Source organism: Phocoena sinus, chromosome 11, assembly GCF_008692025.1.
Source record: "Phocoena sinus isolate mPhoSin1 chromosome 11, mPhoSin1.pri, whole genome shotgun sequence".
In the NCBI taxonomy this organism is placed as follows: domain Eukaryota; kingdom Metazoa; phylum Chordata; class Mammalia; order Artiodactyla; family Phocoenidae; genus Phocoena; species Phocoena sinus.
The window spans coordinates 51,935,271-52,079,449 of NC_045773.1; the positions used below are offsets into that span (position 1 = coordinate 51,935,271).

Genomic DNA, 144,179 nt, shown 5'->3' on the forward strand with positions numbered 1-144,179 from the left:
GAGAACTACCATCCACAACATTACAGCTGGGAATTTTTCTCCAAAATGTCATGGTCAAGTAACACAATGGAACCATTAAATCTTACACATGCACCAAAGAACTAGCATGTTTGACATACAGAGCAAAAAATGGGACCTCATGGATTAGTTTCATGTGTTCATCACATACATTAAGACACAGCTTATTTTATTTATTTATTTTTTAAAAAATAAATTTATTTATTTATTTATTTTTGGCTGTGTTGCGTCTTTGTTGCTGTGCACGGGCTTTCTTTTAGTTGCGGCGTGTGGGGGCTACTCTTCGTTGTGGTGCGCGAGCTTCTCATTGTCATGGCTTCTCTTGTTGCGGAGCATGGGCTCTAGGTGCGCAGGCTTCAGTAGCTGTGGCTTGTGGGTTCAGTAGTTGTGGCTCACGGGCTCTAGAGCTCAGGCTCAGTAGTTGTGGCGCACGGGCTTAGTTGCTCCACAGCATGTGAGATCTTCCCGGACCAGGGCTTGAACCCATGTCCCCTGCACTGGCAGGCGGATTCTATTTTTTTTTTGTGCTACGTGGGCCTCTTACTGTTGTGGCCTCTCCTGTTGTGGAGCACAGGCTCCGGACACGCAGGACCAGTGGCCATGGCTCACGGGCCCAGCCGCTCTGCGGCATGTGGGATCTTCCCAAACCAGGGCACGAACCCGTGTCCCCTGCATCGGCAGGCGGACTCTCAACCACTGCGCCACCAGGGAAGCCTGAAAATTCCCTTTAGATGTAAGCTATCAAATATTAAAGTGGAAGAAGTATCTGTTTTGTAAACCACAGATAGTTCTGCAGAAAACAAAAGTTTTAAAGAATAAAGCCCTCTAGCAGACAAGTCTTAACATTAAAGATGCAAAGGGTTTGGGCTTCCCTGGTGGCGCAGTGGTTGAGAGTCCGCCTGCCGATGCAGGGGACGCGGGTTCGTGCCCCGGTCTGGGAGGATCCCGCGTGCCGCGGAGCGGCTGGGCCCGTGAGCCATGGCCGCTGAGCCTGCGCGTCCGGAGCCTGTGCTCCGCAACGGGAGAGGCCACAGCGGTGAGAGGCCCGCGTACCGCAAAAAAAAAAAAAAAACAAAAAAACAAAACAAAACAAAACAAAAAAAAAGATGCAAAGGGTTAAAACACTGGAATTAGAACACATCAGAAGAAACTTGCCACTGAGGAGTTCAAGACTACAAAATATGCTGACAAAACTGTCTGCGATATGTAGACTAAGACTTTTGCTAATTTTTTGACATTTACATATTCATGTTACAGCATCAACTTTGGCAGAATCACTACTAATAAACTCAGAGCATTCCTGGCCCAATGGTTGCATCACAGTGGCCAGTGCACAGAATTCTCTAAAGACACTGTGTAAACTAGAACGTCGAGGTCAGACACCCAAGGACCAGTGCTTGAATTTAGTAGTAGAATGCTGAAGAAGCTATAGCCATGTCAGTTTATTCTTCTAGGGATTGTGCTTTTGTTATTGTATCTAAAAAGTCTTTCTCTAGGCCTTGTTTTCCTTTTCTATAAAATTGGGATAAAAATAGATGCTAGTAAATTTATATTCAATATCTTGTAATAACCTATAATGGAAATGAATCTGAAAAAGAATATATAAAAAGAATATGTATGTATATATATATATATATATATATATATATATATATGACTGAATTACTTTGCTGTACACCTGAAACTAACACAATATTGTGACAAGACCTTGCTCAGTGGGACACTCACCCCGGAAACCCTGAGCTGCTGTAATAGAGGGGCCATGTGGAGAGGTCCTGAACATTTATAATGATGGATGGAGAGACAGACAGATAGGTAGACAGATGGTAGACGATAGATAGATGGATGGATAGATAGACAGACAGATAGATGGTAGATGATGAATGATAGATAGCTGGATGGATGGATAGATAGATAGAAATCCAGAGAGCTCCAACTATTCATATCATCCCAGCCAAGGAACCAGACACGTGTGTGAAGTCATCTCTAGATGATTCTACCCTCAAACCCTTGGAGTCACCCCAGTCATTCAGGTCTTCCCAGCTGAGATTTCAGACATCGTGAAGCTGACACAAACAACCTCTGCTGTACCTTGTCTGAATTCCAGACCTATGTAATCTGTGAGCATAGTAAAATGGTCGTTGTTTACATAACGACATTTTGGAATAATTTGTAAAGGAGCAGTGGATAACTGGAGCATATACCATTATTACCATATGAAAAAATGTGCCTATTCAAATTAATGAAATACACTGTATTTTGAAAGTAGAGCCAGTAAGATGTGCTGATGGCTTGGATGAGAGAATGATAAAAATCAAGAGGTTGGATTGGGGATGATTCCAAAATTTTTGGCCTGGGCAGTTGGATACATGGTGAAACCATTTCTTGAGCTACAGAATGCTGGGGGATTGAATGAGTTTAAGCTGATCATGGCACTAAAAATGTGCAACTTACGTGTAGGACAGAAAACAATTCCTGGAGAAGTCCTGACCGGGCTGCTTTGGGACCTGTGTGCCCTCAGATCTGTTCCCTGCCCTTCCCAGCTCCGTTCTGAGTCTCAGAGGGCCTGATCCTTGCAGCCCTACTCCCCAGGTTCCTGAGTCAGCTGGCTTCTGGCTGGGTTTGGCCAATAGGAGGCTGGCAGCTGATTAGAGAACTGGAAGAAGGGAAAGGCCAGGGGTTTCTCCCCATCACGCTCTCTGCCTTGGGTGGCAACTCCAGTCTCCAGCCATGATTGCATCTCTTCCTCGCTCCATCTCCAGGCCTGATGTGATTTCAGCTTCCAGCAGGGGACTCCTGGGTTCTGATAACTCCATCCCCTCCTTTGATCCTCCACCCAGCCGAGGTGTGGTAGCAGCTTCCTGCTCTAGCTGACCTCTGGGTTCTATCACCTGTCCAATCAAAACTCTCCATTCAATTCCCTCTGTTATAAATATGTAAAGTCATTTCTGTTTTGCTGGGTTGCCCCTGACCGTGGCACTCTAGGCTGAGGACCCAAGTGCAAGTGTGCAGGCTCCAGTGAGCGGCAAACACCTTGCCCAGCCCCACCTGGGGCAGACTCCCAGGCTCCAAGGTGTTTACCAGACCTTCACCTTGGGATTTGCTCATTCCTGACCTCTGCACTTTTGTACCAGACATTCCCTCCATCTGTGTGCAAAATGCGGTTTCTGCATATCCGAGGCAATCCCTGCTCCAACCCCAGCTCAGAACCCGTGGCCTCCTCTAAGCCTGTCACCAATGACTCACCTGTTCAGCCTCCAGCCTGTGGCCTTGGCTCAATAAAAAATCACTTGCTGACAAATTGCTCAGTATTGCATCCTGTCTCCCACCTCTGTGCTCAGCAGAATGGCCCCTCTACCATTGCTCACAATTTCCCTTTACTGAAAAATTCTTACTCAGTCTTCAAAACCTACTTCAAGTGTCCCACCTGGGGAGTAAGTAATTTCTGGCTGGTTTCCTCCCCAGACCGAGAAGAGAAGCAAACTCCCACATTCCTGCTGCTGTCCCGGTTCCTGGCAAACCACACTGCAGTCATTTTACATGTCTGTCTCCCATATACAACTGCTAGCTCCTTGGAGGCGAGGCTAAGTCATCAGCTCTGGTCTGGGCACCGGTGGCCCTCAGGGACTCTTGGGTAAATGCTGGCTCTGGACGCATGGATGACCATGGATTTTCAGTGATTGTAGACAAATGCCTTCAGTCTTCCCAGTCTAGTTACAAGCCTCTCTTAGGAGGTTCCTATTTCTTGTGCAGTCTGTTGGTACCCATTTTAGGGCTTTTTTCAGGCAGGAGGAAACCAATAAATGTTGCCATTAGACATGAACATTTAGTCTACTTCCTTTAGTACCACACCTTTTCTTCCTTCCTTCCTTCTTTTCCTCTCTCCCTTCCTTTTTCCTTCCTTCCTTTCTTTCTTAGCTTTTTTTTTTTTTTTTTTTTTTTTGCGGTACACGGGCCTCTCACTACTGTGGCCTCTCCCGCTGTGGGGCACAGGCTCCGGACGCGCAGGCTCAGCGGCCATGGCTCACAGGCCCAGCCGCTCTGCGGCATGTGGGAATCTTCCCAGACCGGAGCATGAACCCGTGTACCCTGCATCGGCAGGCGGACTCTCAACCACTGCGCCACCAGGGAAGCCCCAGATATCTATTAAATAAAATACGTATATAGATTAAAAATTGTTTTTCTGAACCATTTGGGAGGGGGTACAATGCCCTTCTCTATTCCTAATCACTTCCTGTGCCTTTCCTAAGAATACAAACATTATCTTATGTAACCAAAGTACAGTATCTAAATCAGGAAGTTTAGCATTGCTACAAGACTACTATCTAATCCACAGACTGTATTCACATTTCACCAGTTGTCTCAATTATGTCCTTTGCAGGCACATTTGTTTTTCCCTTCCCAGGACCCAGTCTGGGATCACAGGCCGCCGTCCATGGTCCTGTCTCTCCAATCCTCTTTAATCAGGGCAGACCCCTAGCTCTCCTTTGTTTTTTGGGACCTGACTTTTTTCTTTTTCTTTTTTTTGGCCACGCCGTGCAGCATGGGGGATCTTAGTTCCCAGACCAGGGATCGAACCCATACCCCCTGCAATGGAAACCTGGAGTCCTAACCAATGGACTGCCAGGTATTCGTAGGACCTGACATTTTTGAAGCATTCAGGCCAGTTGTTTGGTTTCCTCACAGGTTTCAAAATGCCCCCTAAGATTTCACCTCTCACCACATTGTTACCAAACCCTCTTCTTGTCCAGACTCAGGGGAGGACTCTTTGCAGGGCCTTGTAAAACCTTAAATAAACGACACGAACAAATTCCACTTTGACCGCTATCTTGTTAAAATTCCTCAAAAAAGTTAACTCATTGGCCCCAAAGTATCTTAACAAAAGCCAGGCTGCACTTGTATTCCCCCTTCCTCAAAGGGTTTTATGTGCTGTTTAATGATTTTTCACAAATCGTCCTTCTTGCCCTTAAAGTTGGATTAATTGAATTTTAATTCAGTAGAATCACCCTCTAAAAAGGGCGACACAGGCTCTGCAGGTCAAGTTAGGGCCGCTCAACCTAATTAAGACCTTTCTTGAGCAGAGTGGGATTCTGAAGGTTAGAAAGTCCAGCCATGCAGCTCCCTAAATTCGTCTCTATTTTGGATCATAATGAAGAAATCCCTTTAGAATTCCCGGGCGGTCCAGTGGTTAGGACTCCGTGCTTCCACAGCTGGGGGGGGCATGGATTGGATCCCTGGTTGGGGAAACAAGATCCTTTATGCTGTGCAGTGCGGCCAAGAAAAAAAAAAAGGAAAGACAAAGAAAATGAAATTCCCTTTTCCTTCTCAGCTAAGGAAAACCTGGATGGCCTACGAAGGGAAGCCAACCACCAGGGCTTTCTGGGCTCTATCTGGTTGCCTCTCATATTTAAGGCTCCCGCCTTCAATGGGCGGGCGGGGGGGGGGGGCTCCTCTTTTTTTTTTTTTTTTTTGGAGCACAGGCTCAGCGGCCATGGCTCACGGGTCCAGCCGCTCCACGGTATGTGGGATCCTCCCAGACCAGGGCACGAACCCGTGTCCCCGGCATCAGCAGGCAGACTCCCAACCACTGCACCACCAGGGAAGCCCCGGGGCTCCTCTTATTAGTCCCCTTGTTTCCTTTAAAAAATTTTTTTAAACAACTAAACATAGTTGAAATTCCCAAAATACAAAAGACCATAACAAGAGAAGTCTAGACTTTCTCTCCCGAATTCTGGCCTCAACCCCAACCGTCCATAGTTGTTTCTGGCTTAAGCCAGTTTCCAGAGGACTTGAACCCGTTTGCTGTATGAATTTTACTGCATGAATCCATGGATGAGGGACCAAAGCTTGTTATTTCCTCCCAGAAGAATCCTGCCTATTATTTTCCTCATCAGCCTGGTCTGGACTTGAGTTAAAGATAGATACATACATACATAGATGAATAGACAGAGAGACAGATGGGTAAGGCAACCCATATTCAGAGTTCTATAAAACATTGTGACATCAAGTGGAGAGGACAATTATCACAGAAGTACCAGGCTAGCCAACAGCCACTCTGCTTCTATGGACTCTGAGGGGCTGACTGAGGCCAAATGAGGGGCTGCTAGTGACCTCAGATTCCTGATCCACAAAGCCACTCTATTCTTTTTGTATTTGTTTTATTTTTTTATTTTATTTTTTGGTATGCGGGCCTCTCACTGTTGTGGCTTCTCCCGTTGCAGAGCACAGGCTCTGGACACACAGGCTCAGCTGCCATGGCTCACGGGCCCAGTCGCTCCGCGGCATGTGGGATCTTCTCGCATCGGGGCACAAACCCATGTCCCCTGCATCGGCAGGCGGACTCTCAACCACTGCGCCACCAGGGAAGCCCTGTTTTTTGCCATGCCATGCAGCTTGTGGGATTTTAGGTCCCTGACCAGGGATCCAACCCGGGAAACAGCAGTGAAAGCACTGAGTCCTAACCACTGGACCACCAGGGAATTCCTAGCCACTGTTGGGTTTTTCAGGGGTTTTCACACTGTTCTTGGGAAAGGCCAGAAAGGAAGAAAACACCTATTTCCTTCTCTGAGAGAGAAGGCCTGGAAAAGTCAGAGGCTCCAAGCAAGGGGCAGCCAGGTGAGGTCCTTTCCCTGAAAGCACGTTCCTAAACCAGAGTAGGACCCTATGATCCTTGCCCCCCATGGCCTCAGGCTGCCTTTTTTTTTTTTTTTGGCTGCACTGCACAGCGTGTGGGATCTTAGTTCCCCGACCAGTGACTGAAACTGCGCCCCCTGCATTGGAAGCATGGAGTCCTAACCACTGGACTGCCAGGGAATTCCCCAGCCTGCCTTTTGTCTATGGAAAAACTTTAGCCAAAGAATAAGTTTAATCTGAGAAGTGAGAAAATGCAGAAACAAAGGAAAACAGTCCAGCAAGTCTAAATAATAAGATTAATCATTAAGCAGAGTCAAGGACCTTTAGTTCCTTCTCAAGGGGCTATAGATAATATTCTGAGCCGTTATCTATAAGATACGGCTCAGAATATTATCTATAGCTGCCTTATAGATACTGAAACCCCCACCAGGTGGAAGAAGCTAACTACATGATGACCAGACTGTAGCCATGACATAAGCTGCCACAATTCCAAGAATTGGCCTCAAGGAAATGGCAACAAACAGACCCTGGAGCTGAAAATTAACTGTACTTAAAACAATCAAGATGATGGTGGTCAACGCACCTATGGTCAACTAATCTATGACAAAGGAGGCAAGGATATACAATGGAGAAAAGACAGTCTCTTTAATAAGTGGTGCTGGGAGAACTGGACAGCTACATGTAAAAGCATGAAATTAGAACACTCCCTAACACCATACACAAAAATAAACTCAAAATGGATTAACGACCTAAATATAAGACCAGATACTGTAAAACTCTTAGAGGAAAACATAGTCAGAACACTCTTTGACATAAATCACAGCAAGATCTTTTTTGACCCACCTCCTAGAATAATGAAAATAAAAACAAAAATAAACAAATGGGACCTAATTAAACTTAAAAGCTTCTGCACAGCAAAGGAAACCATAAACAAGATGAAAAGACAACCCTCAGAATGGGAGAAAATATTTGCAAATGAATCAACAGACAAAGGATTAATCTCCAAAATATGTAAACAGCTCATGCAGCTCAATATTAAAAAAACAAACAACCCAATCCAAAAATGGGCAGAAGACTTAAATAGACATTTCTCCAAAGAAGACATACAGATTGTCAAGAAGCACATGAAAAGCTGCTCAACCACTAATTATTAGAGAAATGCAAATCAAAACTGCAATGAGGTATCACCTCACACCCATCAGAGTGGCCATCATCAGAAAATCTACAAACAATAAATGCTGGAGAGGGTGTGGAGAAAAGGGAACCCTCTTGCACTGTTGGTGGGAATGTATATTGATACAGCCACTATGGAGAACAGTATGGAGGTTCCTTAAAAAACTAAAAATAGAATTACCATGTGACCCAGCAATCCCACTACTGGGCATATACCCTGAGAAAACCATAACTCAAAAAGACACACGCACCCCAATGTTCACTGCAGCACTATTTACAATAGCCAGGTCGTGGAAGCAACCTAAATGCCCATCAACAGGTGAATGGATAAAGAAGATGTGGTACATATATACAATGGAGTATTACTCAGGCATAAAAAGGAATGAAACTGGGTCATTTGTAGAGACATGGATGGATCTAGAGACTGTCATACAGAGTGAAGTAAGTCAGAAAGAGAAAAACAAATATCGTATATTAACGCATATATGTGGAACCTAGAAAAATGGTACAGATGAACCGGTTTGCAGGGCAGAAATAGAGACACAGGTGTAGAGAACAAATGTATGGATACCAAGGGGGGAGAGTGGTGGTGGTGGGGTGGTGGTGGTTGTGGTGGGATGAATTGGGAGATTGGGATTGACATATATACACTAATATATATAAAACAGATAACTAATAAGAACCTGCTGTATTAAAAATAAATAAAATTAAAAAAAAAAAAGATGATGGTGTTCAGACCACCGATGACCAATTTCAAGATGATGGTCAGAGCTGACTGTGCTGTTTCTGCATGTAGCCCCCTCCCTCACTCTATAAAAGCTCTTGCCCACTGATTGTCAGTGTGGGGGAGTGGCCTTTGGACAGGAGTTCGCCTATCCCCCTAGGTTTCCGGCCTCCAAAATAAAGCAAGCTTTCCTTTCCACCAGCTTTGTCTATTTGCTTTTGAGCAGCGGGCAGCTGGACCTACTTTTGCTAACAGATTTTGGTTCCCAGCGTGAGGCTGGGCTCTCGCGATATCTGGCTCCCGCGTTTTCCTGAGCGGGGCAGCCGCCATGAAGACGTGTTGGGATGGCTGCGAGGATCCTCCTGGTCGTGGCTCCCTGGCCCTGCCCTGAAAGGGTTTTGGCGGGGACATCCCTAGCGGCTGCCCAAACCATTTGTTTCGGGGCTCCTCCCTGTTTCTCCCCTGCTTGGCACTGGCTGCCAATGTACGCTTTTCCTTGGTGAAACGGAAAGATGCCTCCGAACGAGCTGACGAGCTCCAAGACCAAGTAAGTCCAGTGGTGCGCACCCGGCAAACTTCTCTTTTGAGCACGAAGTGCTGTTTGGGCATTTTGCCAGTTGGTTCTGATGTGTGTCAGACGTTGAGGACCGTTTGTGTTGGGAAGTACACTTAGAGAAAGCCAGTTTGATAAAATACTGTTTTCAGAATTCTGACCCTGAGAGAACAAAAATATGCCTAGAAAAAAGCTTGAAGTTAACTCTCATCATGTCCTTAAAATATAAACAAAGCCCACTTTGACTGATACTTCAGCCTTGGGTTAATTAGTAGAATTTCAAAAGATGTTTGGGTTTATTAAATATGTATCTTGTACCACATTAAAGAGAAATTATGATACGAGAAAAATGTGAGTTTTTAGAGGTTATAGAATATATTCATAAGTTTGCCAGTCAGTAAATGCTGGTATAATAGTTCAATTACTTGTTTCTTGGTTTTGTTAAGGCTTTTAAGGGTTAAAAATTGTAATATGTAATTAAAGCTACTAAAAATGATAAGGGAAGCATTTCAGTGTGTAAAGCAAGTAGGATATATGTCGTCGGCAAGGGAAGGTATAAAGAATGGAGATATTTTTGTTGAGGAAAAATGATGATAATAATTTTGTCCTAGAGCTGTTTGTTTCTGGATGGGGGAAAAATAAGGGATAAATCATACGGATACAAAAAGTGATAAAACGTTTGTGAAAAAAGGGAACTTTGAGAAAAGAATTTTGTAAGTTGTCAGGAGCGATTAAGATTAGATTGGATTTAATTAGGTAAATAAACTTTGTTACTAATAGTAAGCTGGTACAAGACTGGAATTTGTGTTTGTTTGTTTGTTTTTTCTTGTCCACGAAGGCCCCTTGGCCCTACTATTGACTGTGGCAACGGGAGCCACGAGGTCCAAGGGCTGAAAGGAGGCGTCTTTCTTTCTGCCCCTCCCACCCATGCCAGTTCTAAAAGCCTTATGTGAGTGGAGGTCCCCAAAGACCTGTTCCCACCTGCAGATGGATTAACCCCCAACTCAGGACTGCTGTCCACCCTGTGTTTCTCCATATGCGGGTCAGGCATGAATAGCCATGGCCAACCCCTTTGTTTTTTTTCCTCTTTTCAACTTATTTATTTGTTTATTTATTATTTTTGGCCGCATTGGGTCTTTGTTGCTGCATGTGGGCTTTCTCTAGTTGCGGTGAGCAGGGGCTACCCTTCGTCGTGGTGTGCAGGCTTCTCATTGCAGTGGCTTCTTGTTGCAGAGCACGGGCTCTAGAGTACAGGCTCAGTAGTTGTGGGTCACGGGCTTAGTTGCTCCGTGGCATGTGGGATCTTCCCGGACCAGGGCTCGAACCTGTGTCCCTTGCACTGGCAGGTGGATTCTTAGCCATTGTGGGAAGCCGGGCCAACCCCTTCTTACCACTGTGGTACTTCTTCTGATTCTAGTAGGTTTCCTCCAACCAGCGTCTTGGCCACGGCTCTGGGTCTGCAACCACTTACCATACCTCCCAGATCCTTCCCTTTCCAGGGCTCAGTGCTAATGAAAGCCACAATCATTAAACAGCAATACAAAGTTGAGTTTCTCAATCCAGGAAGAGTGCCATTTTTAGAAAGGGAAACTTGGATGACTTGGTGCTTTCCTTTTTGGGTTGTTTTGGGCGTGGTGTAAGAATAGGGGTATTGGAATCTCAACAGACAGGGTAGCAAGAGCAGAACATTAAGAAACCAGGGTCTAGGCTTTTGAGGAGACGTCCTTCAGCTGGGGGGAGGAGGTGTCAGGAACGGAAGCAATGGGCCCCCTCCTCATAAAGATGCATGTAGTCATCAACAAATAATCAGATAAATCCAGATGGAGGAATCTTCTCCAAGACCATGCATGGCCTGGAACCCTCAAAGCCATCAGTGTCATGAGTGACCATAAAGGTTGGGGGAATGCTCTGAATTAAAGAGGACTTAGGACAAACAAATGAAATGCAGGATCCTGACGTGGAAAAACAGCAACAAAGGGCGTTTTGAGGACAACTGAGAAAATTGAAATATCTACTGTGTCTTATTAAAGACAATTATTATAATAAAATTATTATGGTTTTGCAGAGAATGGCCCTCTTCTTAGAGATACAGGCTTAAGTATTCAGTGGTGAAGTATCATCATGTCTGCAGTTTACTCTCAAAAGTTCATTTGAAAAATAGAGAGAAAGGGAGACAGAGAGAGAGAGAGGGGAGAGGTGTATGTGTGTGTAGTGTGTGTAGGGGAGAGAGAGTAAGAGAGGAAGAAAGGTAAAGCAAATGTTAGCAAAGTGCTAACTGGTGGATCTAGGGTATAAAGGTGTTCACAGAACCACTTTATCTTTTCCATAAATTTAATCTTTTTCAGAATAAAAGGTTGAGGGATGATAAGGTGAAAATTCAGAAATGCAATTCGTAGTGCTTTCCAGACAATAGCAAATAAATAGTGACTCATTCTCCCCTTCTCTGAAATTACATACACCATATGCACAGGGTCTTTGAGGGTGGGTGGGTCACAAGCGCTATGGCCTCCATGGAACCCAAAGAACCATAGCGTCTGAGAGCTGAGACTTCCCTGACAAATGACTCCTTGCCTACCTCAAATTACAGACCACTCTTCCTCTAGCAGCTGAGACCCACCGCAGTGTGACAGGGAAAAAAAAACAAACAAAAACACCACAGGAACTTCTTTCCTAGTTTTATCTGTAACATGCCCCCTATGGTCCAGTCACCTGTAGTTGTCTCCTGCCCCCTCTACCTGCCCACCTGAAGTGACACTTCCTCCATGAAGTTTTTTCGAATTCTTGGGTCCTTGTCTCCCATCCTCATGTTGGCTTGGAGCTCTAGAGGCAGCTATCCAGAGAAGGTACCTTGATGGAGTTTAAATATCTGATTGACTGGACATGCAACGAGCGTTTCACATTGTGTCAACTGGAGAAATATTTATTAATGGCTTTTGGTGAACACATTTCCCTGGTCCAATTATGACATCAAACCTTGTCCCTGACTTTCAGGTGCTTCCAGTTCAGTTGTGGAGATTAGGCAAACACCCTGAATAATTAGCTGAGATTGTATTCATTTTCACTATTTCTCAAAACTCAGAGGCAGGAAAATACATAAACCTTAGAATAGGATGAAAAAGATATCTTTTCCCTTCAACCACAAATAAAGTAAAATAAGAGAAAATAAAAACAAATGAAATGAATCAATGAGATAAAATGAATAAAATAAAATAATAGAGAATATAAAAACAAAGCAAAATAAATGAAATTAAGTAATGAAATAAAAGTAGTAAAACAAAATGAATATGAAATAAGTAAAATAATGAAGTGGAATAAGCGAAATAAAAACGAAATAAAAGGAAATAACTAAAATAAAAATAAATAAAGCTAATACAATAAGAAAATTAGTAAAATGAAAAGGAATGTAATTAAAGAAACACCGTAGCGATCGGAGGAAACAGTATGTTGAGCCAGATCTCGTTTTTCTGCCTGCATCTCTAGGGCCCTGGGTGTCGGCCAGAGCTAACGCGCGGCGCCCTCGGGTGGGGTGGCTTTACGAGGTGGTAAACGTGTTGTCTCGCCGGGGACGAGGGGTCCCCCGGGTCGGCACTGTCTCAGCTCCTCGGGGGCTGGTTCACTGCGCCGACACTGCTACCGGCAGGTGGCGCTCTGGGCCCCGAGGCGTGCCCGCGGGACCACCGGCCCTGCTTAACCCTTTGGACTCTTCCCTCCCCCAGCCACCTGAGGGCTCTCGGCTGCTCCCTCGGAGGATGAGCCGCACAGTGGTTACTTTGGAGCCCATGCAGTGTCACATCAAACGCAGGGTTCTTGCCACAAGCACATTAGTGTGAAACGGGACTGCAGGATGGTTCAATGCAACCCCTTGATCTTCCTCGATGGAATAAATTGTGTCATATAACTTAAAGTGTAAAATAACATCTTGAAATTGGAGTAAAAAAATTCACCTGCCTGGTGCCTCAGGGGAAAGGATATTCATTCAGAGAATTCCAGAATAGCTACCTGTGGCTTTAGCGGGGACTCAAGTGATGGCAGAGGACATTTACAGGCGGCCTTCCCAAACGCTCAGTCTCAGAAGCCCCCAGGAAAGCCGTGCTGGGGGAAGGGGAGGGGAGCGTTGGGGGTGGGGACAGGACCGGGGCGCCCACATGCAAATGCAGCAGTGACAATCCGGTCGGGCGCCTCCGTACCTCCGGGAGGCCGAGGCTGGAACAAAGCGTTAGCATTTTCTACATGTGAAAAGCCCGCATTCCTGGGCGGGGAGGCCGCGAGGGCGCTGCCCCCCTCTCCCCATTCACCCTCCGGACCACACAGAGCGGCTCTCGCGCCAATTGCTCGAAGGTTCGCTCCAGCTTTTCTTTTGACTAGGGCGATGCATACGAAATGTAGGTATTTCCCTAAACGCTGGCTTTGACATTTAATGCGATCCTAAGTAGCCAGAAATGTGGACGGGATTAGGACGAGGCTTGGGGCCCACAGGGACACTTGGCCAAATCCGCCTAAATCCTCCAGGACGATTGTTTGTCACCACACGGATCCCCTTTGCCCCAAATTAGGGGACTAATGAACTTCGCTGCCTCCCCCACCCCGGGCACTCCCACTCCCACCCCAGGGCCTGCATTTCGGCCCGGTTCTTCCCAGGAAGGAAGGGAAGCCAAGTGTGTAAACTGCTTGCTGTGTGTAGGTATAGGTTTGGTTACTTTAGGCTGGGCCAGCTGAGTTTCACCAGTAAACCCACCCATCCTGGGTCAGTATTTAACTCACTTGATGAGGCTCAGAGGGTCAAGGATGCTGAGGCCCCGTGAACCCTGGGATTATGTCAATAAGCCATCCCACCTTGAAAGTAGTAGTTCCTGTGACACTGCCAGACCTAGAAAGCAAGCACCCAAAGTTCTGTTCTGCAGACTTTACTGTTTATCTAGAACAATCCACACACTGTATAATGCACAGCCCTGTCTTCAAAGTACTCACAATCCAGGAAGGGGAAGGAAACAGATGACAAAGAACAGAACATAGACTGAGCCTGAAGATCTGCCAGGTTACCACAGGGCTCTGTGAAAAGCTCACCAACCCGGAACACGCCTCTAGTAAGCATATGTGGAATGAATGAAGACTTGGTTTGTAACAGGTATCTCCTTGGGAGTTAGTGTGAGACAGCCAGGATGTGTACACACTGAAACTGGAACAAAGTTCTAGGGAGTGGAGGAGACTGAAGCAAACTCCTAGGGATGGGAAATGGTGACCACTTTTGGGAGACAGCAGATTCCAGTTTGGATAACACATGGGGTGTAAGGGAGGGATCAACAGAAGCTCAGTAGGAAAAGGGGAGCAGTTACCATGAAGAGGCCCCCAGCGGGAGTCAGGGCTGTGCTGCAGGCAGTCACAGGCCACAGGCCGAGGTGAGGAGGAAAGGGTGGGGAAGAGACCTCTTGTCATCCAAGGATGAGGGCCTGGGTGAGGCAGGTAAGAATGGGATGAGAACACAGGATGCCAGTATCTACTGAACAACAACTACAGCCCAGACACTGGATGTATCCAGAGTGAAGGAGACAGCCATTTACCTGGAGGAGTCCCCCTGCTCTCTACCACCCAACTCCACAGTGTCAGTGGCTCAGAAAACAGTTTCTGCTTTGGTTATCCCTTATATTAAACAGTAAAAAATTATAGAGTTCCCCTTTGTACATTTGGAGTTCATATTCAGCAACAACAATGTCCAGGACCTTAAACCTCACTCCAAGCCTGTGAGGTAGGTACTGTCAGTGTCCTCCTTTTACAGATGAAGAAACTGAGGCACAAAGAAGCAAAATAACTTGTTCCAGATCAAGCTTGTCCCAGTGAGAGAGCTGAGATTTGAAGCCAGTCCAAGAACCTGGCTCCAGGGTCCACAATGTCGTCGATCACCTTTCTCCAGGTGGCTTCCAAGTAGGGGGCTGGATGGGAGCCTGAGAGAGGCAAGGCTGAAAGGAAGGCAGTGTCGAGGGTGACTGGGCTGAGCAGGTCCTCTGGGCAACAGGAGGGTAAGTGAACTCACCTGTAGTGAATGCCCACCCAGTGCCCTTAGCATTCATCATCTCATCTTAATCTTCACACGAGGCCCTGAGGAAAGTTAGCCTCGTTGTGCAAACCCATCAAAAGCCTCGAGAGTGATCAAGTCATTTGGGTTGGGTGAGGGGCAGAGCTCCCAGCTTTAGTCGATAAGGGGTTCTGCGTGGTGAGAACAGCAGTTGTGTTGTTCTGAGAGTGGGGTTGGGGTGCAGGCGGGGCAGGAGAGGCCCCTGAAGGCGCTGGCTCCGCAGGGGTGTCGTCTTGTGGAGTAAGGGCCTGGGCAAAATGAAAGACTACTCCAGCTCTTCTGAGAGTTTATGCCTTGCAGTTCTGGGGACACTCACAATCACGTTCTCTCTGGGTCTGTGAAGGGACCCATGCAGTGAATTTTGCCCCATTTTGCTGGTGATCAAGCCTGAACAGAAGCTAACGAGGCTTGTCTCAGAATTCACAACCCCATCAGATATGACACCACCCTTTGAGCACCTGCACCTGTTAAACTACAGAATACCCTATACCATAGAAGAAAAGGTACGATCAAGGGACACAAAGGCAGGGGAGAAACTGGGACAGCTAGGAAAAACTTCAGGGTCGTGGAACCTAAACCTCAGCACAGTTAGGATTATCTCTGTTAGCAGACGTGGTGCTAAAGGATTGGGGCAGGAAAAACAGGTGAGAGAAGCCATCTGGCTGATGGACTCCATATGACAAGTCACAGAGGTGAAGAGCTTACATGTACTGTGTTCAGATCTGTCAAGGGCCACCGTGGAAGGCAAAGCTGGGCTGCTGGGATCATAATTTGACAACACATCATATATAGAGTTCTCCAGTTGGGAAAACACTTCACTGGCTTCCCCATAAGATGTGCAGGGCTGTCCCAGCACCGGCAGCTAAGGATAGCTACATGACTTGCCCTACAAAGGAGAGGGAAGCCGAGGTCTGCTGGGGGTTTCTGAGAAAACTTTGTTCCTGATGGTCTCCTGTCACGATAGGCTGCCTTTGCCCTCTTCTTCTTGCCTTCAGTGCGATGTAATGCTGGAACATCCTGTGACCACGGGGACAAAAGCCCAAATGCTAAAGACAGTGGTGTGAGAAAAACAGGGCTGAGTCCCTGATGGCATCACTAAGCACTAGAGCAAAGGCCACCAGCTGCCTACGTACCACCTTCTCAAGTGAGAGAAAAACTACCTTTGTTTAAATCATGGATCCATTTTGTGCTACTTGCAGCCAAGAGTATTATTTAACACAGCAACGTGGGGCCTAATCTGCCTCATAGCTATTACTGCTTTCCCCCCAAAACCAACCTGCAAGCAGGGAAAGTTCTAATTTTTTTGAGATTTCTCCAAAGATGTACTGCCCTCAAGTACAATTACAGGCCTTCTACCACCATATACTGCCCAAGACCCTGTGGGTTCCCAGCAGTTTATGAAGCATGTGGACTCTGTCCAGGAAATGCCCTGGCTAAGCAACGCTACCACCCTGCAGCACACAAGGGGGTCCCACGGTGCTGCTGCTTGTCCGGGGCTTGGGAAAGCAGCACCTGCAGACTTGGACCAGCACCAGTGCAGCTTATGGGTCCTACTCCCATCCCATTTGGAAAAGCCTTTGAGAGGCCCAAGGGAGCTAGGCCACCTCTGTTTCCTGTATCCTCCTGGAAAGAATCTGCTCTGTATATAAACAACTGCAACGTGGCAAAAGAGCAGTCGAGCCCTTGTGCACATCCATCCCGTGTTCAAGTGAAAGAAGAATTGCTCCCTTTCTCTGAGTCATCTGTGGGCAATGTCTGGTCACATCACAAATACTCTGTTCTTGTGTAGATCCCTAACTAAACTGATATCAGCAACAGAATAATTCAGATAAAGTTTCAGATAAATTCATGTGCTTATCCAAACACTCCCCTCTCCAGTTGTGAAACCGAGTAACCATGTAGATTCAGCTAGTGTGTTTCCCTATCTGAACTTGTTCTCCAAAGTTGGGAACTGAAGAGATGTTGACAGCAAGGGATGATCCTAAACGGCAAGCTCTGATGAATCTACCAAATGTGCTCTTGACTAGGGGTCACCCAGTTTTTCTAAAGCAAGCCTGTATGTAGTGTGTTTTGTTTTTCCTAATTACAGTTAGTGTATCGACCCTATGGACAAATTTTGGCCATGTCAATCCTGCAACACATACCTGTCTTGGAAAGAAGCTTTTAAGTTCCTGTTTGCATTTCCAAAGGGGTTAGCAATGAACCTTGAACTCCCTGCTAACAGGGTCCAGAACCGGTGCTTCTGCCTATGGGTACAGGAGGGTGAACAAGACCAGTGCCCTCAACTCTGTTTGTCTTCATCTGTAGTTTTTAAGCAAATGATTGATTCCTATCAGATCAGTCATCTCTTCTTAACCCAATTTGACTAGCCCTATGGGTTTTATTATGCATTTTCTGGCCCTTTTAGTCCTAACTAGGTGTACAACACACCAACCTCCCCTCTCCTCCCCTCTGATCGGCTTCTGGACTGGCTACTTATATGCTCATACTGTTCTCTCCATTTTAAAAACTTTAACACTAAATCTCAGATGCCAAAATACTCTAACCGTTGCAAGAAAGACAAAATGTATTATACGAGACTGTTCTGGTAAGACTGTGTTTTAATTGCCTATGACACATATATATATCACATAATGGCTCAAAAATAGTAGTCTAGCAAAGATTAAAGGAAAACCGATGAAAATGAGCTGTGAATCCTTAATTTGATGTAAGCTTCCGGCAAAAAAAATCAGGGATTAGAATCATTTCAAAATTGTGTCTTCAAAACTAGTATCCTTTACCATCTGTCTTTTATTCATTTTGCTGTGATACAACTAAAAAGGCCTGCAAATACTCCCCTGGGTCTCAGGTGACAGTTTTCCAAGAGCAAAATATCACTTTCTCTGTACAGTGAACGCCGGCATTTGGATGGGCTGGATCGGGTGGACAGGCTGGAACACTGGCTTCTTTCTCATTTCAGAGAGTGTTTTCACTGTAGGGAGCAGCTGATTCCTTTTGATGATCTGTAAGGCCAGCTGGGTATTACCTATAAAAACACTTCCCATCACAAAAAAAGCATATAACAATACCACCACATACAAAGCAAGCCGTCAGAATCCCGCAAGGGGGTAAAAGGTGATGGAGAAGAGCAGTGGTCTGCAACCTTTGCTGTACACTGGAATCATGTAATGCCCGCTGTACCATCCCCAGAAATTCTGATTTAAGAAATTTCGTGTGTGACCTGGGTGATGGGATTTTTTAAAAGCTTTGCACTGATTCTAAGGTGGAGCCCAGTTTGAGAACTTGTCTACAGGTGGACTGCGCAAAAGAAGGGCTCTAAGACCATGCACTAACCCTACTACAGCTTTTAGGAGGACAAGGCCTGCTGGGTGCCAGGCACTTAATGCTCCTTCTTCAGCTATAAAAAGAGGGGAGCCTTGGAAGGATTTCAGCAAGGGGATATGACTAAGAACTCTTAAAACTTCGGTCCCCTCTCATTTCCCCCATTCAGCTCTCCTTTTCTACTTCACGCCTTCTCTTATGTAGGGCCCACAGCCTTTCTTCCAGTAAGCTACATCCTGGAGGTTGTATATGCCCCAGAGGCATGACCTGGATTTAGGTCTGAATAAAAAATTCTCAGCAGGAACTGGCTTACTGTAAAACTCATTAACGACACCTATGTTTAAAACACTAAGGTATACAACTCAAACCCACTGCATTCTGACTCAGGTTCTCAATTAGAGTCATTTGGATGCCTAAGAGAAAGGTTAATTAGTAGAGATTAATTATAATTGTCAGAAGTTATGCTATTCTCCATTTTCACAGATAAAAGGAAATATGCTTAACCTGCAAGAAGTAGGAATTTGCAAGATACCAAAAACTCCCTCGCTACATTTTTGTCTAGAAGAACTTGATGGGTAATACCTCTTAAATTTCAAAGAGAAAAAGCAGACACCAAAAATCTCGGGCTCTTTGCAGGGCTCCAGTCCTAACTCAAGAGAAGAATCACTCACCATTCTGCAGCTCAAGGTAGACAGCCAGCAGGATGGCTTCAGGGGGCACCTCTTTAGGATGGATCATTGAGGCCGCCTTTGCTCAAAACAAAAAAGAGACCCATGAAAAACAGCTTAAGATACAAACTCCAAGTAATGTCAAAAAAAAAAAAAAAAGGAATGTCAACCTACCAATGACAAATTAGCAAACTTACTCAACCTCACTGGGACACTACAGTTCTGCTTGGATGGTCCTCAGCTGTCTTTGTCTTTTTTTTTTTAAAGCTACTTCATTATAACTCTAATTTTTTATGTAATCTAATTTAAATATTTATGTTTTCGGCTGCGCTGGGTCTTCATTGCTGCAAGCGGTCTTTCTCTGGTTGTGGCGAGTGGGGGCTACTCTTCGTTGCAGTGCATAGGCTTCTTATTGCAGTGGCTTCTCTTGTGGCAGAGCATGGGCTGTAGGCACACGGGCTTCAGTAGTTGCGGAACGCGGGCCTTAGAGCGCAGGCTCAGTAGTTGTGGCGCAGGCTCAGTAGTTGCCCTGCGGCATGTGGGATCTTCCCAGACCAGGGATCGAACCCGTATCCCCTGCACTGGCAGGTGGATTCTTAACCACTAGACCACCAGGGAAGTCCAGCTGTCTTTGTCTTGATCCCTCCCCATTAAACTAGACATGTTATTTTTAGTTAAATATTTATCTTCCCTTGCCTAATCCATAATGAGTTCTTAATAGGAGAAAGCTTTCCTTCCCTCTTGGTTTTCTTCTATCTCTTGGCTGTATTTGGTTTTGAGATGGGTGATCAGACACTCCTGACTCTACACTCCAGTCACCCATCCAGGCCTGCTGGTAGTTCTTCACCAGACACACACAGTTGCACCTCTATCCAAATCTGTACGTCTGTTTTTTTCCCTAAGTAACAGCTTAGTATTGTAAGCTGCAAACTCCCAATGTCAGGAATAAGAATTCAAACTTAAAAAGCTGGAAATAGACAAAAAATATACCACTAAGCATGTTCAGGACATCCCTGGTGGCGCAGTGGTTAAGAATCCGCCTGCCAATGCAGGGCATGCGGGTTCGATCCCTGGTCCAGAAAGATCCCACATGCCGCAGAGCAGCCCGCACACCACAACGAAGAACAGCCCCCGCTCTCCACAACTAGAGAAAGCCCGCGTGCAGCAACAAAGACCCATCGCAGCCAAAAAAAAAAACAAAAAACAAAAAACAAAAAGCATGTTCGATGTCTCCATTCTTAAGGACTGAAATAGTACAATTTAGTCAAATAAAATTATTTGTTTAGGCAACATGCTGTCCTTTCCTAGATCTGAGAGCCATAACAGCAGCCTGCAGTTTTCTGATTTAGTCCTGTTCTGGTTGAAGGTGCTGAGATTGTAGGTTTATTCCCTCATTCTGGGCCCCTCTGGGCCACAGCCTCTTCCTCGTCTTACCATCAACTGGTATTCCCTCATCCAGGTTCAGGTGCTCATGCTTCCAGACTGCTTTGCGTCTTCCCTTAATCTAATCAGAAAGTGTCCTTTACAAATATTTATTGACCAGAGGTGGGTGTAAGACAGGGACTTACCCTGATAATAAACAGCATGCAAATAACAGTAATCCAAACAAATTTACTGTTAGGGAGAGGAAAGTGAACGTAGTATGAATACAACGAGAGAAGAGTTTCTTCGAGTGCAGAGCTTTTGGGCAAGGGAAGCCTGTCTCTGTCCTCCAAGGGTGGATACCTGAGAGGCAGAAAGCGGGGAGGCACGGCAGTGCAGGCCATGGGGTGAGTGTGGGAGACATCTGGGGGACCAGAAACGGGCACAAGGTCGGGTCCGGGCAGCATCAGAAGAAATCTCAGACTAGTGGGCGTTCTCGTCCAGAGCACATGCTCCCAGGTTCCTCGTGAATGAAGCAAGGAGGCTTTTCATTCCTCCTACCACATCACTGATGTACCACAGCTCAGTTCAGAAAATGAGATTTTATACTTCTGGCCTAGCTTCAAATAGGCAAGACCACCTTTACATTATTTTGTGGATATTAAAATCTCCATTTTCCTTCCAACTGGCTAGTTAACACAGGTCATCTATTGTCCTTTGCACTGACTGCAGCCTTTTCTAAAATACAAGAACTCATGGCAACAACTTTATGAGAGAATGGTATTTTGCTTACTGGCTGTTCATAATGGTTAGTGGTGGGCAGGCAACCTCAGAAACCTCTACTTGAGCCCTTTCCAACTCTTCACACATCATTGTTCTCCCTCCCAGGCATGGTGGGCCTCCCCATTAACAAGGTCCAGCCACTGGATTAACCTAAAAACCAAGGGACCAAAACAAAACCCCCTTCAGACCCCAAACCAGGCCTGACCCCATCTGTCTCTCCCGGCGTGGCTGCCGCCATGGCCACCTGCTGCACAAGAACCTGAGCTAGAGTGTACACACTGCAACTTCACATCCAAAGCCTGTGTGCTGCAGGCCTTGAGGTCCACGGGCACTTTCCAAAGGGCTGTTCAATAGCCCAGCCTTGCCACGGAGAATAGCGCAACATTTTAACTCTTCCCATTTAACTCCTGCACTCAACTCCTAGATAAGATCAAACGTGTTCCCTGGACAGTCCATCACTTCACTTTGCTGATTTTGGATCAGAAATGCTGACCAGATGCCACTAAGTCGACTAAATATCACTCATGGTTATTTTCCACATGGTAAATCTTCACTTCTAGACACAACAAGGTCACCTTCATAGGAAGCCACCTTACCTTCTGAGAATAGGTTTAATTTCAGTTTCAGTTACTCTGGCAAACATACGGGGATGTGGGTTCTCTTATGTGCTGCTGGTGAATACACCATCTGGCACAAACTTTCTTTTTTTTCCCTTCATTTTTAATAAATTTATTTATATATTTATTTATGGCTGCGTTGGGTCTTCATTGCTGCATGCAGGCTTTCTCTAGTTATGGCGAGTGGGGGCTACTCTTCATTGCGGTGCGCAGGCTTCTCACTGCCGTGGCTTCTCTTGTGGCAGAGCACAGGCTCTGGGCACACAGGCTTCAGTAGTTGTGGCTCATGGGCTCTAGAGCGCAGGCTCAGCAGTTGTGGCACATGAACTTAGTTGCTCCGCAGCATGTGCGATCTTCCCAGACCAGGGCTCGAACCTGTGTCCCCTGCATTGGCAGGTGGATTCTTAACCACTGTGCCACCAGAGAAGTCCCTGGCACAAACTTTCTATATTAGAAGTCTGAAAATTCTACATAACCCCTGATCTTGCAATTCCCTTTTTAGGAAGACATCTCCTAACTGTAAGGTCCATGGGGGCAAGGTTGTATCATGTCCACTTATTTACTACTGTCTTATTCCCTTGGCTTAGCCCAGAAGCACATGCGCTGAATTAATACCCTTTTCTTCCCCCTAATTTTTTCTTTTTTTTTTTTTTTTTTAACTCTTTTGGCTGTGCTGCACGGCATGTGGGATCTTAGTTCCCCTACCAGGGATCGAGCCCACGCCCCTTGCACTGGAAGCATGGAGTCTTAACCACTGGACTGCCAGGGAGGTCCTGAATTAATATCCTTCTGAGGAATTACCCCTTTCCAATTCTGGGAAACTCCTCTGGGGCTGCCAATGGCAGTACCTGTTCTCCTACTACAGGTATGGGTCCCTGCCCATGATCAGTCCAGGGATGGGCACCTGCTGCACAAGAACCTGAGCTAGAGTGTACACACTGCAACTTCAGTTGAGGCTCAATCAGAACCTTCCTTGAGACCTGCTGATGAGGCCCCTCTCAGTGGTAGAAGTCAGAGGTCTGTTTTAGTTACACATTGCCAGGAGCTTTCTTTATTGTATATAGAGTTTCTTTGGTACTGACTTTGTGAACCCTTCTTCTTAAAAGACGTTATTTGTCATTTAACTTTTTGAGTGGACAGAGATTTATACAATTCAAAGCTAAAAAGCATATGAGTATCCAGTGAAAAGTCTCCCAGTTCAGTGCTCCATCCACACAGTACTTATCTTGCCAGCCCTGCAGCCAATGTTAACAGTTTGTGGTGTGTTCATTTGGAGATCTTTTCTGCATATACAGGATTATATAAGAACTGTTTTGCATCTTGTTCTTTTCACTTAATATGTCTTGGATATGTTACCATTTTAGTATATAGGGTTTACAGCTGCATTGTGTTCAACTATATGGACACACCATTATTGATTTTTGTGAGCCCTTATTTAGATGGTTTCCAATCTTTTGAAATTTCAATGATTAAAATCTTCAGGAAAACTCTCCATTAGGTGCCTAGGTTCATTTGCAACAACAATCAGTTGTGTACCTTCCAAGAATATGTCTGGAGGAGTAATATTCCAATGTTTAACAAACTGATCAGAAGCCTCAAACAAAATAAAAGAGCCTAGAAACTCCAAACCCTCTGCTGGCTGCCTCACAAGATGGTCTGGCACTGGCCCAGCCTCACCTGGTGGAGACACTTCCGTGCTTTGTCATACTCGCTCCTCAGGCAGTAGGCGCTGCCCAGGTTGAACAGCATCACAGTCCGGGCTGAGTTGACGGAACTGGGGTAGCATTGAGGTGCCCGCTTCCCAGCTGGGGAGAAGACCAGACACATGTGAAGAGGCCAGGCCAAGGGCCAGGGAGCAACCCCCTCTACTGCCTGAAGAGCTGCTCAGAATAAAGCCTAGCTCTACTCCTCAGGCGGACAAAGGAAGGACACAGAGGCTCGAGGGTGAGTCTTTGGGAAGCAGGCCAGGCTACTTAAGTCTTTACAAAACGTCTTACTTACAGGATTCCATTGCTTCATTTTCACCTTTGTCTGATCCTACAAAGACATGAAAATAAATCTGAGGGGGTCGGACAACAGAGTATATTTTCTAAAAACCTAATTTTCTTTATGAAATGGAAATCTAATATTAAAGCAATCTACCACAGTATTTCCTTTTCATGTAGTAGAGGTTCTAATAAAAGATATTAGAATGCTACCTACCACCACCACCACGGCCTGAGAAATAACCCTGAATAAAGTGAAAACTAGTCTCACTCCCTCAAAAACTTAGCCATGATTTAAAACTGACTTTTGAATGCGATACTTTTACTCTCCCCTGGATTGTGGAATCCCTCTGAAGAGAAAAATATAAGAATCAAAACAAACTGTTCTAACACTATCAGCCTTTCAAAAGTTAGAATTTAGACCATGTGATAATCAACTCCTAGGTCTCCTCAGCAAACAATTAGTATAAAGTAAGTACAGCCAAAACCGTATAGTGCCGACCTAAAACTCCCTTCCCTTTACAACCGTGCCGTTAAATTTCCACACATCCTGAGTTACAACGGAAAGGCAGTGGAAATGGTGAAGAGTTCTGATCAAATGTGTCCTCATTAACCTTGGTCCTGCTCATTTGAAGAGATCCCTAAGGAAACATCAGTGACATTCTCCGGGTTCAAATGAGTAATAGCATCAGAGATTCTGTCCAGAGAGATGAGGGCTTCTGCAGCATATAAATGGCCCAGAAACCTAAAATGAAAAAAAAAAACCAACCAGATTCCAAACTGAAAAGTAGGTCATCACAAAAATACCCAAGTATAATAGAATTTGGTGTATGTGTGTTTCACATATTTCAAGTCTTTGAATTGAAATCTAAGTTTATAAATGGATTAAGAGTCATTTAAATTTTATCTCTTTAAAAATATCTTAAATATATAATAATTTTTATGTTCGCTAAGTAGGAACAAATGACACATCAACTAAGAGAGCAGTTTAGGGGCTTCCCTAGTGGCACAGCAGTTAAGAATCTGCCTGCCAATGCAAGGGACACAGGTTCGAGCCCTGGCCTGGGAAGATCCCACATGCTGTGAAGCAACTAAGCCTGTGCGCCACAACTACTGAGCCTGAGCTCTAGAGCCCACAAGCCACAACTACTGAGTCCACGTGCCACAACTACTGAAGCCTGTGTGCCTAGAGCCTGTGCTCCGCAACAAGAGAAGCCACGACAATAAGAAGCCCGTGCACCGCAACGAAGAGTAGCCCCCGCTCACCGCAACTAGAGAAAGCCCGCACACAGCAACAAAGACCCAACACGGCCAAAATAAATTAATTAAAAAAAAAGAGAGCAGTTTAAAGTTGGCAGTAAATCAACTATATTTCAATAAAAATTTAATAGAAAATAAAGTTGGCAAATTTACACTGTTCTGTTTATACAGAAAATAACATAAGAAGGTAATGAAGTTCTAAAATAAGAGGCAGATCCGAGGATGGATTCCCCGGGAGCGGAGGATCAGAATTAGGGTCCTCCAGGGAGTTCCCTGGTGGCCTAGTGGTTAGGATTCTGGGCTTTCACTGCTATACCAGGGTTCAATCCCTGGTCGGCGAACTGAGTTCCTGAAAGCTGTGCAGCACAGCAAAAGAAAAGAAAGAGGGAAAGAAAAAAAAAAAGAATTAGGGTCCTCCAGCCTCTGCTGCTGGAACAGTCAAAAGGCACCAGGACGCCAGACCAGATCTGGGTTGGATCAGCTTTACTTCTATTCCAAAGGTGTCCTCCTTTTCACATCATCTATTTTATGTCCACTGATGTTGGGCAGATGTGCTTTCCCCAGGTTTACAACAGCCTGCTTCTTCCAGTCTTACTTTGAGCCATTTTCCCCATGATCATCTGATTGATTTTTCAAAATTAAAACAGCCTCAGCCATATTACACCTTGCTCAAAATCTTAATGACTTTTTCTACTTGAGAACAAAATAAGACAAACAAAGCTAAACTTATAGATTTAAAGCTCTCCACAATTTGGTCCCACTTTCCTGTATTCAGTCAACATTCTCACTCCCCCAAAGATTCTTCTGTTCCCACCAGACACAGTGTCCTGGGCGGGACACCCCACTGTGCTCCCTGTGGCCTTGCCTCCTGGGGTGCAAAGCCAGGCCAAAATCCAACTCCTTTTAAAGGCCAGCTCAGTTCTCACTTCCTTTAGTTGGCCTGTCCCAACTGAATCTGTCCACATGGATCTTGGGTCCTCAAATCTTAGGCTCTTTTCAGTTTGACCATTTTCTGGGACTTATGCACATTAATCACTCAAGAGCTATTTCTTTATTAAGCAATTTCTTTCTTCTAACTAGCAGGAGCTGTAATGCCCTTCTATTTTGCTTCCCTACCAAATACCCTAAAAGAAATGACAGCTTTTAAAAAAATCAGTAACCTCAAATGTATTTTGAAATAAGATATTTTTAAAAACTTCATTAAAGCAGTATCTATAAGCCAATAATCATTATGAAACACAAACACACAAATTCAAAGAACGACTTCAAATTGTTTTCTGTGAATTTACTTAAAAATTTTAAAAAATCAAATTAAATGCCTTCATGACACTCAGAGCCCAGAACTCCAGATGAGGTGTACGGAAGGCAACAAGCAGCTGGGTAAAGCTGCTGTGGTATCTGGGCTGCCATGGGCAGAAAATGCTCATCCTCACTGGAAAGATAGTGGTCTGGCCAGTAATTAGAAACCAATGCTTAGGATAGAATAGTTAAGAGAATTAAAGATGAAGTTATCAGACATGGCTTGGCCAACCCCTCAGGGTTGGCTAAGAAATGATAAAATCTAAGAATTTTATTGTTTTGACATTCAGAGGGAAGAAGTTGATAAATGAGGTTAAAAACCCTCCAGTAAATGCCAAGTAAAGAATCTAATTGGGATTGTTTTAGAATAGTGATCACAATGTCAGCCAGAGGATTAAAAAAAGCAGAGAGGATTCGTGTTTCATTTTTGTTAAAAAGAAAAAAAACACACACAACTCTGCTCTACTGACGGCCACACACACCACATCTGAGCAGCGCATGTCCAGTGGGGCGGCGCAGGCCGATGTTCCTGACTGGTATTTCACGGGGCTGGGCCACGGGGAGGAGAGAAGATGCCTTAGAGGTAACGCGACCGCCCTGACCTCGAGCTCAGGACCCTCCAGGCCTGGATATTAGACAAGGTTTTCTCACAGGCAAGCAGGAGCGCTCACACTTGAATTGTGACAAATTCTCCTATGTTCCTGGATGCTCTTTTAATTTTGTTTTTTTTTTTTAACACAAAACATGAAAAAAAACAAAAAATAATAAAACACAAGGCATGTTTGGGGAACACTGACCTGAAACAACCTTAATCAATGTTAATTTTAGATGATTATATAAAGTAATACTTTTTTAAAAGACAAAAATAATTAAACATTTATAGAATTGTTCCTCAGAGTACGATCTCACAGTTCTAAATGTTGCATGTTACAAACAAAGGGTGCTAAAAGGCAAAAGAACATATTTTGGAAATTATAACTATATACCCACAGGATGAATGAAAAAACAACTGTCCTAATGCTATGCAGAGTACTTGTGGTCTTGGGTAAAATTTCTAGCATCAGCATCACACAAAGATTCAAAGAATGCTGCATCTTCCTCAATTTCCATAAAAGAAAAGATGATGTGCTTTAGAAAAAGTTTAGCATGACAATGACACTAATATTGAAGAGGCATCTGAAGAGTTTAAATAAAACTCATGTACTCAGGAAATGGTACAGTAGTCTGGAAAAATATTTTAAAATTCTTATTTGTCTACTTTAATTTAATTCTTCAAAGCAGATTTATCCTTTTGACCAAACTCCTTTTTGTGTGGGTCTTCTCCCTGAGGACTAAGCTTGTTTGGGAGCTAATATATGATAACATGCTCCAGTCAGACCCAGCAGTGGACACTACAGAGCCCAAAGATTCTGCTTCCTAATGCTCAGAACGGCAAATGTCATTTCCAATAACCCTTGAGGTGCAACAAGTGAAAAAAATTTCACTACCAAACACACAATTACCAAATTAAGAAAGAAACTTTTTGCTTTCCCTAAGATAATTTTCCACTGGGGGAGTAAAAGAAGCAATATGCACCACAAACTAACGGAAACCCTCCAAAGAAAACAAACCAGGGACACACAGGGCAAGTCACACTTACTTCAGGGATCCTGACAGCTTGGGCTGCTGAAGAAGTTTATCTGCATGATTCAAAGCCATAAGGTTATCACCCAAAGCCAGAGCCACGTAAGCACTACAGGCGAGTATGGAGCACCTGGAACACAAAAGGCAAGGGCTGAAGACCTGAGTTACAAAGTGACGATGATATTTGTTAAACAGGAAAGAGCTCCCTAATTATAGCTGTGGCAATCTGGACACCAGGAAAGGAGAGAGGAAGCCACGGTACTAATGGTAAGAATTAGAATGATGTGTAAACTACCGTCTGAGGTTCAGTTTAGCTATTTACCTAAATCATCTTTAGCTTCCATCCCATCTCCAACAAAATAACCAAATGGAGTTACAATATATATTTAGCCTGTAAAAAAATAATATAGTTAATGGCCTAGTGAGAACTTGCTTCCATAGAACATTTCTTTTAATATCCTGGAAACGCTATGGAAGCACATTTGCGACTCTGCTAAGAAACACAATTAACTTACTAAAAAATCCATTTAGCTCAGCTTACTGTAAAGTGTTCTTCTCTGAAACTATTAAGAAGTCTATAGGTCTTGCTAAGCAACAGTATCAAGAGTAACTAAAAGAATTTCATTCACATAGGTACTATTATCCTAAATGAATATTCAAGAAAAAAAACAGGCTGAATAAATACATGTGAAGGTAAAAAATTTAAGTTACACCGATTTTGCTAGGTTGGGTTGGAAACCTAAATTTCTGTTTTGTTTTCTACTTAAGGGGCAGCTCATTTAAAACAAGTCTAGCCAAAGACTTGACACTAATAGATCATTTGAATGTTAAACAACCGCTCCACAAAGCAATCTTAAAATAAACCCTTGTCAAATAGAAATGAGGTCTGAATGGCCGACCACAAATGACCTGACTTAGATACAGGGTTTTGAGTTATGTTTACAAATTACAATACATATGTATATCATGAAATGCACTTGGGTTGTAATTTTAGTCTAAGGAAGAATGTAACCATCCTGGCAACACAGAGTTTTCTAACACTCTGAAATCCTCTGACCAGAAACGCCCCTCTGGTAAAAGCACAGCCAGGCAAATTCAGAAGCAGCCTGCCGTTTCCTCCTTACTGGCTCACTCCTGGTTGCTGGAACCTTATAAAATTATCTACTAAACGAAAAGCAGCCCCTCAACTCCTAACAACACAGAAAAGTAGACTGGCACGAGGAAATTGTATTTATGGCCTTAGGTTATGATGATAAGGGCTAGAAGATTGCCCACTGTGGGTCCTTGTTTTATATCAGTGTAGAAACTGAGATCCAAAGTGATTAAATATATTCACTAGCTTAGAGTATGTGATTAAAGTCTGGACTAACTAACGGGCAACACTGTGGACTCTCAATTCACAGTTCTTCCCATCCTATCACACTGCTTCTCTGTCAATTCATAAGATTGCCCTAAAAATAAAGCAGAAAGAAAAGATTACATTATGATTTTCCTAATGCATACATAACTATGGACGCATATGTAATCTGTCTTTTTAAAAAGGAAGAAAACAGAATTTAATTGAAACATTACAAGTTTAAATTTTGTTACTGAGCACCTAATGTAAAATCTGAACCCTGTTCATAGAAGAGAGTAATTTAACAGCAGGCAAGTAGTGTTATTTCCAAAGGGATTTTCCTAACAAGCCGACTGTCATCCTTGTGTCTCCAAGAGCTGTCTTCACTTAGCAAGGCTACCCTGTAGCCACGGCCCCTGGGGGAAGTCCTCTCCCTGATGGAAGACTCCAGGGCCCACAGGATGGAGGCACTGGCTAATTATCTCCCATTTTCAGGAGCACTTCAGTGGTTAAGCTCTGTGTGGTAAGATTAGGTGACTTAATTTCCTCTTTTGGTTTATTTGTAGTTTTATTTTTAAATGGCAATAAACATTCATTCATCAGCCAGATATGCATTATGAAGACAAAGAATGACGTTTAAAGGCCTAAGTCTCCAGAGGCCCAAGACCACCATCAGCTCATGGCAGTCATACAATTTGATATCCGTTTTCATCTGTGACTTTGCCAAAGGCCAGGGTAAAACACAGTTCCTTAAAAGCAGAAGCCTGCATCTTTTGTTTCCTACACAAAGATGAGAGCAATTTCTCACCATCTGCAGTAGGTGTTTAATAGGTAATCACTGAAGACCACAGCTTTCAACATTTTAGATTTTCTTCTCCAGGCACCCAGACCCCCACCTGTCCTGCTGGCAGGCCACCTTGCTGACCAGGCCAGCTCCTTCCCGGCTCCCAAACACAGGGGAGTCACCCTGCACGCTCTAGGTCCTAGAGTCTAGGACAGGCCTCACCTCAGGCAGGCTTGCTGGAAAAAGCCTGCCCTGGCCTCTCGTGACAGTAGGGGGGCTATTACTGCTCCAGCCCACTGTCAAGCCCACTTTGGGTCCAGAAATCAGTCATGTAAGATTTGCAGCAGGATTCTGTTTCCCAAACTATAATTATGTATAAGGTAAAGATCTTGTTTTCCTTAGCTTTTACCTCTTTCCCCATAAGATAGCATATCAAATTAGAACAGGGTGAAAGATTTATACTAATAATACAAGCCTCCTATTAAAAAATATTTGAATATGTGAATGCAAAACTTTGGGGCATTTATGCTCCTCTTCTCAGAGTGCCTTCCAACCCACCCTAACTCATCTCTCACCACCCTCTCACTCATCCTCCTTTTCCTCTTAGAAAACAACACTCCACTCTACATAATTCCTGCAGACGAGTCACACTAGAAACACGCACGGCTCTCTCTACTGAGCCTCTGGAGAAATCACTTTACTTCTGATAGCTGCTACTTAAAATATTGACCCCCACCCACCAGCCTGCCCCACTACTTTCTTACTTCCTTGAGTCACTGTCCAATCTGCTTTACCAGCCACTCAGTGGATCTGACAGTTCATTAGACTGGAAGAACTATACCTCAAGGGAAAGGACACGCTAGCCTCTCCCCCCCACTGTGGTGGATCTGACACAGCCCCACCCTCTCCTCCACATGCTGGAGGAGCTGGCTTTAGGTCCACAGAATGCCAACCCTTGGAAAAGAAAGGAACAAAAAGATGAAGAAGAAGAAAGAGAAATGGGGAAATAATTTTCCTTAAAGGACCAAACTACAGCAACAAGCTATGTTAAGACTGGGCATTAAAATTTGTCAAGCCATTTATTCTGTGAGTAAAATGAACCAAGTGTCTGAAATAGCTCAACCCATATCAAAAGAGGCTAAAATGGGGGTAAATCCAGTCAGTCACCATCGGTCAAAGGAAAATAAATTCACAAAGTAACTTCATGGCAAATGTTATTTGAAAAACTGGCTTAAAAAATCCTATAAAGAATTTCTTCCAATAAACTGAACATGGTACTGGATTTTAAAATTTAAAAAAATATACAAGCTGTTCCCATTTAGCTACAAAAATCTACAAAATGTTAAAGCTGTCAACTTCCCATTCAAGAAAATTAAAAAGTTAAATTAGATAAGTTTTTCACTTCATGTCTTCTGTAAACACTTTGCTTTTTTTTTTTTTTTAACATTTTGCTTTCTAATAACAGTTCTGTGCAAAAAGAATCTTACTGACAAACACACCCCAAATCCAACACTAATATAAGCCCAGCTCAAAGAAGCTGAAGAAGTTTTCCTCCTCAACCAAATCTAGCATCTCAAGGAACCCAGTCTTACCCCTGGTGGCAAATAAAATGCAACAGTCACAGACATTGCATTTTATACATGGACAGGACCTTAAGACAATGCAATCCAATTTGACAGAAGAGGAGTGAAAGGCCCAAAGGGGTTAAATGATTTGTTCAATGTCAGCAGGAGCCCTGTGGGGTTTATCCAGAGTGGGAGACCACTGAAGAATTATTCTAACCCCCACTTGAAGAATTATTCTAACCCCCGCTTGTGATCAATGTGATCATCAGTTCAGCTGAATGGGCTCCTGGGACTCAGGTGTGAATCATGCCGATGTGAACACAAACTGCTGATAAGGTGAAGGATGTGTCACACAGGCAGGTTCCCGCTTTGGCAGAGTTTATTAGATAAAAAAGTTTCAGTAGGACCAGACCCAGCTGTAAGACTGAAATGGGGTCAAGTCTCTAGCAAGAGCAATATGAGATTCAAAAGATTATTAGCTATAAACCTGTTTTAGGAATGTCTCATGAGCTATAACAGAACCACTTGTGTAGGACCAAAAGAAATATGATTCCTTAAGTACACTAAAACTGCCTGTAATATTAATGTTATCAACCATTTGTTTGACTCATCTTCTTTTATAAACACTGGCCCAAGGGAGGTCCCTTTTAACTGAATGGGAAATAATTCACTGAGTGTCACATCAGAGTCTAAAAGAACTAATTAAGGTTCCATAATTTATACCTGTGGAATAACTGGGCCTAATTAAATTTGGTCTGAACATTCCCTTTTATCCATTTTGAGCCTCTTATTAAAAAAAAAGACAAATTGAAATTTCATTTTTATCTTGTATGCTTTAAGTCTGGCCTCAGTGTTATTTCCTACCCTTTTCTAGTTGTTATACTCTTTTCCAGGTTCTAGAGAAGCCTCCAATTTAGTTTTAGAAACTAAAAGTTCGCTAATATCATAATCTCAGAATGAATAACAAAGATGTCCTATATTATGCAACATATAAGACTTCGTACATATCCATGACAGTTATTAAAACACTATGCGACAACGAAATTTTTTTTTTGGTTGCACCACTTGGCTTGCAGGGTCATAGTTCCCCACCTGCGGATTGAACCCGGGCCACGCATTGAAAGCACCGAGTCCTAAGCACTGGACCACCGGGGAATTCCCTAAAATGTTAATATGTGACTAATCCTATGAACTTATTTCTTTATCATAAGATACCACTAGTATGCAAAAGAATTAATAAGTTGAACTCTTACCTCATACTGTATACAAAAATTAACTCAAAATGAATCAAAGACCTCAACTTAAGTGCTAAAAGTATAAATTAGATGAAAATATAGGGGTAAACCTCATGACCTTGAATTTGGCAGAGGATTCTCAGATATGACACGAAAAGCACGATCAATAAAAGAATAAAACATAAATTGAACTTCATCAAAATGAAAAATATTTGCGATTCAAGGACACCTCCAAAAAAGTGAAAAGACAACCGACAGAATGGGAGAAAATATTTGCAAGTCATATATCTGATAAGGGTCTTGGATCTCAATACACATTTCTCTAAAGAAGAGATACAAATGTCCAATAAGCATAGGAAAAGATGCTTGACATCATTAGTCTTCAGGGAAATGCAAATCAAAGCCACAGTGAGATACCACTTCATATCCACTACAATGTATATTCAAAGTGAGGTGAGTGTTGGTGAGGATGTGAAGAAACTGCAACCCTCCTACACTGCTGGTGGGATTGTAAAATGGTGCAGCCACTTTACAAAACAGCCTGGTAATTCCTCAAATGATTAAACAGTTACCATAGGACCCAGCAATTCTACTTCTAGGTATACACCCAAGAAAAAGAAAAACATATGTCTATACAAAAACTTGTACATGAATGTTTATAGCAGCATTATTCTTAATAGCCTAAGGATGGAAACAATCCAGATGCCTATCAATGAATGGATAGACAAAATGTAGTATATACATACAATGGAATATTATTCAGCAATAAAAAGGAATGAAGTACTGATACAGACTACAACTTGGATAAATCTTGAAAACACTATCCTAAGTGGAAGAGGTCAGTCATAAAAGCCCATGTATTATATGATCCCATTCATAGGAAAGTCCCAAACAGTGAAATCTATAGAGAAAGAAAGTAGATTAAGGCTGGGGAGTAGATTGGGGATAAAGGGGTCACAGCTAAAGGGTGCAGGGTTTCATTTTGAGGTGATGAAAATGTTCTAAAATGGACTGTGCTGATGACTGCACAATGCTGTGAATATACTAAAAAACACCGGATGGTACACTTTAAATGGGTGAATTGTATGGTATGTGTGAATTATATCTCAATAAAGCTGTTTTAAAAATATAAGATATGAGTGACACAGTCAATAAATGTTTGACTTAAAAAAATATTAAAAGTACATCCTTGGGACTTCCCTGGTGGCACAGTGGTTAAGAATCTACCTGCCAATGCAGGAGACATGGGTTTGATCCCTGGTCCGGGAAGATCCCACATGCCGTGGAGCAACTAAAGCCCGTGTGCTATAACTACTGAGCCTGCGCTCTAGAGCCCATGAGCCACAACTACTGAGCCTGCGTGCCACAACTACTGAAGCTTACATGCCTAGAGCCCGTGCTCCACAACAAGAGAAGCCACTGCAATGAGAAGCCTGCGCACCGCAACGAAGAGTAGCCCCTGCTTGCCGCAACTAGAGAAAGCCCGGGCGCAGCAACGAAGACCCAATGCAGCCAAAAATAAATAAAGTTATTTAAAAAAAAAAGTACATCCTTATAACCAATCACTATGTGACAATCATTATCTCCCAAATGCATGTGGCAACATTAATATTTAAATCAAAGTAAATGGCCAACATATCAATCCCACACATGCTTCTACATTCTAAGATTCATTTGGACCTTAGGCCTTTTAAAGACAAATTTTTCAGAAGAGATATTCAGCTAAATTTTGTGGCATGTGAGAAAACTGGCATAGGAACAATATTATACATTTGTAGAAACCATGTATCAACAAATACAAACACTTCAAACAGTTCTAAAACCTTAGAGGCAGCATTGTCCAACAGAAATATAATTGGGGCCACGAGTGTAATTTTATATTTTCTAGTAGACACATTAAAAAAAGCAGAAACAGGTGAAATTAATTTTAATAGATTTAAATTAATCCAATATATCATTTCAACACAGTCAATATAAAAAATTACTGACATATATTACATTTTTTAAAGTTCTGAAATCCAGTGTGTGTCCTACATCTGACCTTTCACCAGCCACATCTCATGTGCTCAGGGGCCACATGTGATGAGTGGTTCTGGTACCGGACACTGCAGTCTTAGGGTCTAAGGAATACACGTAAAATACAAAGAAAGGGTTTTTTTGCTGTTGTCAAGAAACCAAGTTTTCAAAAAAAAAAAAAAAAAAAAAAAAAAAAGAAACCAAGTTTTCCATGTCATATCACCCCATAAGTGATATATATGTAAGAGAAACTGACCATTTATCAATCATTAGTGGTTAAATTATATTTCCCCAAATAATATATTTAAAATTATATTAACTTTGAAATATTTCAAAATACCTTGAAAATTTTAAGTTAGGTATAATTTTTATACCTTAAAATACATCATTTTAACTGCACAGTTTGAATATATACAAGTAGCCACCAGCCCAATTAAGATACAGAATATTTTTCACCCAAGAAAGATTCCTTCCAGTCAGTTCCCCAACCACTGTTCTGATTTCTATGAACATAAGTTAGTTTTGTATAGTTTTGCCTGTCGTATAAATAGCATAAATAAAATCATACAGCATGTACTTTATATTGAGTAAAAGAAGAAACACAAAATGTTTCGAGTTTCATATCATGTTGACTTGTGCATCAGCAGCTTGTTCCTATTTACAGCTGAGTAGCATTCCAATACACAGAGTTGCCTGCAATATATTTTTTATTTTTTTTAACTCTTTTTTTAAAAAGTTTGGTTGCACTGCGGGGCATGCGGGATTTAGTTCCCTGACCAGGGATTGAACTCGTGCCTCCTGCAGTGGAAGCGTGAAGTCCTGACCACTGGACTGCCAGGGAATTCCTGGCCTGTAATTTACTTATCCATTCTCCCACTGATGCATGACTGGGCTATTTCTACTTTTTGTCTGTCACAAGTAAAGCTGCTATGGAATTTTTGCATGGACAAGTTCTCATTTCTCTTAGACAGAACCTAGAAATAGAATCTTCTATTTTAAAAATTTAAAGTCATCGCATTTATTTAACTCAAGGCTACAGAGTGTGTGTGTGTTTTCTTTTTTTTTAAAAATTAATTTAAATTTTTGGCTGTGTTGGGTCTTCGTTGCTGTGCACAGCCTTTAGTTATGTTGCGCGGGGGCTACTCTTCATTGTAGTGCATGGGCTTCTCATTGCAGTGGCTTCTCTTGTTGCAGAGCACAGGCTCTAGGCACGTGGGCTCCCGTAGTTGTGGCACACAAGCTCAGTAGTTGTGGCACACGGGCTTAGCTGCTCCATGGCATGTGGGATCTTCCTGGACCAGGGCTCAAACCCGTGTCCCCTGCATTGGCAGGCGGATTCTTAACCACTGCGCCACCACGCAAGTCCCTGTGTGTGTTTTCTTAATTGAATGAAACCAATGGCTTTGCAGAGCTTTAGGTGGTTAAGGAACTGAAGCAATATTCTCACAGTGTCATTATATATATGCTTTTCTTCATCCATTATATTGGTATCTCTAAGTTCATCTGAGCCTCACAATTAAACTATTTAGTTGATTTCTGAGACATTTTCCTGTTTGGAGGACAAATTTCTGTTTTAATTGTGAGAATATTTTTCTGAAAGCTACCTTGATTTTATTTTTTATTATTTTTTATTTTTTTGCGGTACACGGGCCTCTCACCGCCACGGCCTCTCCCCTTGCAGAGCACAGGCTCCGGACACGCAGGCCCAGTGGCCATGGCTCACGGGCCCAGCCACTCCACGGCACGCGGGATCCTCCTGGACCGGGGCACGAACCCAAGCCCCCTGCATCAGCAGGCGGACTCCCAACCACTGCGCCACCAGGGAAGCCCTGAAAGCTGCCTTGATTTTAATATGGAATCTCACAATTGCTTCAGGTGTCCTATGCCTTCTGAAAACATGTAACTCGGTTAGAATAAATTTTTTTGGCCCCATCTTCTTTTACATACAAATGAAAAAAAAAAGAAAATAGTCAAGAAGCTCTGAACCATATGCTAAGAAGTGGCCATTAGAACAGTCCTGATAATTTACAGCATATTAGTTATGCTGGAAATAGGAAATGAGGTTTTGCACTAGTGTCTTGGGTATTGTAGAACAGAGGGGTCAAATATAATAGTCCATAAAAACTAAACTATACACTAGTCACACACATTTCCAATCACATAAAAGAATTCAGGTCAGAAATGGATGAAATCTCTAAGAATTCCAGGATCTCAACGGAGAACCACTGGGCTCAGACCCCTTTCTGTAGAAGACAGCTGGCTCCTGCCACGGAACTGCCCTTTAACACACCCAACTGCGCTGGGAGCTTTTATAGCTTTGAAAATTACCACACAAATCTTTTACGACTCCTTCCCCCACACCATTTGTCTCCACATTACCATTACTACTGTCCTGTGGAGCGGTTCTTTTTATAAATCTACCCCAAGGCTCCTTCTGTCTTGTTCCATTTCCCTTCTCCCATCTGCTCCATAAGAAGAAAAGGTTAATATATATCAGCAAACCCATCTTTACCTCACTTTATGATGAGGGAATTCCCTATGGAGACCCTTTGCCCCTTTCCACAAAAATAGGGAAGTAGTTTTATTTTCTCTGAAAACCACCAATCCTCCTACTAGGGTGTGTGGAAAGAAAACAGTTGTGAAAGGCACAAAACTCTTTGAGAGGAGGTATGCCACTCTGCACATACCCTTCTCTTTAATGCCACTTACAGAAGGTAAAGTTAAATTACACAACTCTGCAGCTGTTCAACCAGTGTGGAATCATAAACTTCTTAAATTGCATATGCATACATAAAGCAACCCTAAGATTAGTATTCATTCAAATATATTTGTAAAAATTAAGTTAAACTTAAATATCGTTTCAAATACCTTCATCATTAAGGATTCCCCTTAAAAACTGTGCACAATGATATTCACTGCAGCATTATTTGTAATAGCAGAGACTGAAAACATTATAAATAGCTAAATATAAATCAGTGTTAAATAAACTGTCATATCCATATAATGTAATTCTATGCACCCATTAGAAAGAATGAAACAGAGCTCTGTACTGATATAGAACAATCTCTAAAGACATATTGTCAAATGCAAAAAGTAAGGTATAGAGCAGTGTGGAACTCTGCAGCTGTAGTGTAAAATTCCCATATATACATATACTGGGATGATAATGAGAAATCTCACTGGAAGGACACATAGGAAACTGGTCAGCAGTTGCCCCTCAAGGGAGAGGAAGCAGAGTACTGGGATTGGCCAATATTCACTTTACACTGCAGAACCTTTTGTCTTACTTGTATTTTTACCATATAAAATAACCTATTAAAGATAGATGAACCTTGAGATAGCTATAAAATGCAGGTGGCTCCATAAACAGAGAAATGTATAGAAAATATTAGGCATATTAGGGAAGAAATGGTACATTTTTTGGGGCAAATTAAAGCATTTTCCCAAATATGGTCCTGGCTGAAATTTACAATCCACCCCTTCTCATCAGCTCACTATACCAAACCCAGTTTAGCTTTACTTAATTTGCTCTGTTTTTACACATTTCCACTCGGATGAAAATCTAGCATAGTGAGTTTATTTTAGTTATATGGTTGGAATTTGATTTTTTTTTTTTTTTTTTGGCTGCGCCATGTGGGATGTTAGTCCCCTGACCAGGGATCGAACCTGTGCCCCCTGCAGTGGAAGGGCAGATACCTAATCACTGGACAGCCAGGGAATCCCCAAATTTGACTGTTTTTTCTTTTTTTTTTAATTCCATTTTAGGGACTTCCCCTGTGGTGCAGTGGTTTAGAATCCTCCTGCCAATGCAGGGGACACGGGTTCAAGCTATGGTCCGGGAAGATCCCACATGCCGCAGAGCAACTAAGCTCGTGCACCACAACTACTGAGCTTGTGCTCTAGAGTCCGCGAGCCACAACTACTGAGCTCACGTGCCACAACTACTGAAGCCTGCGCACCCTAGAGCCCTCATGCCGCAACTACTGAAGCCTGCACGCCTAAAGCCCGTGCTCTGCAACAAGAGAAGCTACCACGAGAAGCCTGTGCACTGCAACGAAGAGTAGCCCCCGCTCGCCACAACTAGAGAAAGCCTGTGGGCAGCAATGAAGACCCAATGCAGCCAAAAGAAAAAAAAAAAAGAAAAAAAAATATTGCTGTGGAGTGAAATAAAATGGAATTTTAAAAAACTTTTTAAATTTATTTTTGGCTGCATTGGGTCTTCGTTGCTGTATGCGGGCTTTCTCTAGTTGTGGCGAGTGGGGGTTACTCTTTGTTGCCGTGCGCAAGCGTCTCATTGTGGTGGCTTCTCTTGTTGCAGAGCACCAGCTCTAGGCACCCAGGCTTCAGTAGTTGCAGCATGTGGGCTCAGAAGTTGCGGTGCGCAGGCTCTAGGGCGTATGGGCTTCAGTAGTTGTGGCTCGCGGGCTCTAGAACACAGGCTCAGTAGTTGTGGTGCATGGGCTTAGTTGCTCTGTGGCATGTGGGATCTTTCTGGACCAGGGATTGAACCTGCGTCCCCTGCATTGGCAGGCGGATTCATAACCACTGTGTCATCAGGGAAGTCCCACAATATTCTTTTGTATGTTTTGTTTTTGCCATTGTTTCACCAGTAATTTGTCATAGTATTTTTTTATTTTCTTGCTATCTTATGACTCATACAAGAAATAAGAATTCAAGAAATTTTAATATAACTGAAGATTACTGAAAAAAACAATTACCATTGTCAAGTTTTAAAAAATCAAAACACTGCTTTCAAAACCTTATATTACCAACTCCTCATTTCTAACTAAATTTGAGATCTTAGATTTCCCTCCATATAATCAGAAGATTAATGCTTTCCTCCTGACAATAGGATACAGGGGGAATATACACATACATAAAACCCAGGAAAGAAAGGTTATTACTGCAAAGTAGGAATCTGACAGAATAAAATAAAGAGATTAAAAAGCTGCTGTTTTGTTGAACAGGGTGCCTGAAGCCCTGAGCTCGTTGACAGTAATGCAGTGCCATGAACACACTGACCTGACAATACATGACCAGAAAAGGGCACATCTGCTGCAGTCTTTCCTCCAAAGGGATTCACTAAGATTAATGAAGTAACTTCATTTTTTAAAAGTTGGAAGAAACAGATATCCAGTAAGAAGATAAAAATCATCAGTTATCCCATTACTAGGAAGGTTCTGACATAGATCCCTCCAGACTTTTTTTATGCAAACAGACGTTAAAAAAATATATGTACATTATTTTATAAAAATGTAATTTAAAACTGTTTAGACACAAATCTTAGCATTTTATAGCTGTTCCAAGATTTATTTGGAAAGTTAAATGACGTTAATCAAATGTACTATTATGAAAAATTACACAATTATGGATAGAGCCATACCTTATTTGTTTATATAAAATAAATTCTAGATGAAACAAAAATTTAGATTGGTGGTTGTGACAGTGTATCAGTATAAGTGCTAGAAAACATGGCTAAATTATTTTTTAAATCTTGGAGGCCAGAAGGCCTTTCCAAACATTGCACAAAATAGAAAAAAAAAGTAAAGAAGATTGATAAATATGATAATAAATGAAACTCTGCTTTACAAAATACCGGAGGGACTTCCCTGGTGGTTGAGTGGTTAAGACTCTGTGCTCCCAATGCGGGGGGCCCAGATTCAATCCCTGGTCAGGGAACTAAGATCCTATATACTGCAACTAAGCCTGTGCACCGCAACTACTGAGCCCGTGTGCCGCAATGAAGATCCAGTGCAGCCAAAACAAAACAAAACTAAATACCAGAAACAATATTACAAGACAAATGATAAAGGCCAATTTCTTTAATATAGAAAAACTCTTATAAAAACAAAAAGGATAAAAAACCCAATACGAAAATGGTAAATCCTACAAACAGAACGTTCATAGAAAAAGTAATATAGGTGATCAATAAACCTTGGCATCAGACTAAGCACCTTGAATGGACTGAAAGAAATGCAAAATTTTAAAGTGAGGTTGTTTTCCACTTCTCAGGGTGATCAGATTATCATAAGAAGAAAAGATGCCCCGAATCTCACCACCTAGTAGCTAATCTACTAAGTAATATAATTTTCTCCTAAGTGTTTGCCATCTGCTTTTGAGGGCAGTGCTTTTTCTTTTACCTCTGAATCCTCTGCAACTAGCACAAGAATGTTTGTTGGAAAAAACGTGAATGAACTACCTGCAATGCTACCTGCAATATATAAATGTCTTAACTATACTCTTCTCACTTTTTGCAACTTAATAGGTGAAAAAATAAGCAATGATGGTTTTCTTTCCATTTTAATTTGCAGTCCTATTATTGAAATCATCCTTAAAAGTAATGCTGAACCATCAATCAATCCTACTTCCAATATATGAAAAAATCATGGTCAAAATACCCCAAATTTGTTGAAAGATAAATTTATAGACTTAAGAAAGTCAGATAACCCCAAGGAAGATTAAGAACAAAGAAAATCACGCTTAGACTCATCATAGTCTAACTGCTGAAAAACAAAGACAATCTATGTTGACAGAAAAATGGCACCTACAATACAATGGCTGTGATCAGACAGTGGAGGCCAGAAGATAATGCAGTGACATCCTGAAAGAGCTGACTGAAAAGTAAACAAAAACAAAACCTAAAATACTGTATTCAGTGAAAACATCCTGCAAGAATGAAGATGAAATAAAGACAATTCTAGATTTAAAAAAGAAAAAACAAACAAACAAAAAAAACACAAAACCTTAGAAAAACAAAGACCTGTACTATTAGAAATGCAGAAGGGAGATCTTCAGACTGAAGGGAAATGCTTGCTACCTTATATAAAAACTAGAATCATCAGGAAATGGTACTCATGTGGCTAAACATAAAAGACTACTCTGTTCCTTTTAACATATATATGACTGTTCAAAGCAAAAATAATGGGGCTTATAATCTACACAGACAAAAATATAACTTAACCAAACTGACACAGATGAAATAGAAAATCTGAAGAGCACTCATCGATTGAAGAACTTGAATTCATTATCGAAACTTTCCCGCAAAGAAAACCTATGCCAGATGGTTTCACTGATGAATTCTATCAAACGTTTGAGGAAGGAGCAATACCTATCTTATATAAACTCTTTCAAAAAACAGAGGAAGCAATTCCCAGCTCACTCATATGTTCAGCATAACTCTGAAATTAAAACCTAACCAAGACACCTTAAGAAAGAAAAGCATGGACCACCCTTCCTTGTGAACATGAAAGCAAATATTCCTCACAAAATAGTAACAGATCCAATCTAACAATTTATAAAAAAGGTAATAAATCCTGACTAGTATGGTTTAGTCACAAGATTGAAAGGTTGGTTTAATATTTGACATTTAATCAGCATAATTCATAACATTAACAAAATAAAGGAGATAAACAATGTGCTTACTTAACAGATACAATGCTAATTTTGTTTAGATACTCACTTTAAGTTTTCTAATTCCTGTTTTCTCAATGGGGAAGAAGGTGGAGCTGGAATGCATTTATCTCCATCGTGGCTTTTACTGCTAAAATAAAGACAGACTGCTAATTATGAAGCGCACGAATAAACAATTAAATGTAAAATTTTGTTTCCCTATACCCACTCCCATGCAACTTTTTATGAAAAAAGTGTAAAAGAACCAAAACATTGAAAAATGCGTAGTAACTCTGTATCACTAACATGTTAAAGCTACACTGCATATGAGTTTCTTTTTCCCAGTACATGATACCGCTTTAAAAAGTCTCTAACAGGGCTTCCCTGGTGGCGCAGTGGTTGAGAGTCCACCTGCCGATCCAGGGTACATGGGTTCGTGCCCCGGTCCAGGAAGATCCCACATGCCGCGGAGCGGCTAGGCCCGTGAGCCATGGCCGCTGAGCCTGTGCGTCCAGAGCCTGTGCTCCGCAACAGGAAAGGCCACGACAGTGAGAGGCCCGTGTACCACAAAAAAAAAAAAAAAAAAGTCTCTTAACAGAAAAAATATCTCTACTATACAAAGGAAACCACTCCAGTATTTTCACACATTTCTCATTCTTCTGTCTTTTACTTAGTAAAGCATAACCCCTTGATGGAGGAAAAACCATTCCACAATTTTGTTTCAAATTTTCTATAATAAACATGTTTTTCTACTATAATCAAGAAAAAATGCTGATGGAAGACTTGAGTTTAAAGGTGCCATGTGAAAAAAGAACTCTCTACATATAATGGTGTTTATTACTAGATAAACTCTCCCTATTTCTATAGACTGGCATAATATTTAATTGATAGTAGGAAACCAGAAATGTATAGAAATGTTCTGGAGGTCAGTGGTTTACAGTATGTTAAGAGAAAAGGCAGAAGATAGTAAGAAAAGTTTTAGGGACTTAAGTATTTATTTTAATAAAAGTTAAAAAAAAAAAAAAGCCATTTCTGACAGCAACCAGATTTCTTGCAGTGATTCCTCCTGGCAGTGAAAAGCTGTGACTTTCAACTTGTCTCGTTTAAGGTTCTTTCCTCACTTAGGCTTCACCTTATTTCTCTCTTCCAGAAATACTTAAACATTCATACTTTCCTTTCTTATTACTCAAAACAGAGAACTTTGGAAATTCAGGCTGCAGATTTCAGGAATTCAACTACAAGACAGAGGCTGACTAATGAAGTCCTAAAGATTTCACCAAGGGAGGTCAAAGGGGTCAGAATACCTGCAAGTGTCACTGCTTTCGCTGCTCTCTGTGTTGCCACCTAATTGATTACTATTTTTAGACCCATTTTCCTGCTTTGGATCTTGCTGTTCTTCAGGTAACAGCAACAAGGCATTTCTGAGACAAATGGCTGCAAACTCCATACTGGCTACAGGAATGGCTGAAGACTGTCCATCACTAAAAGAACAAAACCAAGTTAGCTAAGAAAACAAAAACAATAAATAAAACTTTTCTATTATCAGGAATAAAACCAATATAACTGTAAATAAAAACTTTGCCATCTAAGAGGTAGAGATTTTAATATAAGCAGTTATAAGAGAATGCTAAAGAACCCAAATCCTACATATTATACGGGCATACCTTGGAGATATCACAGGTTTGGTTCCAGACCACCACAATAAAGCAAAGATTGCAATAAAACAATAAAGCAAAGATTGCAATAAAACACAACCCTGTGGTCTATTAAGTCTGCGATAGCATTATGTCTAAAAAAACAATGTACATACCTTAAAAAATACTTGTTAAAAAAAATGCTAACCATCATGAGCCTTCAGCGAGTCATAATCTTTTTGCAATAGTACCATTGATGACCACTGATCACAGATTACCATAACAAATAATTACGAAAATGTTTGAAATATTCCAAGAATTACCAGAATGTGACACAGAGACACAAAGTGAGCAGTTGTTGTTGGAAAAATGGCACCAACAGACTTGCTCTATGCAGGGTTGCCACAAACCTTCAGTTTGTAAAAAACAAAAAAAGCAGCATCTGCAAAGCTCAATACAGCAAAGTGCAGTAAAAGGAGGTATGTCTGTGTATAAGATATAAAAAGTATAAATAATAGATTGCAAGTATATACATTAGACACCACATTGTGTCTATAGGAATGGGACTGAAGCTAGGAGACAACCTGAAGGATATCTGCAACGTCAACGTTAAACTAACAAAGGAGTTATAGACAAGGAAAATTGTAGTGAAGGCCAGGACAGGTACAGCTGATCAGAACTGGAAAGAAGGGAAGAAAGTAGATTTTTCACATCTGAGCCTTGTTTTGGTTGATGTTTGCTTTTGGAAATACCTTATTTACACATTTTGAAAAAGCAGTGTTATTTGTCTTATAACTTTGTTGAGATTTTATATAACTTCCTATTGGTTTTATATATCAAACTAAGTCAGCTTTATTAGGGGGAAAAAAGTGAAAGTAGTAACAATTTTGAAACTGTAGGAAAGTGATGCTTTAACTTGTCGTTTGAACGAAATCTGCATTATTGTTGAAATAAATTAAGAGCAAAATATTGTGTGCCAGATACTTTTTTAAAACTTTGGGAAAACTTTTAAATGGTAGTGAACAATTTTATTTTTGGGAAAAGAAAAAAAGGAGCAAGTTTCTTACAAAGCCTACTCCTTTAGAAATAAGAGCAACTCCAAATTGGAATCTTTGTAAAAGATAAAGATGTTCATATTTAAAAGTTGTTCAATTGAAAAGTAGTTCTACAAGTGACAGCTTTATAATACTTTTGTTTATATATGTGTTAGTAATTTTTTCTTCTGATACTAAGAATTAGCTTTAGGGACTATGAGAAAATAAAAATAACTAAATGAAAAGTATCAATGATAACCGATATAAAAAGGAAACATCAAGATGCCCTCTTCTGGACATTCTGAATAATGGCACTGAATAGACCAGCGTTTCTTAGGGCATCAACAATTTCAGCACCCATGGATGTAATAAACCAAAATCGTATGTCAAATAACATTCACCACATACCTACGTATAGGAGTCTATTTCTTGAAGTAGCAATAAAATCTAATTACAAAGTGGCTCCTCCTATGAAGTAATTCCTAAGCATATTTTTTATACATAACATTACTATGAAATATTATTATACACTTTCTCTTAGCAAAATACTTACTTATATACAGTATTTTGTATGGACTGTGATGCCAGAACTATTTTACGATGATAGCCTTGACCAACAATAGACTGTACAATTCCTTTTTTACTTGGAAGACCTTTAGTTTCTTGTTCAGAAGTCTACAAAATACAAATAATTTCCAATTAATTTAATGGAATTGTAAGATGGGGTATGAAAAATAATCCAGTACCTTTTACAATTACTCTAATAAAATTCTTAAGATCCTTAAGATTCTTAAGATCAATGTGGAGTTTTGGGTGATACAGGAAATGTCTGGTAGTGAAGAGAAGAGTACATGAGTCTGAAAATCTGCAATATACACTACACTTTATTAGTATAAGGTCTGAGGTAATTCTGAGGAAAAAAAGCAATTCAAGAATGACTCAAGGGCTTCCCTGGTGGCACAGTGGTTGGGAGTCCGCCTGTCGATGCAGGGGACGCGGGTTCGTGCCCCGGTCCGGGAGGATCCCGCATGCCGCGGAGCGGCTGGGCCCGTGAGCCATGGCTGCTGGGCCTGCCCGTCCGGAGCCTGTGCTCCACGACGGGAGAGGCCACAGCAGTGAGGGGCCCGCATACAGCAAAAAAAAAAAAAAAGAATGACTCAAGTGGGACTCTGTGCTTACACTGCAGGGGGTGCGGGTTCGATCCCTTGTCAGGGAACTAAGATCCCACATGCCACAAGGTGCGTCCAAAAAAAAAAAGAATGACTCAACTAACAAGGTCCTACTATATAGCACAGCACAGAGAACTACATTCAGTATCCTATGATAAACCATAATGGAAAAGAATATATATAAAAAAAGAATGTATTAAAGAAAAAAAAGAATGACTCAAGCATTTATTTAGAATCATTTATTTGGACCATTCTGTGCCCCAGGCTGCATGTGATGGGCACGTCGATGTCAGAGTAAGGAAAATAAAAGCCACAAAAACACAGTGAACAAGAGAAGGGAAGCAGCTACACTTCCTAAAACACAGATCTTTTCCTTCTTAATTGAAAGTATTAATTATAAGTGTCAACAACATATACACACTAACAAGTTATATATGTCAAAATTTACGTGGGCAAAATTCTTACCTTCTAGAAAATTAAAATTCTAAAGCCCTGTAAACATTAAACTGAAAATAGTAAAAGCTACTTATACATATAGTTTTTTTGTTTTTTGTTTTTCACTACAGTACATCATCTCACTACAGGAGCCTGGTGATGCCAATTTCCTTTATCTTCCCCCTTCACTCTAAGTCTCTGATTTACCTGCATTTTGTAAAGTCCTGCAGATTCTCATACACAGGAACAAAATGGAGCCAATTCATAGGAACTTGCAGAGATAAACTCTGCCCTGCAAAAAGTCCATCTCTAAACACAAATGTTTCTGTACTACTTATTACTTCTTGCTCCGTAACCGAACTTTCTTATAGTTGTACTTCCATATATGTATGACTTTAAGCAAAACAAGGATTCATTTGTAGATTCATTTTAGAAAGAAAGTATTACATAACACAAAAAATACAATAAAACTGACTGGAACTATTTTGTCTTGAGGAGGTGGCTAAGGAACATTGGTGAAAAATAAGAAAGAGTGGATATTCTGAACCATGATTGGAAGGCCTTCTCTTCTGACCTTTTTTCCTGGTGGGGTGATAAATTTGTGATGGTTTGTCCATACTCTCTTCCCTGATCCTTAAGGCTGTAGAAGCTGATCAGATGGCTAGATCTGGATGGAACTAAAATTCCACAATAATATACCATAGCTTCAATAATAGATCAGTAGCCAAAAAAGTGTGCCAGAACAGTCTTTATTTATCTATTTATTTATTTATTTATTGCTGCATTGGGTCTTCGTTGAGGTGCGTGGGCTTCTCATTGTTGTGGCTTCTTGTTGCAGAGCACGGACTCTAGGCACGCAGGCTTCAGTAGTTGTGGCTCGTGGGCTCTAGAGCTCAGGCTCAGCAGTTGTGGCACATAGGCTTAGTTGCTCCGTGGCATGTGGGATCTTCCAGAGCCAGGGCTCGAACCCGTGTCCCTTGTATTGGCAGGCAGATTCTTAACCACTGTACCACCAGGGAAGCCCCCAGAACAGTCTTAATGTAAAATAATGATATGTAATTAAAGTATTTGCAATTTTATAGTGTCTTGGCAGTAGGAACTGCACTCAAGAAATACGAGTTTCAGAACTCAGAAAAATAAACGGCACAGTTTCAGAACAGTAAATGGTTCATGGTGATTTTTTAAGTAGCCTTCTCTCTTTTTTTTAGAAAGAAGGAAATTCTACCATTTTAAATGAATGAATGAATTTGGCTGCATCGGGTCTTAGCTGTGGCACGTGGGATTTCTGCTGCGGTGTAGTTGCGGCACGTGGGCTTAGTTGCCCTGCATGTGAGATCTTAGTTCCCTGACCAGGAACTGAACTGAAGGTGGATTCTTAACCACTGGACCACCAGGGAAGTCCTAAGTAGCCTTGCGTTGGGTCTTTGTTGCTGCGTGTAGGCTTTCTCTAGTTGTGGGGAGCAGGGGTTACTCTTCATTGCAGTATGCGAGCTTCTCATTGTGGTGGCTTCTCTTGTTGTGGAGCATGGGCCCTAGGCATGTGGGCTTCAGTAGCTGTGGTGTGTGGGCTCAGTAGCTGTGGCTTGTGGGCTCGAGAGCACAGGCTCAGTAGTTGTGGCACACGGGCTTAAATGCTCTGCGGCACGTGGGATCTTCCCGGACCAGGGATTGAACCCGTGGTCCCCTGCATCGGTAGATGGATTCTTCACCACTGCGCCACCAGGGAAGTCCCTGAGTCTATGTTTTTTATCTAGCAAATCTTTTCTTATATATCATACACTGCCCAGGTAAACATAAACTCTGCATCTGCCAGAAGAGGTCTGAAACAACATGCATCAGATAATGAGGACAAAATGACCTCTTTGGCATCACCAATTTAATAATTAAATTGGTTCTGTTTATTAAAAAATGAATTTATTTTGGAAGGTACAAAGTGCTCTGTTCAGCATCCCTTTTGTCCTGAGTAAATAAATGTTACGAAATTTTATTTGGAGTTCATAATTTCTCCTGTTGGGATTTTCCTCAAGTGTATTTTGGGGTTGTTTTTACTGTCTTTTCGGTCACCTCAAGTTTTATTTTACTTTATTTTTCTGTCCTTTTTTTGTTTTTGGCCGTGCTATGCGCAGCTTGCAGGATCTTAGTTTCCCAACCAGGGACTGAAAGTGGGCCCTTGGTAGTGAAAGCACTGGACAGCCAGGGAGTTCCCCACCTCAGGTTTTAGAAAGAGGAGAAGCACAAAGATAAACATAATTATTTATAGCGAATTTCCTATTAGTAGCACAGACTGTGAGTGTTCTGGTATCCACCAAGCTATGGCAACCAAGTCATCTTTACCATCGTTTAAAAGTTACAAATTTAGGGCTTCCCTGGTGGCGCAGTGGTTGAGAGTCTGCCTGCCGATGCAGGGGACACGGGTTCGTGCCCCGGTCCGGGAAGATCCCACATGCGGCAGAGTGGCTGGGCCCGTAAGCCATGGCTGCTGAGCCTGCGTGTCCGGAGCCTGTGCTCCACAATGGGAGAAGCCACAACAGTGAGAGGCCCGCGCGCCGCAAAAAATAAAATAAAATAAAAAGTTACAAATTTAGAACTTTCCAGAAAAAATGGGAGGAAAAACCATCAGAATGAAATCCATAGAAGAAAGACAATCCTAAAAGTACTATTTCTAAAAATAAGTAATTTTAAAAGAAAGTGTTAAACCTTACTAAGGCCTCCAACACTGATTAAATTCATCACATTAAAGAGAATAAGCAATTTCTACAGATTCTTTTGTTTTAAAAAAGTGTAAATTCTGCCTTGAGTTTTTTATCAGCTAATTTAAGAATTATCTAATAAGAACGTTGTCCCTTAAAAGGGACAATGAAATAAACCATTAAAGCCTCAAAGACAACATTCATCTCTTCCCCCAGTGGCATACTCAAATCATAAGCTACTTTAAGTATCAAGTGTGAAAACTGCCAGGCAAACACACCTCTTTAATCCCTTTAGTTCCTGTAGTTGCTTTTCAGGAAGTGTTATCACCTATGGCAAGCATGCCAAGCAAAACCTCAGACTGCCATACCCCCCACCTCCACAGACCTGATGAGCCTGAGCCCGGCAACGGCGGGGGGTAGGGGGTGGCTAGGAAATGGGGTGTCTGGTGATTCTGATACAACCTCTCTTTCCCCTACCTCCCATTGACCCCTCCCCACTTGAGATTCAAAAGGCTTTCACCAACTGCCGTTTGGAGATAATCTAGGCATGGACACTAGTGTAAACTGGCCTATTTCTCACGGCCACCGTGGATGAACACGTGTCAGAGAGAAACAGCCTGGTAATCCACTAACTCGACAACATTTACTGAATCAAAAGTAAACCCTGCAGGCACTGGAGGAAGCACAGCATAATGCAGTTCTTTCCACACTCACTGTGTTATCAGCAGCCCTCCTTTAATCACTGGGCGCACACACCACTCTCACGCCAGCTGATGGCGTGGCCCCTGCCCCAGCAGCTCGCAGACCACTATTTCAACAGATATGACCTTCTTAATGGCTTCAACTTTTCAACGTGACTGCTGACACATGTTGCCGTGCTCGCCAAGAGTCAGAAAGTGAACACATGACTTCATGAAACTAAATTTTGTCCAACTGATAAAGAACAGAAGACTATCTTTACAATTCCCTAAGAGTTAAAAAGGGGAGGAGGTCTTTATGTTACCAAGTATTTATTGCTCTCTATGGAACAAGTGGGGGTGGGGTGGGGGTTCAAAAAGACAGAGACTCACCCCCTTATTGGCAGCAATGCAGCACTCAGCCAGCCTCAGCCAGAGGCGGGGGTTTGCATGGTAAACCTGAACAGCTTCAATCAGACACTCAAATGCAGCAAGAGGCCTTCCAATGTGAAGCAGCTGAATCCCACAGTTATACAGCAACTCATACCTCTTGTTGGTTAGTAATGTACACATGGGTCTTCCTGAAAATTTTTTGCCTGATGATAAAAAGCAGATGAGAATCATCAGATTTAAAATAACAGCTCCACTGAAAACATTTATTCCACCAAGTACTCAACTACTGCCTTTTTGACACCAATGACCCCAATCCCCAATCTGAAGTTGTAAACAGCTCTCACCACAGTGATGATCTCCATCCCCAACCCCACAAATATCCTCCAGAGGCATCTCAGTTGTCTGTGTTTGTGGGGCCAGAGATGTGTCTTCTCATTACCAGCTCCTCAGGCAACAATGTTCCAGGAAGGCAAAGACCCACTCTAACTCCACTGAACCTTACACTACCTTTCCACACTTTTAGAGCCTGCAAGAAGATTCCACTCTTTTTCACTTTCAGTTCAGTTAGCCATGTTATCATTATGTGTTTTCTTAACCAGAAGCATTCAGTTAATCTTAGGGTGTTAGGGAACTTTACCACGGAAATAAAAAATTAATGTACTATATACCTACAGTGACTATTGTTCACTCACTTATTCTTTTTTTTTTTAATTAATTATTTATTTTTGGCTGCGTTGGGTCTTGGGTTGCTGCACACGGGCTTTCCCTAGTTGCGGCGAGCAGGGGCTACTCCTCGTTGCGGCGCGCGGGCTTCTCACTGCGGTGGCTTCTCTTGTTGAGGAGCACAGGCTCTAGGTGCACGGACTCAGTTGTTGTGGCTCGTAGGCTCAGTAGTTGTAGCTCGCAGGCTCTAGAGTGCAGGCTCAGTAGTTGCGGTGCACGGGCTTAGTAGATCTGCCGCATGTGGGATCTTCCCAGACCAGGGATTGAATCCGTGTCCCCTGCATTGGCAGGCAGATTCTTAACCACTGTACCACCAGGGAAGTCCCACTCACTTATTCTAACATTTGCAGGCCATAATAAAATGAGACTAGGGAATTCCCTGGCAGTCCAGTGGTTAGGACCTGGCACTTTCACTGTCAGGGCCCAGGTTTGATCCCTGGTTGGGGAACTAAGATCCCACAAGCCGAGTGGCGTGGCCACAGAAAAAAAAAAAAAAAAAAAAAAGAAAAAAAGAGACTGTGATTTTTGGGATACATTTTCCATCAATTAAATAGTCTTTAAAATATTTTAAAAAGCGGGACTTCCCTGGTGGTCCAGTGGTTAAGACTCCACGCTCCCAATGCAGGGGGCCTGGGTTCGATCCCTGGGCAGGGAACTAGGTCCTGCATGCTGCAACTGAGAGCCCACACGAGGCAGCAAAGATCCCGTGTGCTGCAACTAAGACCAGGTGCAGCCAAATAAATAAATACATAAATATTTTTAAAAATAATAATTTTTTAAAAATTAAAAAAATTTTAAATATTTTAAAAAGCTAAATAATTGCCTGATTTTAAGCATTTCAGATCAAGGATCCACATCCTATGAATATTAAAGGAATAAACTCCAGGAATTTGCTTAAAGATTGTCAGGTGCTGTCAACAGTATCACATTTGAAACTCTGAAAGGAAGCTAGAATAAAACTAGTTTGGCACAGTCAAGAAATCTTAGCAAAATATTTTGCTTTATAGCATTACCATATGGGATTACTGACTTTCAAATCCATGAAAAAATGAATGTAGCTTAAACTTCTTTAATTATTACTCAAAGGAGCAACATCTACTAAAAATCCCAAGTCAAATTTTTGGGCAGGATCAGTGTTAAGTGGTAAGAACACATGACATGCATTTTATAACCAGATACTTGCTCTTTAAAATCATATTTTCCTCAAGTAGTAAAATATAAACTGTCCCCCTTTAATGGGCTTACCTGGATCAGTGCTACCTGCACTGAGCTGTGCACAGACGTTGTCGTTCTCCTGCAGAGCCTTTTTAAAGTAGAAAATTCCCAAATTGTGCTTGCTCATGGCAAAATGGATACAACCAAGATTATTCCAGAACATGCACCTCAAGCATTCACCTGAGAAAAACATACATAAGTTTATCCACAAATTTTACTGCTGCTACATATCATACAAGAATCAGGCTTAGCAAGCAAGAGTTAATTATATATGCACTTCTACTCCTTACAGAACAGTTTACAAGGCATTTGAAATTTAGGAAACATGAAAATTTTGTAAATTCCTTTTCTCTTAAAATCTCTTATTAAAGGTGATAAATCAATCCTGCATATTGATTTTGTTAGCCTGTTTAGATTTTTCTTCTGATTTAACTTTTAATAATCATAGGCAAATAATACAAAAATGCAAAGGACAAGAAGTATTTATTAGTAACATAATATGTATGCACTGCATCCACACAACAAAATATTATGTACAAACTGGAAGGAATGCAGCAAGCTACAGAAACAGTCAAAATATATTAAATGAAGAATAGCAAGTGTATATAAACAGAACATGTAGAATCCTGCTTTGCTTTGTTCAACTCTTAAGTTTCCACTCTTCTTTCCATTCACACTCCTTTAAATATGACTATGGCTGAGCATCTATCTTCCCATGTGTGTTGGGCATTTGTATTTCTTATCCTGTACACTTGGCTCTTCCTGCTCGTTACCCATTTAAAAAATTTGGTTACAGATGTTTTTCCTATTGATTACCTGCTAGTGTGTATGTTACAGAAACCTTCTGTCACATCTGTTTCAATTATTTCCCTCCACTGCCAGTTTGTCATCTGTCTTGTGACTTGGTTCCGAGTGTGTGTGTATGCTTATGTTTTCAATCATAAAAAGTTTTACATTTTTATGTGGTCAAATTTGGTAATCTTTTCTAAACTGTATGGTTCTTAGATTTTGGATAATGTTTAATCGAGGCTTCCCCACCACAAAAACAAAATATTCATCCAAGTTTTCTTTTGCTGTTTTTATGATTTTATTTTTACATTATAATCCTGCATCTTTCTAGATTTTATTTTGGTGTAATGAAAGCAATCCAGGTTTTTCTAAATTTTTTTTTTTTTTTTGGTATGCGGGCCTCTCACTGTTGTGGAGCACAGGCTCCAGACACACAGGCTCAACGGCCATGGCTCACGGGCCCAGCCGCTCTGCAGCATGTGGGATCTTCCCGTACTGGGGCACGAACCCGTGTCCCCTGCATCGGCAGGCGGACTCTCAACCACTGCGCCACCAGGGAAGCCCTCTAAACTGTTTTTTTCTAAATGGTTTCCCCAAAATTCCAAAACAATTTACTGACAGTCTGTCTTTTTCCTCAATGATATAAAACACCGAACTAGATTGATAAAATTAATAATCAGAAGATTCATTCAATGCTAAAAATTAAAGGTTGGCCTCTGATATGTTTTAAAATTAAACAATGAGAATATTTAAGAAAGAAAAAAAAACTAGGCGGAGGAAAAAAGAGTAAGAAATACATTAATATGTTTTAAAGGAGGTTGCTTCTCCGAGTGGCATTATGAACAATTTAGGTGAAATTCTATTCCCAAATCTTCTCTAATAAGCCTATTTTATCAGCAGCAAACACTGGATTTTATGTGTGGGAAGCAAATTAAAGATTTTAAAATTAATACTATGAAAAATATCAATACATTAAAGTATATAACTATATATAAAATCTATCCTATTAGATTATCATAATTGTTGACTAGTCGACTACATGTCCTGCTCCATTTTAAAGACTGACAATATCTGAAATTCTGAAATCTGTGTCAAGACAATTCTAAGTAAAATTTCTGCAATGTATATTACCTTTTTAGTCTGAGAGACCGTTCCAGTTTGGGTGTTAGAGGGTCTCTGAGGAGAAACTATGACAATAAAAACATGAAAAATAAAAATTTAACAGAATCAGAAATGGGTACTCAGAACAAATGGGGTACCCAAGAGAATTATAATGGAAAAAACTGACTTTCTCCATCCTCTGACTCCACTGAACTGCAGGGGTGAATGCGGGAAGGTTTGAGTATGTTTGCATGTGTGTTCTGTGCATTGGTCTGAATAGAATCTCAAACGAAACAAACACTATATTCATCCTTTGCATTCTGAACTTGGTACAAAATATTTTCAATAGTTTAACCTTGGGGACTTCCCTGGTGGTCCAGTGGTTAAAGACTTCGCCTTCTAATGCAGGGGGTGTGGGTTCGATCCCTGGTTGGGGAGCTAAGATCCCACATGCCTCGTGGCCAAAAACCAAAACATAAAACAGAAGCAATACTGTAGCAAATTCAATAGAGACTTTAATTAGATTTCTTTTTTTAAAAAAATATATTTATTTTTGTTTTTAAAAAATTTTTATTTTATTTATTTATTTTTGGCTGTGTTGGGTCTTTGTTGCTGTGTGTGGGCTTTCTCTAGTTGCGGCAAGCGAGGGTTACTCTTCATTGTGGTGCGCGGGCTTCTCATTGTAGTGGCTTCTCTTGTTGCAGAGCACAGGCTCTAGGGCACGCGGGACTTAAGTAGTTGTGGCACGCGGGCTCTAGAGCGCAGGCTCAATATTTGTGGCACATGGGCTTAGCTGCCCTGCGGCATGTGGGATCTTCCCAGACTAGGGCTTGAACCCGTGTCCCCTGAATTGGCAGGCAGATTCCTAAGCACTGTGCTACCAGGGAAGTCCCAACAGAGATTTTTTAAATATGCCCCATTAAAAAAAAAAATCTTAAAAAAAAATAGTTTAACCTCATTTCTTGAATAAACTGATTTTCCTTCTTCCCCATAAAAGAGCAATGATATGAACTTAAATGACAGCTACAAATTCTACCTTTCATTTTAGTATCATATTATTCACTGCTTTTATGGGAGAGAAGGGAAAAGTAAAAACATTATGATCGCATTTCCTTAAAAGGACTCATTTCACAAAGCAAAAGACCAAGGACCTTATGCCCTGGACAGAATTTCTAAGCTGGTATTAAAACCAAAATGATAGAAAGAGCATATGAAGTGAAAGACAAGTAAAATAAGAAGGGAGGTTTCTTTTAAAATGGAAATGAGTAATAAAATACCAGGAATTTTCTGAAGCAGCAATAATAAAACATTTTCATTTAAAAAATTAGCAAAAATCACTCTGAACAGCAGTCTAGGGAAAAAAACCAAGAAACAAGGCATAAGAGTCAGGAAGAAAATACCAAAACTTCACAATTTTCTTTTACCTGTTTTCATGAATCCTGGATGCTCAGCAATGTTTGAACTATTCAACAGCTTCACAGCTTTTCGATAATTGCCTCTTAAGTACTCGAAATTGCTTTTAAGAAACAGGGAGGGTGCAGACTGTAAAGAAAACATAAGTTTCTTACAGTTTGTACTCAGATGTCTAATGTGAGATCATAATCAGACTGTTGCACTGGCATGTGGTCAAGGGCATACATGAGTCACTTAAGCCACGGTCACAAAAACTATGGTCTCTGAGCTTTCCATCGCTCTCACAATCTAAAACAATGAAACCTGGCAGAGAGCACTTTACAAACTGAATTATTAAAGGTCTACCTAAAAAAATACATATAACATATATGAGTAAGAATACAGTCTGCAAAATATCCACTGACTGTCTTCATCTATTACACTATTAATTGAAAGCCAGTGTAACAGGAGAAACTAAGTCCTTCATTTTAATGGTTATTACAGAGACTGGTGATCTCCCTTATTTTTTAGGATATAAATACACCTCCATTAGAACCCAAAGAAGTACAAATAATCAAATGCTTTTCCAAGTGGGGGAAAAAAGTGTCATTTTATGAATGGAAAAATTCCCTAACAGAATTCCTTATTTTCAAGGGCTAATCTTGCTGTTACAAAAATCACGCTTTAGATCACAGACCACTTTTTGCTTCTCCTAAAACTTCCTCCTGAAGTTTTCCCTGATTTGGGTATGACTAACAATTATTTATTTTCCTGTTTGTCTCTCCCCTCTGATGATGGTATGCTTTAAGGAAGGGAATCATGTCTTTTCTCCCAAAAAAGGTTTGATAACGGCTGGCTGGCTACTTATACTTAAGCCTTTCCCTCTTAGCCTCAAGTCTACCCTTCAGGTCTAGGCTACGACTGTTCTCAAAAATCACCTGAGTAAAACTGACCCAGTGGCCAATCTAGATCCTGCCTGAGATTTCTAGGTCAATTTTCCTGAACTATTCCTTCTATAAACCGTATCTCTTTATGATTTCACACTTTTAATTAACAGTTTTCCTAAACTTTCCCTCTACTGTCTTTAAAAAAATTACTTATTAGTGGAGGGATGGGGTGGAGGGAAATGAAGGAGTAATTATAACTCAAGTACTCTGGCACTAATCAAACTGAAGGTATTGTCAAGCCAAAGATCATCTGGAAGGGGCAGGTTTGGGCTACAACCAAACTGTTTATCTTTTTTTTTTTTTTTTCAAACTGTTTATCTTTAATAAATGTTTTGAGTATAATCTAAAAAATCCTAAAGTGTCTAATAACAGTAAATGTTTAAGTGAATTGTGATAAACCACTCAAAGAATTCTGGACAGCTATTCAAAATGGTGGTTTTGAAGGCTATATACCAAAGGGAAATGCTTGTTATAATTTTAAGTGAGAAAAGTATGATGTTAAATTATAGACACAGTATGATCACTACTTCACAACTCAGTATAAAGGGTTACAGCTGGCAGTATATATACACTATAATAGACTGTGATAAATTATTTAAAACTGATAATACCTATTGTCCAAATAAGAAAATTTACGACATAAAAGCTGCTAATTGAAAAGAAAAAGAGAAAACTCAAGAAGAAACTTACATTCCCAGCTGTGTTCATGACAGACTTGATTTCCCTTTTGCATGCCTTCAGGGACTTCATTTGGATATACGCTCTTACTTTATACTGTCAAAGGAAAAACACTAGTATGTAGGAACTGTAGTGGATTTACAGATGCTGAAGCAATTTTACTTTCTAGTTAAGAAAATTAAGCCCAATCTGTTCACAACAGTTATACCAGTTACTTGCAAAAGCGAGTTTAAAATTATCTTAAATAATCTATTTTTATTGTACTCTTGGAATATACTTTTAAAAACTAAAACATGGCAGGATGCAATTTATAACTAAGTTCCAAGCAAAAATCCGATTAATTCTTAACTGCATATGGCTAACTAACAATGAATTTTAAAATTCTACAAACTGATTTTTATCATCCAAAACATTCCCAGGCCATTTCTCTCAATTTTCTACAGAGAAGTAAAAGAAATAACATTGCATTATCATCTTGAGCAAAATATATTTAGAAGGATAAATGTGCTTCTAAACTGTAATACTTCAAAGCCAAATAAACATACATGCCTTGAATTATTTACTGCTCTCAATGATCTATCCCATTCTTCATCATTCATAACTACTAGTAAATACATGTCACATATAACTTCTCTTAAAATTTATGCTACCTGATGTATCTTTGACTTCGCAGCTTCTATTAGAGCTCCACTTTCAGCTTTATGATTAGACCCATCTTTGTTGCTGTTATTACCAGTCTGTAGGGTGGTGAAACAAAGTTAACCAAAATTAAATATTTTTGATCATAACTGAAATCACTGATTTCCAAGTGAGCTAATCTGAATCACCTAGAGAACATTTTCAAAATTCTCAATCCCAGGTCCCAGAGATTCAGGTTTAATTGTTTGGAGTGGGTCACAGGTGTAGAAAATAAACTTATGGTTACCAAGCAGGGAACGGGGGGGTGGGATGAACTGGGAGACTGGGATTGACATATATACACCACTATATGTAAAATAGATAACTTATAAGAACCTACTGTTTAGTACAGGGAACGCTACTCAATGCTCTGTGGTGACCTAAATGGGAAGGAAATCTAAAAAAGAGTGGATATATGTACACGTATAACTGATTCACTTTACGGTACAGCAGAAACTAACACAACACTGTAAAGCAACTATACTCCAATAAAAATTAAAAAACAAAAATAGTTTGGAGTGGATGACAAGAAACTCTACTTATACGAAGCTCATAGTTTAGTATAGTGATGGGCTAGGTTTAAAAAGCCTGGATAGGGCTTCCCTGGTGGCGAAGTGGTTGAGAGTCCGCTTGCCGATGCAGGGGACACAGGTTTGATCCCTGGTCTGGGAAGATCCCACATGCGGTGGAGCAACTAAGCCTGTGTGCCACAACTGCTGAGCCTGTGCTCTAGAGCCTGTGTACCACAACTACTGAAGCCCACATGCTCTACAGTCCGTGCTCCGCAACGAGAGAAGCCAGCTCAGTGAGAAGGCCAAGCACTGCAACGAAGACCCAATGCAGCCAAAAATAAATAAATAAATAAATTTACTAAAAAGAAAAAAAAAAAGCCTGGATATTACTTGGTCAGAACTCAGATTGTCTTTCTGCAACCCACAATAGATCATGTCATTCCCTCTTTAAAAACATTCTCTGGGGACTTCCCTGCTGGTCCAGTGGCTAAGACTCCACGCTCCCAATGCAGGGTGCCTGGGTTCGATCCCTGGTCAGGGAACTAGATCCCACATGCTACAACTAGGAATTCGCACGCAGCAATGAAGATAATGTGGGCTGCAACTAAGACCCGGTGCAGCCAAATAAGTAAATAAATTAAAAAACAAAACAAAACAAAACAAAACTTTCTCTGGTATCAACACTGCCAACAACATCATACCCTAAATACCTAGCAAAGTATTCAAAGTCCTTCACGATCTGACCCATATTTGAGATGCCAACCCTCACCCCAATGATCTCCATCACATCCCTCAGGTACTCCCCAGGTCAGATGACCAGAAATCCTCCCACACACCACTCTCACTCCTTCTGTACTCTCTACTCTGCCAGGATGGTCATCCTGCTCCATCTTTCCTCTTCTGACTTGTTGAACTGTTACATCTTTCAAGGCTCAAATCAAACATCCAAACTGCTCTGAAACGTTCCCTAACCTCCTTGCTCCTTGTCATGAACAGATTTTGCTCCATCTTTCTCTTCCCACAGACGTGAGTTCCTTGAAAAGCAACAACTGCAGTGTTTTCATTTTTGTCACCTTAGTACCACCTCATAGAGCACACAGCATCTGCTGAAATGAGTTATATTTCATCAACTATTACAAGTACTGAATATAAAAACAAAATATTTTACTACACGACAGTGTTTGGGAATAATGCTAAGATTATTTAACTGAACTCTCAGATATACACGCCTGTAAAAAGTAACGCTAAATGTTTATTTTTAAACCTCAAGAACTTATACAGGCAGAAAGAAATGTATTGATAATCTGTTTTCTACAAACACTCCTTTTTCAACAAAGAAGCAGGAAGAGGAAGAAAGAAGGATCATCCCTTGGCAGCCAGAAGCACAAGCAAAATGAAAAACACAAGAACGAAGATGTGTTCTTAATTTACACCAAGTGTCTCCAGAATGTGGTGAAGCTTAATTGTCATAAGTATGTCCTCTTTTTGAAGAACTTTAATGATGAAATTTTCCCAGATAATGGAATTTTGTGGTCTTCATTCTAATCTTCATTCTGTAAAACTAATATCTCACACATGAAAAGATGTGAACATATATCCTTGGTCATTAGGGAAATCAAAACTATTATGAGGTACTACTTCATACCCATTAGGATGGTTACAATTTTTAAAAGACGGGTAAGGGCTAGTGAGAATGTGGAGAAACTGGAACCCTCAAAAGTTGCTGGTAGGAATATAAAATAGTGCAGCTACTTTGGAAAACAGTCTGGTAGTTCCTCCGAAAGTTAAACATAGAGTTACCAAATGATCCAGCAATTCCACTCTTAAATACACACCCAAGAGAACTGAAAACATGCCCCCACAAAAATTTGTACATCAGTGTTCATAGAAGCATTATTTATAACAGCCAAAAGAGGAAAACAACCCAATGTTCATCAGCTGATGAATGGATTAAAAAATGTGGCATAAAAAAAAAAATGTGGCATATCTACATAACGGAATATTATTTGGCCATAAAAAGGAATGAAATAACATGAAAAAGGAATGCTACAGGCTACACCTGGTAAACTGAAAATAATATACCAGAGGCCAATCATAAAAGGTCACATAGTGTATGACTGCATTTATATGAAACGTCCACAAGAGGCAAATCCACAGAGATAGAAAAGTAAACTAGTGGTGACCAGAGGCTGAGGGAAGGAGGGAAAGGGAATCACTGCTAACAGGTACAGGGTTTCTTTCCGGAGTGATGAAATTATGTAGTGGTAATGGTTGCACAATTCCGTGAGTATACTAAAAACCACTGAATGGTACACTTTAAAATGATAAATTTTGTGTATGTAAATTATATTTTAATAAAGCTGTTAAAATAATATTTAATAACCATAAATATTAATCATACTTTACATTTTAGTCTGATCACCTCAGAACACTCACCTCATTCTTTCCATTTTTGTTATTGTTGCCCTGTGAAATCATTTTTTCTAGAACAGCAAGAAGATGTAAAGCTTTCTCAGCTTGGTAGGTTAATATATACAGGTCTACGAGCAAAAAACACACTGCTTGGGCAAATTTTTCTTCTGGGGGGAAAAAACATGAAAAGAAAAGTCACAATCCAAAGTGAAGCAAGTATCTCAGACCATTCCCCACAGAAAAAGCTCTAAAAGCAAAGCCTGAGTCTTGACTTAAAGGAATGTTTATTACCTAGAGCTGTGGATGGAAGCCACAGTGTCATTCTATTAGGCATCTCAAGGCCTCTCATATCAGGGATTCTACTGTCTGAAATTCCTTTGGCAAAATATCTACCAAATACCAGCACATGAAATGAGGAGTATTACTTTAGGTGGAAGGAAACCCTAGTTCCAGTGCCTGCTTGGCTACTTAATAGATGTGCAGCCTCTGCACATCACTGAACTACTTAGACCTCAGCTGGCTGACCTGTAAAATGGGGAGAATACTTCACATGCCTGAAGGCAGGTGGTGGACCAGGCGATCCCGAGGTTCCTTCTAACTCTAAAAAGGTCTATGACTCTAGGAAAAAGACTTCCTTTCTAGGCACAGAGATGGGGAAAAGAAACAGGGTGATTACAGACACAAAAGAAACAAGGTGTGGACTGGAGTATACCAGAAAATTGAAACAGCCAAGAGGAAAATATAAAGACAAGAACTTCAAAGGAAGAAGAGCCCAGCGAAGAGAGGAGGGTTAAGCTGGTATATGACATAACACTATTTTCCTTTCCTTTCAAAAGAGAAGATAAATGGAAAGCGTCTAAAAGAAGACTGCTATAATCAAGAAATGAACATTTCAAAAGCCCTTAAGAGCCTCCTAACAAGTCTTTCTGATTCCATTCTTGCTCTTACACAGCAGCCAGAGTAGAATCCATTTAGAACTAAAGTCAGTGCAGTTGACGTGCAAAGGTCACATATCTCCAAGGGCTGCCCACCACACCTGAAAAAGAGTGAGTCCTTCCCTAGGCTAAAATGCTAACCCTGTGCTCCCACCTCGCTCCAGTCACCACGGCGCTCCTGCTGCTTCTCTCACTTGCCAGGACCATGCTCACCGCAGGGCCTCTGCACACACTATTACCTCTGGCTGTGATGCTTTCCCCCAGCTGCATGGCTCACCTCTTCTCTTCATTCAAGCGTCTCTCAAATACTGTCTTATCCCAGGCCTTCCTCAATTATCTTATCTAAAAATAACATCCCCAGTCAATCCTCTTACCCAATTTTAGCCTTTCTTTGCAGCATTTAACTACCTCGCCAGATGTATTTATCGTATTGCCTCTCTCTGCCATTAGAACATAAGCTTAATGAGGGTAAAGACTTTCTCTCTTTCATTCACTGTATTATCTTTAGACCCTAGAATAGTGTCTGCTCCATAGGGTATGCTCAATAATTTATGTTGTATGAAGAGCCAAGTAATAAAGTTAAAAAAAAAAAAAAGTTTTCAAAGAAGGAGGAAAAGTGGATCTAAAAACTGACTAGTTGGTTGCTATATTCTGCTCAGCCATAGTAAAGATGAACATCATTTCATTAACTGTTCTGGAAATTCTAAAAACCAGCTTTCTAGCAAAAGCACATCTGTGCCATCCTAGAAGTATAACTGATTTCCAGCTTTACAGGGGAAAGGAACTGGTCCCTAGCACACAATCCTTCACCACTGATGTCTCCTGCCTAGTCTGTCAACCACTGCATCTTCAGGGCTGGGGGGCAGAAGAGCACCCGGAAAAGGCCTCCCTGGAGCCACAGTGAGAGCTCTCCAGCCAGCCGTCAGCACAAGGGACCCTGGAACCTTCCCAAAGTACCAGAGCAAGTACAGACCACCACCCGTCCTGTGGTGACCATAACAGCAATAAGGGGTTTATAAATCAGGAGTTTGCCCCAGTGTTTTGAATTTAAAAGAAAGGAGCCATGGAGAAAAAGACAATTGAAATCTGATTGCTTGCAGGCTGGAAACTAACAGCCCCCTCAAACATTTCCTGGGTCCAGCTTTGCTGCTTTATTTGCTCCCTCTTCTTTCTTTGCCCTTACTTGTCTTACTACTCTCACTTGAGGCTAGTAATTGTAAGCTAGTTAACAAAAAAGCTAATTGTGTTCTATACTATCTACTCTATGATTACCCACAGAAATTTCAATTAGGCAATATACAAAATAAAATACTACATTGTCCCCTAACATTCCAAAACACTCCTTCCTTAATATACTACTTAAGAAAGAAAGGATCAGGTACACTGAGGTGGTGTTTAAACATCAAACAAAAAAAAATCAGTAAATCTTTTCAATTAGAAATAGCATTTCTAACAGTTATCAAAAACTGGGGTGGGGGTAACTGGGATATTAAAGGAAAACCTGGATTCATCTAAAAGTGATATAATTTTTATTTTTTCTTACCATTAAGAAAACTCGACACAGCTTTTTTTCTTTCTTTAAACACTCTTATGTAATTCTGATTCAGGTTATTATCTAGATGAAAGAATCAGAGACCTTCACAGGTATGAGAAGATAGGCAAATTTATGATTTGACAGATAACATACCAAAAGGTTCTATGAACTGATAAAGTTTTTCACCAATGGATATGGCTTCTGTATACTGCCGGAGATGATACAGGATGACTGCTTGATTGTAATACAACATACTGTTTTCAACATCATCTAATCCATCCATTTCTTCAACAGCCGAGTGCACCTATTAAACAATCAACAGGGATTATGTTCTAACAGTACTAAAGAGCAAAAGTGAAAGACTCTAAATGAATAAACAGGAACACAGGCCAACATTTCTTACTCTAAAATTTTCCACATTTTTAGTAGGACCTCTAGATTTTAATTACTCTCACATACTAAAAATTATTTCATTCATATAAAATTCTGCTAAGTAAAACATTCTGATGGGACTTTATTAAGTACCTTGCCCAAGGCAAGGCGAGTCTCTTCCTTGCCACTGTGAAGGTATCCTCAATGCTTTCTAAAAGCCAGTGTGGCTTCTGAGTTGGATTCCTACTTTCCAGCCTCACGTAGCAAGAGGCTACATAGGGAGTGGGCAAAACTCAAAACGACCTTTCCTATGAGGATTTTATGAGGTACATATACATAAACTTGATTCCATTTTGTAAAAACCAAAGTAAATTTAAACATTAACAAATAATACTATTTAACTATGTGCCAGGCCTGCTACATTAAACCCTTTACAGAGAATACCTCATTTAATCCTCATACCTCAAGGACATAGATATTATCATTTCCTTTTTATAAATAAGGAAACAAGCGAAAAAAAGCTTAATTATCTTGCCTGAGGTCATATGGCTAGAAAGTATATTTTCTGATTTTCCTATTATGTTCCGGTTTTATTCTCACAATTTAAAAAAAAACGATTTTTCAAAGTAATGAACAAAAATACACTTTGTCACACATGGTGGTGAAAATCGGCTTTTAATGGCTTTACTAGAACCCTAACATCCACATCTGATACCAAAAGAAGAAAAGTCACAACACTTAGCATTTTAAAGCTAATGACGATCTGTATACCCACTTTCTGTAATAGGCTTTTAAATTTTTATCAAGTTTTACAACCATTCTATAATCCCATGGAACACATTAAAATGGAATTCTACCTGTATTAAAATTTATCTTTCTTTGCCACCACAAAGACTGCAATAAATTACTGAGGAATGTTAAGTAATTAATTCTAAGACTGACATTTTCCTAAATTAAGCAGTGGAATTTTGACATACAGTTGGCCCTCTGTATCCACAGGTTCCACATCTGTGGATTCAACCAACCACAGATTGAAAACACTTGGGGGAAAAAATTCCATAAAGTTCCTAAAAGCAAAATTTGAATTTGCTGTGCGCTGGCATCTATTTACATAGCATTTACATTGTATTAGGTATTATAAATAATCTAGAGATGATTTAAAGTATACAGGAAGGCCTTCCCTGGTGGCGCAGTGGTTGAGAGCCCGCCTGCCGATGCAGGGGACACGGGTTCGTGCCCTGGTCTGGGAAGATCCCACATGCCGCGAAGCGGCTGGGCCTGTGAGCCATGGCCGCTGAGCCTGTGCGTCCGGAGCCTGTGCTCCGCAACGGAAGAGGCCACAACAGTGAGATGCCCGCGTAATGCAAAAAATAATAAATGAATAAAGTATACAGGAAGATAGGAAGATGTGTGTAGGTTATATCAAAATATTATGCCATTTTATATAAGGGACTTGAACTGTGAATTTTGCTACCGCGGTGGGGGGGGGGTCCCCGGAATCAAACCCCCGTGGACCTCCAGGTTCAACTGTACAGGGACTTAACAACCTTGGTCTAGCTAATGATAAGAAACAGAAAGTTCATGATACATAGTGATCTGTAATCAGACTTCTGCAGATTTCAATCACCCATGCGGTGAGCCTGATAGGAGGATTCAATTGTTAACAATTGGTCCTAGCTAGGTAATAGCATGTGCATCTCAATGAGTTTGGGGTCTTTATAATGTTCACTTATCAAGTCTCTATCTTCAAGTGATTAAAAATAGTCTCTTTAAATAGAGAAAACTCAATTTCCAAAGAAAGATAACACTTCTAGGTAGTTATGCAATGAAGAGAGAATAAGCTAAGAAGGGATAATTCTCAGCCAGAAAAAGGGGTTTTGGACAAATTAAGGAGTTTTGCTTTCAGCAAAGGTTGAACTTACGATATGAATAACTTTGCCACATTTTCTATGATTCACCAAAATAATCTAGTAATTGCTCCAGCCAGAACAAAAACTACTCACTAAATGAGATAAAAAGTCACTGAAAGTGGAATAAACTGACAAGGTGTGTCACTATGCCCAGGACATGTGACTGAACAGAAGTATGATTTAGAGAAAGCAAGGAGACACAAGTACAAACACTTGTAGGAAACTCAAGAGAGTTGGAAGGCACTGGGTGTGTATCTGTGTGTTAGTTACTGAACCAATCTTATTAAGAATAAAGGCTGGGACTTCCGTGGTGGTGCAGTGGTTAAGAATCCGCCTGCCAATGCTGGGGACATGGGTTTGATCCCTGGTCCAGGAAGATCCCACATGCTGCGGAGCAACTAAGCCCATGTGCCGCAATTACTGAGTCCACACGCCTAGAGCACGTGCTCCACAACAAGAGAAGCCACTGCAGTGAGAAGCCCGCACCACAACAAAGAGTAGCCCCCGCCTGGTGCAACTGGAGAAAGCCCACAAGCAGGCAACAAATGCAGCCAAAAATTAAATTAAAAAATAACAATAATAAAGGCTGATGAAAGGATTTCAAAAAAACAAATTGTCTTGGCTTAACAGGAAGTTTGCAGGAGCCTCTTATTCTTTATTTTTTAAAATTAATTAATTATTTTATTTATTTTTGGATGCACTGGGTCTCCATTGCTGCGTGCGGGGTTTCTCTAGTTGTGGCAAGTGGGGGCTACTCTTTGTTGTGGTGCATGGGCTTCTCATTGTGGTGGCTTCTCTTATAGTGGAGCATGGGCTCTAGGCGCATGGGCTTCAGTAGTTGTGGCACGCAGGCTTAGTAAGTTGTGGCTCTCGGGCTCTAGAGAGCAGGCTCAGTAGCTGTGGCACACGGGCTTAGTTGCTCTGTGGGATGTGGGATCTTCCTGGACCAGGGATTGAACCCGTGTCCCCTACACTGGCAGGCGGATTCTTAACCACTGTGCCACCAGGGAAGTCCCCAGGAGCCTCTTATTCTAAAAAAAGTTTTCAGGATGAACTTGTACTCAAAGCCCAAATTAATGTTCCCTGCAAGAAACTGTCTGTGGGGTTGTAGGGCACAAGTACTAGACATCAGCAAACATCATCTTTCCTCTGATTCTGGAGCTCCAGATAAATCATGGTTAATAAGACTAGAGCAATGATGTAATGTGATGACATACACATTTACAAAGACTGAGGCAGTTATGAGAACAGGCTCAAGAGTCAGAGGGTCTGGTTCAAATCCTGCTTCTCCCCTTCCTAGCTGTAAAAATTAAAATTAGTAGGCCCTCTAAACCTCAATTTAAAATTGAGATAGGGGACTTCCCTGCTGGTCCAGTGGTTAAGAATCAGCCTTCCAGCACAAGGGAAACGGGTTCGATCCCTGGTCGGGGAACTAAGATCCTACATGCCAAGGGGCAACTAAGACCTCACGCTGCAACTACTGAGGCTGCGCGCTCTGGAGCCTGTGCACCACAACTAGAGAGCCCATGTGCTGCAAGTAGAAAGCCTGTGTGCCACAAGGAAAGATCCCGCATACTGCAACAAAGATCCTGCATGCCACAACTAAGACCCAGTGCAGCCCAATAAATAAATAAAATATTTTAAAAATTAAAAATTGAGATAACAAATACCTACCACAAGGGTTGAATGTGAGGATTATATGAGATATGACATAAAAAGCACTTAATATGAAATATGGAATCAAGTAATAACCATTTAATAAATGTTGGCTATTATTCTCCTTTTCATTGATGAATTTTAATAGGGTTGAAAAATTACTTTACTCCTATAAAGTCATGAAGAGCCTGAAGGGGTCTCTTATTTCTAACCATGTCACATTTTAGGTGATGCTTCCACAGTATGGTGGTACTCATGAATCCAGGACGGGGGCTCAAAAAGGTCTCAAGACCTTGTACAGCATGAAGCAGTAACTAAAAACACAAACAGAACTGGGTTCATGTAGCTCTTATTACTTAAAAGCTTTGTGTCTTTTGACAATTTATCCAAGCCATCTGTACCTCAGCTTTCCCATCTGTAAAATGAGAAAAAATATAGTAGCTACTTCACAGGACTACTGGGAAGAATAAGTGAGATGTCCTATATGAGGTTCTTACTTACATAAGGTCTGTTACACAGTAAGCACTAAAGGTCTGCTATTAGCCCTCTTGAATATCAAAGGTCTACCCTTGTGATGCTGTTATGCCCAATGACCAAGGCAAGTCCCAAACCATATATAAATCAGAATATGTTTTATTTGATCAGTTAATCATCTCCTAATCCAAAATGCTAAATCAGTTTGACATTATTATTAATAATCAGATCTTTGCAGTTATAAATAAGATAAAGTCTCAGCAGCTACTCTTCTCATATATTTCTATTTTAATTCTTTCTCAAAACTCCAAAGCTCATTCAAATTTTGTGTATTAGCTTATTCTGTTCAAGTTCAAAACCCCATAGAAAGACTTCCCTGGTGGTGCAGTGGTTAAGAATCCGCCTGCCAATGCAGAGGACATGGGTTCGAGCCCTGGTCCGGGAAGATCCCACATGCCACGGAGCAACTAAGCCCGTGCGCCACAACTACTGAGCCTGCGTTCTAGAGCCCGCAAACCACAACTACTGAGCCCGTGTGCCACAACTACTGAAGGCTGAGCGCCTAGAGCCTGTGCTCTGCAACAAGAGAAGCCACGACAATGAGAAGAAGCCTGCACACCGCAACGAAGAGTAGCCCCCGCTTGCCGCAACTAGAGAAAGCCTGTGCGCAGCAACAAAGACCCAATGCAGCCAAAAAAAAAAAAACCAATAGAAAATAAAATCACACAACATACCTTTCATTTCCTGGAATAAGAATTTTATACAAATAAAATTAATACCAACAAATGTTTTATATTAGAAATTATGCTATTAATATCAGATAGGAAGTGAAATTAATTTTACTTAACTAACTTTATTTCACAGTCTAGAGAGCACCACAATATTTTTATAATGAAATTCATTTATGTATCACCTGATTCTTCAGCTGGTTAAGTGTCTGTCTTAAACTATCTGTTGTTGTCTGGTTACTTTTGAAAAACTCAGCTACTGCTGTATTCAAAATTATTTTATAATCGTCTTTGTTTATGTCTTGTAGGCAGGCAAGATGTTGCAGACAGACATCATAATTTCCAGCCTAAAACAAAAACACACAAACAAAATTACATACCAACTTTAAGAACTATATATTCATTTCCAAATATATTTCATTGATCTTTATTTAAAAATTCTTACAAAGACAGATATAATTCCTCTAAATATACTAATTAAAGTCACTAGTTGAAGTAAGAGTCATGCCAATTAAGAAACTGTGATATGTCAATTATATCTCAATAAAACTGAAAAAAAAATTGTGGATATTTATTTCCAAAGAATGAAACTCTAACAGTGATACATGTGCATTATATCTACAAGACACAGACACATATATGGGTATGTAATATACCTATATATAATATATATTATATCAGATATAATATATATTAGTACACATTGCTAGCAAGGTATAATAGCCAAGGCTAGCCAAGAAAGGTAATATAATTACTCCAAATTTTAATTTCTAGTATACTTGGAATACCCAAGTATCAAGTTCTTCCACTTACATGTATGTAACTTGATAATCAAATAATGTTTTCTTTCATATCGTTTAATGTCAGAAAAGTTAAAGTTTTGACAATAAACTTTTGGGGTTCCACTTTAAAGTACAGTCAAGGAAGAGAACTGAAGAGAGTAGTAAAATGAAAAGACTGACTCACATATTACAAATCTAAATTTAAGAGACTTAATAACAACATTGACAGTTAAAATATGTTTATGGAAACACAAAAATTTGGGAATGGCTCAAATTACTCTCATTCCTTTCACCATATTTAAACTCTAAAATTAAAAAAAATTTTTAAACCTAAACCTACTCTATAAACTTAAACTCTTGAATTAGTACAGAACAAAAATTATAAATTAAAAAATTCACTGTGAAAATATTGATGCTTGACAGTTACTAAAAATGGAACAGATTAAGAGAAACCACTTCTTACTGTGAAAGCCTGGAAAGCACTGGTGGACAACTCCTTCTCTTGATCAGTAATCCCAGAGGACTGACCTGTCCCTTCATGTTTCTCTGCTCCCTGATCTGCAAACATACAAGTTTTATAGTTCTTTAGAAATAACAGTAATGCAGTGAATGTATCCCTAGTTTTCTTCTTAATTGTCTTCTTCTTAATGAAGTTGCCAAAGTTAGACCTCTCTCAAACACAATGGCTATTAGTGTCATAAGTGAGGAAGAAGCCATTCCTTCGAAAACTTAAGAAATGTTTCCTTTTGCTGTGGAAATCCTTATGTAAGGATTACAGTTCTGTCTGTCAGGTCATTCAGGATGAGAATATTGTGTTCTCTTAAAAATATTAGATCTGTCCCCCAGCCATATACCAAAAATCCCACATATTCAAGAAAATATGCCAGGCCCTGCAGACACAAGGAGATTATAAATACATATACAATGCCTTCAAAAAGTTTATAATCCAGTTGGAACACAGCAACATTTAACAATGAGAAAACTACATTTATAAGAACTCATAGGTAATTTCCAGGCAAAGAAATCCAAAAGCCAAGATTAATACATTTAAAAAGCCTCCTTGGGACTTCCCTGGTGGCCCAGTGGTTAAGAAACCACCTTCCAATGCAGGGGACGTGGGTTCAATCCCTGGTTGGGGAACTAAGGTGTCACATGCCACAGGGCAACTAAGCCTGCACCCCACAACTAGAGAGCCCATACGCTGCAACTACTGAACCCATGCGCTCTGGAGCCCGTGTGCCACAACTAGAGAAGCCTGCGTGCCACAACTAGAGAGAAGCCCATGTGCCCAACAAAGAGCCCGTGCACCACAATGAAAAGATCCTGTGTGCTACAACTAAGACCTGGCACAGCCAAAAAAAAATTTTTTTTAAAAAGCTTCCTTAACAGAACTGTCCATGTACATTCTAATATTCACAATTTCTACCCAATTTACTCTTTTAAAAATTAGATTTTTTTAATTAAAAACATAAACATAAAAATCTCAGCTGAACCAAGTCTTAAACTACTCAAGGACAACACCTGTTGGGTCTGAGCGTAAACTGGTTAAGACCTCCCGGTAAGGAATTGCCAATACCTGTCTATGTACATAGCCTTGACCAAACAATCCCACCTCTAGGTATTCACTCTACAAATACACAAAGATGCTCACTGCAGCACTATTTATAAAAGTGAATGTCTAGAAATAACACAACTAGAGATATCCTTAAATATCCCTCAGTTAAGAAATTGCTAACTATATATTCCAATTAAAAAAAATTGCTAACTGAAGCATGGTATAGGAATACAATGGCACACTAAACAACTGTTAAAGAAGTTGAGTCTACATGTGTTGACATGGAAAAATATCTTCAACATCTTAAAGGAACAGATTGCAAACAGTTTTTTAAAAAAAATTAATTAATTTTTGGCTGCATTGGGTCTTCGTTGCTGCAGGCAGGCTTTCTCTAGTTGTGGGAAGCGGGGGCTACTCTTCATTGTGGTGCGTGGGCTTCTCATTGCAGTGGCTTCTCTTGTTGTGGGGGGCATGGGCTCTAGGAGTGTGGGCTCAGTAGTTGTAGCTAGTGGGCTCAGTAGCTGTGGTGCACGGGCTTAGTTGCTCTGCGGCATGTGGGATCTTCCCGGACCAGGGATCGAACCCGTGTCCCCTGCATTGGCAGGTGGATTCCTTCCTTCCTTATTTATTTATTTTTGGCTGAGTTGGGTCTTTGTTGCTACGCATGGGCTTTCTCTAGTTGTGGCGAGTGCGGGCTACTCTTCGTCGAGGTGTGTGGGCTTCTCATTGCAGTAGCTTCTCTTGCTGTGGAGCACAGGCTCTAGGCATGAGGGCTTCAGTAGTTGGGGCTCATGGGAGTCTAGAGTGCAGCTCAGTAGTTGTGGCGCACGGGCTTAGTTGCTCCGCGGCATGTGGGATCTTCCTAGACCAGGGCTCGAAGCCGTGTCCCCTGCATTGGTAGGTGGACTCTTAACCACTGCGCCACCAGGGAAGCCCGGCAGATGGATTCTTACACTGCGCCACCAGGGAAGTCCTGCAAACAGTATTATACAACTGAACTTCATGTTTTGTAAAGATATATACATAGATATGTACTTCTGAATATGTACAGAATAAACTTTGGAAGGATATACATCAAACTCAGTGATTACCTTCAGGAAGTGGGATGGAAGAGTGAGAGATTTTACTTCCCTTCCTATTCCTCTCAATTGTGAAACTGAGCAGGACCCTGTCTGTGGGGCCCTCCTGGATACAAAAACCCTTCCAAACACCCCTCCCACCCCGTTTTCTTCTTTGTAGAAAAAAGCTTCAGGCTCCTAGACCTTTCCTGAGTACCAAAGGGCAGATTCAAACAGTAATTAGAGAAGGGAGAGAATGCAGAAACAAAGGTGGAGCAGTCAAGAAACAATAGTGCAGAGTACTGGTTCCTCCTCAAGGAATATATATAACACATCTCTTGAGTTCTTCTGCAGGAACTAAGGCCCCCACACAGGTGGAGGATAGTAACTTCAGTCTGAGCTCAAGATTCCTGGACACCACCCTGTTACCTCACTACCATCCAATCAGAAGAAAGCCACACACCCTGCAGCCCTCACCCCAAATTTTGCCTATTAAAAACTTTTTTCCAAAAACCATCAGGGAGTTTGGGTTTTTTAAATACAAGCTACCCAATCTCCTTGTTTGGCCCTGCAGTAAACCTTTCCCTGCTCCAAACTCTGACATTTCGGTTTGTTTGGCCTCACTGTGCTTCAGGCACATAAACTTGCATTTGACAACACTTGTTTAAATTTTTATAATTTACATGGGTTACTTTTTTTTTTAAGTTTTATTTTTAAATGCCTGCCTAAAACTAATACAAGGTTTTAGAATTCAGATAAGGGGTTACCTCCAGTAGTCTAGTGACTGCAAGATGCATGGGGTGGAGAGTGGGGGGTGCTTCTGGGTGTGTGAGAATTCATTAAACTGTATGTACACTTATGATGTGAGCACTTTTTGATAACTGCCTAGAAACCTGTTTTCCAGGATCATTTCAACGAATGAGTCCTCAGTAGAGCTGACTTTGGGAAGCCCTGGCCTGGCACATATAAGCAGTAAGCAAAGACCCCCAATTTCCCTCTGTCAAGATGACATCATGGTACAATGAAAACATACGTCTTGGAATCAGTCATATCTTCAGTCTGGTCTCCCCTTCACCATCTAACTCTCTTAACTAGATATTAGCTTCCTTTCCCCTTTCCTTTTGACAGAACTAAGGATTCCATTGTGTTTGTTTTTTTATAAAATACTTATTTCTGCACTTTAAACATACAAATAAACCATGAAATTAGATTTAGTGTGAACAGCTCCATAGATGACTGCAAAACCCCTATTATTACAATACTCTTGAGAATCACCGCTTACACTTAGAAACAAAATATAACCTGTGCTTAAGTGAACTTATCTAAGACTTAGATCTGCCCTACAAAAAAAGGTATTCTGGTATTTGGGGTTTTTTGGGGTGTTTTTGTTTTTTTAGAGGTAAATTTTATTCACAGTGTTTTTTAAAAAATATTTATTTTATTTATTTATTTTTGCCTGCGTTGGGTCTCAGTTGCAGCATGCGAGATATTTATTGTGGTATGTGGGATCTTTCACTGCAGCACGTGAGCTCCTCTCTAGTTGTGGTGTGCGGGTTTTCTTTTCTCTAGTTGTGGTGCACGGCCTCTAGGGTGCATGAGCTCTGTAGTTGTGGCGCGGGCTCCAGAGCACGAGTGCTCTGTAGTTTGAGGCACACAGGCTCTCTAGTTGAGGTGTGCAGGCTCAGTAGTTGTGGCACATGGGCTTAGTTGCCCCACGGCATGTGGGATCTTAGTTCCCCGACCAGGGATCAAACCTGTGTCCCTTGCATTGCAGGATGGATTCTTTACCACTGGACCACCAGCGAAGTCCCTGGCATTGGGGCTTATTAGAAGTGTTACCTCTGATAATTAAAGTTAGATAAATTAGTATTGCATTTCCACTTTTGCATACAAATAAATAAGAATTGATTCGTAACAGGGAGGACAAAAACTAATAGTTTAACAGTTTAAACCAGTGAGAGAGCTCACTGGTTTAAGAGGACCCTGTCAAACAGCTTTTTCTTTAGAAAGCCAGTAACAGTGAGTTACTGTTAACTCAACTGTTTACACAATGCACCTGCTTTGCAAAACTTTCAGGTGCACAATGACAGTAAGGACCATTTTCTTTAAAATGTGTAAAAATGGGGACACAGGATTTCAGGACCCCAGAAAGCCAGGTATGAGTTTAGATTGAGACAGAACCTCAACTCTAGGTATATTCACCGTAAAATTTTAACAATGAACGTAAATACTTTGAAATTTTTTAGGAAACCTAAAGTGTTTAAAAACTCTCTCCCCTCATAAAGAAGTACACTAAATTTAAACCAAATGCCCAAAATTCTTAGTTTGCCATCAAGTTATCTCCATAGCTTCTTCTAAAATATAGCCTCTCTAAATTAGATGACATTCTTTAATGGGACTTCTTGGCCCAACTGTCATTTATAAATTGTGATTATAAATACAAGGCAGAGGGAAACATCCAACAATTCACCAAGGCACTGAAGAGTTTAAGCTTCTACTTCCTACCAGAAGCAGACTGGCTTATGTGGCCACTGCTATCATTATTCTCTAGGAACTGTAAAAGTCTCCTAAAATCTTCCAAATAAGGAAAGAAGCCAACTTTAATAAGCTAGACTCTAAGGATGACAAGAGTCTCTGAAATAGACATTTTAGAGAACTGAGCTCAGTAAACAGCCTTTTTACATGTTAACCAGCTATTATTTTACCTACATTCTTTTACTTCAAGATAAAACTACCGGGGAAAAAAACCCACTCCAGTAGGATTACTATTCCTATTTTCCTTATCTTTCTGCACTTTTCAAGTTTTCTGCAAGGAACAGGTATTATTTTGACAATCAGTCTTTAAAACATTCATTTTCTTCATAACTACTGACTTCTTACCAGAAAGAGGCTGCACGTAATTCCACGTGTCTTTATTTGTCCGAAAATAGTCTCTATTGCCAATTGAAAGAGTATATGACCGTTCATCCACAAGCCTGACCTTCCTTCTACTCTGGCCTAATGAACAGCACTGACCGTCTAGGCGAACAGAGCTCTTCCGCGCACAGACTTTGATGCTTTTTAAGCCAACGGGCTTCATTTCTAACCAATTAGGTTTAAACTAAGTAGAAAAGAAACACACTGCTTTTCCAAAACTGGAAAAAGTCAGTTAACGGAAAGCCCAGACACATTCCAACACAGAATGTTAACAATTCAAATCTGATTGGAGGGGCTTCCCTGGCGGCGCAGTGGTTGAGAGTCCGCCTGCCGATATAGGGGACATGGGTCCGTGCGCCGGTCCGGGAAGATCCCACATGCCGTGGAGCTGCTAGGCCCGTGAGCCATGGCTGCTGAGACTGCGCGTCCGGAGCCTGTGCTCCGCAACGGGAGAGGCCACGACAGTGAGAGGCCCGCGTACAGCAAAAAAAAAAAAAAAAAAAAAAATCTGATTGGAGGGGCTTCCCTGGTGGCACAGTGGTTAAGAATCCGCCTACCAATGTGGGGGACATGGTTTTGAGCCCTGGTCCGGGAAGATCTCACGTGCCGGGGAGCAGCTAGGCCTGTGCGTCACAACTACTGAGCATGTGCTCTAGAGCCCGTGAGCCACGACTACTGAGCCTGTGAGCCACAACTACTGAAGCCCACGCTCCACAACGAGAAGCCACCGCAATGAGAAGCCCACACCCCACAATGAAGAGTAGCCCCCTCTCGCTGCAACTAGAGAAAGCAACGCACAGCAAGGAAGACCCAACACAGCCAAAAATAAATAAATAAAACAAATAAATTTATTTTAAAAAATCTGATTGGAGGATCTTCCACACAAGCTACACTTTTCAAAATACAGCTCCAATGATGTTCAAGAAAAGAAAAATTTCCCCAAAGTAAAAGAAATGCAGGCCTAAGGAAATCTACTGCTACTCTCGCAAAATAGCGTTGATGCCTTTGTGAAGGAAAAGTTTAAATGAGGATGCCATTTCAAAGAAAAAGAATTCAGGTTTACTAAAGCCACCATCCAGCTAATGTTCACACACCTCACGTTTGGTTTTCTATCACATGACAAAGTACACCTGCCTTAGCAAAGCCCTACATACAATGGCTGATTTCTCCACAGCTCAGAGGACTAACATGTGACCAGCAATGCTATAGACTTGAGCACCCTGTCCAGCAGTGCAGAAACAAAGAACAGAATACCAAGCTTCAAGAATATCAGCACACTTTGGGAAAGACAGGCAAAGCAGAACGCTACCAGTGCTGATGACTGTTTTTATTTTCATAAATAGTAGTTTAAAAAAATAGTAGTTTTTATGCATGGAGAAGAGATTTACTCCAGTTTTCAAATATTAACAGTTATTAATTTACAAGTTCAGAATGACTAGATTTTCCTCAAACTTTTACATTTAACGTCGACTTCTTACTCTATTTGGAGTTTTCATTTTAAAGGGCCATGATGAATGTTTGATTTCATTTACACCTTCAAACAAAATTATAACCACCTTAAGTAATTTAATATATTCCATTTTAACTACAACCTTAAAACATTTTTTTTTTTTTTTGCGGTACGCCGGCCGCTCACTGCTGTGGCCTCTCCCGTTGCGGAGCACAGGCTCCGGACGCGCAGGCTCCGGACGCGCAGGCTCAGTGGCCATGGCTCACGGGCCCAGCCGCTCCGCGGCATGTGGGATCTTCCCAGACCGGGGCACGAACCCGTGTCCCTTGCATCGGCAGGCGGACTCTCAACCACTGCACCACCAGGGAAGCCCCCTTAAAACATTTTAAGTACAACCTTTGACTTAAAAAGACAAAATTTCTGAGAATTCAAATAACTTATAAATCTAAAAAATTAAGCTTACTGAAAACAGTGACTCTTTAATGTCCATGCAATAACATAGTAAGGCCTCAACTTATATTCACAAATATAAATCAGTTATTCATTTTAAATTGGAATCATAAGACTCTAAATTCTTAAACACTAAAAACACCTAAAATACCCAATGTAGAGACTTCTCTGGTGGCGCAGTGGTTAAGAATCTGCCTGCCAATGCAGGGAACATGGGTTTGAGCCCCGGTCCAGGAAGATCCCACATGCTACAGAGCAACTGGGCCTGTGCACCACAACTACTGAGGCTGCTCTCTAGCGCCCGTGAGCCACAGCTACTGAGCCCACGTGCCTAGAGCCCGTGCTCTGCAACAAGAGAAGCCACTGCAATGAGAAGCCTGCATATTGCAGAGTAGTCTCTGCTCTCTGCAACTAGAGAAAGCCTGCATGCAGCAACGAAGACCCAATGCAGCTAAAACTAAATAAATAAATAAATTTATAAAAAAATAAAATACCCAACGTAGGTCACTTAGAGAAGATACTTTATGTACAGACTCCATTAACTATACTTCAATTTTAAAAATGCACAGATTCTTTACTGGACCTTGAAAAAAAGCAAATGGCAAGACAGTATTGCACAGTTTATTTCCTCATTTGCACGTGTGTGTGTGTATGTATATATATATATATATATGTATATATACACACACATATATTTTTTAGTCGATGTAAGCTTGGGTAGGCATAGAAAAAGTCTGGAAGAACACACAAACTCAGTATTATTTACCTGGACAGTGAGACTGGGTAGGTAGAAGTGATAGAGGACTTCATGTTTTTTACCTCATACAGTTAATAACGATAAAAAGGTTGGGGTGTTTTAAATAAAATAAAAATATCCTTAACTTAAAGTTTTCCCATTTTGTTTGTTCTTCCTACCATTTTTTTTTTTGTGCAGTACACAGGCCTCTCACTGTTGTGGCCTCTCCCGTTGCGGAGCACAGGCTCCGGACGCGCAGGCTCAGCGGCCATGGCTCACAGGCCCAGCCGCTCCGCGGCATGTGGGATCTTCCCGCACCGGGGCACAAACCCATGTCCCCTGAATCGGCAGGCGGACTCTCAACTACTGCGCCACCAGGGAAGCCCCTTCCTACCATTTTTACAGTCATTCTGGCTCAAAATTTCAAAGCCATCTTCAAGTACTCTTCTCCCGATTTCATATTACTCATCTGGTCCTGTCTTTCCCATATTCATAATGTCATCAACTTTTTCCTATTAAGCCTACTACTGCCATCCTCATAGTCCAAATTCTCAGATAAATTCAAATCTAGGATTTTGCATCCTAACTCCAGCCACTTTCTCCTTTCAAATAACTATCAAAAGTAAAGTCAAATAAATCACCCTAAAATATTGCTGGTGTTTCACACCACTTTTATGTTACATAGGGACATGAACCTTAGGACTTTCAACTGCCCCTTCAATGTTTATCTTTGAATCATAAAGGGAGGATGGGATCAGGGTGGATGGGAACCCCCTCCCTTTATGATTTGGTTGAAATACAAATCAGGGTGTGAGAACTGCTGGCTGATCAATCACTAAGAAGCCACGTAACCTAGAAGCACAGGTAAATTCTCCAGTAGGTGAGTCTTGACCAGCTGGAAACAGGAAATGGGAGAAAGCTGGACAAATAAATCATCCCTTCTTTCTCTCTCATATGGACTATTCTGAAGTGTAATTTCTCCTCGAAAACCTTACAGAAAAGTCCCATATGCAAATGACCTGCTACGTCTCTTCACAGGTCACGATGGAACAGTAGCTAGGGCTGTAATGTAGTTCATCTTCCTTTGCCTTCCTTCCTTCTCTCCCTCACCTTCACTATCCTGGGCTTGCACCTTCCAAACAGTGAACGCCTTAATCAGGTTCTGCTTCCCAGAGGGTGTGGGCTAAAACACACACCTCACCTCAGCTGATCCTCACAAGCTGTAACCTGGGGAGGTAAATAGATTATTAGGACCCCCATTTTACAAATGAAGAAACTGAGGCTTAATTCAGAACCTTTCCCAAGGAGCAAGGACATTGTTCAAACATCACCTCTAAGAGAGCCCTTCCTTCTCTAACCAATCCACTCAAAGTAGGGTCCCTGCTCTCAGTTATCCTCTATCCTTTTACTCATTTTTTCTTTTCTTCACAATATTTATCACAGCTTGAAATCCGAATTATTTCTTACTTTGTTTACATGTTTATCTGCCTTTCTTACTACATTACAAGCTCCTCATGGACAGAGACTTCGCAGTGTCTGGCAGAGCAGGCTATTGGTGAATATTTAATGAATAAATTAATATCACAACATTAGCTGGTCTCAGCTAGTTTCTGAGCTTCCAGTCTTGTTTCATTTAAATCCATCCTTGGACTTCCCTGGTGGTCCAGTGGTTAAGACTCCACGCTTCCACTGCAGGGGGCACAGGTTTGATCCCTGATCGGGGAACTAAGATCTAAAGGCTGAGAGGTGAGGCCAAAAAAAAAAAAAAAAAAAAAAAAATCCATTCTCTACCACAGTCAGTGTGATCAGGTCACTTACCTCCTTAAATCCTTTCATGGGCCTCTTTCTTACCTAATGAAGAACAAGCTCCATGAAAAGGGTCTTGGGCTCAGGAGCTCAGACTTGAAGCAGCATATAAACTAGATTTTGAATGAGAAGCATGTTCACCAGATAGAGAAGAGAAAGAAGCGCATTACTGCTCAGAAACTCAAAAGAACATGATACTTTCTAAGAATCACTTCTGGTGTGAAGAGCTAGATGTGATGATATAGAAGTATCAGATGGAAAAAGATTGTGAAGAGCCTCATAAATGACATTAAGGAGTGAGGATCTGATGCACAAAAAATGGCACAGTTTTAGAAAGTTTATAGGCAAGGAATGGTATGATCTAAATAGTGTTTTAGAAATAAAGTGAAAACGAAGCAATGAGAATGGACTGGATAGGAAGAGACAAAACCATTCAGAAGGATGCTCAATGTGAAACAGACCACATCAAGAGATAAAGGCCAGATGTATATGTATAGCTGATTCACTTTGCTGTACAGCAGAAACTAACACAACACTGTAAAGTAACTATACTCCAATTTTTTTTAAAAAAAGAGAGAGATAAAGGCCAGAACAACAGCACTTGAAATGGGGATGGAGAGGAGGAGCGGAGAGATTCATGGGGCCACACTATACACTCATCTACTTAATACAAATTCAACCTTATTTTCTAGGTAGGAAGTTTCCTACACTGTGGCCTATAAGCTTAAACCAATCAAAGAAAGGCCCCAAATCACTCTGGACCTTATTCTTCTACTACATATATTACATAGCTCTTCCCAAATGGGAGTGCCACTATAATAGGGCTGACTCTAACAGACTGAATAGCAGGTCTTCAAAAGCAGGGAGTGTGTCATATCCATTTCTTTAATATCCAAGGCAGTGCCTGGCACTCAATTTTTATGAACGAATGAATGAATAAGTAGAAGAATGCTTTATGACTGAGGTAGGACTTGAAAACAACATAGGTTTTAGGCCTAAAAAGGTCATTCCAGGCAAGTGCAATGGTATGGGTGAATAGAAATGGTAAACCTGGGGGAGAGACAATGTCCTAAACTAAGATGGAATATGTTGGTCCTCTTGGTCCAGCCTTGCAGAGGCCATGCTTATTCCCTGCCTGGAACTTTCTCCCACCCACCCCTCCTCATTCCGTATGGCTCACCGCTTCATTTTGTTGGGGTGTCTGCTCAAATATCACCTCACCAGAGGCTTTCCCTGACCAGCCTACCTAAAATTCTCTAGTGCCCTCTAAAGGTTTAGCCTCACTTTCTAAACCTTTTCTCTTGTTTTTCTTCTTAGTAGATTACTGAAGAGATGCTCTGACAATTTCATTCATCTGTACCTATATTAGGCTTGGCTCACTTTAATTTCAAATCAAGTTCATCAGTTATTGAGATCAGGACCTAATAAAAGAATTACAGAACATTGAGATTTTCTTTTCCTTTTTTTTTTTGCGGTACGCGGGCCTCTCACTGTTGTGGCCTCTCCCGATGAGGAGCCCAGGCTCCGGAAGCGCAGGCTCAGCGGCCATGGCTCACGGGCCCAGCCGCTCCGCAGCATGTGGGATCTTCCCGGACCGGGGTACGAACCCGTGTCCCCTGCATCGGCAGGCGCACTCTCAACCACTGCGCCACCAGAGAAGCCCTCTTTTCCTTTTTTAAAAAAATTAATTTTACTGTAAAAAGTCTAACTGTTGACCACTTCTAAGTCCTGTCATTTAAGTTCCATCCAACAAAACCTGGATGGATGCCACAGAGAACATTATTTTCTTACAGGAAATATACGCCAGACCGTCCCAGAGTAGGCAGGAAAGAATTTTATATTCTTCAATGGAGAAGATTCTAGGAATGGAGCAGTAATCCATAAAGAAAATCGTCGAGATTAAACTTAAGGGGAAAAGAGGTTCTAAACGCAAGATATTATAGAGAGCACAGCTCGAAGTGAGACACAATAATGTTATGCCTATTTCAATAAGTTGTTTTTACAAAGCTAATTACACAAGTCGTCGCTGACCATAGGCAGGCTGATGCGGCCGAAACCACCCAGATGAGTCCTAGCCCGAGCCGGGGGCATCAAGGTAGCCGCATCTCCGGGGTTAACTTTCCTTGTTCTGCCTTCGTCAGTGGGAAGTCGAAAAGTCTGTGAAGCGGCCACCTAGATTTAAGCTTTTTAAATCTGAAATATTCCGGAGAGCCGGGCAAAGGCCAGAAGCGGCTTCATACTGCTCTTGGTAAGAAACTATCGGACCTTGGGCCCAAAGACACAGTAGCGACGGCCAAGGGAGGGGATGGGGGAGAGAAATGCACGCCCCAATTAGAGTCGCCCCGGAGTCCCCATCCCTCGTCCCCACCCGGGGCCCCGCCACCGCAGCATAAGGTCTGCCCGCCCCCGCGGGTCCCGCCGCCCCAGCGCGCGAGGCGCGCGTCTCACCTGCAGGCTTGTCTGCGGCCATTTTCCCGCCTCGGCTCGGGTCTTTCCCCGCAGGTGGCGTGGCCTCCACTCCAGCTGCCCGGCTTACCGCTATCCTGGACCTCGGAGGACGACCCTGCGCCCACTCCGGCTCCGGGCCCCTGGGTTCCGGCCTGGGGAGTGGGCAGACGGCGGGCTGAGGAAGTGACGAAGACTAGTTTGCGTCGTCTAGCAACAGCAGCAGCGTCTCCGCCCCAGGCGGTGCCTCTACCTCCAGCCACGCACGGTTTCCGCCCCGCCGCGTCCCCTGACACACTACTTCCGGGGGCCTTGGCCGGCGTGGGAACTGCGGCTGGCCCCGCCCCACGCTGGCGTCCCCGGCGGCCCGCCCCCTGCGGCGTGAGCGCTCGCGCCCGGCCGGACGTGCGCTCACCCGCGCGTCTGCGCGTGTGTTGGGTGGGCGGGGTGGGAGGTGCGGGCCGCTGCTGTGTGCTTATCCTGGTTAGAATTCTCGAGTATCCGAGCTCTTGTCCCTCATTTTACATAAAACCACAGTAACTGCACCTGACATCTATATGGTAAGCATTGAGCCTTGCACTTGGCTTGTACACTTTTAATGATTTCTCTCAGCTCTGTGAGAAGGCACAGTTGCGATTCCCCGTTTGAAAACAAAACGAAACATTTTATTGTAGAGGTTTTAGATTTACAGGAAAATTGCAAAATGATACATGGAGCTCTTGTATACTCTTCACCTAGTTCCCCCTGTTGTGATCATCTTGAATAATTATTACATTACTGTGGTACATCCGTCACATCTAAGAAACAACTTTGGTTGGTACATTACTATTAACTAAATTCAACATTTAAAAAAATGAAAAAAACTTTTTTCAGTCAATGTCGCTTTTCTGTTCCAGGATCTTGTCCAAGATACCACATTAAATTATTCATGTCTCCTTAGGCTTTTTTTTTTTTTTTTTTGCGCTCTGCTGCACCGCTTGCAGAATCGCAGAATCTTTAGTTCTCCGACCAGGGATTGAACCTGGGCCAGCATCCAAGTCCTAACCACTGGACCGCTAGGGAATTCCCTCCTTAGGCTATTCTCGTCTGTAATCACTTCTCAGATTTTCCTTGTTCCTGATGACTTTAACAGCTTTGCAGAATACTGGTCAAGATTATTATTATTATTTTTTTTTTTGCGGTACGCGGGCTCACTGCTCTCACTGCTGTGGCCTCTCCCGTCGCGGAGCACAGGCTCCGGACGCGCAGGCTCAGCGACCATAGCTCACAGGCCCAGCCGCTCCGCGACATGTGGGATCTTCCCGGACCGGGTCACGAAACCGTGTCCCCTGCATCGGCAGGCGGACTCTCAACAACTGCGCCACCAGGGAAGCCCTGGTCAAGATTTTTGAAGAATGGACCTGGATTTGGGTGTATCCAGTGTTTATCATGGTTTAGACTAGGGTTACAGGTTTTTAGGAGAAAGACCACGGAGGTGACCTGCCATTCTCATCACATCAAATCAAGAGTACGAGCTAACAGAATGACTTACTGATGATGTTGACCTTGATCACCTGGCTCAGGTAGTGTTTGCCAGGCTTCTCTGCTCTTAAGTCACCTCCACACACTACTCTTTGGAATCATTAAATGTAGCTCACAGTCGAATGGTGGGGAGTGTTAAGCTCTGCCTCCTGCCATGGGGGGTCTGTGCATAAATTATATTCTCTAAGGGAGATTCGTCTCTTCTCCATTTAGTTACTTATTCAATTATATATTTATGTCTGTATGGACTTATGTATGTTTTTTAAATTGAAGTATAGTTGATTTACAATGTTGTGTTAGTTTCTGGTGTACAGAAAAGTGATTCAGTTATCCATATATTTATTCTTTTTCATATTCTTTTCCATTATGTTTTATTACATGATGTTGAATATAGTTCCCTGTGCTATACAGTAGGGCCTTGCTGTTTGTCTATTTTATACATAGTAGTTTGTATCTGCTAATCCCAAACTCCTAATTTATCCCTCCTCTGCTATCCCCTTTGGTAACCATAACTTTGTTTTCTATGTCTGTGAGTATGTTTCTGTTTTGTAAATAACTTCATTTATATCATATTTTAGATTCCACATATAGTGATATCATATGATATTTGTCTTTCTCTCTCTGACTCACTTCACTTAATATGACAATCTCTAGGTCCATCGATGTTGCTGCAAATGGCATTATTTCATTCTTTTTATGGCTGAATATTATTCCATCGCATATATACACCACATCTTCTTTACATGGACATTTATTTTATATTGTGGTTATAATCCAATACTACATTATTTCGTTGCTCAAATTGTTTCAGCTTTGCTAATTGGAAACCTTTTCAGGTTTGCTCCTATGTCCCTTTGACATGGTTGCTCATGTTTTAAAAAAACCTTCTAAAAAATTCATATTAACATATACACAGAAAATGCACAAAGCATAAGCACAGTTTTTTGAATTTTCATCAACTAAACATATCTACATAACTAGCACCCAGAGGAAGGACAACACATTACCCGCATGCAGGAGCCCCCTTTATGTCTCCTCCCATCCCTGCCCAAGGGTAGTTACTAACCGATGGCTAACACCATTGGATTGAGTTTTAAACTCAATAAAAGTGGATCACAATATATTTTCTTTAGAGTCTAGCTTCTTTTGCTCAACCTTACAAGATTCATCCGTGTCATTGAGTGAAATTAGTTTCTCATTGTTATGTAATGTTGCATTATGAGAATGTACTGTAATTTGTGTATTCATTTTTTTGTTGAGTATTTGGGTATTTTGTCTATATTGAATAAGCCCAATATGAATATTCTAGTATGTCTTTTTTATTTTTATTATTTTTTTTTTTTGGCAGTTCACGGGCCTCTCACTGCTGTGGCCTCTCCCATTGCGGAGCACAGGCTCCGGACGCGCAGGCTCAGCGGCCATGGCTCACGGGCCCAGCCGCTCCGCGGCATGTGGGATCGTCCCGGACCGGGGCACGAACCCGTGTCCCCTGCATCGGCAGGCGGACTCTCAACCACTGCGCCACCAGGGAAGCCCTAGTATGTCTTTTGATGAGTATGTCAGAGCCCACATAAAAAGACACCTGCAGTGTTTACTGATCTAGCCACTGTAAGGAGCCTCTCAATAAAAAAGGAATTAAAAGGAAATTGAGAGAATTTGGGCTTTTGCTGGATGATTTTAAAGAGGAATTAGGGAAGTTGAGGGGTTGGCAGTTTTGGATTGGAGGCAGTCAGGAAACAGACAATTCAGTGATTGAGTCTTAGTTTTTATCCACTAGTTTTTATCTAGGAGGCAGGAGGATTAAAGCAAGGCTAGAGAGTTGTCATTGGTCAAGGAGCTGCATCAGTCATGTTAGAAGAAGGAGGTGTTCCCTCATTTTTGTGCTTATGGAGGGCTTCATTTCTGTCTTGTCCCAAACACAATTATGGTGTAACCTTCTCTGAACATGTTCATATTCTGTGAGTGTAGTGTATGTCCTGCTGGGAGTGTTCTGCTAGAAGAATTGTTTTTCTCTTAAGTCTCCAGGCTTGTCAGCAGAGCCATTTTTCACTTTCTCACATGTGGTCCCACCTCTTGGACGTTATCCATTTCACGGATATGGAAAATGAGGTGTTAACCCACTTTCCCAAGTAACAAGACTAGCAAACAACTATTATCTTAACTGTTACATTCAGCTTTAAAGGTTCTAGAATTCGCCTATGTGGAAAACGTCTTGGGTCTCTTCTCTCACCTTTCCATATTGGCAGCTCTCCCTTGTTTACAGGGAGGGAGAAGAGTTAATTCAGACGTGGGAGGTGTGGGACTTCCCCAGTGGCGCATTGATTAAGAATCCGCCTGCCAATGCAGGGGACACGGGTTCGAACCCTGGTCCGGGAAGATCCTGCATACCGCAGAGCAACTAAGCCCGTGCACCACAATTACTGAAGCGTGTGGGCCTAGATCCCTTGCTCTGCAACAAGAGAAGCCCCTGAAATGAGAAGCCCATGCACTGCAACAAAGAGTAGTCCCCTCTCGCCGCAACTAGAGGAAGCCCACACGCAGCAACAAAGACCCAACGCAGCCAAAAATAAATAGATAAATAAATAAAAATTTATTAAAAAAAAAAAGTGGGAGGTTAAAAAATCTCAGTGGGACTCTGCTTGGTCACCAGCCATGGCGAGTCAGTTCGCATCCAGCTAGTGATGGTACCAGCTAGTGATGGTACCACTGTGTACCCACAGTGCCTCAAACCCGATGTGGTCCTTGCCACTTGTGGAAGATTGTCTCCAAGAATGGTTGTCACCAGTCCCTCCCATCCCAATGTGAACATTGCTGCTCTTCCCCTCGCTTTGAATATGAGTTGTGACTTGCTCCAACCAACAGAATGCAGAAGTGATGCTGAGCCAGTTTTGGTTCTAGCCCTTGAAAGGCATGGCAGTGTCCACTTTTCCTCCCTTGTACTCAGCTACCATGCTGTAAGGCTATAAGGCTGTCCTGCTGGAGTGAGACCATGAGAAGGGGAGCCAAGATGTCCCAAGTGACAACCAGCACCAAGGTTCCAGACATAAGAATGAAGCCTTCTTGAACCTTCTAGCCCAATCCAGCTGCCAGCTCAATGCAGTCACATGAGTGATCCTAGCTAACATCATATGAAGCAGAAAAACTGCTCAGGGGCTTCCCTGGTGGTGCAGTGGTTGGGAGTCCACCTGCCAGTGCAGGGGATACAGGTTCGATCCGTGGTCCGGGAGGATCCCACGTGCTGCAGAGCAACTAAGCCCGTGCACCACAACTACGGAGCCCACGTGCTGCAGCTACTGAAGCCCGCGCACCTAGAACCTGTGCTCCACAACAAGAGAAGCCACCATAATGAGAAGTAGCCCCCACTGGCCAGAACTAGAGAAAGCCTGCACACAGCAATGATGACCCAATGCAGCCAAAAAAAAAAAAAGAAAAGAAAAGAAAAACTGCTCAGTCAACCCCCAGAATGGTGAAAAATAATAAGTTATTGTTATTGGACAATGACTAATTTAAAAAATTGAGATATGAGCACATACCATGCAATTCACCATTTTAAAGTATATAATTCCATGGTTTTTAGTATATTCACAAAGTTGTGCAGACATTACCAATATCTAATTCTGTGTCGAACCAGCAAGGTAGAGTGGGGTTTTTTGGGGTTTTTTTTTTTGGCCATACCTTGTGACATGCAGGATCTTTCCCCACCAGGGATCAAACCGGTGCCCCCTGCCGTGGAAGCATGGAGTCTTAACCACTGGACCACCGGTCCTGTTTTTTGTTTTTTTGTTTTTTTTAATGACTCATTGGTGCCTTCTCCTTGAGGACATTTCCAATTTACAAGTGAAGAAAAAAATATGTATGTTAAACATATTTTTATTACTCTCTAAAACCTGAATTCAGAAAGATTATTCAACTATAAATAATGGGAAAATTGAGTAGTTAAAATTTTATCATCATCATGATGAGATATTTCAGAACACAGAAAAGTACAGATATATTATGACAAGTTTATTTACCACTCAGATTTGACAAATGTCAACGTTCACCACATTTGCTTCAGATCTTTCTTTTGAAAACCGTTACTGGTACAGATGAGTCCAATTTATATTCCCTTCCTGATTGCATTTCCCTTACTCTCTTCCCAGAGGTAGCCACTTCTTTGAAGATGGTATGTGTCCTTGTAGTCCATGTTTAAAACATGATATACCCATAAACAACATTTATTATTATTCATTCAACTTTAAATATCATACTGACAGTGTCATTCTGAAACTTGCTTTTTAATTTCTTTTATTTAAAAAAATTAAAAAGGGACTTCCCTGGTGGTGCAGTGGTTAAGACTCTGCACTCCCAATGCAGGGGGCCTGGGTTTGATCCCTGGTCAGGGAACTAGATCCCGTATGCCGCAACTAAGAGCCTGCATACTGCAATTAAAAGATACTGCACATGGCAACAAAGATCCCGTGTGCTGCAGCTAAGACCTGGCACAGCCAAATAAGTAAGTAAATAAATAAATATTTTAAAAATAAAATAAAATGTTTTAAAATAATTTTTAAATTAAAAAAAAATTTTTTTTTTGCCACACCATGAAGCTTGTGGGATCTTAGTTCCCCAACCAGGATTGAACCCGGGCCACGGCAGTGAAAGCGCCAAGTCCTAACCCCTGGACTGCCTGGGAATTCCCTGAAACTTGCTTTTTCAACTCAATGCTACATTTTTGAGATTGAAATATATATTCATAATATATAATATTCATTTTAAATATATAATATATTTATATAAACATTATAAATGTATTATATATATATTAAACAACATATATAGTTTATAGTATTCCATTAAATGATGATCACTTAAGTATACTTTTGTAGCATGATCCCTACATAGAAGTCTCATAGGGACTTCCCTGGCAGTTCAGTGGTTAAGACTCTGCACTTCCAACGCACAGGGCTTGGGTTCAGTCCTGGTCGGGGAACTAAGATCCCACATGCCTCGCAGTGCAGCTAAAAAAGAAAAGTCTCATAAATAATAAAGGCATTAAATATCTCACTGATGAGAAATCTGCAGGTAGACTGTTCCATTGCTAAGTCAGTGACTCAGCAGTGTCAAGATGCAGTTGGGCATCCCTGGAGTTCTATCTTCCTCTTGTGGTCCCAAGATAATGGCCATAGCTCTGAGCACCATACCCTTGCCTGTCGCGGTATCCAAAGGAAGTGGAGGAAGGGGGAAAAGAATTTTCCTTTTCCAGCCTTATTCTCTAACAAATAGGTACCACATTTCATCAAACCCAAGATCCTATCAATTTACTACTAAAAATAAAGAGTGCTGACAATTAAACTGACTTAATGCTTTCTTATCCCTTAGAATTTATGTTTAAATAAATAGCTCTTCGAGACCTAGACATAAAATTTTTTAAATTATATATTACTCCTGAGTATACAAAACAAGAAAATAGAAATGAACTAAATTGTTTAAGGTATTTTCAGAACGTTTTCCCGCCAGAGTTCCACTCTAGATTACTTTTCAATTCAGTGCCTTCCCTGTCTGTGTTCATCACCCTCTGTGCCCTCAGGAACACTGGCGGGACAGCAGTCTCCTCACAGAATCACCACTGTTGTCTCAAGAAGGCCCATTCTGCAGGTTTCAGTTCTGGCACTTTCTGGATCTTACCAGAAGTCACGAATGGTAGGTTTTCAGATCGTTTGCACACACGTGGGGAACGACAATCACACCATAGCAGCCATCTGACAGAGATTGTGAGAATCCTGATAATTTCAGAAACAAAAGAGTGTGTGTCTTAGAATCAATGAAGTACAGTGAATCTTTCTCAGAAGTCTCTCACCAAAATCTCCCCTTAGTTCTCCTCGGTGAAGTTGGTAGCCTGCCCACCACTGGATCAATTACTGGCAAAAGAGATTCCAACTTATGCCTTGGATTCATCACAATGCATCCATAAAACATTTATGTGGGGGATAAGTAAAATCAGGATTTTATTAAACAGGAGGAGCAGGAACGGACTGCTGAAAGGACAGTCCCTTATCACTTTATCACTGTTTTTCTCTTATTGACAGACTCATTTCCAATTTTCATTTTACAAACACAGCTGCAGAACCACCCTTGGACATGTGCACTGTTACCAGAGCTTCTCTAGGATACATACTATAAGGTGGAATTTATTTGAAAGTATAACGAATCCTATGTGTCTATCCCCTAGCTTCATTTCGTCATAGACTTATTTCATCTCCCCTGTCCCCTTCTTATGTTTTTGTTGCTGGAATATTTTAAAGCAAGTCCCAGACATCATACCATTCACTTCTAAACACTTCAGTATGCACCCCAAAAGGAATATCCAAAATATTTTCTTGCATAACCACAATGCCATTATCACATCTAACACAATTCAAAATAATTCCTTAATATCATTCAATTACCAAGCCATACTCAAATTTCCTCTATTGTATAAAAATACTCTTTCTGTAATTTCTGTTTAGAATCAGGATCAAACAAGATCTCTTTTATTTGGTTATGTCTCTTGTGTTTCTTATAAGTCTTTTAAGTCCTATGTTTCTCTTAATCTAGAACAGTCCCCTACCCTTTTATTTTTTCTTTCATTGACTGGTTGATGAAATTAGAGTCCAATATAAGATCCCTCCTTTGAGATCTGGTATATTGCTTCCTTGTGGACTACATCCTTTATGCTCAATATTTCCTGTGGACTGGAGATCAGCTTTAAAGGCTTGATTATATTATGATTCAAAAAAACTTTTCCCTGAGAATCTTTCCTAGGTGGTGCTGTGTACTTTTTGCATCACTGTCTGGAGGCAGGTTATACTTTCTGTCTCATTTTTGGTGACATTAAGATTGATCCTTGGGTTCAGATAGTGACAGTCTGATTTTTTTTTTTTTTTGCTGCGTTGGGTCTTCATTGCTGTGCGCAGGCTTTTCTCTAGTTGGGGCGAACGGGGGGCTACTCTTCGTTGCGGTGCACGGGTTTCTCATTGTAGTGGCTTCTCTTGTTGCAGAGCACGGGCTCTAGGCATGTGGGCTTCAGTAGTTGCAGCACCTGGGCTCAGTAGTTGTGGCACACGGGCTTAGTTGCTCTGTGGCATGTGGGATCTTCCCGGACCAGGGCTTGAACCCGTGTCCCCTGCATTGGCAGGTGGATTGTTAACCACTGCACCACCAGGGAAGTCCCTGACAGTCTGATTTTTATACATTTCCTACCAGCCTTTCTCCTAGTGGTTTCTGAAGCACTAATCCTCACTGCCTTAATCAGTTATTTCACTAATAGTTGAAACAATTTTCGACTTTCAACACTCCTGCCTCCGTTAACTAGAATCAGGGCTGAGAGCCTCCGTGAATTTTATACACTAGGCATCTCCCTTGCCTTACCTTAGTCCTAGCCCTAGCTAGAATTCTTCTGCAGTGAAAAACTTTCCCTTGTCCACAGTGATATTTGGTTACACTGAAATTCAGTTTATATCAGAAAGGTAGGATGAATGCTTAGTTCTTTCCCCTATAATTATTGATGTTCCGAGGAGTAAGTTGATGTCCCAACAATCTCTAGGACTATTTCTTTTCTAAAAAATTGTTCTGAACTCATATATTTTTTATATGTTCGATATGTTTTAATCAACTGCAGTCCTTAATCTTTTTGAAATTAAAGTCCTGTGTGGACTTCCCTGGTGGTGCAGTGGTTAAAAATCCGCCTGCCAACGCAGGGGACACAGGTTCGAGCCCTGGTCGGGGAAGATCCCACATGCCACGGAGCAGCTAAACCTGTGCACCACAACTACTGAACCTGTGCTCTAGAGCCCGTGAGCCACAAATACTGAGCCCGAGTGACACAACTACTGAAGCCTGTGCGCCTAGAGTCCGTGCTCCACGACAGGAGAAGCCACCGCAATGAGAAACCCGCGCACCGCACAGAAGAGTAGCCCCCGCTTGCAGCAACTAGAGAAAAGCCTGCGTGCAGCAAAGAAGACCCAATGCAGCCAAAAATTAAAAAAAAAAAAAAAAAAAAAAGGCATTCTCAGAGAACTGTAGCCCTATCCTCACCTGCACTTCCCATTCCCATTATCTTCTCTTTTTACCCTTTTCCACCCACCCACCCCTGGTAATCAACTTCTTAAGTTCCTGAGAACTTCAGTTACCACCCCCCACCTTTTAGAAATATGTAAAATGTGAACATTTCTGAAGTAGAGACTCTTAGTCACCTACCCCAGATGAGTTCATCTTCCAAAGTCATACAGTCAGTGGTGGGGGGAGGGATAAAGTGGGAAATTGGTATTGACATATACATACTGATATGTATAAAATATATAACTAAAAAGGACCTACTGTATAGCACAGGGAACTCTGCTTAATACTATGTAATGACCTGTATGGGAATAGAATTTTAAAAAAGAGTGGATATTTGTGTATGTATAACTGATTCACTTTGCTGAACAGCAGAAGGTAACACAACATTGTAAATCAACTATAGTCCAATAAAAAAAATAAAGCATTGAATATTTTTAAAAAGTCATACAATCTATAATTTTCACTCATCAAATGCTCCCTTCTCCTACTCTCCCTGGCAGCTAGGTGTAGTCACAGGACTACTGCTTTAAAAGGTTTTTACATGTCTTCTTTTTCTCTTTTTTCTTTTTCTTCCAATTCTCCATCCTGCTGCCTAGAATGTAAATGTGATGGCTGGAACTCTAACAGCTATCTTAGATCTTGAAGCCAAGAGTCCAAGGGATAGAGGAGTGGAAAGCTTAAAGAGCTTGCATTCCTGATGATATCATAGACGCTCCATACCAGTTCCAGACTGCATTTGTGTGTGTGTTGCATGCAAGGCTTATTCATTGTTTTTTGGTTTTTAAAAAAATTTATTTATTTTATTTATTTATTTTTGGCTGCGTTGGGTCTTTGTTGCTGCACACAGGCTTTCTCTAGTTGCGGCGAGTGGGGGCTACTCTTTGTTGCGGTGGGCAGGCTTCTCATTGTGGTGGCTTCTCTTGTTGCAGAGCACAGGCTCTAGGCACGCGGGCTTCGGTACTTGTGGCAAGTGGGCTCTGTAGTTGTGGCTCGCGGGCTCTAGAGCACAGGCTCAGTAGTTGTGGCGCACAGGCTTAGTTGTTCCATGGCATGTGGGATCTTCCCGGCAAGGGCTTGAACCCTTGTTCCCTGCATTGGCAGGCAGATTCTTAACCACTGCACCACCAGGGAAGCCCCTATTCATTGTTAATTTGGGTGTTCTATCACATAAAACTGAAACTAATCTTTTTTTTATTAATTTATTTATTTGCTTGTGCCGGGTCTTAGTTGTGGCAAGTGAGCTCCTTATTTGCAGCTCTTGGGCTCCTTAGTTGCAGCTCGAGGGCTCCTTAGTTGCGGCATGCAGGCTCCTTAATTCTGGCATGCGAACTCTTAGTTGCAGCATGCATGTGGGATCTAGTTCCCTGACCAGGGATCGAACCTGGGCCCCCTGCATTCGGAGCGCAGAGTCTTAACCACTGCGCCACCAGGGAAGTCCCTGAAACTAATCTTAACTGCTTCAGTTTCTAAATGAAATTAAGCAAATAGATCTGATTTTATTTTTGCTTGTGTCATTTAAATTTATTATTTCATTATTTATGGTCCCACGTAAATCCTGTAATAACTCAGAATGAAAACCATAAGTTTGCATTAGAAATTTTGGTATTGTGATGTCGTCAGGGCTAATACTGATATATGGTTAGTGTTCATGTGTATGGTTATGCTGGTTGTTTACAGATGACTCCAGTACTGAATGAAAAGTGCCTATGCCATATTTGCTACTAAATATTTCAAAAATCACCCCAAATAAGAATTGCATTCACTGATTTGCACATTTAACAAATAGTTATGGAATGTACTGTGCTGAAGTGTCAATTCAATGGAGAATGAAAATGAACACAGACCGTCTATTTACAAACCAATAAGGCTATAGATATTAACGAAGAGTCATATGTATGTATATACATTTGATTGTATATATTTGTTATGATATAATAATATGTTAATATGCAGATGGGAACATCTGAGTCTCCAGGGTCACATTCAGCCTCCAGGAAGCTCAACTGACCCCTCCTGGGCCCAGACTGCTGTGTGTATGTATCAACCTGGTATGTGCTGGGCCAGGTGGCCCTCACCAGTCCTGGGGCTAAACACTATGGGGTTTCACTGTGGGGCACCATTTACGTACCCTCAGCATGGCTGATCATCACCCTGCCCAACCTCAGGTAAGCCGCCTGGTCTACAAAGTTCCTGAACTCAGAGTTGTGGACACAGGACGTGGCTCAGTGCATTGGAGTCTCTGGGATCGTCTAGCAGATCCTTAGACCAGATGAACGGCCTGGCTGCCTGCATACAGGTTCAAAAGCTAGAAGCGTCTTTCACCATCCATTCTTGGGAAATGCCTCTTACAACCTTTGCCCATTTCCACAGCCACTGCTGCACCTTTTCCAAGACCTCATCATACTAAGCCTCAGAATTGGCCTTGGACATGGCCTTCATGGTCCCCGACTCTCTACACACCTCCCACATATGTGGCTCTCATTACATGTGTATTAGCGTGAGTTTAGACCTTTGGGATTGGTGTACATACCTACATCCCTAACTTGAAAACATAAATTTCCCACATCTGCCAGGTGACATCCCATTACAAGTTATACATTTAGGCTCAGCATTTCAAGACTGCTTGCTTTGAGAATATGTGATCTGACCAAGATAGTACCTCCCTTTGGACTGTCAAGTTTGAACATGGTGGGTCCAGTTCCAATATGAATTTCAAGAGCTTGACTGAATGATATACACAAGTAACCATATAGAGAGACTGGTTGTGATCTCTCACTCTGCTCCTCCATTCAGTCTGTATCTGTTGAAAGGATGTATCTGTTGCATGGATTAGCCACTGTCTTTATACAGAAACGTCTCCTCTATGACTTGTTTCTCTCCGGAGTACCGGAGACCCTGGTGCCCGCCAATCTCAAGTCTCTCTTCCTCAGTCCAGCTTGCTTAGTCTCACAGCTTTGCCAACTGGGAGTATGTCTTCCACCTTTGCCCTTTCATTTATCAATAAAACAGGAGGAAGAACAATAGGGCCACAAATCCCTTTCCTTAGGCAGTACAAGGAGGCCAAGGCCATGCTATTTATAGCAAGTAATGCAAACGGAAATAAATCAAGATATTTTCTCCTGTGGGTAACTATGTTCTGGCTCCTGGCTACTGTTTAACTTCCTTTGGTGATTGTAGCCGTATTTTATAAACCCTGCCAGCAGCTGGACCTTGCTCAACTGCAGCAAGTGCTGGGAAATCAGACCCAGCTCTCTCTATATACACCTTGTCCTGTGCACTTGCAAACGGACAAGGCTTGCTATCTGATTTCCTGTCCTGACAATTTTGCTTTACTTCATGTCCCTACCATTAAAAAAATTTTTTTTAATTGAAGTATAGTTGATTTACAATATTATATTAGTTTCACGTGTATAATATAGTGATTTGAAATTTTTATAGCTTATACTCTATTTAAAGTTATTATAAAATACTGGCTATATTCCCTGTGCTATACAATATATCCTTGTGGTTTATGTATTTTATAAATAGTAGTTTGTATCTCTTAATCTCTTACCCCTTGTTGTCTCCCTCCCTCTCACCTCTCCCCACTGGTAAACCACTAGTTTGTTCTCTGTATCTGTGAGTCTGCTTCTGTTTAGTTATATTGATGTGTTTGTTTTTTTTTTTTTTTTTTTTTTTTTTTTTTTTTTTATGCGTTACGCGGGCCTCTCACTGTTGTGGCCTCTCCCGTTGCGGAGGACAGGCTCCGGACGCGCAGGCTCAGCGGCCATGGCTCACGGGCCCAGCCGCTCCGCGGCATGTGGGATCCTCCCAGACCGGGGCACGAACCCGTGTCCCCTGCATCGGCAGGCGGACTCTCAACCACTGCGCCACCAGGGAAGCCCGATGTGTTTGTTTTATTTTTTAGATTTCACATATACGTGATGACATACAGTATTTGTCTTTCTCTGTCTGACTTATTTCACTGAGCATAATGTCCTCCAGATCCATTCATGTTGTTGCAAATGGCAGAAATTCATTCTTTTTTATGGCTGAGTAGTATTCTATTGTATATATATATATACCAGATCTTCTTTACCAATTCATCTGTTTATAGACACTTGTGTTGCTTCCATATCTTGGCTATACTGCTGCTATGAACATTGGGGTGCACGTATCTTTTCGAATTAGTGTTTTCATTTTTTTTGGATATATACTTAGGAGTGGAATTGCTGGATCGTATGGTAGTTCTTATTTATTTATTTATTTAGGCCGCACTGTGCGGCATGCAGGATCTTAGTTCCCTGACCAGGGATCGAACCCATGTCCCCTGCAGTGGAAGTTCGGAGTCTTAACCACTGGACTGCCAGGGAAGTCCCTGGTAGTTATATTTTTAGCTTTTGAGGAACCTCCATGCTGTTTTCCGCAGTGGCTGCACCAATTTACATTCCCACCAACAGTGTACAAGATTTTCAAGTTTATTGTACATCCTTGCCAACATTTGTTATTTATGGTCTTTTTGATGATAGCTGTTCTGACAGGTATGAGGTGATATCTCATTGTGGTTTTGATTTGCATTCCACGTCCCTACCATTCTTGATTTCAGCCCACAGTATGTGTCAAGGCTCTGTTTGTACTGTACACTGGCCACTCTGTGAAGGACTTTGCCCCCAGCAGGGTATTATAGGAGGCAGAGGACTTTAAAGTAGGGAAAGGGGAGGGAAGGATTGACAGGTCAGTTTCAGTGAGAGGTAGCAGTCCTGCTAACAACTGTGGGCAACCCCTGCTGGTTTGTATTCTGTTTAACTATTTTGAGAGAAAACAGAAAGTGAGAAACCAGCAAGGTGTGAAAAGATACTGAGGGCTAACCTACTTTTGGTTTGTGGGATTAAAAACAATTCTCGTTTTCTGATCATAAACCTCAGGTTTATCTGTAGATAGTAATTCATATACACAATGCAGCAACGATATAAGGTTTTGGCTTTATCCAGAGTTGGCAAATAAAATGACAGTGGTTGAGCTTAGCTATGTGAAGTCACCAGGCAAACTAGACAGTCACCCTGACCCAGGGTAAGATGGAGGCTGGTTAATTGATGATATTAGGAAATGAAAAGGAAGAGGTCAATGGGAGGGGTTAGAGTCCATGTAGAAATAAACGAGCACAGTGACAGAAGGAGGCTATGAGAAGGTCAGAAGCACAGGTCCAGCACTGTCTGGAGAAGCCAGTGCTTCCAACATGATTGCCCTTCTTTGTGGCAAATATATTATAATGACTGCTATTTTCATCGAGTCTTCCTTTTCTTTTTCCTTTTAAAAATCATTTATTGGGCTTCCCTGGTGGCGCAGTGGTTGAGAGTCCGCCTGCCGATGCAGGGGACGCGGGTTCGTGCCCCGGTCCGAAAAGATCCCGCGTGCCGCGGAGCGGCTGGGCCCGTGAGCCATGGCCGCTGAGCCTGCGCGTCCGGAGCCTGTGCTCCACAACGGGAGAGGCCACAACAGTGAGAGGCCCACGTACCGCAAAAAAAACCAAAACAACAACAACAACAACAACAACAAAATATATATATATCAGGGACCCAGCAGCTCCGCGGCACGCGGGATCTTTTCGGACCAGGGCACGAACCCGCGTCCCCTGCATCGGCAGGCGGACTCTCAACCACTGCGCCACCAGGGAAGCCCCTAATTATTTTTATTGAGGCATAATTTTTTTAAATTAAAAACATTTTTTTAAAAATTTTTGGCTGCACGGCACAGCTTGTAGGATCTTAGTTCCCCAACCAGGGATTGAACCTGGGCCACGGCAGTGAAAGCGCCAGGTCCTAACCACTGGACCACCAGGGAACTCCACTGAGGCATAGTTGATTTACGATATTAAATAAGTTTCAGGTGTACAACATAGTGATTCACAATTTTTACAGGTTACGTTCCATTTACAGTTATTATAGAATATTGGCTATGTTCCCTGTGCTGTACGATATATCCTTGAAGCTTATTTATTTTAAACGCAGTAGTTTGTATCTCTTAATCCCCATACCTGTATCTTGCCCCTCCCCCCTTCCCTCTCTCCACTGGTAACCACTAGTTCGTTCTCCATATCTGCGAGTCTGTTTGGGCCTCCTTTTCTTTATCTGTGAAATAAGGAGGTTAAACTAGACAATGTAGGGGAAACCGTGAAAATCATTGAAATGGAGCAAAATGATTACTGGGTGTCTTCAGTGGAAAAATAGGCAGACACTATCTGAACACACCCTGCTGGGTCATCTAATTCTATGGAGTATCTGTGCCTTTTCTTGTCTTTGAGCTCTTTTGTAAATTCATAAATTGTAGATAACTGATGGCAATGCAAATGATTCTTGTCCATAGGCATGCAAGTAAAGTTTGATAGGTGGAAATGCAATTGAATTCTTTCTTTCCCCACGTTCTTACAATTGTGTATCAATTTGTAAGTTCATTATTACCAATTGCTTATATATGTGGTTCTTTGTATTATCCTTTGACCCAGTTATAATATCTTATTAGTCCTCTAATTTGTTAACGAGTTAAATAAAATCTTTGACCTATTATTATTTTATATTTTGATGAGTGTCACGATTTTACCGTGTTTAAAAAACTATCCTTTACAACAATTGCTCAAAAATCCAATGATCACAAAACTATTTGGTAGAAAACCATAGTTTTTTTAGGAGGATACTGTGGTGAAAGTGATGAATTGCTTCCAAAATTGCTTAATTTAGCCTGTGGTTATAATTATACACCAGAAAGATATAGATTAAAAAGATCAAATGCTTGCTATACACCTGAAACTAACACAACATTGTAAATCAACTATACTTCAATTTTTAAAAAAAGATCAAATACTAGAGAGTAATGGATTTACCAAATACCCCAGGTGTATGCCTGAGTCATGTAGAAGCTAATTGGTTCAAGGTGTTTTCTGAACAGAAATTTTATTGGCCAGGCTTGTACCTGAGATCATTCAGAGTAGAGACTCTTCCAGCCTTTGCCTCGGCTATACTTTGGTAAGTATGCCTTTGTCATGTGCCATCTATGTCCACTTGGGGCTTTCTGTTGACAGAAGCAGCTACAGCTTACTACACTGGGGTGGTTTCAAGCAAGACCATTGTGCAAGAAATGATAGTGGAGTAAGATTTGGGGTGGGCAGCCTTGAGAGGAAATGTACATATGGGAGAAGGAATTCTGAAGGGATCTTCACAAATCAGTCAACACGTGTACAGATCTATCTGTAATCCAGGTATGAGCTTTTTCTTTATCCAAACCTGGTCCTAGGAAACTCTCCACGAGGTCATGGTGTGGCTTGATGGAGGGGCGGCAATGCAACAGGAGTGGGTGTCAAAGGAGAAATAGGTGTTGAATAAGTCCTAGCCATACACGTATACACCTTGCGTATGCCTTTTAGACCTGCTCCAATCTGCTCTCGTGTGTACGTGTACCACCACCATCTGAGGATGCAATGCTGCTGCACACACCTGACCTCATGGCTTGGCAGGTCAGAGAGCACCCAGTCTATAGAGTTACCAGATTTCTCACAGCCAAGCATCTGGTCCTATCAGGGCTTAGTAACAAACCAGAAACTTTTTCTCAAAAGTAGAATAGTTAATAGCAGAAGAGGGCATGTCTTTGCTCCAAAATTGTACCTATTTAGACTATGATTTTCCTACTGGGGCTTTGTCTGGTACTTTTATTTACCAAAAACATTCAAGTGCTACGCTGTGTCAAAAGGCCCAAGTGGCAGGGTGGCTTGTACTGCAGCCTGGATTCACTGCAGTTTTATTGCTCTGGGACCCCACTTAAAACTGGCTTCTTTAAGGCAAGTGGTCTGGAGCAGCACATTCAAAGGTGGTATAATTTTGCCTTCAAAATCCAAAGAAGCTAAAACTATAAAACTCTTAGTAGAAAACATGGGTATAAATCTTTGTGACCTTGGATTAGGCAATGGTGTCTTACATAGATATGTGGTTTAAGATATGATACTTAAAGCACAGCAACCAAAGAAAAAACAGATACGTTGGACTTCATCAAAATTAAAAACTTTTGTGCATCAAAAGACACTATCAAGAAAATTAAAAGATCACTCACAGAGTGGGAGGAAATATTTGCAATTACGTATCTGGTAAAAGTCTAGTATCCAGAATATAAAAAGAACTCTTACAACTCAACCATAAAACCATATGTTCCCATATGGGAACATATGTATATGTATAACTGATTCACTTTGTTATAAAGCAGAAACTAACACACCATTGTAAAGCAATTATACCCCAATAAAGATGTTAAATAAAAAAGACAACCCAATTTAAAAATGGACAAAGGATCTGAACAGAAGTTCCTCCAAAGATATCCAAATGGCCAATAAGCACATGAAAAGATGCTCAACGTCATCAGTCATTAGAGATGCAAGTCAAACCATAATGAGATACCATTTCACACCCACTAGGATGGCTATAATAAAAAAGATGGGCAATAGAAAATGTTGGTGAGGATGTGGAGAAATTGGAACATACATTGTTGTTGGAAATGTAAAATAGTGTAGCCACTTTCAAAAGCAGTTCAAAAACTTAAAACCCAGCAGTTCCACTCCTAGATGGATCACCCAAGAGAAGGGAAAACAAATATTCCCACAAATACTTATACATAAATGTCCAAAAAAAAAGAAAACAGCCTGTCAACTGATGCATGGATAAACAAAATGTGGTGTATCTTATACAATGTAACGTCACTTGGCCATAAAAAGGAGAAAAATACTGACACATGCTACAACATGAAAACATGCTAAGTGAAAGAAGCCAGTCGCAAAAGATCACATACTCTATGATTCTGTTCATACGAAATGTCCAGAATAGGCAAATCCATAGATACAGAAAGTAGATCAGTGGTTGCAGGGCTGGGAGGAGGGGGATGGGGAGTGACTGCTAATGAGTTTGAGAGTTTCTTTGGGGGATGATGAAAATGTCCTGGAATCAGAGAGTAATGAGGATTGCAAACCTCTGAGAATAAACTAAAATCCACTCAATTGTACCTCGTTCTTCTTTAATCTGAAAACAGTTCTTCAATCTGTCTTTGTCTTTCATGACATTGATGCCTTTGAAGAATATAGGCCAGTTATTTTGTAAACTGTCCTCCATTTGAGCTTGTCTGCAGTTCCTTCATGTTTAGATTCAGGTCATGCATTTTGGGGCAGAAATGATGTTGCCTTTCTCAGAGCCTTATTTCAGGAGGCACCTGCTGTCAATTTTCCTGGTGTCACTTTGTCTCAATACTGGTGATGTGAACTTGGATTGGGTGCTAAAGCTGCTGTCTGGCAGGTCTTGCCACTGTCAAGTTACTATTTGCCCCTTTACAATCAATATGTAATTTGTGGGGAGGTACTCTGACACTATGTAAAAAACCTATTCCTCGTGAAACTATATCACTAGCTTTAGCATCCATTCACGATTTTCTGAATCCTCTAAGGTTTTTTTTTGTTTTGTTTTTAAATTAAATTAAATTTAATTTAATTTTGGCTGTGTTGGGTCTTTGTTGCTGCGTGTGGGCTTTCTCTAGTTGCAGCGAGTGGGGGCTACTCTTCGTTGCGGTGCACGGGCTTCTCATTGTGGTGGCTTCTCTTGTTGCAGAGCATGGGCTCGAGGGTGCGGGGGCTTCAGTAGTTGTGGTGTGCAGGCTCAGTAGTTGTGGCGCACGTGCTTAGTTGCTCCGTGGCATGTGGGATCTTCCCGGACCAGGGATTGAACCCGTGACCCCTGCATTGGCAGGTGGTGAATCCTCTAAGGTTTAAAATGACTTGTTTCTACTCAGACTAGAGGCTGTTTAAATAATTGTTGTTTTACTCCTAAATTAATACCAATTCCTCTACAATAGGGTTTGTTTGTTTTTAAAAGTCTTGATATTCTCCTGATCACAAGAAGGGCATCCAGGCAGAGAAAAAGTTTGACAAAAAGAATTAAAAAAACAGCAGGGTGCTTTCCTTTTTCTCTTCTCTTTTGTTTTCAAATGCAACCTCTGTGTCTAGACATGGAAATAAACACACAGTTGTTCAGTGTAATTGTATCTATTGTGTAGGGGGCTGAATCAGGCTGGTGGGGAGGACTCACTAATGAAGAGGTTAACACTATTTTTTCCTTCCCACTTAGCACCCATTGGAACAAGTACAGCTTTGGAAACGTAAAATAATGTTTTCGATGTCTTATCAAGCCCATCATTTGATTTCCTTTTTTGGTAGTCCTGGTGATGGTGGGTGCAGATATTGGGGAAGCCAGTGGCTCAGGAGACATTCTGGAAATAAAATGCTACAGGAACAAGTGATCAGACTTCACTGATGCATGTCTCAGCACACTGCTTCCTGGCTACAGACAACCTTAACTTCAGTTTTCTAAGCCCCAGTTTCCTTATCTGAAAAGTGGGAGGGGATAATAATAGTACCCAACTAATTGTTTAGCTGACTAAATGAGATAAGACAGGTGAAGCACTCGGTATGGGGTTGGCACCTAATTAAGTACTCTGTAATGTTTGTTATTATTATCATTATTCAGTGGTCTTAACTGGGCAGCCGTTACTGCAGTGACTGCTTTAGGAGGAAGACTAAGTTGCCAGGCTGGATGCTCAATCCTAAAATCCTAATACCACTGCCTACTAATTTCATCAGTGTAGCCTCAGCCTGTCTGGGCTTTGAAGGGCTTTGTAGCTCCAGGTGTTGCCAATTAAAAGGCAAAGGCCTGAGGATATGTTCACCTCCTGTGCTGCCTTAGAGAGCAGAGCCCTGGGAGGGACAGAAATGCAGGCAGGAGAGCTCCAGCTCTAGAAGGATGGTAAGGGAGTGTCTGTAGCATCAAAATATCTGGGTTTAAATCTCACCTCCTGGGAATGAGTGGTGTGAGTTTCATTACTGTTTATTTTTTTTACTGGAGTATAGTTGATTTACAATGTTGTGTTAATTTCTGCTGTACAGCACAGTGACTCAGATATATATATATATATATATATATATATATATATATATATATATATATGAAGCTAGTGGCTCAGGAGACATTCATGGCCATATGTGTGTGTGTGTGTGTGTGTATGTTTTCATATTCTTTTCCATATGGTTTATCCCAGGACATTGAATATAGTTCCCTGTGCTATACAGTAGGACCTTGTTGTCTATCAATTCTATATATAATAGTTTGCATCTGCTAAGCCCAAACTCCCAGTCCATCCTTCCCTTACCCTCCTCCCCCTTGGCAACCACAAGTCTGTCCTCTATGTCTGTGAGTCTGTTTCTGCTTCGTAGATAGGTTCATTAGTGTCATATTTTAGATTCCACCTATAAGTGATATCATATGGCACTTGTCTTTCTCTTTCTGACTTACTTAACTTAGTATGATAATCTCTGCTTGCATCCACGATGCTGCAAATGGCATTACTTTGTTCTTTTTTATGGCTGAGTAGTATTCCATTGTATATATGTACCACATCTTCTTTATCCATTCATCTGTCAATGGACGTTTAGTTTGTTTCCATGTGTTGGCTATTGCAAATAGTGCTGCTATGAACATAGGGGTGCATGTATCTTTTTGAATTACAGTTTTGTCTGGATAAATGCCCAAGATTATATATATCCTGGGATTGCTGGGTCATATGGTAACTCTAGTTTTCTGAGGAACCTCCATACTGTTCTCCATAGTGGCTGCACCAACTTACATTCCCACCAACAGTGTAGGAGGGTTCCCTTCTCTCCACATCCTCTCCAGCATTTATTATTTGTAGACTTAAAAAAAAATAGATTTATTTATTTATTTAGTTTTGGCTGCGTTGGGTCTTTGTTGCTGCATGCAGGCTTTCTCTAGTTGCAGCAAGCGGGCTTCAGCTTCAGCGGGCTTTGTTGCGGTGCGTGTGCTTCTCATTACGGTTGCGGGGCACAGGCTCTAGAGCACAGGCTCAGTAGTTGTGGCGCATGGGCTTAGTTGCTCTACAGCATGTGGGGTCTTCCCGGACCAAGGCTCGAACCCATGTCCCCTGCATTGGCAGGTGGTTTTTTCTTTTTTTTTTTTGTGGTAGGCGGGCCTCTCACTGTTGGGGCCTCTCCCATTGTGGAGCACAGGCTCTGGACGCGCAGGCTCAGCGGCCTCCGCGGCATGTGGGATCTTCCCGGACCGGGGCACTAACCCGTGTCCCCTGCATCAGCAGGCAGACTCTCAACCACTGCACCACCAGGGAAGCCCCAGGTGGATTCTTAACCACTGCGCCAGCGGAGAAGTCCCTGTAGACTTTTTAATGATGGCCATTCTGACTGGTGTGAGATGATACCTCATTGTAGTTTTGATTTGCATTTCTCTAATAATTAGTGACATGGAGCATCTTTTCATGTGCCTATTGACACATGACACTGCCTATATGTCTTCTTTGGAGAAATGTCTGTTTAGGTCTTCTGCCCATTTTTTTTTTTTTTTTTTTTTTTGTCAGGGATCAATCTCTTTATTCACAACAGCATTTCAGGAAAAGGCAAACTTCGCTTGCTGCCCTTTGATGAGGCGTAGCCTCTGCCCCCACCGGGCGTCTCCATGGAGCTCTGCACCCCTTGGGGACCTTCCCTTAACCCCCAGCATGTGGGAGCCCCAAGAGATGACGGCCAGGGAGTAAGGCGAGGTCGGCATCACAGAAGAAAAACCAGGTGGCTCTTGAACCCCATTCTCTCTGGCCTCACACCACAGTCCAGAGCGCCAGGCAGCCCACAACACAACTTACTGTACAGAACACCCAAGGGCTCCAAGTCCAGGAAGAATCAAACGCAGAGAGCCAGGGAAAGCTCTCCCACATTTCTGTCCACAATAGCCAGTGCTGTGAGGACAGATGGCCAGCCAGAGGCCTCTGGCCAGCACCGTTCTGCTCATTTTTTTGATTGGGTTGTTTGATTTTGGTGTTGAGTTGTATGAGCTATTTGTATATTTTGGAAATTAAGCCCTTGTCAGTTGCATTGTTTGCAGATGTTTTCTCCCATTCTGTAAGTTGTCATTTTGTTTTGTTTATGGTTTCCTTTGCTGTGCAAAAGCTTGTAAGTTTGATTAGGTCCCATTTGTTTATTTTTGTTTTTATTTCTATTGCCTTGGGAGACTGACCTAAGAAAACATTGGTACAATTTATGTCAGAGAATGCTTTGAGTTTCATTATTTATATCATTCTTTGGTTCATCAGTTTCCCCATTTGTAAAAAAAGGAATAATATTAATACTAGTATTTATTATATGTTGCCCTGTGGGATATTTGAAAAAGGCAACAGGTTCTGGCTTTGTTAAATCCCCAGGAGCTGGACGCACACAGTTTTCCCTCCCATCCAAGGAGGGTGGCTGGACTGGATTGTGCATGTGTGTAACATAGAACTAGGTTATTACCAGAGGTAGGTGGTGTTGGTGGATATAAAACAGATCTGGGTTAATCTGGACCAAGAATCAGAAATCCCAAGTGGCCTTGATAATAATGGCCAGTATTTTTTTTATACCCGTTACCCTGTGCCTGGCAGTTTAAATACTTTACAGAACCAACTCATGACTCTTTACCAAAAACCTATGATGTAGGTTGTGTTTTGATCTCTGTCTTAGAGACTTGAAGTCTCAGGCACAGAGAGGTCACAGCTAGTAAGGGGTGGGGCCGATTCAAACTCAGGCAAGTTCATGCTTTTCATCAAAATATCCAGAAACACAAGGAGGGTAGAACCCAATGTCACTAAAGAGCGAGATCATCACAGACAGTCATCAGACACTTATGTCTTGGTTTATGGAGCCAGGACCTTGCTCCAGGGGCGTTGCATCCTGGGAATTCACCGCTGCCTTGGGGAGTTTGTCCAAGTGGGAGCCTCTGTGCAGATAAAACACATCATTGCTCTCTCTGCGGGGGTTTGTACATGCAGGGGGAAAAAGCTCCTTGGTGCTTTTTATAAAAAATAAAAGCCTTGAAAATCCATAACTCTGAGTACATTCTCGGGGTGAAAACAAGTTCATCTCAATTTGCTAAGTCTGGCAACCCCAGGCAGTGGCTGCCCCGGTTTTCCCCTCCCCACCCATCTCTTCTTCCAGAGGTTGCTGCAGGCACTTGCTGAGAGCAAGTGTAGCCTGACTGCACCTTGCCTCACCTGCCCTGAGTCTCTCTTTCTTTCTGCTCCGGGGGCAGCTGTGTGGGGCTCCGCTGTGTTTTTTGTTTCCACTCCCACAGCATGAATACTTAGATTGTGTCCAATTGTCTGTCAACACAAACTATACTATGATAAACGCTCTCATCCTGGTTTCCATATGGGCCAAGATGAAAAATCCTTTGGCACATATAACCAGGGATATATTCTGTGGCCCAGGGTGTGTATATTCTTATGTCACTAAGAAATGCCCGATTGCTCTTCAGAACATCTGCACCACTCCTGCCCGCGGGGCCTGCAGGACCCTATGCCCCTAATCCCAGCCAACACGTGGCATTATCCATCTTTCTAATTTTTGCTGGTCTAAAAAGTGTAAAGTGAACTCTCAATGCTGTTTCCTTTTGTGTTTCTCTAGTTACTAGTGAGTTTGAGCATCCCAGCATAGGCCTTTTTGCTTTGTCTCCTATTAATTGCTCATTTTCCCATGGGGTTCCTTCTTGTTGATTTGCAAGAGTCTCTTTTACATCCTAGATATTAGTCAGCTATCAGTTTTAGACATTACAACTGTCTTCTCTTATCTTTGTTATTTGTTAACTTTTTCCATAGTGTTCTTCATTGAACACAAATAGGTCATCAGTTTTATCAATTTTTTCCTATGGCATGTGCTTTTTTTTTTTTTTTGCAGTACGCAGGCCTCTCACTGTTGTGGCCTCTCCTGTTGTGGAGCACAGGCTCCAGACGCGCAGGCTCAGTGGCCATGGCTCACGGGCCCAGCCACTCTGCAGCATGTGGGATCTTCCCGGATCGGGGCACGAACCCGTGTCCCCTGCATCGGCAGGCGGACTCTCAACCACTGCGCCACCAGGGAAGCCCATGGCGTGTGCTTTTGAGTTTCACTGTAGTCCTTCTCAACATAGACAGTCTCTCACATTTTCTCATTTTAAATTTATATATTTATCTTCCCATGTAGGTCTTTAATCTGTCTGGAGCTCACTTTTGTGCGTGGTGTTAGGTAGGGATCCAGTTTTTTTTTCTCTAAAACGTGAGCCTTTTTTTTCAGGACCTTTCACTAAACAACTGCTCTTTTCCTATTGCTTTGTGGTGCCAGAAGGTACCATGTTTGTCCTGTGCCTTCTTGAGATTAGACAAACCAGAAGAAGGCAGAATCTAGTGGGGGACAGAGGGGAGAGATGCCGCTGTTTGGACTCCAGGTATTTCTACATCCAGAAACCCTAACCCTGCCTTGTTTTTGCTTTACTTTTTGTCATTTGCAACTGAAGTGACTATTACAACCATGATGCCTTAATCTAGCTTCTATCTATGAGAGCATACCCTCTTGACTAAGGCTGCCTGGGTTCCAATCCCAGCTCCACTACTAAGTGGCTGTGTGACTTTTTTTAAAAATCTTTTCTGGCTACACGTTAATTCAACACAAAACAATCTCTTCCAGACTTTACTGAGGTGGCTGACCACGTACGTCCACGACCAAATCTGCCTCTAAACTGGAATTTAGTTGCTGACCCAGCCCCGGCCTCGGCTTTCTTGTCGGCACCAGAGGGCACAGTGCTTCATCTGTAGGTGACTCTGTCGCCTTCCCCTCTTGTGAGTCTTGCAGGTCGCTCTCCCTCCAGACCTTTGGGCCGTGGCCTGCCAGTCTCAGGACGACTGTGGCGCAGGTTAGCAGGCACGATCTCGGGGGCAGGTGGAGGTAATCCCGGAGATAATGGATACCCTCGTTGGTTAGGTACCAGTAGAAATGTCTCCAGGCAAACTGTTCCTTCACGTACCCTCGTGATTTGAGAGACTGCATGGCCTTCATGACGTGAAGATGGGGCACATTCTTGTCTGCCAGCTCGGGGTGCTTAGGCATGTGGACGTCCTTCTTGGCCACCATCGCTCCCTCCTTAAAAAGGAGTTCATAAATGGCAATCCGGTTCCTCTTGGGCATCAACATCGCGACGGCTGCTGTGTCCGGGGTCGGAGCTGGAAAGGAAGGGGTATCGGTTGTGTGACTTTGTTACAAGTTACAGGATCTTTCTGGGCATCAGTTTCTCCATCTGATAAAATCAGGGTAGTAATAGTACTTAATTCATAGGATTATGGTGAGGATTAGATGAAATAATACTTTAAAGCAGAACAGCGCCTGGAATGTAATAAGTAATAAATGTTATTCACTTGCATAATCCTATGTTCCCAATTAGCTGTGAGTAAATCGTGTATGATTTTGATCTATCCGGTTATATTCTAATTACACCTGAGAGGCCATTTAGGAAGTCATTTAGAAAATTAATTTTGGGGGCATACAAATAAATTACCTCCTAATCGATCTATTTAAAAAGTCCTTTTCAGGAATTCCCTGGTGATCCAGTGGTTAAGGTTCCGCACTTCCGCTGCAGGGGGCGTGGGTGTGATTCCTGGTTGGGGTTCGGGGTGGGGGAACTGGGATCCCGCATGCTACACCAAGCGAGGCCAAAAAAATGAAAGTCCTTTTCCTGCCCTGCCTTCTTGGGAGCTGTGACAGTCGCCGTCACTAGGTGGCGCCTGAGTGGATTACGGGAGCGTGAAACAGTGGGCCTTAAAGCAGCAGTCCCCAGTTTTTTGGCACCAGAGACAGGTTTCGTGGAAGACAGTTTTTCCACAGTCCCGGGTGTGTGGGGGGGATGGTTCCGACGGTGATACGAGCGATGGTTCAGGCAGTAAGACCGATGGGGAGCAACGGGGAGCGGCAGATGAAGCTTTGCTCGCTCCCCCGCCTCTCACCTCCTGCTGTGTGGCCGGGTTCCTAACAGGTACCGGTCCGCGGCCCGGGGGTTGAGGACCCCTGCCTTAAAGAGCATCTGAGCCAGGGTCAGCTCACCATGTGCCAGAGGGATTCATAGGTGAGGGCCTGCAAGGAATTCACAAAACGTTTTAAAGTGCATCTGCTAATATTCAAAAATCAGGAGATTCCATATAGAAACCCGACTTCCAGTGCCTGGATACATAGGAAAGCCTGGCAACCTCGGACCTGCAGCGATGCTTCCTTGAGGGTGGGTGGGCTCCTCCAGTCCAGCACAGCCCCATTTGGGCCCAGGATCTTTCTGGGCATCAGTTTCTCCCTGTATCATTTGTCCCTCCCTGGCTCCTCTAGGCATTTGAGTTTCTAACCCCTACTTATCCCAATCCTTCCCTTTGCATATTGGAGGCTGAGGTCCTACAGAGAAGAGAAGAGCTGGAACTGGAATCTTACGCGACAGAGCAGGGCTCTTTTTTTTTTTTCTTCTTTCTGGCTGTCTCTCAAGGCTTGTGTGATCTTAATTCCCTAACCAGGGCTTGAACCCCGGGCCCATCAGTGAAAGCATGGAGTCTTAACCACTGGACCACCAGGGAAGTCCCCAGGGCTCTTTTTTATACCCATGTTGTTTCTTTTACACTTGGTTGTTTTCAGAGACTGACTGAAGCTAAAAAGTGGGTAAGACGTTGTGGAAGAACCGAAATTTGGGAATTTAGGGGCACCAGTTAGATGATTAAAATAAGGTGTGGGGGGACTTCCCCGGTGGCGCAGTGGTTAAGAATCCGCCTGCCAAAGTAGGGGACACGGGTTCGTAGCCCTGGTCCAGGAAGATCCCACACGCGGTGGAGCAACTAAGCCCGTGCGCCACAACTACTGAGCCTGTGCTCTAAAGCCCAGGAGCCACAACTACTGAAGCCCACGCACCTAGAGTCCATGCTCCACAACAAGAGACGCCACCGCGATGAGAAGCCCGTGCACCACAATGAAGAATAGTAGCCCTCGCTCACCGCAACTAGAGAAAGCCCGCATACAGCAGTGAAGACCCAACGCAGCCAAAATAAATTAATAAATCAATTAATTAAAAAAATAAGATGTGGGAAAAAGTAGAGGTCAGTAGGATTCTTTTTCTTTTCTTTGTGCAAAATAACTTCATTGGTTTTGGGGGAAATAATATATATTTAGTGCAAAACATTCAAACAATACAGAAAGATACAAAGAAGAGGGTAAACATTTCCCCAAGTTCCACTTTCCATTTATAACTCCCATTCATTTTGGTGTCTATGCTTCCAGCCCTCTCTCTGTGTATTTATAGATACACTTAATATAGGCACTGTCAGGGCCAAGGAGTATCTGGGAGTATGGGGCCTTAAAGTTCCCACACCATCTTCATCAGCTTCCCTCCAAGTAATTCTTTGATATGGCCCATTGGGAATTTTTTCAATTATATTAAAGTGGTATAAAAATGAAATGTCAAAACTTTATGCTCACCCCCAACTCTCTTCCAATCAGATTGCTATCCAGCCCACCTATATAGAAATTCTATATAGAAATTCTGGAGCTGCCAGTGCATGTTTCAAAATTTCCTAAATGAGAACATACAAGTTGTTTTGTAAACTGATTTTTCCACCAATAGAATTCCTAGAACATCTGTCCCTAGTTTATGAATACAGACTTTAGAAATGAATAAATGAATCTCACCTTCAAGAACACCCTCAGCGGACTTCCCTGGTGGTGCAGTGGTTAAGAATCCGCCTGCCAATGCAGGCTACACGGGTTCAAGCCCCGGTCCAGGAAGATCCCACATGCCGCAGAGCAACTAAGCCCGTGTGCCACAACTACTGAGCCTGTGCTCTAGAGCCTGCAAGCCACAACTACTGAGCCTACGTGCCACAACTACTGAAGCCCGTGCGCCTAGAGCCCGTGCTCCACAAGAGAAGCCACCACAGTGAGAAGCACGCGCACCGCAGCGAAGAGTAGCCCCCGTTCGCCGCAACTAGAGAAAGCCCGCGAGCAGCAATGAAGACGCAAAGCAGACAAAAATAAAAATAAAATAAATTAATTAATTAAAAAAAGAAGAACACCCTCAGCGTTGTCAGGCCAAGCCAGTCATTTAATCAGACTGCTCCATCTGATTGATGACTGGAAAGATGGGGAACAGCTAATCAGAACCCAGTGTGCACATTCTAAAGTCTGTATGATTGCTCACAGTAGGCACTAATAGGAACAATCTTTTTTTTTTAACATCTTTATTGGAGTATATTTGCTTTACAATGGTGTGTTAGTTTCTGCTGTATAACAAAGTGAATCATCTATTCATATACATATATCCCCATATCTCCTCCCTCCCACCCTCCCTATCCCACCCCTATAGGTGGTCACAGCGCACCAAGCTGATCTCCCTGTGCCATGCTGCTGCTTCCCACTAGCTATCTACTTTACATTTGGTAGTGCATATATGTCCATGCCACTCTCTCACTTCATGCCAGCTTACCCTTCCCCCTCCCCGTGTCCTCAAGTCCATTCTCTACATCTGCATCTTTATTCCTGTTCGGCCCCTAGGTTCTCCAGAACCACTTTTTTTTTTTGATGACCATATTAGTCAGGTGTTTGCTGTAATAATATTACATAGTAATCAGCTCCCAAATGTCAGTGATTTATAACTACAAATGTTTATTTTTCTCTCGCTGGTCTGCACACAGCATGTGGGTGGCCAGGCTTCCCCTGACCTTAGATTTGGGTCTGCTCCACGTGTTTCTCATTCCAGGACCCAGGCTGAAGGGGCAATGGCTATGCAGGGCATTCTCTCCTCATAGCAAATGTGCAGGAGGTCAAGCCAAATTTCACAAATTCATGTAGAGCCTCTGGTCAGACATGACGTTTGTTACATTCACCCACATTCTCTAGGCCAAACCCAAAGTGAGTGAGTTAGAGAAGTGTGCTCCGTCTGTAGTAAGCGATGGCGAGGATGGGGAGGGAAGAAAGACTCATGAACAAAAATATTATCTACCACAGGGACAAACCAGGATGGGAGATAAAATGAAATTTAGACTAAGACCTATTGTTAAGCCTTATAAATGCAGTTTGAACCCACACGGCTTGAGAACCGCAACTGCTTCATCTAGTGTGTCCCTTAATCAAAGATCCTTTGTCCTCAAAGACTCTTACTGAAGGCTCCTCTCTGATCGTACTCACTCTGCCTTTATATTTTATATGCTTTATGCTTCTGTATAGTATATGCTTTTTATGCTATTTAAAGTTATGAAGACCTCACCTGGGTCTTTAAAAAAAGGAAAAGGTTAAACTGCCCTATCAATTTTTGATTGCTGAGAGAACTATTTTGTCCTTTCCCTTTCCCTGCCAAAGTTATGCCAATCAGCAAAAATAAATTCTCCTGTGAGTAAAAACAAGGAGTATTGCTGCCAGGCAACAAAGGAGAGAGCACTATTTTTATGTTTTTTGGAAGGTGTAGCATCTTGCTTCACTGTTTCCATGGAGAATCCCAATTGTCAAGTTTAATCAAATGCTGGAAAATTGAAATTTATGCAAAGAGACTAGCTTAGTAAGCAATTACCTTTGCTAAGTGACAGCTAGGAGAAATATTTCGATGAAACTTCTTACCATAAATCAAGCATTATTCCTTGGTATCAGTTGACTCAAATTAACACTTTCATGTGTGTCAACTGCTTTTCTAAAGCTATTGCAATAATATTTCAACAAAATCACAAATTGCATGCACACCACTTCCAGTATAAATCACCATGGATGTTTGGAGCACATATGAACTACATCAGAATACAGTAAGGAATATATAAAGAATGGTTGTAGACAGGGAATTCCCTGGCAGTCCAGTGGTTAGGACTTGGCACTTTCACTGCCATAGGCCCAGGTTGAATCCCTGGTCGGGGAACTAAGATCCCGCAAGCTGCGCAGTATGGCCAAAAAATAAAAAAAGAATGGCTGTAAACAAAGGTGTCTCTTTTGTTAGCGTGGTAATGTATCAGTTTCTAAAGTTGTTCCCAATAAATTAATAAGAGAAAATACTCAATGTAATTCAGAAAAAGTAAAGGAAATGGAGGGAGGGTGGAGTTCAGAGACCAGTCCTATCAGATATTAAAACATACAGCCTGTCCGGCAGTGACGACCTTCCCATGAGAACTTGCCTTTTGCAAAGGATTTCCTTCATCCCTCTCCAGAAGAGAAGATGAAACACAAGAAGAAGTGCCTGGTGCAGAGCCCCAGTTCTTATTTCATGGATGTGAAATGCCCGGGATGCTATAAAATCACCACTGTCTTTAGCCATGCACAAACAGTAGTTTTGTGTGTTGGCTGCTCTGCCGTCCTCTGCCAGCCTACAGGAGGAAAAGCAAGGCTTACAGAAGGTTGCTCCTTCAGACAGAAGCAGCACTAAAATCACCCTGAATCAAGATGAATGGGAAACCATCCCGATAAACACATTTTGGATACAGAAAAAAAATTATTAAAACATGCAGGATAACCAAACGTAAAATAGATAGCTAGTGGGAATCAGCCGCATAGCACAGGGAGATCAGCTCGGTGCTTTGTGACCACTTAGAGGGGTGGGATAGGGAGGGTAGGAGGGAGGGTGATGCAAGAGGGAGGAGATATGGGAACATATGTGTATGTATAACTGATTCACTTTGTTATAAAGCAGAAACTAACACACCATTGTAAAGCAATTATGCTCCAATAAAGATGTTAAAAAACAAAACAAAAGAAAACAAAAAACATGCAGGATAAAAAAGAAAGGTATCGTTCTGATGAAAGAATAGGCAGCTAAATGGAATAGCATAGGGAGGTATGATAAAGCATATGATCTATTTCTATGGTATATACCCCAAATAATCAAAACTTAGGACTTGAACAAATACTTGCACACCAAAGTTCATAGCAGCATTGTTCACAATAGCCAAGAGGTGGAAACAACCCAATATCCATCAACAGATGAATGGATAAACAAAACGTGGTATGTACATACCACAGAATATTATTCAGCCTTAAAAAGGAAGGAAGTTCTGATACATGCTGCAGATGAACTTTGAGGACATTATGCTAAGTGAAATAAGTGAGACATAAAAGGACCTGAATATAATTTTAAAGATCCTAAATGCTGCTGCTGTGCTCTTGCATATTTATTATAATTATGGGCTTTGTTCTTCTCTTCTCCCGTCAAGTTCTGCTCCTGACAAACTGAAGACGTTTCTCTCGTGTTAGAGTTAAGTGATGTTTAGAAGGTGAGGTCAGATAATTATCGGAACTGTTTCAAAACTGGGGAGAGTTATGCTGACTGGGACACAGGATCCAATATACCTATTAGAAATATACATGAACTAAAAAAACAAAACAAAACAAACAAACAAAATGGAATCCAAGAAGTTGTGTGAGGGGTCCTGTCCCTGTGAAATGAAAAGGAGGGGTGGTCTAATACCAGCCCAGGCAGCTGGCTATGAACCACAGTGCTTTGGGGAGAGGAAGTTCCAAGAATAGAACCTCTAACTGCAGGCAGCCCTCCTTACCGCTGGGAAGCCACGAGTAAGGGGAATCTACATCAAGGTCAGAGTCCTTCTTATGGGAGTCAGTGAAGGCCAGTCACAGGCAGCAGGCAACAAAAAACACGCTGGTCATCCAAGAAGAATGACCCTGTGTGAACAACACATGGCACAATAGCCCAGAGCAGAAAGTGAAAACTTGGATGTCCAGAGGGATCCACTGATGGAGTAAAAGGAAGGGCTCAGGACTTGACTAAGGTGGGACCAGAAGGAACCAGCCCTAGATCTCCCTCTACAACACTCCCCGCCACATGTGATGGTCCAGGTTCTGCTCTAAAGAAAAACAGAAAACTGAGACAGAGTACTAGGTTGTCTCAAAATATACGCACCATAGGCTCACTGGAGTGCTTTTATGAAAGATCCAGAGGGACTCAAATGGCTTTCCTAGACAATCTGCAATTATTCTACCTGCTGGCTTCTCCTTGGGCTAACAGATGAACACTGAAGGCTGAGTGTTAGCGAGTTAGCTGTTGACACCACTTTCTGAGGATCAGTTTGACTAACTTGTTTTCCTAAAGTTGAGTTGAGATTCAGTCAGGGGGTGGGAGTTTTAAAGGGCAAGGAGGAGAAGGCAGGGCAAGGAAAAGAGAGGGAGGGTAGAAAGCTCTTCAGAGAAGGAGGTGTGAGAATAGGACCAGGAAGGAAGTTAGGAAGAAGAAAAGGCAAGATGGGCAATGGAAAGGGAGGGGCGAAAGAAGAAAAGTGTACACACAAGGTTTTTGTTCAAATGGACCTGCCTTACAACCCTCACAAAGCAAGAATATCATTCAAACCTTGACTTTGTGTCCACCATATTAGACTTGCCATAGTGTCTAGAATTATGTCTAAACTATGGAAAATGGATTTCTGTGTCTTCTATTTAGACAAATATTTCAGCCCATAAATGTATTGTTTTCACTTGTATGATGCCAAAAAACTAAAACTAAAATCTTGTTTGACTTAATTTTTTTCTCAGGAACTAAATGTGGTTCCACAAAGACCCAGATACATCTCTTTCTGTTGAGAGGAATAATGCCTTGTTTGGAAAAATGGCATTATTCCAAATAATGTCATCATGGCTGAGCACCCATAATGGTCCGGAAACAGTCACAAACCTGGCTATAAGCAGAAATTGACTTTAGAGCTAAAAGGAAATACTTGCCCTGAAGAGCCAGAATCATCTTGAAAAAGAAAAACAAAGTTGAAGGATTCAAACTTCCTGATTTCAAAACAAACTACAAAGCTACAGTAACCAAAGTAGTGTGGTATTGGTATAAGGATAGACAATAGGCCAATGGAAAAGAGAGTCCAGAAGTAAATCTACATATTTATGGCCAACTGATTTTTGACAAAGGTATAAAGACCATTCAATGGAGGAAAAATAGTCTCTTCAACAAAGGGTGCTGGGGGGAGTTCCCTGGAGGTCCAGGGGTTAGGTCTCAGTGCTTTCACTGCTGGGGCCTAGGTTCAATCCCTAATCAGGGAACTAAGATCCTGCAAGATGAAGCATGGCCAAAATAAAACAAAACAAAAAATAAAACAAAGGGTGCTGGGACAACTGGATATCCACATGCAAAAGAATGACTCTGGGTCCCTACCTCACACCATATACAAAATTATCTCAAAATGAATCCACAATCTAAATATAAGAGCTAAACTTTAACTCCCTTAAAAGAAAACACAGGCAATGGATTCTTTTTTTTTTTTTTTTTGGCTGCATTGGGTCTTTCTTGCTGTGCGTGGGCTTTCTCTATTTGCGGCGAGTGGGGGCTACTCTTCATTGCAGTGTGCAGGCTTCTAATTGTGGTGGCTTCTCTTGTTGTGGAGCACGGGCTCTAGGCACACAGACTTCAGTAGTTGCGGCACACAGGCCCTAGAGCTTGAGGGCTTCAGTAGTTGTGGCACGTGGGCTCAGTAGTTGTGGCTCATGGACTTAGTTGTTCCACAGCATGTGGAATCTTCCTGGATCAGGGATCGAACCTGTGTCCCCTGCATTGGCAGGCAGATTCTTAATTAACCACTGCGCCACCAGGGAAGTCCCTGGTAATGGATTCTTAAATATGACATCAAAAGCATGAGCAACAACAACAAAATAGATAAATTGGATTCATCAAAAGTAAAAACACTGCATCAAAGGACGTTATCAAGAAAATGAAAAGACAACCTAGAGAATGGGGGAAATTATTTATTTATTTTTGGCTGCATTGGGTCTTTGTTGATGCACATGGGCTTTCTCTAGTTGTGGTGAGCGGGGGCTTCTCATTGAAAGACTTCTCTTGTTGCAGAGCACGGGCTCTAGGCACATGGGCTTCAGTAGTTGTGGTGCATGGGCTTAGTTGCTCCACAGCATGTGAGATCTTCCTGGACCAGGGCTTGAACGCATGTCTCCTGCATTGGCAGGCGGATTCTTAACCACTGCACCACCAGGGAAGTCCCAGGAGAAAATATTTTGTGATAAGGGGTTAGTATCCAGCATATATAAAGAATTCTTACAATTCAACAATAAGAAGACCATCCAATTCTGAAATGGGCAAAGGACTTGGGTAGACATTCCTCCAAAGAAGATGTACAAACAGCCAACAAGCACATGAAATGATGCTTATTAGTAATCTGGGAAATGCAAATCAAAAAAAAAAATGTAAAAATACACATTTCGATCTCTTTATGTTTTGGAGGGTTGAAAACTGTCTTCTATTATTTGTTCATATGTCAGATGAATGCATTTCCAAAACAGTTGGAGCACAATCACAACTAGTCAATCAAGCAAATTAAGAAATTCAGTCCTAAGACTTTGTTTCAGTTGCTATGGTTGGGGGAGCAAAGATGAGTTAGAGGTAGTGCTGGAGACTACAAGGTGAGGGAGATACGGATGGATGGAGATTGAGGAAAGACAGCCTAATAAAATAAGGAGCATTGACACACATCAGCAAAGCAAGGTCTCAACCGCCCCCACTCCCTCCTCCGCCTCATTTTTGGAGGGAGACAACCCATGCAGATCCAGGGACTCTAATGTTATTTTAATGTTCATATAATCTTTTCTTAAAAATTTGTTTATTTTATTTATTTTTGGCTGTGTCGGGTCTTAGTTGTGGCATGTGGGATCTTTCGTTGCAGCGCGCGGGCTTCTCTCTAGTTGTGGCATGCGGGCTCCAGGGCACGTGGGCTCTGTAGTTGTGGCGTGTGGGTTCCAGAGTGCATGGGCTCTGTAGTTTGCAGCACACAGGCTCTCTAGTTGAGGCGTGCAAGCTCAGTAGTTGTGGCACGTGGGCTTAGTTGCCCCACGGCATGTGGGATCTTAGTTCCCTGACCAGGAATCGAGCCCACATCCCCTGCATTGTAAGGTGGATTCTTTACCACTGGACCACCAGGGAAGTCCCAATGTTCATATAATCTTTACCAGAGTGTTTTTTTCCTGTCTTCTCTGACTACTACATAAGTATAACCAGGTAAGCCAGTTCTCCACCCAGAACCATTAGGGACGAGGCAGCCTCGAGTCATCTTGGAAAAGAAATAATTATATGATTCAAGCTAGATGAGAGCCATACTTGCCTCTGGGTGAAATATAAGAGAACATGGCTTAGATGAGGTTAGAAACAAAAGATCAGAATAAGCACTTCTTTAATCTCTTATGAGAATAAGAATTTCAAGCCTCTCTCTGGAACTTTCTACCTGGCCTGGTCAGCTATATATACATATATATATATACACATCAAAAAAATAAAATCATATTAAAAAGTTCAAAATCACCCTTCGTTGTCCTTCTGTCCTACTCTCTAGGAGCAACTGCATTTAATACTTTAATTTGTTTATTCTTTTATTGGTTCAGGTTTCTAAATAATTACATTAATATTTTATTTATCAAATTTTGACATAATTTATGGCTTTCTGAATCAGTTTTAAGTCAGAGAAATAAAACCCTCACCATTTAGTAGAGAAAATGTAATAAAAAGGTTGGAACAGTAGTTCTCAACTGAGGGTGATCTTGCTCGCCAGGGAACATCTGACAATGTTCTGACAATGTCTGGAGAAATTTTTGTTGTCAAAACTGTGTGGAGGCTACTGGTATCTAATGGGTGTATGTATGTGGGTATATATATATACATATATATATGTATTTGGCCATTCTATTACCAGGTATAATCAAGAGAGAGGCTCAAAATACTTATTCTCATGAGAATATTATATATAATATTCTTGTATATATAATATATAGATATATAATGTAATATATCTTATATAAATATATCTTATATAATATAAATTATACATTATATATAAATATATATAATGTTATATATATATATATATATATAGAGAGAGAGAGAGAGAGAGAGAGAGGTGTCTGCCAGATTTTAGTTACATTTATATTTAGGTCACTGAGATGAGATATCTTTACTCATTAATGCTGTCAATCATAATTTAATGAGCAGTGTTGTTTATTCACGTTGTAAATGTTAATCATAGTTATATTTCTTTTCTTGTACAACTTTCTGTTCTTTTTTGGAATTATCAGTAGCCTCTTTCTTTGTTTGCTTAGTTTTCTGTGCATTTATCACTAATTATTCTCAAATTCCCCATTAGGTCTATGAGACTTCTTTGATATATGTTTTTTTTATGCATTCCTTCAAGTGCATTAGAAAGTCTATTAGTTTCTTTTCTTTTTTTTTTTCAGTGATCTTCTTCCTGTAAATCTTTCTCCTTTAGTGTCAGTCCTTTGACTATATCCGTAAGTTTCATTACCTTTTTCTTTTTGAAAAATGGTTTACTTTTGTAAAGGAGCTGTTATTATCCTCTGGAACTAATCAGAGAAGTGATGAAACTCTTAACACTTTGCCTCCTCCAATAAAACCTAAGTAGGGTTATTAGATGGATCAGCAGGAGAAGACTTAGAAGTGATTTTCTGAAAAAATTCTCTACCAGGCTGGGCTTCCCTGGTAGCGCAGTGGTTGAGAGTCCGCCTGCCGATGCAGGGGACACAGGTTCGTGCCCCGGTCCGGGAAGATCCCACATGCCGCGGAGCGGCTGGACCCGTGAGCCATGGCCGCTGAGCCTGCGCGTCCGGAACCTGTGCTCTGCAACGGGAGAGGCCACAACAGTGAGAGGCCCGCGTACCGCAAAATAAAAAAAAAAAAAAAAAAAAAAAATTCTATACCAGGCTAAGGACATTTTCGACACTTGAACCACCAAAAGAAAGTTAAGTATTCTCCTTGTAGTTGAGTAGGCAGGCCAAGATAAAGTTAAAGTGGTAATTAATGACCTAAGAGGATGAGATGAAAAGGTACTTAATTTGAAGGCATTTTTATTTCTCTTAATATTGTTCTATATTGTTCCGCCTTATTTTATCTCATAATTAAGAACTGCTAGTTATATTGACAAAGAGTTATGTTTTTGTAGGAAAGCGTATAAGAGGCTTGAGGTACATTTCTGTTTCATTCTGATAATTCATGTGCTGGATCTTGGGGCAAGCTGCATCATTCACTGGTGAAGGCTGATACTTTATTTATTTTTTAATTTTATTGGAGTATAGTTGATTTACAGTGTTCATTTACAATGTGTTAGTTTCAGGTGTACAGCAAAGTGATTCAGTTAAACATATACATATATTCATTTTTTTCCAGATTCTTTTCCCATATAGGTTATTACAGAGTGTTGAGTTCCCTGTGCTATCCAGTAGGTCCTTATATATAATAGTGTGTGTAGGTTAATCCCAAGCTCCTAATTTATCCCTCCCCACCATGTTTCCCCTTTGGTAACCATAAGTTTTTTTTGAAATCTATGAATCTGTTTTGTAAATAAGTTCATTATATCATTAAAAAAAATCAGATTCCACGTGTGAGTTCATCATATATTTGTCTTTCTCTGTCCGACTTACTTCACTTAGTATGATCATCTCTAGGTCTATCCATGATGATGCGGCCAGTGGCATTATTTCATTCTTTTTTATGGCTAAGTCATATTCCACTGTGTATATGTATCACATCTTCTTTATCCATTCCTCTGTCGATGGACATTTTGGTTGCTTCCAGGACTTGGCTATTGTAAATAGTGCTGCAGTGAACATTGGGGTGCATGTGTCTTTTTGAATTATTTTCTCTGGATATACGCCCAGGAGTGAGATTGATGGATCATACGGTAGCTCTACTTTTCGTTTTTTGTTTTTTGGGGTTTTTTTTGCGGTACGCAGGCCTCTCACTGTTGTGGCCTCTCTCGTTGCGGAGCACAGGCTCCGGACGCGCAGGCTCAGCGGCCATGGATCACGGACCCAACCGCTCCACGGCATGTGGGATCTTCCCGGACCAGGGCACGAACCCGTGCCCCCTGCATTGACAGGCGGACTCTCAACCACTGCACCACCAGGGAAGCCCTGTAGTTTTTTTAAAAAATAACTTTCTTTTTAAGAGTGTTAAGATCTTTATTATTTATTTATTTATTTTTGGCCGTGCCATGTGGCATGCGGGATCTTAGTTCCCTGATCAGGGATCGAATCCGTGTCCCCTGCAATGGAAGTGCGTAATCTCAGCCACTCGACCACCAGGGAAGTCCCCTCATTGTAGTTTTGATTTGCATTTCTCTGATAATTAGTAATGTTGAGCATCTTTTCATGTGCTTTTGGGCCATCTGTATGTCTTTGGAGAAATGTCTGTTTAGATCTTCTGCCCATTTTTTGATTCGGTTGTCATTATCTGTTTCTTTTAAATAATTTTTTACCTCTTCTTACTCTGTCTGTTGGTGTCCCTCTGTTCATTACATTATTTTCCCCAATGAGACAGTCACACAATAATTGATCCCTTTCATCTGATCTGTTTCAGAATTAGTAGCAGTCCCAGGATTATTACATCAGTCTACAGATGGGAAACCCTGGATTTAGTGAATCAAATCCAACTACCTTGCCTTTACTTTTATGGTTGTAGTAGACACTGCTGGTGCCCTGCCCTGATCCCGTTTACTGTGCTAGCTCCCCTCTTCCCAGCTATTCTAAGTGTTGCTGATACTGGCTCAAGCTTATACCCGTCTCTGGAGATTTATCCTTGGCCAGGGGGAGCCACCTTATTGGGAAATGCCTGGAAAGTGCTATTTCCCCTCAGGGCATCAGGCAGCCAATGACTGACTGATAGGAGGATACAAAAACTGTCCCCTTGCCTCAAAGGGGACAACACTGTGGTGGCATTCAGACTCCAGAACTGGGATCAGGCTGAAATTAGACCTCAGCTGAAAACTCATCTTTGTTTAGCCTCTTCCCCTGCTTCCCTTATCTTTTTACAAGTTTCTCCTGAAAGCATGACTTCGAGGTGTCACTTGTATAAGAATCTCTGCCTCGGTCTCTGCTTCTGGGAACCCAACCTAAGACAATGGTGAACGTTTTCTGGCTTTTTAGCGTTCATCCTCCCTTCTTAATAGCACCAGAGTTTCTTCTTGGGAAATGACTTTCCCATCACCCTATCGTGGACAGTCTTGACGTGACTAAAGCTAGGTACCTGACCTTCCATCTTGGAAACTGAAGGGGTTTGTGGAGCATCCTTCCAGTAGATTCTTCCTCTCACTGCCTCGGGACAGCAGGCTCAGGCTTTTGACCTAAACTCCACCAATGTGACATTCTCTCCAGGGATTATGAATCTTGAGTGAGCAATACAAAGATATTGAAGTTCATTTTTCTCATCATGGGCTCCTGCTAGCCTGTTTCTCCTTCTCGACCTTTCTGTGGTTCCTGACTCTTAACTTCCAGCACCTTGATTCCCGCCCACTCCCAAGCTATTTGGTTATCCTTTTGTGAGTTATCCCAGTCCTTCCAGTAGTTTCCCTTTTGTGTAAGGTCTCTCACTCAGGTTCTCTTGCTTATAAGCAAAAGAATCATTAGCGATACAATTACCTCATTCACTTTTATCTAAGTGCAGAGAGGAAAAGGATCTGGGCCCACATCACTAATTCAGAAGAGGGGAGACTTAGGGCTTCTGAGCTTGGTGAGTAAGAGCCTACCTGGACAAATCTTCTTGCTCCAACGAAGAGGTAGGAGTTTGCAAAGCATCTTTCAACTGAGTAAATTATACTTTCATCTTAGGTGAGATTCTGAATTAATTTATTCTCTTAGAAAGCTGGTGTCTGGGGACTTCCCTGGTGGTGCAGTGGTTAAGAATCCACCTGCCAATGCAGGGGACACTGGTTTGAGCCCTGGTCTAGGAAGATCCCACATGCCACAGAGCAACTAAGCCCATGCGCCACAACTACTGAGCCTGCGTTCTAGAGCCCGCGAGCCACAACTACTGAGCCCACATGCCACAACTACTGAAGCCCATGTGCCTAGAGCCCGTGCTCCGCAACAAGAGAAGCTACCGCAATGAGAAGCCCGCGCACCACAGCGAAGTGTAGCCCCCGCTCACCGCAACTAGAGAAAGCGTGCGCGCAGCAACGAAGACCCAACGCGGCCAAAAAAAAGAAAAAAAGAAAAAAACTGGTGTCTGGCTTTCAGCCACAAAACATACATCTCTGTCTGAAACCTCCTCTCAGTTGGCATTTTTCCTTTTTTTACATGTTAATGCATTTTTCCTTTTCTTTTCTTATATGTTCATGTAACAGTCCTAAAAACAGAACAATTCAACTTCATGAAGAGAGCTGTACTTCTTAAAAATATCTTCTGTAGGAGAAGAGACTTTTTATGAGTGGAATTCTTCCCCCTAAATTGTTCAGTTCTGGGATTGTAGGGAAGGAAATGAGCTCAACAGAAAAACCAAATTAGATACACTTGATTCTAGAGGAATCTAAAGACAACCCTCTGTTCCGAGTTACCAGGCAACTGTTTCTCCAAGGATGCTGTCATTTTGATTTTATAGAATAATAGGGTGCCTGAATTTCTGCCTCAAGAGATTTTGGGATAATAATGAGTTCATCTTTTATTATTTAAAAGAAAGTATAAGGAGAAATCTCTCTCTTGCTTGGCACACGTTTCACTCTTTTTTCTTTCAGTTTCTTTGCTGTGTGTCTTCAAAGCAAACAGGTTTTCATCTGTTTGGGATTTTAAAAAAATTTATTTTATTTAAGTATAGTTGATTTACAATGTTGTGTTAATTTCTGCTGTACAGCAAAGTGACTCATGTATGTGTATATATATACACACACACACATTCTTTTTCATATTCCTTTCCATTATGGTTTATCATGGGATGTTGAATATAGTTCCCTGTGCTATACAGTAGGACCTTGTTGTTTATCCATTCTGTATATAATAGTTTGTATCTGCTAGTCTGTTTGGGATGTTTTTGTTGGGTCCTGCTAAGAGTGGACATGGATGGAAGACCACTCAAGATGTTGATTTTTAGATGCTTCAGATTCTCATTTTATGGTTACTAAGTTGTTTTACCCACAAGGAACAAAAGAAAAACTTGCGCATAAACATTGCCTAAAACAATAGTCCTGGGAAGCTCAGCCTTAGGCCTAGAAGCAAGGTCATTGCACACAGGTAAACAAACTATTATTGGATAAAGAGCTGGACAAAGATACAGGCACATAGATGAGTCTTTTCGTCAGTATTTGAAAAAAAAATCTTTGCAGAAACACAGTTGTTTGTTCAGGTACTTGTGTATTAATCTCAGAATAGAGTTTTCTAAAAAATTCCATGGCTAATTTTCCAGCTCCTTTTTGTCTGTACCATGATTTGTTACTTTTTATTCATTTGTTTCTTAGTGAAAGCCTAAATTGTGCAAAGGTCTCTGCTGGACATGAGTGACTCCAGTGGAAGAGTCCACAGTCCCAGGCTTCAAGGCATCTACTGTCTAGAAATGGGAAGAGGCAGGCCAACAACTCTTGAGCAATGATACAGAATATAAACTAAGTGTGTACAGCTAGGCTTGAAAAGGTGCAGCCTAAGGGGCTCCAGGAGACCATGCATTGGGAACCCCAGCAGAGGCCACACTTTAGAAGAGTGTAGTCAGCAAGTCCCTGCTGCCTGCAAGGAGTGACCTCCAAACCGTCCCCTCCTCCAGGTGTCATTCACTCCAAATTCCAAACTCTAGGAGAAAGCAGCCAGCTGATCCAGAGGGCCAAGCCCTCTGTCTGTGTTGGGCTAATCAGGGAGGACCTTCCTTTTAGGAAGCTGCCGAGACTTTCCACTAAGACCATACATGTGGGGCGTCCCCCAAACAGAGAGCAGCAAATAGGAAGGTGAAGTTAGAGTCTAGAAACAAAGGGAAAGATCCAAGAGTCCACTGCATATATTATTTATCTTTGAATCTCAAAATCTAGGCAGAGTCTAGACACAGTGAAGACAGTTCTTAATGTTATTAGGGGAGAAATTGTCTATAGAAGATTGGAAGTAAAATCATCTACCCCAACCCTTTTATTTTAGAGTTAAGAGAACTAATGCCTTAGATGAATGTGGCCTACTGACATCGAGCCAGTTGAAGAGACTGGATTGCTATTCACTGTCTCACTCTCGGGTTGCCATACCCTGCATTGTTTTTAGGGCTGACATCCACCTGGCACACACTTGATTGGCTGTACTGGTTGTCAAAATGTTGAAATACTTCTGAACGAGTTGGTAAGCAGCCACTGCCCTGATCCCACTGGTACAGACAATGTCAGGGCTTCATCCTCCACCTGACTCTCTGGGTGGTTTCACCTCCAGCACCTGTTACTCTGCAGCAGCTGCTCAGCCAAGGCACAGAGAGCCAGACGTGCTTGGGGAGGAGATCCCTGCCCAACGTGGCCATGAAACAGTGACCAAGAAGTGCTGAGATAACAAGCGGCTGGCTGCCTTGCCTTTGGTTGGGAGATATCTGCAGCATAGCTTCAATCCAGAACTTCGTTTGTTTATTAGTGAAAGCCTAAACTGTGCAAGGTTCTCTGCTAGACATGAATCTATTCCAGTGAAAGAGTCCACATTCCCAGGCTGTGGCATCTGGGATGAGGCATCCCTGAGGGCGTCTGTGATGGTTAATTTTAAGCGTCAACTTGACTGAGACACAGGGTGCCCAGATATTTGGTTGAACCTTATCCTGGGTGTGTCCAGATGAGGTTAGGATTTGAATAGGTAGACTGAGCAAAGCAGATGGCCCTCCCCAATGTGAGTGCACCTCACACAATCTGCTGAGGACCTGAATAGAACAAAGGAAGGGCGAACAAAGAGACAGAGGAAGGGAGAATTCTATCTCTGTCTGATTGCTGTAGCTAAGACATCAGTCTTCTCCTGTCAAGGACTGGGCCTTACACCATCAGTGGTCTTTGCTTCCAGGCCTCCAGATTTTGACTAGAAGTTATATCACCCATTCTCCTGAATCTCAGGTCTTCAGATTGACTGCAACTGTCTTTTCTGGGTCTCCAGCTTGCAGGCAGCAGATGGTGGGACTTCTCAGTTTCCATAATCATGTTAGCCAATTCCATATCTATATATACGGAACCATATATGTGTATATATATTCATTCCTCCCTCAGTATCCAGGAGCCCTCGCATATACCAAAATCTGAAGATTCTCAAGTCCCATAGACAGCCCTGTGTTTCTGCATCTGTGGATTCACCCAACCCCTGATTGTGTAGTACTATATATATTTATCAAAAAAAAAATCTGCGTATAAGTGGACCCATGCAATTCAAACCCATGTTGTTCAAGGGTCAGCTGTACCTGTGTATTCCATTGGTTCTGTTTCTCTGGAGAACCCCAATATAGCACCCTTGCTTGGCTTCCTCTCCTCCCCTGTCTTGCTTCATCCACTTTCTTAATGGCCTTCCCTGGGAACATTTCCTTAATAAATCACTTCCATGTAAATCTGCATCTCGGAATCTACTTCCAGGGCACCTGATCTTCTAGGAAAATTCCCCAAAGCCCCACCTTTCCAGGGCCACTCTGGCCCCTTCCATAGTATGCCCCATACCTCCCTATGACCCAGTAACTACAGGGTTAATGCCTGACCCAGCAAGGACCCTCCTGGACCTTATTTCTAGCCTACAACCAGCATTGGTTGGACTAGTCACTGCCTGGGTCATAGCAGTTGTTAAATATTTTGAATATAACCCTGAACCTATTGAAATGTTACGGCTACAAAATATAGAAGCTAATGAGTGTCTGCTCTACTCACAAAATCTTTCAGTTTCTGGGAAGACTCAAATATGTCAGGGCAGGTTCAAGCCACATGAGCTGGCCATTCTGGCCATGGCTAATTGGACCAGGGATAGACACTGCACCCAAGCTGAGCCAATGAGTTTCTTTCTTCAGAAACTTGACCTGAAAGACACAGCAGTTGGGACTTGTTGGGGCTGAGTCACCATAATGACATCATTGCCCAAAGGGGAAGGTCCATGAATTCCTGGTTCTGCCCTATCCAGGGTTTGGATGTTTAACTCTTCCAGTAATAGCTTTCCATTAAGTTCCCATTTTTGCTTACATTTGCTAGAGTAGCTGTTTCTTGTAACCAGAAGACTCTTAACTAATATCCTATATTAGCATGTGGAATGACTACTACTCGTTTGTCTTGTTCACAGCCTCCAGCACCTAGCATGGTGCCCAGCATGGGTTAGACACTCAAGAAATATTTGCTGCCTCAATAAACAGCTCTCTGTAGGAAGGAGAAGAGCACCTTGAATCTATCTATCTATCTGATTTGGATAAATATATAGGGTTGAAAATGAGGAAATTTCATCCACATTGCTTGAGTATGTATGGTCTCTGGAGGAAAAACAAATCTGCATGCCTCTTGCTTTTGCTCATATTTTTTTCTTCATTAACGTTTCCTCCTAACTAATTAGCCTATCTCATGGTCTATCTTTATTTCTTAAATGGAAAACATTTAGTATGCTAATTAGTGTCACATAGCTTTAAGGTAAAATTCTTTTTATAATTTTTATTTTTTGGCTGCATCGGGTCTTAGTTGCGGCATGCAGGATCTTCGTTGCAGTGCACAGGCTTCTCTCTAGTTGTGGCTTGCATGCTCAGTAGTTGTGGCACATGGGCTTAGTTGCCCCACGGCATGTGGGATCTTAGTTCCTCCACCAGGGATCGAACCCACGTCCCCTGCATTAGAAGGCGGATTCTTAACCACTGGACTACCAGGGAAGTCCCTAAGGTAAAAATCTTAATTCAACATGAATTTAGGAGGTTTCTGAAATACATATCATGTTGGTGAATACATATTCCCAGCTAGTGAAGTAAACCTTTTTTTTTTTTTTCTTTTTTTTACGGTATGCGGGCCTCTCACTGTTGTGGACTCTCCTGTTGCGGAGCACAGGCTCGGGACGCGCAGGCTCAGCAGCCATGGCTCACGGGCCCAGCCGCTACGCGGCATGTGGGATCTTCCCGGACCAGGGCACGAACCCGTGTCCCCTGCATCAGCAGGCGGACTCTCAACCACTGCGCCACCAGGGAAGCCCTGGGCACCATCTTTGATGTCCCTATGTCACTATTACTTACTCCATTGATTGCCTTTCTTTAACAGCTCTAAACTCTACACTTCCCGCTGCCCAGTTTTGATCTCTTAAGTTAGAAAGGGTAGCAACTGCAGTTTAGGAATTTTGCTTAAATGAAGAGAAAGTGTGCTCATGATAAAGTCTTTTTTTACACTGGTAAAACAAACTAGCTCTGTAAGGAAGGAGAAATAAATTTGGGGATATAAGGTAATGAATGAACCATACAGCTGTATGCTCTTCCCAGGCATCTTGAGAGAGAATTCTAGAAATTTCATTTCCAGAAATCAGGTTGTCGCCATCATCATAGAAAATCACCTCCGTCGAAGGCTGTTCTCTGACACAAAACAACTGGTTTTGCTGGTGGTGGCTTCTCTTGAATCATCAATAAAAGTTAGACAAAATGTGGGTGTAAATTGCAACAGTCAAAACAAGCAGAAACCCAGAGAAAGAAATCTGGGTTGTTCTCCCTCCTGCCTGTCAGCAGAGCAGTCTCTAGTTATTGCAAAGCAATTTGAAGGTTTGAGCAAACAGAATAAGTCCTTTGAAGGACTTGCAGGTATTGCTGCTTAATGCGGATGTCTGGGAAAACCAGAGGCTTGGAAATGAGGCACGTAGACTCAAAGAAAATGCTTTGTGTGTGTAGGAGCAGAAAATGGACTTGAACCAATAAGAACTGTGAAATGTTTTCATTTTCTGCCATTGGAGAAGGATCTGTGTGTGGCAAAGGTGTCACATGAACTTAATAATAGAAAACAGTCTATGAAAGACACCTTCACATCAGAGGGTGTGACAGCTCATGAGAAAGAAGCCTTCTCTTCATGACTCCAGAGCATTACCTCATTTTGCCCTGGGGTGGCTCAAGTGTACCCATCAAAGCAGAGCAGCCATCTGAACGCTGGGAGCACACCCACGAACACTGCTGTTTATTAACTTGGGACCTGTGAAGACAAAGCAACGTCCTCACTTGCAACATGGAAAAGCTGAAGACATTGGACTCTTGCTTAGGTCTCTTGATTCCACCCTTGCAATAGTGAGACCAGGTACCGGTTACTGAGGGCTTAGATGTGCTGGGCACTCGGCTGGGCCATCCTACACACTGTGTCTCAAAATCTCCCGGACAATTCAGTGGGGCAGGTATGAACCCCACCCCCTTCTTTATAAATGAGGGAACTGAGTCTCAGAGAAGTAAAGTGACTTGCCCAAGACCACCCAGTGGGTGGAGAGCTCTATCTGTCCCCAAAGCCCAGGGTCTTTGCTGCACGCAAATGCCTGGAAAAACTGAGGGTTGCTTGCTGCCTCTCAGAGTTGCAGGAAGATGTCCATCGCTTCTCTCTCGCCTTCTTTGCTACTTAGTAGCATTTCCTGGCTAAGTGTGGTCCCCAGACCAGCAGCATCAGCATCTTCTGGAGGCATCTTAGACAGGCAGAAACTAAGGCTTCCCCCCAACGCCAGACCTGCCCTCCAAAGTGGGAGGAGAACTGATCACCTTCCTCACTGTACATTCATTTCAGGCCTTTGATAATGTGCTAATTATCCTGTGAGTTACCTCAGAGCAACTCTGAGAAACAGCTTCTGTGTGCTTCAACAAATCTTTGACTTTCAAAGTGTGTTCCTTCAACTGAAAAAGGGGTATCACTTCTGCTGATCTCTTGCCAGAACAGAAATCTCCATCAAACAGGCAGGGGAAAGAAGCAAGGGAAGCATTCCAAAAGGTTCTCTGCTAAGGCTGTGGGCAGCTGCATTTACCAGCACCTGGGTATTACCAGGTAAGGCTAAATATTAACACCTAAGAAGATTAGTGGAGATTGCAGGAGGGGGACTCTCATTGGGTTAAAGGTCATTTGCTCTCAAATCTCTTGCTGGAGAGGAGCCTCACAGTGGAAGTGACAAGGCAGGAGGCCAGGAGAAAGGGCACAGTTATGGGGACGAGGCTTAAAGGGATTTCTCTTCTAGAGGGGAAGGTGGATGACCATGGGAAGGGCTTCTTGTGGCTCCAAGTTTTTGGATAGAACAAGGGGTTACTAGGCAAAGGAAATTAGTCAGCAAGAGAGATAAGAAGAGAAGGATTAAACTTAAAATACAGCCAAGAGGTTGGCAAATAGAAGAAAGTAGTAATTCCAGACAGAAGAGAGAGAAGAAATTCTTCACCCAGGGAACCATACTGGAATCACCGTATTTTGCGATTTTTTTGAGATTCCAACTTCTGGTTCCTTGGAAGTCTAAAGCCCTCCCAAAGATTTCTTCAGATTACCAGGAGCTTATTTTCTTATGGTTCTATCAAGTTTATGGTTTGCACATCTTTGTAATGCTTAAGTCCCTCCTATGAAACTGCATGCAGTGATTATGTGCAGCATAATACATGTTTTTCTTATTCAATGCATAAAATGATTCTGCCCAGAAGGAATTATATCCTGATTATTTTATGGATAAAGAAGGTAATGGTGGCTCAGAGAAGTATAGAAATTAGGCCAAAGAAATACAGCTAGCAAGCTGAGGAGCCAGGATTTGAATTCATATCCATGTGACTCACTGGTGGCCGCCAGTAACCCATGCCTCCTGGTGTTCATGCCCTGTGTGTTCCCTTCCCCTTGCGTCTGGGCTGGGCCTGTGACTTGCTGTAGCCAACAGGATGCAGGCAGAGTTCCAGACGCAAGCTCCTAGGAGCCCTGCGGTCATGCAGGAAGACTGACCTCCCTGCTGGAGAGACCATGTGAAGAGGGAAAAGCCCTGAGACCACATGGAAGAGAAGCCAGGCACCAGGGGGCCAGAGTAAGCTAAAGCCCCAGACATGTGATCCCAATGTAACCACTCCTGTTCGCCACCAGCCTTGCCAGTGCTCTGAGCTGAGGCATTGGACGTGGTGGACATTATGCTTCAACAGACATCAGGTGGAGCAGAGATGATGGGGCTGAGCCTGCTCAAATCCCTGACCCACAGAACTGTTGAAAAATGCTGAAAATGGTTGCCTTAAGTCAGTGAGTTTTGGGTAGTTTGTTGTGTAGCAATAAGTCACCAAGACACACGCTGCTGTCCTGTGGCTGAGGAGAAAGAGACAGTGATGAACTCACGAGGTCTCTGAATAAGAGGCAAGGAGAGGCGGGGAAAGAGTGGGTTAAACACGATTGTCAGGGTGGAGAGAGGAAAAGAAAGGGCATAATTATGCAGACCTTTAAGTAGGGGAAACAAGAAGTAAAGGAATCCTTAAGTTACCTTTACCAGCCAGCATTTCTGCTCTAGAGCAAATTCTCATGATAGAATTCATGCAAAGAAAATAAAAAGGCAAGATACAGACTATTTTCAACCGGAAGGTAATAGACCAAAGTGTTTAGAGTGGCTGTCTCTGGGTGGTGGGATTGCAAATAATGCTTTGTTAGTCTTGCATATTTTCCAATTTTTCCATATTTTCTACAATAACCTCTTAAAATTTAACTTAAAAAATTTTACTATCAGACAAGCAAAAGTACATGCATTTATTCCTGTCCTGCCCCTAGGTTCATCAGAACCGTTTTTTTTTTTTTCCAGATTCCATATATATGTGTTAGCTTTCTGACTTACTTCACTCTGTATGACAGACTCTAGGTCCATCCACCTCACTACAAATAGTTCAATTTAATTTCTTTTTATGGCTGAGTAATATTTCATTGCATATATGTGCCACATCTTCTTTATCCATTCATCTGTCAATGGGCACTTAGGTTGCTTCCATGTCCTGGCTATTATAAATAGTGCTGCAATGAACATTGTAATACGTGTCTCTTTTTGAATTATGATTTTCCAGGGTATATGCCCAGTAGTGGGATTCTGGGTCATATGGTAGTTCTATGTTTAGTTTTTTAAGGAACCTCCATACTGTTCTCCATAGTGGCTGTATCAGTTTACATTCCCGCCAACAGTGCAAGAGCGTTCTCTTTTCTCCACACCCTCTCCAGCATTTACTGTTTGTAGATTTTTTTTTTTTTCTTTTCGGTATGTGGGCCTCTCACTGTTGTGGCGTCTCCCGTTGTGGAGCACAGGCTCCGGACGCGCAGGCTCAGCGGCCATGGCTCACGGGCCCAGCCACTCCGTGGCATGTGGGACCTTCCCGGACCGGGGCACGAACCCGTGTCCCCTGCATCGGCAGGCAGACTCTCAACCACTGCGCCACCAGGGAAGCCCTGTTTGTAGATTTTTTGATGCTGGCCATTCTGACCAGTGTGAAGTGATACCTCGTTGTAGTTTTGATTTGCATTTCTCTAATGTTTAGTGATGTTGAGCATCCTTTCATGTGTTTGTTGGCCATCTGTATATCTTCTTTGGAGAAGTGTCTATTTAGGTCTTCTGCCCATTTTTGGATTGGGTTGTTTGTTTTTTTGATATTGAGCTTCATGAGCTGCTTGTATATAGAGAATGGACTTGAGGACACATGGAGGGGGAAAGGTAAGCTGGGACAGAGTGAGAGAGTAGCATGGACATATAAACACTACCAAATGTAAAATAGATAGCTGGTGGGAAGCAGCTGCATAGCACAGGGAGATCAGCTTAGTGCTTTGTGACCACCTAGAGGGGTGGGATAGGGAGGGTGGGAGGGAGAAACAAGAGGGAGGGGATATGGGGATATATGTATACATGTAGCTGATTCACTTTGTTATACAGCAGAAACTAGCGCAACATTGTAAATCAATTATACTCCAATAAAGATGTTAAAAAATAATAATAAAATGGAAAAAAAAGTACATGCATTTAAAAATTTTCCATATACACAAGTGCTGCAGTAAAGTATTTGCCCTCTGTCCCATCCTTTCTTTCCCATCTTGAACCCTACAGGCAAACTCCTTTAACTCTTTCTAGTTTACTTCTTTGAGTGATAAAGTCCACATCCCTAAATAATGTGCCTGTGCTTCTGTTACTTGGTTTATTAACAGGCATCTATTGGTTCCCTGTCTCAAAAGTCTTATTGTTTTATTCAATAAACATGTTGAATATGATGTGCAGGTACCACCAAGCAAGGGCTCTTGTGCCTGCAGCGCAGAAAGCCAAACTCTGACAGCAAGTGTTTTCAGTGAAGTAAGGGTTTATTTCAGGTGCCAAGCAAGGAGAAAGGTCAGCTCATGCTCAAAAGACCCAAATTCCCCAATGGCTTCCAGGCAAGCGTTTTTAAAGACAGTGTTAGGGGAGAGGGTGGGAGGATGCATGATGAGCTCATGGAGTTTTTTCTGATTGGTTGGTGGTGAAGTAACAGGGTGATGTTTCAGGAATCTAAGGCTTCTGGTTCCAACCAGTCTAGTATCTGTGTGCTTGTGGTCAGCATGTAGTGTCACCATCCTCCACTTGCATAGGGGGTCTTAGTTTCTGCAGAAGAACTCCAAGATATGCACCAGGTTGTTAAGTATATCCCTTTAGGAGGAGCTAGGAGTCCTATGACTCTGTTGTCCTGATCATTAATTGCTTGAGCTTGTTCTTTGGAACTTGAGGAACGCCTAGGAGACTAAAGCCTTTTTTTTCTATGAGCAAGAAATGGGGGACATATGGAAGGAAGTTTTACCTGGGAAGGCCCCACAGGGTCCTGCTTGGTTTCAGTCCTCCATTTTCTTTGCTATCCCTCAATCCTAAAGGAACAGGGTTTTGGATAGAGAGATTAATCATAAACGCAAGAGAACTCGGTTTTAGGGGGACTCGGTTTCACAGGCACTATTCAAGTACTGGTAAGAGGACAGAGAATAACAAAGAGAGGGTTCCTACCCTTTTTAGAGCACATATTCTAGTAAAGGGCGATGGCTGATCAAAAACAAAGAAAGAAAGAAAATAATATCCAATAATAAAAAGTACTATGGAAAAAATCACATAGGGTATGGACAGTATGGCTGAGTGTATTTTCCAAAAATTGGCTGCAGTAATATCTTCCATTCCACATGGCTCATCTAGATTCTTATCACTCGCCTATCAAGAGGTAGAGTGTATATTCCTTACCCTTGAATTGAGGTGGATTGGTGAGTTACCTGTAACCAACAGAACACAGCAGAAGCAATGCCATGTAATTTCCAAGACTAGGTTGTAAAAGGCAATGAAGTTTCCCCTGTTTGCTGGAATACTTTCTTGAGACTGTCAGCTGCCATGGGAGCAGTCCAACTGCCCTGAAGCTGCCACACTATGAGGAAGCTCAAACCAGCACACAAAGAGAAACCACACGGAGAGGTGCTGAAACTGTAAGAGAAAGAGGTGCCCAGCCAGCCCCCAAGTGTTCCAGCCCACAGCCTGTCCCCCCCAGCCACCATCTGATAGCTCTCTGAACGGTGAGAGAGAGCCAGCCTTGGAAAGATCTAGAGGTGAAGTGGTCCAGGCAGAGGAAACAGCAAGTTAAAAAGACCCGAGTTAAGAATGAGATTCACACCAAAAGACAAAGACAAGAATTTCCACATTAACTTTATTCACAATAGCTCCAAACTGGAAACAACCCAAAAGTACATCAACAGAAAAATGAATAAACTGGTATTAATCATACAATGGAGTACCATTGGGTCGTTAAAGCAATCAGTTTACTACACTTACATTCCCAGTTCCTCAAAATCATGCTGCGATTTTTCGTTTCTTCATACATCTTGTACGTTTGTTTTCTAATGTTTCTAATTGGTTCTCTTTTGCTGTTGAAAGAAGAAATATATGCTTTCTTTACTACATGACTAATATCATTTAGCTTCTTCTTCCTTTTTCCTATTGTTTGAAATGTATTCCATGTTTCTTAAAAATATTCTTGTGAGAGCTCACTGAGTCTTTGATCTAAGGTGAACTGGTTGTGTTCAGGCTGCTTGAACAGCTGAGAAGCTGGAGTTTCTTTTCATAGCACTCCTTGGGGAGTTCCACTGTGTCCTATATACTACATCTTCCTTTGGCAGAAAGGATACTTGAGAGGCAAAATTTCTAAGCTCTTTCATGTCTGATAATAAGTTGGATGCCTTAATCTTTTTTTTTTTTTTTTTTCTGTCTGCGCTGGGTCTTCAGTTGTGGCGCACGGGTTCTTCTTTGTTGTGGCACGCGGGCTTAGTTGCCCCGCGGCATGTGGGCTCTTAGTTCCCCGACCAGGGGTCAAACCTGAGTCCCCTGCATTGGAAGGTGGATTCTTAACCACTGGACCACCAGGAAAGTCCCTGGATGCTTTAATTTTTTCCTTTATTTGTGACCTGTTGTTTCTTACCTTCCTAGGAAGATTAAGGGTCTTCTCTTAATCCATGATGTTCTGAAGTTTCCTTTTGGTACCTAGACTTGGGTTTAAAAAAAAAAATACAACTTATTAGACCAGGAACTCAGAAGACTCTTTCAAAGTAAGGACCTATATCTTTGTAGGAAATTTTGTTCCATAGTTCTTTAATAATTTCCTTCCTTTGGTTTCAACTTTCACTGTTTACTGACTTCCTACTATTTAGATGTTGAACTTCCTAGGGTGGTCTTCTATCTTCATTACCTCTTCTATTTTCCATTTCTTTGGTTTTGTTCCATTTCCTGGAAGAGTTCCTTTTCTTTCAAACTCTGTTGAATTTTTTTTTTTTTTTTTTTTTGAGGTACGCGGGCCTCTCACTGTTGTGGCCTCTCCTGTTGCGGAGCACAGGCTCCGGACGCGCAGGCTCCGGCCATGGCTCACGGGCCCAGCTGCTCCGCGGCATGTGGGATCTTCCTGGACCGGGGCACGAACCCGTGTCCCCTGAATCGGCAGGCGGACTCTCAACTACTGCGCCACCAGGGAAGCCCTGTTGAATTTTTTATATCTGCCATTATACTTCCAAAGATTTTTCTTGTGCTGTTGACTGTTTTTTTTCCCCCCACAGTATTCTGTTCTTGTTTTATAAATATAATAGCTTCTCAAATCTCTTTGAAGTCACTTAAGTTTTTTTGTTTTTAAATTATGCTTCCTTCTGTTCTCTAGTTTATCTCCATTTCCTCTGGGGTTAATTGTACCTTTGACGTGGTCTTTCTTTTTCATGTTTCAAATTTTCTTAATGTTTTCCGTAGCCCTTTGTTAACTGTACATACCCAAGAGTAAGAGACTGGATAGATTTTTCAAGGTATTTGGTACTGAATCCTTCTGCTGGTGTATATGTCACGCTCTTTCTTTTGGTCCTCAACTGAGAGGTGAAGTGGGCAGGGCTTATTTATGGGCAGACTTTGCTCTAGAATGAACAAGAAGGGAGTAGGCCTTGAGATAATAAGATCTCAAGATTCCAGAATGAGGACAGCTTCATTCTGGGAGCCCTCCAGGCAGTTTAGTCAGTTTCTTTAGAGTCTCTGCCAGATTGTTAACAGGATGGTTCCCAATGAATCAAACCTCCCTGTGTCCATGCCTCTTTAACAATGGCTTTGCAGCTCTTCCATCAAAAGATGAAGTCTATTTCTTACCTATTAAACCTGGTCTGGCCTTGTGACTTGCTTTGGCTAACTGAATGCAGCAGAAGTAATGCTATGCATGTTCTGGGGCCTCAGTCTCAAAAGGCCTTGCAGCCTCCAGGTTCTCTCTCTTGGAAGCATGAGCTAGACTACTGAAGTGATGAGAGACCATGCAGAGAGGGGGCCAAATGACAGCCAGAACCAAGGCTCCAGGCCATCTTAGACCCCCCAGACCTGGTGAAGCTGCCAATTGACTGCAGCCAACCCATAAAATTGTGAGAAATAATACATGAATGTTATTTTATGCCACTAAAATCTGGAGTGGTTTGTTATACAGCCATGATAACTGATACAGAGCTTTAAAATTTTTTTTGTCCGGATTGCCTGTGTTCCACATGTGCGAGGTAGATGCAAAGTGGAGATCTAAATGGTTCAGTTATTCTGAAAACATTCAACTAACCCCTGTTTTCTGTCCTTCACCTTGCAGCCCTCTGCACCAAACATCTCTAAGCCTTGGATCTTTCTTGGTATGGCAGAGAGGGCTGGTTATCTGACCCAACAGCCCATTCTTTTGCTCCCTACTTAATAGCACCACTCTGATTTTAGCATCTAAGACTGTATAATTCTAGGGCTCTTTTGTAGCTTGAGGCTGCCATATGAAATTCTAGACAATGGGATCTAAGTGGAAGAGTTCTATGAGGTTTCCTGGCAGACTGCTTAAATGGAATTGACCTGCTAGGAAGGGTTCCTTTTGCTCCCCTGCCCTTCCTTCCTTCTGCCGCCTAGAATGTGGATGTAATGGCTGGAGCTCTAGTTGCCACCTTGGGCCATGACAGGATGAAAGCTATACACAAAAGATGGTAGGGTTGAAAGACCAGACTGAATCCAATGGCAGAGTGCAGCTGCCCTTTTAGTTATGCAGTGCTTACCTCCAGATTTCTTTTACATGAGAGAGGAATAAGCTTCTCTCCTGTTTAAGGTACTGCTAATTACCACCCCCTACCCTGTTTTATGTAACTGAACCTAATCCTAGCTATTATAATTTGACCTCTGCCTGTCAGCCTGGGATCTTCATCTACTGTCGATGTTTATCTTGGTTGCTTTCCTCTCTCTATTTCATCTCTAGCAGTTCCATTGGACTTTAGAATATTTTCCATATCTCATCTTATTATGCTCTAACTTTTTGGAAATACAGAATATAATTATAATAATGATTTTAATGTCCTTGTCTGCCAATTTTAACATCTGTATCAGTTTGTGTCTACTCCACTGATCGAAGTTTCTCATATCAAGATTTCCTACAGTTAAATCTCAAGGGGCTACATTCTCTTAGGTTGGGTTCCCCTAGAAGGAGACATGGACACAAGGATTTGAGTTGGGGGTGATGCCAGGAGAAATGGTAGAGGAGTAGGAAAGTAAGACAGAAGGAAAACCAACCAATGCAGGGTATGTTAATGAGCAGGTTACTGCTCCAGGCATCTGTGACCCACTCACACTGGGACCTGTGTGAGATGGTAGAGAACAAAGATGTCCTACCCACAAGGCAAGGAAACAGGGATTTTTAAACACCAACTCCCATTGGTCACTGGTTGATGGTTGCTCCAGGAGATGGCTTCCTGCCCTTCTAGCCTGCCTGTTCAGATGGGCCTGAGCAAGACTCCTGCAGCCAGAGAAAGCCCTCAAGTCACGCTTCTCAGGTGCTTGTAGTAGGAAGTGGTTGCTATATCTGGGAACGGTGTGTACTGAGGGTATATGAGCAGGACTCTAACAGTGTCTGCAATACACACCATACCTGGATTCCAAATCTTCATTCAACAAACAAGCAAAGAATGAGCTGCCTTCATGAAGGTCTTTGCCTTTCCCAGTGTGGGTTTCATTGACTCACTCTGACCCAATGCATGGTGTTCCTCCTGATTTATTTTTGCCCCTAGGCACTTCACCAAGCCTTGTGGTTTTTCCAAATGAAGGAAGAGATATTTTATCCTATTATATGTAGTCAGCTGATGGGGAAGGAGGTACCCTTTCAGGCTCTCAAGCACCAGAAGAACATAGCCTTCCTTCTAGCTGGGCAGCCAGCCACCTGGCCATTCCATCTTCTGTGTCATGATGTAATTTAATTTCTAAAAACAACCCAAGTCTGGAGCCTGATGGCCTGGCCAAGTCTGGTCCATCTGGGCTGCTCTCAGAGGGGCTTGTTGAGAGCTTACACATAGGCCAGAAGTGGTAGACAATGCCCCAAAATTGCAAATGACTTAACCTCTTGGAGACTCAGTTTTCTATCTGAAAAACAACAAAGAGGGTGTGGGAGGAGGCTATCTCTAGGGTTCCCTCAAATTTGAGGACTCTGCCTGGGGGTCCTTTAAACTCCTGCAACTCCTTAGTCAAGAGAGTCATCTCTGTCACAGATTCTCTCTAGGGACTGCTGAGTGGAGGCCGCCCCTTCACTTGGTCCCCAGACTCTTGGCCTCATTCCCTTTGACTCTGCAATCCCACACCTGAGAGTACATCCCAACAAAATACCCAGAGGTCAGATTGTCAGCACAAAGGTGTTCACCACACATTCATAGAAGAATGGCCAGATGGTTTATGGCATATCCAGGTGATGGAATAAGATTCAGATGACAGAGACATTGTGAATTTGTCAAAGGCATACAGATTCACACAGCCCATGATATGCTTTATGAAAAACAGGATATAGAACCATGTATGTAAAAGGATCCCAACAGGCTCTAATATATGATTATATTATAAAAGATCTGAATTTTCTTTATATATAGATTTATCTATCTTGTTTATGTATATACACAAGATCAGAACATGAATTACAGTTGATTTTTTCCCTTCTTTACCTTATTCTGTATTTTCTAAGTTTTGTAAAATTACCGGAAGTATGTATTATTTTTATGAACAAAAAGAAAACAAAAGTATTTAAAACAGTACATATCTGGGACTTCTTATTTGTCTGCAGGAGCTCTAGTGTAGGCACCAAGCATCCGCTGGACATCTTTGACTCGGTGGGCTTCATTGTCATGGCCATCACAGGTATTTAGCATTGTTCCCTGCATTCTCTAGATACGGACGATAGAGTCTGAGCCCTGTTCTTTCCTGACTCTTGCAAATGCTGCTGTCTCGGTTTTCAGCTGAGAGTCAATGGCGTCATCTTCTGCCCAGACTTGTGCTGACTCTACAGAGGGAGGGTGACCTCATTTACTTTGGGTGGAGCTGGAGAAGGGGGATGGGAACTGCAGATGGTAAAGGCTTCAATTCCAATTTGCTTTTGCTCCACAGCCAATACCTACAGCTGGATTCTCTGCTTCTTTACTTAAAAGCAAATAGACCAGGGCTTACCCGGTGGCACAGTGGTTAAGAAACCGCCTGTCAATGCAGGGGACACGGGTTCGAGCCCTGGTCCAGGAAGATCCCACATGCTGCGGAGTAACTAAGCCCGTGCGCCGCAACCACTGAGCCTGTGCTCTAGAGCCTGCGAGCCACAACTACTGTGCCTGAGTGCCACAACTACTGAAGCCCGTGTGCCTAGAGCCTGTGCTCTGCGACAAGAGAAGCCACCACAATGAGAAGCCCACCCAACGCAGTGAAGAGTAGGCCCCGCTCGCCACAGCTAGAGAAAGCTTGCATGCAGCAACGGAGACCCAATGCAGCCAAAAATTAAAAAAAAAAAAAAAAAAAAAGCAAATAGACCTTGCAAGGCAAAAATAGTTGTTCAGAAGTCCATACTGTCTCTGTGTGTGTGTGTGTGTGTGTGTGTGTGTGTGTGTGTATTTGGCTGAGAGGCTTGTGGGGTCTTAGTTCACCAGCCAGGGATCGAACCCGGGCCCTCAGCAGTGAAAGCACGGAGTCCCAACCACTGGACCTCCAGTGAAGTCCCCATACTGTATATTTTAAATGTGGGTCACATGGCTCATTTACAAATCAGACCCTGACCCTTGTCACAGGTGCTGTCAGTGTCCCACCCATATGTCCTTCGGCTTCGTGGAGAACCTCCTAGTCTCTCTGTCCAAGACAGTCTCTGACCCTGGGAAGTGGGGCTGCTCAGTCCACTCTAGGGCAGACCAGAGGCATCACATAATTAATGCCCCACATTCAGCCCTTAGTCCCTGAGGGATGGGAGTGGGTGTATACACACTCCACCTCTCCACCCTCAGTGGGATGGTTTTGAGGCATGTTCCAGGACCTTAGGAGTCCTCAGAGGATGAAGCCGCAGGGGCCATGACAGAGACCTGTTGATGAGCATCTGCTTCATTGTTTCTCCACCCTCCTTTCTCCTCTCCCTTACTGTGGTCCTCAATAAACCTCGTGCACCAAAATCCTTGCCTCATTCCATGCATACCTGACAATGCTCTGGGCCATTTGGAATAAAAGACATCAACTTTATCCTCCCCAAACCAAGGTGGAATTAGGGGTATCAAGTTCACTCACTGCATAGGCCATAAAGCAGGAAAGTACCCTAAATTCCAATGGTTTGAAACACTCTCAGATGGATATGAGCAATGAATCGTTTCCTGTTACTACAAAGAAAGAACTCATTCTGGACAGTGGCTGGAAAAGAAAAGAGAACCTACGTCATTTCCCTAAAGCACTGGAGACATTTCCTCCCAAGCCAGCAAGAGCTTTGAAATGATTGTGCCCTAAAAATAACATTCTCACTCCTGAATGCGTTATAAAAACTGAAACGGTGGGTTATTTTCATCCACCCCCAGAGCAACTGCTCAGGAACTCTGAACGTTGGAGAGGATTATGCAATGACTTGCCACTGTCTTCCGCTTGGCAAAGTAAATCACTGCTCTGTGATGGGCTTTCAAGGTAATGCAATAGGACGTGTGAGGATCCATGCAAGGAGGGAAGGAAAGGGGTGAAGAGTGGGGAGAACGAAGAGAGGATCAGAAAGGGGGTCACACGCAGGGCCTGCCTGCCTTCCTGCTTACCTTGGAGAGCACCCCGCACTCGCCCTCTGCACCTCGCCCAGGAAAGCCCTGATCCTCTCTGCCTTATTCGCCCTGGCTGTGACTTTCCCCACACCACCCCTGGACTTGACCACTGGTCTAGAATTCACTACTGACCTGAACTCCATTCCTGACAGGTCCTTGGAGAACACACAGGCTTTCCAATGGAGTCAGACACTCCCAGCTTCCTGGAAGAAGCCACTGAGGCCACACTTGATTACAGCTCAATTTACACAGAGAGATTTTTCAGTGACGATTATACAGATATCACTGGTGTTTATCATGACTGGAGTACCAGACCAGCCCAACACCTCCTTGGGAAGTGACAGTAAGTCCCAAATAAAGAATTATTTATCTCATATATCGAGAAGTCCAGAGGTAGGTTGTTTAAGCCTAATATAGCAAATTCACAGTGCCCTTAGGAACCCAGATCTCTTGCACTTTTCTGCTCTTCCATCCTTAGCATTTGACTTTCATTCTCTTGACTACAAAATACTACTACCTTCAGGCATCACATCTATATTCAAAGAAGGAAGCCAGAAGGGCAAAATCCATATGTCAACTGAGTCTTTCCTTCTCTATCACTGAAATAATAATTTTGCGGAAGCCCCATCCAATAGACTGCTGACCAAATCCCATTGGCTAGGAATGGGTCACCTGGTCTGCCCTAACCTGTATGGGAGACTGGGAGACGACATATTTTAACTGGCACATTGCCCCGAGACAAAATTGCAGTTTTGTGAGTGAGGAAGAAGACAAGGGTAAACATTGGATAAACAATTGTTAGCTCATGCCATTGAGCCCACCTAAGCACATTGGGAATGGGGCGGTGGAGCAGGCGTCTGGCCCCAAGCTTCCCAAGGCTTATCGCAGGGAGCAGACAGGGGCACTGGCTTTGTCCTCAACGTCACAAAGGGCCTCAGATTTTGTCCTTTGACCTTATATATATGTTCAATCATTGCATTTTGTGTATATGTTAAATTATAAACTTATTAAAAATAAATATTTCAGGGGACTTCCCAGGCGGTCCAGTAGTTAAGACTCTGCCTTCCACTGCAGGGGGAGCAGGTTCGATCCCCGTTTGGGGAACTAAGATCCCGCACGCTGTGCGGTGCAGCCAAAATTTTTTTTTTCAATCTTTTTTTAAAAATAAAAATAGTAAATAAATAAATATTTGAGATATATAGTATCTTTTTTTCCCACAATTCTCTTTTGACTTTTCTTCACTAAAAAATTTTCCCAGGAGTTTAAAATATATCCTAGCTGTCTCTCATTTTCTGGCTCTGTTGCAATGACTTAACTAGTAATGATGGGCAGTGGATGAACATATGGGCCCTCACATACAACAAAAGCTCTCTGTGATCCAGGGAAGTCTGCGGGCTAGGTGGGAGCAAAGCAAAGCAAGAGATCTGTGATGCTGTAATTTTGGTTCTACCCATGTGTGGTAGAAGGTGGATATCTTGGGGCCATAGGCCTTTGAATGGTCTTGACCCTACCCAAGGGGCTTCCATAGACACTTCCCAAGGCAGTGCAAAGTTAAACTCCTGCCTCAGTACAGCCAAGGCAGGACAGTAGACAAGAATTCTGAGTCAAGACCATGACATCCAGGGCACCCGCTTTCCCTGAACTGCTCCCTGTTCTCCCTGTTTCTCAGCTCTCTCCTGTAAGGAATTTCAGTCTGTCTGCAGACAGGGCAGATGCTCTAAGGGAAAAGTTGCTGTATTAGGTTCAGTTGAAGCAAACTGTACGTTCCACTTTAGCCAGTTTCTACTCACTCCAAATTCAGACACCAAAGCACCCCTAGCCTTTGGGTTCCCGTGTACTACTCCAGCTGCATCAGCTGCTTTCCTCCAGTTGTTGGAGAAAACACCAATAATGTTAAGAATGATGCTTTAGACGCTTCTACTCAAAGTGTGGTCCACACACCCACATCATCTGGGAGCTTGTTGGAAATACAGAATTTCCATCCTTACCTCCGATATTCTGAATAAGAATCTTCATTTTAACAAGATCGCTGGTGATTCAAATGCATACTGAAGTTTGGAAGGTCAGCCTTAAATGTTAGCACCTTAAATCATGAATCATAAACCTAGCTCTCTTTGCTTATTCATTCAGCCACCTAATGATTATAATTTGACTGCTGCAGCAGAAATGCCCAACCCAACGTCCTTTTCCTTGCCTTCATTTTTTTTTTTTAATGTTTATTTATTTGCCTGCATCGGGTCTTAGTTGTGGCATGTGGGATCTTCATTGCGGCATGCAGAATCTTTAGTTGTGGCATGCAGGCTCTTATTTGCGGCATGTGGGATCTAGTTCCCTGACCAGGGATCGAACCTAGGCCCCCTGCATTGGGAGTGCAGAGTCTGAGCCACTGGACCACCAGGGAAGTCCCCTCCTTGCCTTCTTTTTATTTATTTTATTTGTAAATTTATTTATTTATTTTTGGCTGCGTTGGGTCTTCGTTGCTGTGTGCGGGCTTTCACTAGCTGCGGCGAGTGGGGCCTACTCTTTGTTGCGGTGCGCGGGCTTCAGTAGCTGTGGCTCAAAGGCTCTAGAGCGCAGGCTCAGTAGTTGTGACACACGGGCTTAGTTGCGCCGCGGCATGTGGGATCTTCCTGGACCAGGGCTGGAACCCGTGACTCCTGCATTGGCAGGCAGATTCTTAACCACTGTGCCACCAGGGAAGCCCCTCCTTGCCTTCTTGATAACAGACTTCAATTTTATTTGGGCAAGCAATATGCCTGCCTAAATGACCACATTTCCCAAGTACCCTTGCAGCTAGATGAGGCTGTGAGATTCTCACCAATGACATATAGGTGGAAGTGTTTATGGGACTAATGGAAACTCTCTGAAAACCAAGTGGTATAGCCTTCTTTCTTCTTTCCTCCTAATTGCTGCCTGTGATATGGACATCACGGCTGGCCTTTAGAAGTCATCTTGGGACATGAGGTGACCTTGGGAATAGAAGTCACAGGCTGAGAATGGCAGAATAGAAAGAGGAAAGCTTATGTCCCGGAAGACACAGTGAAATTACTGTATCAGTCTGGATATGCCGATATAGTGTCATATATTATATCATATGTTGTGTATGTCCAGACTTCTTTTATGGGAAGCTTCTATCTTGTTTAAGCCACTGTAATTTTGGGTTTTCTGCCATATGTAGTTGTTATTTAGGTAAGTGTCTAGAACTTATTGGCAAAAAAGAGAGCAAATATTCAGCCCCTTAGCAGTTAAATCTCTCTTTGTACATTAATGAGATTGAAATTCTGGTTTATACTTCGGTCTCTCTGAACTCTGGTAATGTGAATCTGTCCCTGAGAAATGACCTGGTGACTAAGTGTTGGGGGAAGGGCAATAAGGGTGTCAGGCAGGAGGACCACCAGGTGGCCAGCTGGTCCCTTTCCAGGCAGCACCCCTCTCTCTTGCCTTTCATTTTCTTCTAATGTTAGTACATACTAACAGCAAGAAGAAGGAGAAATAAAAAGCCTAATAATTTCAGACAGAATAATCCATTGTTCAATCTCTAATCAACTTATTTGTAAACTGTTTTCTGAGTTATGAAGAGTTAATTTGTCTTTATAAACACATCAATATTCTAGACAGAACATCTCTTTTGAAGACTATTGTTCTATTCTTATTATTAAGCATGGAGAATTTCACTGTAATTCTGACATCTTAAATTATTTTCCAAACTACAGTTACTAATGGTAATATTTGTTGTATGCTTTCTACCTTACAAAGCCCCTTCACATACTTAGTT

General features: G+C 42.1%; 2 protein-coding genes, 1 non-coding gene and 1 pseudogene across 5 annotated transcripts; 1 reads left to right on the plus strand and 3 right to left on the minus strand.

Moving 5' to 3' along the window:
• Positions 1-17,738: 17,738 nt before the first annotated feature.
• Positions 17,739-81,999, minus strand: CNOT10 (CCR4-NOT transcription complex subunit 10). 3 transcript variants are annotated; one of them, XM_032649523.1, is made up of 19 exons: positions 81,704-81,999; positions 69,748-69,842; positions 68,688-68,849; positions 63,516-63,666; positions 60,918-61,060; positions 57,942-58,028; positions 57,304-57,387; positions 55,699-55,816; positions 52,415-52,564; positions 50,447-50,649; positions 45,636-45,757; positions 43,719-43,895; positions 42,485-42,565; positions 28,106-28,219; positions 24,522-24,652; positions 23,924-23,959; positions 23,600-23,727; positions 19,164-19,239; positions 17,739-18,196 (listed from the first exon to the last, which is right to left on the minus strand). In XM_032649523.1, exons 1-19 carry the CDS (start codon positions 81,723-81,725, stop codon positions 18,045-18,047), a joined length of 2,232 nt encoding a protein of 743 aa, XP_032505414.1. In that variant the 5' UTR covers positions 81,726-81,999; the 3' UTR covers positions 17,739-18,044. The 3 variants fall into 3 exon arrangements, with proteins under 3 accessions (XP_032505414.1, XP_032505415.1, XP_032505416.1); XM_032649524.1 differs by having other exon boundaries at positions 17,754-18,196; positions 42,485-42,562; positions 81,704-81,975; XM_032649525.1 differs by lacking the exon at positions 42,485-42,565 and having other exon boundaries at positions 17,754-18,196.
• Positions 82,000-92,660: 10,661 nt separating this feature from the next.
• On the minus strand, positions 92,661-92,733 carry TRNAR-CCG. The gene has a single exon. It is a non-coding gene; the product is annotated as a tRNA-Arg (tRNA).
• A 12,018-nt stretch (positions 92,734-104,751) lies between these two features.
• LOC116762217 (40S ribosomal protein S27-like) lies at positions 104,752-112,581 on the plus strand. The gene is made up of 2 exons (XM_032648949.1): positions 104,752-104,775; positions 112,327-112,581. Exons 1-2 carry the CDS (start codon positions 104,752-104,754, stop codon positions 112,579-112,581), a joined length of 279 nt encoding a protein of 92 aa, XP_032504840.1.
• On the minus strand, positions 106,817-107,391 carry LOC116762216 (annotated as a pseudogene).
• Positions 112,582-144,179: the final 31,598 nt, after the last annotated feature.

Coding starts and splice junctions, on each gene's coding strand:
- CNOT10 (XM_032649523.1), bottom strand. CDS start 81,725: ATGGCCGCAGACAAGCCTGCAG. Junction 58,029..60,917: donor ACAAAAATGGAAAGAATGAG/GTGAGTGTTCTG, acceptor ACCACCCTACAG/ACTGGTAATAACAGCAACAA. Junction 18,197..19,163: donor CTACCTTGAGCTGCAGAATG/GTGAGTGATTCT, acceptor GTGTTTTTATAG/GTAATACCCAGCTGGCCTTA.
- LOC116762217 (XM_032648949.1), top strand. CDS start 104,752: ATGGCCAGTATTTTTTTTATACCC. Junction 104,776..112,326: donor CCAGTATTTTTTTTATACCC/GTTACCCTGTGC, acceptor CCTTCCCATGAG/AACTTGCCTTTTGCAAAGGA.